At 37.6% G+C, this 144179-nt stretch overlaps 1 protein-coding gene across 1 annotated transcript; it reads right to left on the bottom strand.

Annotated features, from left to right (window-relative positions):
• Positions 1-50869: 50869 nt before the first annotated feature.
• GC (GC vitamin D binding protein) lies at positions 50870-113248 on the bottom strand. The gene is made up of 14 exons (XM_057302087.1): positions 113133-113248; positions 93182-93275; positions 78526-78595; positions 77495-77627; positions 74627-74838; positions 73004-73136; positions 72608-72702; positions 67243-67372; positions 65915-66117; positions 64179-64308; positions 63594-63691; positions 61693-61825; positions 55312-55366; positions 50870-51047 (listed from the first exon to the last, which is right to left on the bottom strand). The coding sequence occupies exons 1-13, from the start codon at positions 113151-113153 to the stop codon at positions 55337-55339; spliced, it is 1482 nt and encodes a 493-aa protein (XP_057158070.1). The 5' UTR covers positions 113154-113248; the 3' UTR covers positions 50870-51047; positions 55312-55336.
• Between the last annotated feature and the right edge of the window lie 30931 nt (positions 113249-144179).

The raw sequence follows: 144179 nt of genomic DNA, 5'->3' as shown, positions 1-144179 counted from the left end.
GGGGCTCTGATATCCTCAACACCAGGCTCTCATTCCTGGGTATAGGTGGTGGCTCCAGTTATGGCCATTTCCCAGCCAGTAGGACAGGGGAGAGTCCAAGTCAAGTGGCTTTGTCTTTAAGGAAATGAAATAAAAATTACAATATCATTCTTGCTAGCCCATGGCCACTCTTAGCTATGAGGAAGGCTGGAAAGATAGTCTCTAGCTGGGCATTCTTATGCCTAAGTAACATTTGAAGGTTTTGTTACTAAAAGAAATACTGGGGCAATTAACTGTTTGTATCACACTCTTATTCTCTGAGGAAGAAATTCAGACCCAGAGAGGGTAAATGAGTAGTCAAAAGTCCCACCGCTGTAGAAACTCTGATCTCCAGACTCCCAGAAGGAGACAAACTTTTCTAAGTAGCTATGGGAACTACCCCTTGTCCTGTTACTTCCACACCACTGGTATTAAAAAGAACTGTGCCAAAGGTCAAGAGTTTGTCTTTGAAATGGCAAGTTTGTCAGTTGGTTTCCAGGGATTTTCAGGAGTTAATTAATTGTAAGCATTTGTCCAATACCGCCCCAAAATCTAAGTTGCTTGTCAGATTAGCAGGCCATTGGTAGGCTTCCCATTACTTGTTCTAGAATAGTTTTCTCCATTTTAATATGTTGCTTTCAACTCCAAATTCATATCAACCCATGTTTGCTTCTTTTTTTTTTTTTTTTTTTTTTTTTGAGACAGAGTCTCACTCTGTCGCCCAGGCTGGAGTGCAGTGGCGCGATCTCGGCTCACTGCAAGCTCCGCCTCCCGGGTTCACGCCATTCTCCTGCCTCAGCCTCCCGAGTAGCTGGGACTACAGGCGCCCGCCACTATGCCCGGCTAATTTTTTGTATTTTTAGTAGAGACGGGGTTTCACTGTGTTAGCCAGGATGGTCTTGATCTCCTGACCTCGTGATCCACCCGCCTCAGCCTCCCAAAGTGCTGGGATTACAGGCGTGAGCCACGCACCCGGCCATGTTTGCTTCTTTTACAAATTTTCAAATTGAAAATCCAGCTTCCTGAGTAAACCTGTCACTGTTTCCCCTTGTTAGCATTTTCACATGTTGTCTTCCATTCTGAGATTATCATAGTTTGCGGAGACACACAAAGTAGCACATAAGATGACATACAATGTGACCATTCTATTTCTATTTTTAAAAAAGCCTTAATTTCTACTTGTATAAGTACCTTCCTCACCATTTTATTGAGAGAAAAATGGATCAAACAAGCTGAAAAGGCAAGTAGATTTTGTTTCAGTGTGGAAACAAAGAATTAGATTTCATTCTTTTTTTTTTTTACGTGTTTTAAAAGTAATAGTTTTCAGAAGACCTAATTGATCGTTGTTTTATTTTTAGAATCATGTTGCCTTTGAGGAGTTCTTGACCAAACTTAAAAAATCTGTGGGCAGTGGCACTTCAAGCTTTCTGGGGCCTTTTCAGGTAATAGGATCTCAGTATTCTGTTTCCTCTTGATCATTCCAGGGCAAGATTGCTGCTTCTTTTCAGCATAGCAACGTTTTAGTTCCAAAGAGTATATCTGTCTCACTTAGGTACTGGTGAACCCCTGGGGTTGTATTTTTCTGAGATGAAGATAGTTTAGTATCTCTTAAGTTTCTTAAAAATACTTAAATACACTCATAGTCTGTTAAGTCTAAGAATAATGTACAATGGGGAGATGGGGACGGTGGGACTCACAATAATAGACTATTCCATCCACAAATTCAAACACTGGACATTTTAGTTTTTTATCTTGGTCCTTTCTGACTTAAGAGAACTTTATCTTGTATATCTGCCCCTCTTCCAAAACTTTAATTTTCTACCCTTTCTTCTCTCATCTGTACACTTCTGATTACATACTCCCTTCTTCAGACCTAGACTTATCATGGTGGTTGCTCTCTATTTCAATAGGAACCACATAGAAACTCACGGGGTGTCAGGAAGCTGGCAAATAGAAAGGTTCTGCTAGCTGAGTTTACCCAGGACCTGTATCCAAACTCTGCCCATGTTTTTAACCTCTGATTTATAGACTCTCCTGTTTGCTATGACCCCTCACATGCTCTGAACTGAGTTTTGACCTCCTATAGGTCTCTGACTATTAGAATTAATGCATGCTTTCACTGTCAATGGCTCACAGGGCTCTCCTTCCCAAGTCTGACCCACTTCTCTGTCCACTCCCCATCCTTAGTGTGGCCTCAGTTGTCCTAAAGATCTTATGTCCATGACCAATATTACTTCCTCTTTTGAAGATTATGAACAAGAGCTATGCAATATCAGGAATTTATACAATTCAGATAATGTATAATAATGTTTGTTTCAATTAAAATGACAAAAAATTAAGTCAATATAGCTAATTATATGCATGATGTTTATTGTGTTAAGATTTATTGGACTATGAATTACATTTTAATAGTAAACTACCCATTTAAATGAAAATGATAAAATTTCTATGTAGTAAAGCTAAGTAGGTTAATTGGGAAAGTGGTTCAGAGATGGCAGAACCAAAGTCTGGATATATCTTTACGCTTTTTTTCTCCTGATAATTTCTTCTTCCTTGAATCCCAAGATATTACTTAAGTAGAGTTTTTGCCCAAACTCAAGTCTTTACTTTGAAAACTCCATAAGACAAGACAAAAAACCATTATGGATCTGTTCTAAATCTCCAAAAGCTGGGGTGGGCAAACAAGTTAGTTGAGGTTTAGAATATCTAGATTTCAACTGTGCTCAATTTAGTTTTCCAAGAAATAGAGAATGGTCGCTATAGGGAAACTCATGCAGATCATTAGAAGGCTAAGGTGGCAGCCGATAGCAAAGGAGATAAAGGAAGCTACTTGCTTATTGGAATAGCTTTTTAAAAAATCTATTTTTAAAAATAGTATTTCTCCTTTCATTATATTCCAATTTATTATAGAAAAATTGGAAAATGCAAAACGAAAAAGAAAAATGTCAGCCAGTGACCACTACTGTCATAGTGGACTTTAGCCTTAAGGAGTAACTAAAGAGGAGGTGACAGTCACAGGGAAAAAAAGATGCAACCCAAAGTGGCAGGCACAAAAATAGCCATTTCCACAACATTATAATATTATCACTTAATCAGATTCTTTCCTAAAACCAGCCTTTGAGGAAAGTGTGGTGTGGTTGAGTGAAGAGGTAATTTTGGTTTTTAAACAGGGTGTGGGATTAGGGTTTTCTTGTTTGTTTGTTTTGAGAGAGTCTCCCTCTATCGCCCAGGCTGGAGCACAGTGGTGCCATCACAGCTCACTGTAACCTCAACCTCCCTGGTTCCAAGCAATCCTCCCACCTCAGTCTCCCCAGTAGCTGGGACTACAGATGTGTGACACCATACCCAGCTAATTTTTAAAATGGTTTTGCCATGTTGGCCAGGTTGATCTCAAACTCCTGGGCTCAAGCAATCCACCTGTCTCAGCCTCCCAAAGTGCTGGGATTACAGGCATGAGCCACTGTGCCTGGTGGATTACGGCACCAAAGAAGGGGAGCCCAGAGACTGGAAACAGTGAAAACAAACTCCCTCTACTTAGAAAGTACTTTACTTAGAAATGTTGCTTATTGCAGCCTTGCCCACTCTCCTTTGACACATTTCAAGTCTGTTCTCATACTTCCCTCTCTTTCCAGTACTCTCTTATCAATTTTCCCATACCCCTAGCTGTCACTGGAATAATAATAATGACGACAATACCAAAAGCAACTAACATTTAGATAGCACATTACAGCTTACAAATGCTTTCAAGTATATCATCTCATTTAATATTTGTATTAACATTTATTCATTTAACCAAAATTTAATGATCTCTGGCTAATTTTCAAGTGAACAAAACAAGCCTAGTGAATTAGGTATTAATAGTCCTCCTTCTACAAATGAGGAAACAGTGTTTAGGAAGTTCAGGAAACTTTCCCAAGAGGACACAGCTTTTATTTGAATCCAGTATTCAGCTCCAGGATTGCTTATTGTAAGTAACATTGTTTTCTTTTTCATGGTTCCTTGAATAGTGAGCTAAAGGGTCAGTGAACTGAGTGAGTTTCTGTGACCTGAATCCTTAGTACTCTATAATAATAATTTGTTTCTAATGGAATTTTAAGCCCTGGAGTTTGTTTGGACCTAATTTTTAGGGGATACCATGTCCTCAATTCTTTCATATAAATATCTTATGCTGAGAGACAAACACTGGAGGATTTCTTTGATTCAGGCATAATATTTTGCTGCATAAAATCCAAGCGGCTTTCCTCAGGTTCATGGAAAAATAGTAAGATATCCTGTACCAACTAGCACACCCTAATTCTTTACTTTTTATTTTTTGACATACTAAATCTAAACTTCATTAGAGTAAGACTTTTGTATGTTTTCTTCAGGACTGTATTCCAAGCATCTAGCTAGTGCCTGATCCATCATATATGTTCGAAATATGTTTAATTCTTGAGCAAATTAAAGCACATTGTTGGTGTGAATGTAAAGCTGAATGGAAACTGTTTTATATACATCATTCATTCAATAAATTCAGTACATGGCCAGGCACTGTGCTAGGAACTGAGGGTAAAAGGTAGATTATATCCTAGTCAAATAATTTTATAAGTCAGGACTTACAAATTGAAAGTTATGGAAATCCAGTAAACTTTAAAAATCGAAACCAAAAATGAAATGCAGTGGCTCAGATAACTGGAAAGTTCCAGGGAGAAATGTGGCTTCAGGCATGGCTTACCCAGGGGGTTCATGTGCTATAGGAGGCATCTGCTTCCTTTTTACTTCTCTGTTCTGCTTTCCTTTGTGTCACCTTTATTTTTAGGCAGGCTACCCTTAAGGAGAAGCAAGGCAGGTATATCCCTGGCATACTTTTAGCTGGTGTTTGCAGCTTCTTTCTAGAGAGTTGTTCTAATATATAGATGAGAAATGATAATGAATAGAATTAGGGTAGTTCAATGGGAATGATAAAAAGTGAACTAATTTGAGCAATGTTTTCAAAGTAGAACTGATTCAATGTAGAGGAAGAGGGAGAAGAAAGAGTCAAAGATTTCTCCCAATTTTTTGGACAGGGAAACTAGTGAATATTCATGCCATTTACTGGTATTGAGTACTGCACTGAAGTTGGGACAAATATTTTGAAAAAGATAAGTTTAGTTTTGGATGTGTTGAGTTTGAGGTTTTCATAATATTTAAAAAGATGTGGGCATTTTGATCTAAAAACTGAAAGAAATCTAGCTGGAGACATACTCGGAAGCCATTAGTTAGCATGACGATAGTAATTGATGCCATGTGAGTAGATGAGATTACGTAGGAAGGGTTTGTAAAGTGTGAATATAAAAGGTCTTACTGCAGAACCTTGAAGAACACTTATGATAAGGGATGGATAAAAGAGAAGAAGTTCACAAAGGACACTGAATAGTAACCAGAAACTTAGAATGAGGTGTCATGGAGGTTATGGGAGAAAGTATTGAGAAGGGCAGCAATACCAGTATTATCAAATGTAGTTGAGAATTAAGAAAGATAAGGACTAAGATATATTGGAAATGGGGTGGAGGCCACTTGTGATGTTATCAAGGCCACTTTAGTTGAATGGTGGGGGTGGAAACCAGATGGCAGTGGTTAGAGGTGTAGTCAGAATTGAAGAACCAAGTAGAAAACTTCCAGTAGATTTTTCTATAAAAGAGAGGCAAAAAACAGGGTAATAATTGGTATGACACATGGGATTGAGGAGGGACTTTTGTTTTTAACTGGGAGAGGTTGAAGAATAGTTGAAGCTGTCTTTTCCAGCTTTTAGAGGACATTCACATTCCTTGGCTCATGGTCCCTTTTCTCCATCTTCAAAGCCAGTAACATTGCCTCTCCCCTGCTTCCTTCTTCCACTTTTAAGGACAATATATTTACAAGTTTTCTACTTGTTTCCTCAATTCTGACTACACCTCTAACCACTACCATCTGGTTTCCACCCCCACCATTCAACTGAAGTGGCCTTGATAACATCACAAGTGACCTCCACCCCATTTCCAATACATAGTAGTCCTTATCTTTCTTAAATTCTCAACTACATTTGATAATCATATTGTAATCATATTGGACCCACCCAGATAAACCAAAATAATTTCGCTATTTTAAGGTCAGCTGATTCACAACCTTAATTCCTTTTGCCATGTAACTCAATATATTTACAAGTTTCCATGATTAGAATGTGGACATCTTTGGGAGGCCATTTGTATGACTGCCATAGCAGACCAAACTAACTGATGAATTTTAGGAATCTGACACAGAACAGAAAAAGGTACTGGAGATGTTTAAGACAAATCTGAAACTAAGGAGAAATTTTATATGTAAGCAAAGGAAAACTTATTTATATGTGACTTAAAGTAGAAATGGTTTTATTTTGTTTTTATAAGTTCTACATATCTCATTAATATTAGCCAGATGCCTATAACCTTATGTTTTAGGTCAAAAACTTCATAAGCATGAGGTTTGATTAAAAGTCCATTTGATAGCCTGTGTGGTTAGAAAACCAAATAAGTGCATTACATATGATTAAATGTAAGCCTAAATTGAATTTGGAAGTGCATCTTAACATGATAAATGTAATCAGGAAACACAGAAAGGCAATAATTATTGATTTATATGGAATAAATTGAACATAATTTCATTATTGGAGAAAACTTTGGAAAGAAAATAGAATAATGGATGGAAAAATACCTAAATAACTAAAATTATTCTTACATAATTTTAGTTTTTCAAGAATAATTACTTGATTAATCATATAACTATGATCAAATAGGGTAGATTGAAGAACTATTTACAAGGGGTACCCTTGTGTTGAAAATAAAAACATCTCCATCTGTCTATAGCTAAAGAGAAATATAATCTAGGATTCTGTCAGATAGAGGTTATCTATGTTGCTTTTCAATAAATTACACTGACATATCACTGTTGTTCCATGTTAGTTTTCCTGGTATTCCTGGTGAACAGAGGTACCAGTGAATCTCAACCTGTCTTCCACAGTAAGCACTCATGATGAATGATGGCATTCATGTATGCAATACACATAAATGAAATTTAAGCTCAATTCCCTGAGCAGTATTTCTGATGCTATCTTTTTGTCTCTTACTGAAGGTAATATAGCTGATAGTTTGAGAATTAAATTCTTGTTATTATAGACATAATACAAGGGCCTACTAGCTTCTTATATTCGGCTTCCTTTCAATGCCTGAATTATTATCATCTGGGTCTTTATCATATGTGAAGTCACACAGTGCAGACTCCTTCATGAGTCCTGGGAATCCACAGATAGAACTTACCGTCATCTGGCTGTGGCTTTGCCCAGCTTCCCCACCATTTTTCCCACACCTGCTATCTCATAACTACTCTCCATGCAGTGCAATATTGCTTGGCACATAGTACAAGTTCATTAAAAACCTGTTGAATAAACAAAGTTTATGGAAACATAAGGTAATTACAATGCAGAAAAGTAGAAATCCTATTCCTAAAATCTATCAGTCATTCCTCAGCCCTCAACTAAATTTCTAGGATTTATTCACTTTTCTTACTGAGAAAACCTCATTTTAACTTTATTCTTGCTGTCCAAGAGAAACCAAACCAGTTAACCCCATGATAATCTTTCAGAAATGCTGCCGTGACCACAGAAAATAGCCTTTTACATTGCTTTTTGGAGTAGTTAGATTTCTTTTATTACAAATTCAGCATTTCAGAACAGAATCTTCTATTACCTTTGCATAAGCAGAGGCTCATGAAAATGTTTACTCTAAAAGCCCAACTCCTATCCAAAAGGTGATAGAAAATTTATTTTTAGAAACACAAAATACCAATAAAGCTTGATGTTCCAGGTTGTTTTTTCCTTTTTTTTTTTTTAATTATACTTTAAGTTTTAGGGTACATGTGCACATTGTGCAGGTTAGTTACATATGTATACATGTGCCATGCTGGTGCGCTGCACCCACTAACTCGTCATCTAGCATTAGGTATATCTCCCAATGCTATCCATCCCCCCTCCCCCCACCCCACAACAGTCCCCAGAGTGTGATATTCCCCTTCCTGTGTCCATGTGTTCTCATTGTTCAATTCCCACCTATGAGTGAGAATATGCGGTGTTTGGTTTTTTGTTCTTGCGATAGTTTACTGAGAATGATGATTTCCAATTTCATCCATGTCCCTACAAAGGACATGAACTCATCATTTTTTATGGCTGCATAGTATTCCATGGTGTATATGTGCCACATTTTCTTAATCCAGTCTATCATTGTTGGACATTTGGGTTGGTTCCAAGTCTTTGCTATTGTGAATAATGCCGCAATAAACATACGTGTGCATGTGTCTTTATAGCAGCATGATTTACAGTCCTTTGGGTATATACCCACTAATGGGATGGCTGGGTCAAATGGTATTTCCAGTTCTAGATCCCTGAGGAATCGCCACACTGACTTCCACAATGGTTGAACTAGTTTACAGTCCCACCAACAGTGTAAAAGTGTTCCTATTTCTCCACATCCTCTCCAGCACCTGTTGTTTCCTGACTTTTTAATGACTGCCATTATAACTGGTGTGAGATGGTATCTCCTTGTGGTTTTGATTTGTATTTCTCTGATGGCCAGTGATGATGAGCATTTTTTCATGTGTTTTTTGGCTGCATAAATGTCTTCTTTTGAGAAGTGTCTGTTCATGTCCTTCGCCCACTTTTTGATGGGGTTGTTTGTTTTTTTCTTGTAAATTTGTTTGAGTTCATTGTAGATTCTGGATATGAGCCCTTTGTCAGATGAATAGGTTGTGAAAATTTTCTCCCATTTTGTAGGTTGCCTGTTCACTCTGATGGTAGTTTCTTTTGCTGTGCAGAAGCTCTTTAGTTTAATGAGATCCCATTTGTCAATTTTGGCTTTTGTTGCCATTGCTTTTGGTGTTTTAGACATGAAGTCCTTGCCCATGCCTATGTCCTGAATGGTAATCCCTAGGTTTTCTTCTAGGGTTTTTATGGTTTTAGGTCTCACATGTAAGTCTTTAATCCATCTTGAATTAATTTTTGTATAAGGTGTAAGGAAGGGATCCAGTTTCAGCTTTCTACATATGGCTAGCCAGTTTTCCCAGCACCATTTATTAAATAGGGAATCCTTTCCCCATTTCTTGTTTTTGTCAGGTTTGTCAAAGATCAGATGGTTGTAGATATGCAGCATTATTTCTGAGGGCTCTGTTCTGTTCCATGGGTCTATATCTCTGTTTTGGTACCAGTACCATGCTGTTTTGGTTACTGTAGCCTTGTAGTATAGTTTGAAGTCAGGTAGTGTGATGCCTCCAGCTTTGTTCTCTTGGCTTAGGATTGACTTGGTGATGCGGGCTCTTTTTTGGTTCCATATGAACTTTCAAGTAGTTTTTTCCAATTCTGTGAAGAAAGTCATTGGTAGCTTGATGGGGATGGCATTGAATCTATAAATTACCTTGGGCAGTATGGCCATTTTCACAATATGGATTCTTCCTACCCATGAGCATGGAATGTTCTTCCATTTGTTTGTTTCCTCTTTTATTTCATTGAGCAGTGGTTTGTAGTTCTCCTTGAAGAGGTCCTTCACATCCCTTGTAAGTTGGATTCCTAGGTATTTTATTCTCTTTGAAGCAATTGTGAATGGGAGTTCACTCATGATTTGGCTCTCTGTTTGTCTGTTGTTGGTGTATAAGAATGCCTGTGATTTTTGTACATTGATTTTGTATCCTGAGACTTTGCTGAAGTTGCTTATCAGCTGAAGGAGATTTTGGGCTGAGACAATGGGGTTTTCTAGATATACAATCATGTCATCTGCAAACAGGGACAATTTGACTTCCTCTTTTCCTAATTGAATACCCTTTATTTCCTTCTCCTGCCTAATTGCCCTGGCCAGAACTTCCAACACTATGTTGAAGAGGAGTGGTGAGAGAGGGCATCCCTGTCTTGTGCCAGTTTTCAAAGGGAATGCTTCCAGTTTTTGCCCATTCAGTATGATATTGGCTGTGGGTTTGTCATAGATAGCTCTTATTATTTTGAAATATGTCCCATCAATACCTAATTTATTGAGAGTTTTTAGCATGAAGGGTTGTTGAATTTTGTCAAAGGCTTTTTCTGCATCTATTGAGATAATCATGTGGTTTTTGTCTTTGGCTCTGTTTATATGCTGGATTACATTTATTGATTTGCGTATATTGAACCAGCCTTGCATCCCAGGGATGAAGCCCACTTGATCATGGTGGATAAGCTTTTTGATGTGCTGCTGGATTCGTTTTGCCAGTATTTTATTGAGGATTTTTGCATCAATGTTCATCAAGGATATTGGTCTAAAATGCTCTTTTTTTGTTGTGTCTCTGCCTGACTTTGGTATCAGAATGATGCTGGCCTCATAAAATGAGTTAGGGAGGATTCCCTCTTTTTCTATTGATTGGAATAGTTTCAGAAGGAATGATACTAGTTCCTCCTTGTACCTCTGGTAGAATTCGGCTGTGAATCCATCTGGTCCTGGACTCTTTTTGGTTGGTAAGGTATTGATTATTGCCACAATTTCAGCTCCTGTTATTGGTCTATTCAGAGATTCAACTTCTTCCTGGTTTAGTATTGGGAGAGTGTATGTGTCCAGGAATTTATCCATTTCTTCTAGATTTTCTAGTTTATTTGCTTAGAGGTGTTTGTAGTATTCTCTGATGGTAGTTTGTATTTCTGTGGGATCGGTGGTGATATCCCCTTTATCATTTTTTAATGCATCTATTTGATTCTTCTCTCTTTTTTTCTTTATTAGTCTTGCTAGTGGTCTATCAATTTTGTTGATCCTTTCAAAAAACCAACTCCTGGATTCATTAATTTTTTGAAGGGATTTTTGTGTCTCTATTTCCTTCAGTTCTGCTCTGATTTTAGTTATTTCTTGCCTTCTGCTAGCTTTTGAATGTGTTTGCTCTTGCTTCTCTAGTTCTTTTAATTGTGATGTTAGGGTGTCAATTTTGGATCTTTCCTGCTTTCTCTTGTGGGCATTTAGTGCTATAAATTTCCCTCTACACACTGCTTTGAATGTGTCCCAGAGATTCTGGTATGTTGTGTCTTTGTTCTCGTTGATTTCAAAGAACATCTTTATTTCTGCCTTCATTTCCTTATGTACCCAGTAGTCATTCAGGAGGAGGTTGTTCAGTTTCCATGTAGTTGAGCAGTTTTGAGTGAGATTCTTAATCCTGAGTTCTAGTTTGATTGCACTGTGGTCTGAGAGATAGTTTGTTATAATTTCTGTTCTTTTACATTTGCTGAGGAGAGCTTTACTTCCCAGTATGTGGTCACTTTTGGAATAGGTGTGGTGTGGTGCTGAAAAAAATGTATATTCTGTAGATTTGGGGTGGAGAGTTCTGTAGATGTCTATTAGGTCCACTTGGTGCAGAGCTGAGTTCAATACCTGGGTATCCTTGTTGACTTTCTGTCTCGTTGATCTGTCTAATGTTGACAGTGGGGTGTTAAAGTCTCCCATTATTAATGTGTGGGTGTCTAAGTCTCTTTGTAGGTCACTCAGGACTTGCTTTATGAATCCTGGTGGTCCTGTATTGGGTACATATATATTTAGGATAGTTAGCTCTTCTTGCTGAATTGATCCTTTACCATTATGTAATGGCCTTCTTTGTCTCTTTTGATCTTTGTTGGTTTAAAGTCTGTTTTATCAGAGACTAGGATTGCAACCCCTGCCTTTTTTTGTTTTCCATTGGCTTGGTAGGTCTTCCTCCATCCTTTTATTTTGAGCCTATGTGTGTCTCTGCACATGAGATGGGTTTCCTGAATACAGCACACTGATGGATCTTGAGTCTTTATCCAATTTGCCAGTCTGTGTCTTTTAATTGGAGAATTTAGTCCATTTACATTTAAAGTTAATATTGTTATGTGTGAATTTGATCCTGTCATTATGATGTTAGGTGGTTATTTTGCTCGTTAGTTGATGCAGTTTCTTCCTAGTCTCGATGGTCTTTACATTTTGGCATGATTTTGCAGCGGCCGGTACTGGTTGTTTCTTTCCATGTTTAGTGCTTCCTTCAGGAGCTCTTGTAAGGCAGGCCTGGTGGTGACAAAATCTCTCAGCATTTGCTTGTCTATAAAGTATTTTATTTCTCCTTCACTTATGAAGCTTAGTTTGGCTGGATATGAAATTCTGGGTTGAAAATTCTTTTCTTTAAGAATGTTGAATATTGGCCCCCACTCTCTTCTGGCTTGTAGGGTTTCTGCCGAGAGATCCGCTGTTAGCCTGATGGGCTTCCCTTTGAGGATATCCCGACCTTTCTCTCTGCCTGCCCTTAACATTTTTTCCTTCATTTCAACTTTGGTGAATCTGACAATTATGTGTCTTGGAGTTGCTCTTCTTGAGGAGTATCTTTGTGGCGTTCTCTGTATTTCCTGAATCTGAACATTGGCCTGCCTTGCTAGATTGGGGAAGTTCTCCTGGATAATATCCTGCAGAGTGTTTTCCAACTTGGTTCCATTCTCCTCATCACTTTCAGGTACACCAATCAGACGTAGATTTGGTCTTTTCACATAGTCCCATATTTCTTGGCAGCTTTGCTCATTTCTTTTTATTCTTTTTTCTCTAAACTTCCCTTCTTGCTTCATTTCATTCATTTCATCTTCCATTGCTGATACCCTTTCTTCCAGTTGATCACATCGGCTCCTGAGGCTTCTGCATTCTTCGCGTAGTTCTCAAGCCTTGGTTTTCAGCTCCATCAGCTCCTTTAAGCACTTCTCTATATTGGTTATTCTAGTTATACATTCTTCTAAATTTTTTTCAAAGTTTTCAACTTCTTTGCCTTTGGTTTGAATGTCTTCCCGTAGCTCAGAGTAATTTGATCGTCCGAAGTCTTCTTGTCTCAGCTCGTCAAAGTCATTCTCCATCCAGCTTTGTTCTGTTGCTCGTGAGGAGCTGCGTTCCTTTGGAGGAGGAGAGGCGCTCTGCTTTTTAGAGTTTCCAGTTTTTCTGTTCTGTTTTTTCCCCATCTTTGTGGTTTTATCTACTTTTGGTCTTTGATGATGGTGATGTACAGATGAGTTTTTGGTGTGGATGTCCTTTCTGTTTGTTAGTTTTCCTTCTAACAGACAGGACCCTCAGCTGCAGGTCTGTTGGAGTATCCTGCTGTGTGAGGTGTCAGTGTGCCCCTGCTGGGGGGTGCCTCCCAGTTAGGCTACTCGGGGGTCAGGGGTCAGGGATCCACTTGAGGAGGCAGTCTGCCCGTTCTCAGATCTCCAGCTGCATGCTGGGAGAACCACTGCTCTCTTCAAAGCTGTCAGACAGGGACATTTAAGTCTGCAGAGGTTACTGCTGTCTTTTTGTTTGTCTGTGCCCTGCCCCCAGAGGTGGAGCCTACAGAGGCAGGCAGGCCTCCTTGAGCTGTGGTGGGCTCCACCCAGTTGGAGCTTCCCGGCTGCTTTGTTTACCTAATCGAGCCTGGGCAATGGCGGGCGCCCCTCCCCCAGCCTCGCTGCCGCCTTACAGTTTGATCTCAGACTGCTGTGCTAGCAATCAGCAAGACTCCGTGGGCGTAGGACCCTCCGAGCCAGGTGTGGGATATAATCTCATGGTGCACCGTTTTTTAAGCCCTTCGGAAAAGCGCAGTATTCGGGTGGGAGTGACCCGATTTTCCAGGTGCCGTCCGTCACCCCTTTCTTTGACTCAGAAAGGGAACTCCCTGACCCCTTGCGCTTCCCGAGTGAGGCAATGCCTCGCCCTGCTTTGGCTCGCGCAAGGTGCGCGCACCCACTGACCTGTGCCCACTGTCTGGCACTCCCTAGTGAGATGAACCCGGTACCTCAGATGGAAATGCAGAAATCACCTGTCTTCTGCGTTGCTCACGCTGGGAGCTGTAGACGGGAGCTGTTCCTATTCGGCTATCTTCTGTTTTTTTCTTAAACATTCAAAGAATCCAGTTCAATATTTCCCCTTTTCCTCCTTGCATATACACAGCAATTTGAAAGTGGTAAGTGTTTTACAATCATTGATAAATCTGGCATTAGGAGAAGGCAAGGAGAAAATTTGTCTTGGTTTTTAGACTTATAGGGATCATGCCTTCCTCCCATTGTACACATGTGAAGATGATTTTGAATCTCCTCTAATTCTTTTTTTCAAAATAAGTCATATGCAAACTGCCCTGTGATAATTATTATTAGTAACATGTTACTAGTGACCTTTCCTCATACCAGTGTGTTGTAATAATTCAGCTGAGAGCACAAAGCAATAATTTATACCCAAGGGTCTTCATTCTCTTAGCTTTGTTTTCAAATTTTCACATGGTATGAATGAAGTCTTTTCCAAAAGTGTAATTTACAGATTTGGAATATAAAGATGTATGTATATAATTGAAGCAATGACAACTCTATATCACAAATGTAGAAAATATAGACAATATAGCATGGTAGTCAAGAGGACAGGTAGCACTTCAAACTAACTAAAACCCCCAGAGGCCCCATGACAATAAAGTGTAGTAATTAAGTACCCACATCTTGGAATCAGAAAGACCTGGTTTTGAATCCAAGATCTACCTCTTATTACCGTGTCCTTGAACAAGTTATATGACCTCTCTGAGTCAGCTTCCTTACTTCTAAGTAGGCACATTATTGCAGGTCTTAGAGGGTTATTGTACAGTGACAGATATAAAATGGTGCCTCTAAAAACTAGAAGTCCCAAATCCCTTGGGCCTGTAATGCTGCCTTATATCCTCTTTTGCTCTGGTCAGCTTGCTCTCCTGTTCTCCACAGTCACTGTTTCATACCTTTTCACATTCCTAAAATCTGTGCCCACATCCCATCTCCAATGCTACTGAGGAAAAACAAAAAGCACTCTAAGTTGGGTGACCATACAATTTCTCATCTAGACTGAGACAGCTTTGAGAGTCAAAGGGGATGCTCTTATAACTTTATACCAAGACAATAAGTATTGACTAGGATTGTTCCAGACAAGCTAGGACACATAGTTACTTTAATCATTACAAACTTGCCTCAATTTCCAATCACCATGCTAAAATAATCCTACCTATATCTGTGCTCATCCTTTCCTCCTCATCTCTCATTAGTGTGAAAAAGGCGTGGTCACCCCTCTGTCACCAAAAATCCCTCTGCTTATACTCTGGACCCATCTCTTCTCACCTTCCCAACTTTTCAGCTTTGCTCTATTATTCCCTCTCTCCTGCCTCTCCAACATCTTTTCAACCTTCCTTCTCTCTCTTTCTCATTGTCTTTCTCCTGGCTCCTTTCCATCAGAGCTATTCCCTACTTAGAGCCTATTCTTCCCTAGAGCTTCCATAATGGAAGGTAGTCCTGCTCACAACTTGATTTTAGCCAGTGAGGCCTGTGTCAGGCCCCCGAGTTACATAAAGGTAAGAGAATACATTGTGTGGTTTTAAGCCTTTCAGTTTGTGATAATTTGTTAGAGCGGCAATGGAAAACTAATATACCTACTATCTGCCACATTGTGCTATTCATGTTTTTGATGCCTCATCTTTCTCTTTGTACCTTTTCTGTTCTTTAGTGATGTTCCCCACAGGGGGCGTAGTTAAGTCTGAGTGGGTTAGCGATTACGTTATAGTGGTACACCTGAAAGTTTTAGCCTATTGAATATAAGCTAGCACACTCTTCTTGACACTGGCTTTCCTCTACCCATGCCCTTAAACTCATAACAGACATCTTCAGCAAGACCACAAATTTGTAAACATAGTGTAATGGTGTGAACTGAGGAGAAATAACCAAGCAGGCTTATAGCAAAAGTTGGTATTTTTATTCATTAGGAAATTTTTCTGGAGTCAAAAATTTAAATTTAGTTAAAATTTTACTATCTCATTGTCATCCCTTTAAAAGGCTTATGTGATCTTTTCCTACCTATTGTCTATAGCAATGAACATGAATCGGAGGATGAGTTCGGTTTTTAAAAATTTTATTTTTCAAATAAGCATGTAGTAAAATTGACTTTTTTGGTGTACACGCCTATGAATTCTAACTCTATATGTTTGCTTTTAAAAGTTTTATAATTTTACATTTTACATTTAGGTGTATGATCCATTTTGTGTTAATTAACACATAAGGTATGAGATTTAGGTAATGATTTTTTTTTTTTGCTTATAGACATGGAATTGTTCCAATGCCATTTGCTTAACAACTATTTTCCCCCATTGACTTGTCTTTACATCTTTGTTAAAAATCAACTGGTCATATTTGTGTGGGTCTATTTTTGGACTTTTCATTTTTTTCCCTTGATTGATGTGTCTGTTTCTTTGCCAATGACACACTGTCTTGATGACTGTCACTCTTTCAGGGCCCTCTTAGCTCTCAGAAGCTATGTATGGGCTTTCCCAGATTTTAAAGCTGCTGCCTCGAGAACTACTCATTTCTCTCCTGGTCAGCAGACAGAAATAGCCATACTAATCTCATAGGGCTCAAATGCATCTTCAGGCAGCAGGGAACCAAGCAGCGTGGCACAGGCCTTCTTGACTGGAGGAAGAGCTTGCGGGCATGGTGGGCAGTATTCCAGGAGAGGCCGTATCCGTGTTCACTTCTTGGCACATTTCAGTTCCGTTTTCCTCTTGTTTAAAACTGCCTCTTTAGATGTGGATGCCTTAATGCTGTAACACATTTGAAAACATTGGCAATACTTAAGTTGCTGCCATGATTACAGATGGAATTATTGGCTACCAAAGAGATGCAATTGATGATGAGAAGCATGATTCTTCCTTCCATATAACCAAAGTTAATCTTAATTGCAATTTGACTCCGTTTCCTTGGTAGGGATAGACTTTCTTCAGATTCCAAGTGCTCTCTTAAATGGCAAATTAAGTTAAAGAATACTACTGCTCCATTCCCCTCACTTATTCTCCAGTTAATTGCTTGTCAGTTCCATTTCAAGAAAGCAGTGATGTTCCAGGTTTGATTCAGTTTTCCTGTGCACACTGTTGCCAAATTTTTTTTTAGCAGAGATTCTGCACTGGAACGTAGATAGTTGGAAACAGTACTACCTACCTAGAGGTTATGTGTTTTCTCTTTCTCCCCGCTTTCACCTCTTTCTTTCCCAATTCAAAACAGCCAAGTGAGCCCTGTTCTGGTATTTTGAATCATTAGAGAAAAGAAAGGGAGTGGCTGTTTTGAGTTGTCCTTTCTTTGCAGAAAGGAGAAAATGTGATTGTGTTTTTTTTTACCAGCCTACTTCTAAGTGTCACTGCCTGGTTTTTCTCTTTTTCAAGGATTAGAACTAAGAGGACACACCAGCATCGGAGTGTATTAAGCCCCTGAAACACATGGTAGCTAGGGACTGAACACAGGAACCGTATGACAGCAGCACAAACCCCCAAAGGATGTTCCTGCCTTGTGGGCCCCTGAGCCCCTTGGGAGACTGAGAATCATGACCAGATTCATCCAGAACTGCTGCAGTATTAAGTGAAAATCCTCTGTAGTTGTTCTGCAGAGGAACCTTCCTTCCATTAGAAAATTTCTGCTCAATACAGAATGGTCCACATCACCCAAAGTGCACTGTTGGAGATGCTGTGAAATTAAAACCTCTTTGTACCTGAGACATCTAGATTCACCTCAGGAGGCCTGAAGGAAATGTGTAACTTGTGGGAAAGAACTAGACAACCATTTAGGAATTCTCTAGATATACTCAGCCTAACCCAGTGGCTTAACACAAGGAGATTGGCTTTGATCTTTTTTTCTTGTGGCATCTTCCAGCAAGTTAGAAGTCTCATGGGATAAGACTGCAGTTCCCCTGGTTCAATAGCTGGAACAGTGATTTTAAATGTCCCTTTTTCTGGATCCCTTGTAAACATGAAATCATTCCATGGATGGCTGCCTTATAATTTTGTCTCTTTCCACTTTAATTGTGAATGGTTAAAAAAATGCTGTTTTCTGATATTAAATTTTTATTAGTGCATACCTTAAAAAAAAAAAAAAAAAAAAAAAAAAAAAAAAAAAAAAAAAAAAAAATAAAAACAGGCAATGTGAGTCCTGCAACTTTATTCTCCTTTAAAATTGTTTGGGTGATTCTAATTCCTTTGCTTTTCTAGATAAATTATAGGATCAGATTGTTTGTATCAACAAAATATCTTGTGGGATTTTGATTGAAATAGCATTGTATGAGTAGATCAATTTGAGAGAAGTGACATCTTTAGTACATTGAGTTTTCCCATCAATGAACGTAGTATATCTCTCAATTTTTAAGTCTTACTTGCTTTCTTTCAGCAGCATTTGTAATTTTTACCCTGTAGAACCTGTACGTCTTTTGTTAAACTCACACATAACTTTTTTAAGTTAATGTAAATGGTATTTTTAAAAAGTTGCTTTTCAATTGTTCATCACTAGTATATAGAAATATGATTGATATTTGTGCATTGACCTTGTATACTGCAACTTTGTTAAACACACAGTTCTGGGAGGTTTTATTTTCTACATAGACAATCATATCATCTGCAAATAGGAAAAGTTTTATTTCTTTCTTTCAAATCTGTATGCATTTTATTCCTTTTTTGCACCCTATTGCACTGACTATGACTTCCAGTACAGTGTTGCATAGGAGTGGTAAGAGTTGTACCCTTGCCTTGTTCTCATTATGAGGAGGAAAGCATTCAGCCCTTCACAATTAAATATGATGTTAGTAGTATTACACTGAGAAAGTTTCCTTCTATTTTTAGTTTTATGAGATTTTTGGATCATGAATTGAATTGAATTTGTCAAATGCGTTTTTCTGCATTAATTGATTGAATTTTTGGTCTTCTGTAGAGTTTTTAGTTTTTCTTATATGTGGTGAACTGTTAGATTGGTGCATAAGTAATCGCCTTTTTTGCTATTACTTTTAATGGCAAAATTTGCACCAACCTAATGTATTGACTGATATTTAAATTTGCCTTTGCACTCCTAGAATAAACTCCACTTGGTCATGGTATATATATATATATATATATATAATATATATATATACACACACACACACACATATATATATACACACACATATATATACACACACATATATATATACTCAATTTGCTAATATTTTATTGAAGATTTTTGTATCTATGTTCATGAGCAATATTGGCTTGTAGTTTTATTCTATTATCCTTGTCTGGTTTTGGTATTAGAGTAAGGCTGGCCTCAGAAAGTAAGGTGGAACATTTTGGAAAAGATTGTGTGGAATATGTGCAATTTTTTTCTTTTCATGTGGGGTAGAATTCACCAGTGAAACCATCTGGGGCTGGAAATTTCTGTTTGGAATGTTTCAAACTACAAAATTAATTCCCTTACTACTTATAAGACTCTTCCCATTTTCTATTTCATCTTGAATGAGTTTAAGTAGTTGTGGATTTCAAGCAATTGGTCTATTTCATCTGTATTTTAAAATGTATGTGCATAGAGTACTTCATAGTATTTCCTAATTTTTCTTTTAATACCTCCATGGTCTGTTATGATATGTCTTCTTTTGTTTCTATTTTCAAAGTCTTTGCAGTGTTATTTGGACCAGACCTGTGTGTATAACTATTCAGTGGCCAGTCTAAGACCTGGGCAATGATTTAAATTTTAGTTTAGTTTTCAGAGTCTTTGGTATGCTGATTAGGGCAGATCCATGCATGTATAGTTTGGAGATGAGCCTAGGAGTTCAGAACCAACTTTATTGGGTTGCTTTTCTCGGGTTCTTTCCATGATATCTCCATTACTTTCCAGTTCCCTGAAGCTCCCCTTTTCAGTCTTGCTTCCAGAAAACTGGACTTTTATTTAATCTGTTCTGCCTGGCACTTCTTATGATTGTACCAGTGCTGTGGCTAAGTAGTAGAATGATAGAGAAGGAAGAAAACAATGGGGCTCACCCCACCCTCTTAGGTTTTGGGATCTGAGCTCCCCCAAGTGGAGAGAAAGTTTCTAATTCCTCAGAATTTTAGATACTTGCAGCATCCCCTGCCAAGTGACCCCTTGCCCACTTCTCAAGTCTAAACTATGGGGCTTCCCCTAGAGCTCTTTCTGTTTTCAGTGATGCCTACTTCTGGTTTTTAGGCTGGTTAGAGTTTAGGCCAGAGGACATCAGTGGAAAACATGGTACACACACGAGTGGTTAGGGTACTTTAAATTTGGTCTTCATCAGTCATCTGCCTGCTGCTATTTACTTTTCAGAGTCTTCAAATGTCTACTTCGTGCATTCTGTATAGGTTTTTGGTTACATTCAGTGGGAGAGACAAGGTAGAATGTGCTTTCCTCATCTTACTCCACACAGGAATTGAATAGAAAATTTTTTATTAGATTGGAAAGTGATGTGCTTTGAACTGAAGGACTTTTGTGATAAGTTTCATGGACAACACTGAATATCCTGGTGGAAAGGTGATGCCAAGGGGATTGATTTTTTGGAGATTAAAGTTAACTTCTTAGTAGCCTCTCCCAGGGCTGCCTTAGCTCCCAAACTCATTATCCCCTGCCCCCGCCCCTTTCTAGAGTGCTTGAAAATCTCATATTAAAGAGTTGAACTATTATCAACTCAGTGACACAATTTGCCATAACCTTCAGTGGCACAGGGCTGCAAACTGAGTAACTGCAAACAGAATTCTACCTCCATTGGCCCATTTTTCCAATCAGTTGTCTACTGATGGTTTAATCTGTCAACATTTGCTAATTTTATCATTATTTCATGTGACATCTGTAGTAAACTTAAAGGCCATTGCATATAAGGTTTATTGAATGAAGCATATAATTCTTATATTGTATAGTTTCACTTAAAGTTATTTTAAATTTTTTTCTTAGGCTGTTAGCTAACCAATTTAGCATGTGTTGAAATGGCAAGAGTTCACTCCTGCCCTAAAGTACATAAAAAGATGATTACATGTAATTTGGTGGAATACTCCTTGCATTTATGTTACCAGTTAATCCTCCTGTAAGCAGTTTAGTTGTTCACACACTGCAAAGTATGTGGATTAGGGTGAGGCAAAGACTGTGTGGGAATTTATAAAGATCAGGAACACTAGTTGGCCCGGTTAAATCCAATTTTCTCTTCTTTATGACCAGCTTAGAATCAGAATATTGTCCCTGAAATGAACATTAGAGGCAATTGACCTAACTTCTAAAAAAAGAAAAGCAAATATAGTTAAGTGACTTGCTTCAGATTATACAGCTAGCAGGTGACAACACTAGGCTTAGGGTATAGATCTTCTGGCTTCCAGCCTATTAGACCATATTTACAAAGCAATTCTATAAACTCATCATTAGCTGGAAGGGTGTTCAGGGTGTTAGGAGCCACCAACTGTAACAGGCACACAGGGAGTTTACATCCCTTTAAAGCCTGCACCCTGGTCTTACTTCCTATTTGAAGTGGTTAAACTTTCATATGCTCACATGCATGTTCAGCTTGAAGGTTAGGAGAGGGTTAAAGGTCAGAACCATGCACTTTGGTCATTTAGAAGCAGGACAATATCCAAGCTTTCACCTTGGTATATACTCAGTTGCATCTTCCACAACAGCAGTAACAAAGGCAAACATTCTTTGAGAGAATATGTGTGGCAGGTACCAGACTGGTCACTGGTGATAGAAATGGTAGCCCAGGTTTCGTGTCTGCCCTCAGTGAGCTCACAGTGTAGCTAGTGATAGTTGGTTTGTGTCTGCAGAATACTCCCTGAGCTAAAGAATATATAATTGGAGGTCAGCTTTTTTTATTTCCCTTTCCCCCTTTCTCCAATTTTGTATTTATTCCTATTTCTAAATGTGGGATGTGCATTCAAGTACTACTTTAATTTTATTAGCCTTTTTGGACGTCCTGAGGCATCTTTCAGTGAACAAGAACCAGGGGTGTAAGCAGACAGATTTCCTAACACTGACTCATTAACGAGCTAGCCACACTCTTTTCTGGCAGCCTGCGGTCTCGGAGTGCTCCTGAAGTGTCTAGGTTCTTGTTTTCATCTCTGTTAGCACCTAAGGATAAAGGGTTTGGGGGTGTTTCTAAACCCCACTCATTCCTGGTTCTGGTTTCTTATGATCTGCTCTGTCTTGAGTGTCTGGGCTGCATCCCCTGCTGCATTTGCCCTGGCTTGGGCCATATTCTCTGACTCACAGCTCCCTATCAGCACTAATATTTTGATTGGGCTCACACTGTTGCACAGAATAAAGTATCAGAAAGCACCTATACCACTTCTAAAGAAATGCTAAACAATAAATTATTTAAGAAAAAGAAAATGGAGAAATGTGTTGTGGTGTAGTTTTTGGAAGAAAGGCATGGGGCAAGTAAGGGAATGATTCCTGGTAATAACTATAGTTAGTTTTTGCTCTGCTTTTTCACCTTAATTCTGCTAAGTTATCATATCAAATATTTTCAAAAGTGATGATAGCTAATGAGGGCAGAGGAGCAGGGTGGAGCCTAGGAATTTTATTTACCTCAATGACTTGGTGCCTCTTGCCTCTGGCCTCCTTGGCATTTCAGGTCTTCAGGGATTTAAAACAATACTTAAGAGAACATGGCTACTGTATTCAGATAATATGTAGTAATATTTTCAATTGAAGCAATATAATTGATAGCTGTTGTAATTAAACAGAGCCAATTAAAGGAGGAACCAAATACTTTGGCTTCTGCAATCTAGGTTCGGTATCTTTAAGAGTTACTGGTCTGTGTAGATTTTTGCTAAGATTGGAAGCCCACTATGTTTACCTGGAGGCCTTCAGGCTGACTCTCCACTCTTTGAGGGGCATCTAAGTGAACACAGGCTGCAAATACAGCTCAGAGGGCTCTTAGATGGCCCTGATGAGAAATTTTAGCAAAGATGGATTAAATCAAAAGACCTAGGTTCCTTCTGGACTTACAGATCAAGGATCTGGAAATTTTTACAGCATCTTAGACTGGAGAGGATTCCATGAAGTGTTTCTGGGCCCATGGCTGTTCTGTGCAGTCTCTGAACCAGTCCATAGCCACTGGCTTATGTATACAATTATTAGGAGAGAGGAGTGGTGAATGATCTGAGGGCATCCAAATGGCAAGGGACCAAATCATAATAATTTAAAAAAATACCCACTGCCCAAAATAGTTGCTAACATTTATTAACTGTGATCTTATTGTGTGAACATTTATTGTGTGATCTTATTCAATCATTACAATACCCTTTAAGGGATGGACACTATTATTTCCCCCAATTTTTAGATAAGGAAACTAAAAAATATTAATTACTTGGTGTCTCATAGACAGAAAATGGAATTTTTCTTTTTGAATGGCTCAAAGTAAAAAGGAGGACATTACTGTTTAAATGTCTTGTTTTTTATTATGGTAACAATATGCAAAAAGTTTTAGATCTGCAAGACTCCCTTTGATTTTATGGTGGGAGATCAAAAACCCTGCAATACTCATTTGCCCAAGATCATGCAAGTAGTAAATGACAGAGCTGAGAATAAAACTCATGATTTTTGACAAACAAGGCAAAGAAGTCCTTTTCACTAACTTCCTGATGGCAGAATTTAGAAGGTTATGAAAGTGGTTGGAAGCCTGCAATTATACAGTAACCAGAAATTTGCTACCACCTAGTGGGTCAATTGAGTAATTTACATTTTCAAAAGCAGTTTCAGATACTGCATATTGAGCAGCATAAACACACACACACACAAAGAGAATACAAAGAATATGGGGTGAATAGGGATTGTGAAGGTTCTATAGTCTATTGCCAACATTTTGCAGATGGGAGCGTTTGAGTGTGAAGAATTGACAGGCTTCTCCAAGGTCACACAATAAATATAATGGAGGCAAAACTGGGAGTAAAACTCCAGTCTCTTTGGTTTTGGTTCAGTGTTCTTTTCCTCTGGTACTCTGTAAATAGGAAAGAAAAGGTTCTTTCAGTTAATGGAATCCAAAATCAAAGTATTTGCCTGAAGTATTTTGAGGCTTTCAGCACACATATATCATTCAACTTTCTATTTTGGCAGTCAAGTCTTGGTTATATTAGTGGAAAGGAAAATGTTTGTATGTAATAGGGACATATATCTGTATATCCATATTTATATACATTTATGTTTATATACCTGTACTTATAATTATACCTATACTTATACACCTACACTCAGAGTGCTCCTAAAGTTGCTAGGTTCTTGTTTACATTCCTGTTAGCATCTAAGCATAAAAGATATAGGACGTTTCTTGATGCTGTATCCTTAGATACTAACAGGGATGAAAACAAGAACCTAGCAACTTTAGGAGCACTCCAAGACCTGAGGCTGCCAGGGGTGTTGAGGAAACCAGAAAAGAGTATAGCTATCCCCTTATTGAGTCAACATTAGGAAATACGTCTGCTAATATTGCTCATTCTTATTCACTGAAAGATGCCTCATAACCTCCAAAAAGGCCTATAAGATAAAAGTAATTCTTAATCTACTTATCTTAGGCTAATACTAGAATAAATTTCCATTTCTTGGGCACATAATAACTTGTGATATACTGGAAGTAGGCTGGATGGCAGTAGAATGCTATTCAGTATTTTTTTTAAAATAGTTAATAAAACAGATGAATAGACTGTAAATAATCGAGTATATATTGTATAAAGTATACTTCATGCCATTATTGTCATAGTAGTAAAGGAGTTTTATAACAAATTTTAAAGAAGCTGATTTCAAAAACATTTTTATTTCTATTTTTGATAAATTTATTTTGCATATGAAATAGCACATAAGATCTACCATAATACACTTTTAAATATTCTTAAGAACTGATTTGTTGTATCTATACATGAAATGGACCATTACTTAAAATGGTGGGTCCTTCTTTGTCACATTTGTTAGATTCTTTCTTAAAACAATGTATCTTGGGAAGTAAGAACTGTTTGACTGTGTTCTTTTGAAAGACAGCAGGGGAACTAGGGCAGAGACAAACATGGGCTCCTCTCAGGAAAAAGCAGTCCTTTTTTTTCTTGGATGATTTCTAAAATGTCCCATATGGAGATTTTAGAGAATTTCTTGGTTTTTCACCCCTTTTTTACATGCTCTAGGTATGCTTCTCCAAGACACTCTCATAGGTGGAAGCCACCATCAAGCATCTTGCCATCTTCGCTGTACTCATTTGTCATCATCTTCAATTTTGCAGGATTGTAAACACAGTGAAAAATTTCAATATACATTCAGTAATTTTAAAATGACAATGAGAGAAAGAAAGAAAGATAGAAAGAAGGAAGGAAGGAAGGAAGGCAGGCAAGCATTAAAACTTTTAAACCCAAACAAAAATACACAAAAGGAATCTGGCTGCTTGTTTGGATACGTAGGTAGAAAAATGTCTTTCTGACCGAAGCAAGAACAATTTCCTCCATTACAACTTTGGCCATCATTTAGATAAGCTGCTTTTCTTTAACCACTATGCCTAATAGGCAGAGATAGAGCAGGATCTAGTTGAGATCCACCACCATCATTTAACTTGTAGCCAATCACTTAATCTCTGTATGTGTTAGTTTCCTAATATAAAACTGGTGTAATTATTATAGCTATCTTACAGTTTTTTTTGGTGTGTGTGAATATGACATACTGCAGTTAAAGTGTTTAGAACAATGTTTGGCACATAGTAAACAATTTTAAGCTATTAGAATAACTAAGAATGGGTTGCAGTTAGTTTTTTTTCTTTTAATTTAAAAAAAATTTTTGCATACATAGTAGTTGTATATGTTTATGGTATATATGAAATGTTTTGTTACAGTCATGCAATGTGAAATCATCACATCATGAAGAATGGAGTATCCATCCCTTCAAGCATTTCTCCTTTGTGTTACAAACAATCTAATTACACACTTAGTTATTTTGAAATGTACAATTAAGTTAGTATTGACTATTATTGACTATTATAGTCTCCCTGCTGTGCTATCAAATAGCAGGTCTTATTCACTCTTTCTACTTTTTGTACCCATTAACCATTCCCAGCCCCCCGCCAACCCCTCACTACCATTCCCAGCCTCTGGTAAACCATTCTTCTATTTTCTATATCCGTAAGTTCGAGTGTTTTGATTTTTTAGACCCCACAAATAAGTGAAAACATGCAGTGTTTGTCTTTTTGTGTCTGGCTTACTTCATTTAACAAAAGGATCTCCAGTTCTATCCATGTTGTTGCAAATGACAAGATATCATCCTTTTTTATGGCTGAATACCACATGAATACCCTGTGTGTATATGTACCACATTTTCTTTTTAAAAAAATTTATTTTAAGTTCCAGGATACATGTGCAGAATGTGCAGGTTTGTTGCATGGGTATACATGTGCCATGATGATTTGCTGCACCTATCAACCGGTCATCTAGGTTTTAAGCCTCACGTGCATTAGGTATTTGTCCTAATGCCCTCCCACCCCTTGCCCCCAACCCTCCAACAGGCCCCGGTGTGTGTTGTTCCCCTCCCTGTGTACATGTGTTCTCACTGTTCAACTCCCTTTTATGAGTGAGAACATTCAGTGTTTGGTTTTCCATTCCTGTGTTAGTGTGCTGAGGATGATGGCTTCCAACTTCATCCATGTCTCTGCAAAGACATGAACTCATTATTTTTTACGGCTGAATAGTATTCCATGGTGTATATGTACCACATTTTCTTTACCCAGTCTATAATTGATGGGCATTTGGGTAGTTCCATGTCTTTGCTATCACAAATAGTGCTTCAATAAACATATGTGTGAATATGTCCTTATAGTAGAATAATTTATATTCCCTTGGGTATATACCCAGTAATGGGATTATTGGGTCAAATGGTATTTCTGGTTCTGGATGCTTGAGGAATTGCCACACTGTCTTCCCAATGGTCAAACTAATTTACATTCCCACCAACAGTGTGTAAAGTTGTTCCTATTTCTCCACATCCTCTCCAGCATCTATTGTTTCTTGACTTTTTAATGATTGCCATTCTGACTGCCGTGAGGTAGTATCTCATTGTGTTTTTTTTTTCATATGTTTGTTGGCCAAATAAATATCTTCTTTTGAGAAGTGTCTGTTCATATCCTTTGCCCACTTTTTGGTGGGGTCATTTGTTTTTTTCTTGTAAATTTGTTTAACTTCCCTGTAGATTCTGGATACTAGCTCTTTGTCAGGTGGGTAGATTGCAAAATTTTTCTCCCATTCTGTATGTTGCCTGTTCACTCTGATGACAACTTATTTTGCTGTACAGAAGCTCTTTAGTTTAATTAGATCCCATTTGTCAATTTTGGCTTTTGTTGCAATTGCTTTTGGTGTTTCAGTCATGAAGTCTTTGCCCATGCCTATGTCTTGAATGGTATTCCCTAGATTTTCTTCTAGGGTTTTTGTAGTTTTGGGTTACATTTAAGTCTTTAATCTATCTTGAGTTAACTGTTGTATCAGGTGTAAAGAAGGGGTCCAGTTTTGGTTTTCTGTATATGGCTAGCCAAGTTTCCCAACACCATTTATTAAATAGGGAATCTTTTCCCCATTACTTGTTTTTTTTTTTCAGTTTGTCAGAGATTAGATGGTTTTAGATGTGTGCTGTTATTTCTGAGGTCTATGTTCTATTCCATTGGTCTATATGTCTGTTTTGATACCAGTACCATGCTGTTTTGGTTACTGTAGCCTTTTAGTATAATTCGAAGTTAGGTGGTGTGATGCCTCCAGCTTTGTTCTTTTGCTTAGGATTGTCTTGACTATACAGGCTCTTTTTAGTTCCATGTGAAATTTAAAGTAGATTTTTCTAATTCTGTGAAGAATGTCAATGGTAGCTTGATGGGAATAGCATTGAATCTATAAATTACTTTGGGCAGTAAAGCCATTTTCACGATATTGATTCTTCCTATCCATGAGGATGGAATGTTTTTCCACTTGTTTGTGTCCTCTCTTATTTCCTTGAGAGCAGTGGTTTGTAGTCCTCCTTGAAGAGGTCCTTCACATCCCTTGTAAATTGTATTCCTAGGTATTTTATTAAATTTATAGCAATTGTGAATGGGAGTTCATTCATGATTTGGCTCTCTGCTTGTCTATTTTTGTTGTAAAGGAATGCTTGTGAATTTTGCACATTGACTTTGTATCCTGAGACTTTGCTGAAATTGCTTATCAGCTTAAGGGGTTTTTGGGCTGAGATGATGGGGTTTTCTAAGTATAAAATTTTGTTGTCTGCAAACAGAGACAATTTGACTTCCTCATTTCCTATTTGAATACCCTTTATTTCTTTCTCTTGCCTGATTACCCTGGCCAGAACTTTCAATACTATGATGAATAGGAGTGGTGAGAGAGGGCATTCTTGTCTTGTGTCAGTTTTCAAAGGGAATACTTCCAGCTTTTGCCCATTCAGTATGATATTGGCTGTGGGTTTGTCATAAATAGCTCTTATTATTTTGAGATATGTTTCATCAATACCTAGTTTATTGAGAGTTTTTAACATGAAAGATGTTGAATTTTATCCAAAGCCTTTTCTGCATCTATTGAGATGATAATGTGGTGTTTGTCATTGGTTCTGTTTATGTGATGGATTACTTTTACTGATTTGTGTATGTGGAACCAGCCTTGCATCCCAGGGAAGAAGCTGACTTGATCATGGTGGATAAGCTTTTTGATGTGCTGCTGGAATCAGTTTGCCAGTATTTTATTGAGGATTTTTGCATCAATGTTCATCCAGGATATTGGTCTGAAGTTTTCTTTATTTGTTGTGTCTCTGCCAGGTTTCGGTATCAGGATGATGCTGGCCTCATTAAGAAAGTTAGGGAGGAGTCCCTCCTTTTCAATTGTTTGGAATAGTTTCAGAAGGAATGGTACCAGCTCCTCTTTGTACCTCTGGTAGAATTTAGCTGTGAATCCGTCTGGTCCTGGGCTTTTTTTTTTTTTGGTTGGTAGACTACTAATTACTGCCTCAATTTCATAACTTGTTATTGGTCTATTCAGGGATTCAATTTCTTCCTGGTTTAGTCTTGGGAGGGTGTATGTGTCCAGGAATTTATTCATTTCATCTATATTTCCTAGTTTATTTGCATAGAGGTGTTTATAGTATTCTCTGATGGTAGTTTGTATTTCTGTGGAGTTAGTGGTGATATCCCCTTTATCATTTTTTATTGGGTCTATTTGATTCTTCTATGTTAGTCTAGCTAGCAGTCTATCTATTTCATCAATTTTTTTCAAAAACCAGCTCCTGGATTCACTGATTTTTTGAAGGGTTTTTTGTGTCTCTGTCTCCTTCAGTTCTGCTCTGATGTTAGTTATTTCTTGTCTACTGTGAGATTTTGGATTTGTTTGCTCTTGCTTCTCTAGCTCTTTTAATTGTTATGCTAGGATGTTGATTTGACATCTTTCTAGCTTTCTGATGTGGGCATTTAGTGCTATAAATTTCCCTCTTAACACTGCTTTATCTGTGTCCCGGGGATTTGTATATGTTGTCTCTTTGTTCTTATTGGTTTCAAGGAACTTATTTATTTCTGCCTTAATTTCATTTTTTACCAGGAGTCATTCAGGAACAGGTTGTTCAATTGCCATGTAGTTGTAAGGTTTTGAGTGAGTTTCTTAATCCTGAGTTCTAATTTGATTGCACTGTGGTCTGAGAGACTGTTTGTTATGATTTCAGTTCTTTTGCATTTGCCGAGGAGTGTTTTGCTTCCAACTATGTGGTCAATTTTAGAATAAGTGCCATGTGGCACTGAGAAGAATGTATATTCTGTTGATTTGGGTTGGAAAGATCTGTAGATGTCTTTTAGGTGCACTTGATCCAGAGCTGACTTCAAGTCCTGAATATCCTTGTTAATTTTCTCCCTCATTGATTTGTCTAATATTGACAATAGGGTGTTAAAATCTCACCCTATTATCATGTGATAGTCTAAGTCTCTCTATAGGTCTCTAAGAACTTGTTTTATGAATCTGGGTGATCCTGTAATGGATGCATATATATTTATGATATTTAGCTCTTCTTCTTGCATTGATCCCTTTATCATAATGTAATGACCTTGTCTTTTTGTTGTTGTTTTTTTTTTATCTTTTTTGGTTTAAAGTCTGTTTTAGGTCCGATGTGGTGGCTCATGCCTGTAACCCCAGCACTTTGGGAGGCTGAGGAGGGTGGGTCACTTGAGGTCAGGAGTTCAAGACCAGCCTAGCCAACATAGTGAAATCCTGTCTCTACTAAAAATACAAAAATTAGCCAGGCGTGGTGGTGGGCACCTGTAATCCCAGCTTCTCAAGAGGCTGAGGCAGGAGAATTGCTTGAACATGGGAGGCGGAGGTTGCAGTGAGCCGAGATTGTGCCACTACACCCCAGCCTGGGCAACAGAGTGAGACTCCATCTCAAAAAAAAAAAAAAAGTCTGTCTTATCAGAGACTAAGATTGCAACCTCTGTTTGTTTTTTTTCTTTCCATTTGCTTGGTAAATTTTCCTCCATCCCTTTATTTGAGCCTATTTGTGTCTTTGCATGTGAGATGGGTCTCCTGAATACAGCACACTGTTGGGTCTTGACTCTTTATCCAATTTGCCAGTGTGTGTCTTTTAATTGGAGAATTTAGCCCATTTAGATTTAAGGTTAATATTGTTATGTGTGAATTTGACCCTGTCATCATGATGCTAGTTGGTTATTTTGCACACTAGTTGATGCAGGTTCTTCATAGTGTCATTGGTTTTTATATTTTGGCGTGTTTTTGCAGTGGCTGGTACCAGTTTTTCTTTTCCATATTTTGAGCTTCTTTTAGGAGATCTTGTAAGGCAGGCCTGGTGGTGATGAAATCCCTTAGCATTTTCTTATCTGAAAAGGATTTTATTTCTCCTTCACTTATGAAGCTTAGTTTGGCTGGATATGAAATTCTGGGTTGAAAATTGTTTTCTTTGAGAATGTTGAATATTGGCCCCCACTCTCTTCTGGCTTATAGGGTTTCTGCTGAGAGATCTACTGTTATAGTCTGATGGGTTTCCCTTTGTAGGTGACCTGATCTTTCTCTCTTTCTGCCCTTAACATTTTTTCCTTCATTTCGACCTTGGAGAATCTGATGGTTATGTGTCTTGGAGTTGATCTTCTTGTGCAGTATCTAGTGGTGTTCTCCATGTTTCCTGAATATGAATGTTGGCCTGTCTTGCTACATTGGGGAACTTCTCCTGGATGATATCCTGAAGTGTGTTTTCCAACTTGGTTCCATTCTTCCTGTCCCTTTCAGGTGCTCCATTCAATCATAGGTTCAGTCTTTTTACATAGTTCCATATTTCTGGGAGGGTTTGTTCATTGCTTTTTATTCTTTTTTCTCTAATCTTGTCTGCATGCCTTATTTTAGCAAGGTGGTCTTCAAGCTCTGATATCCTTTCTTTTGCTTGATTGATTTGGCTATTGATACTTACGTATGCTTCATGAAGTTCTTGTGCTGTGTTTTTCAGCTCCGTCAGGTCATTTATGTTCCTCTCTAAATTGGTTATTCTAGTTAGCAGCTCCTGTATCCTTTTATCAAGGTTCTTAGCTTCTTTGCATTGGGTTAGAACATGCTCCTTTAGCTCAGTGGAGTTTGTTATTACCCACCTTCTGAAGCCTACTTATGTCAATTCATCCATCTCATACTTTGTCTCATTCTGCACCCTTGCAGGAGAGGCATTGCAATCATTTGGAAGTGAAGAGGCATTCTGGATTTTGGAATTTTCAGAGTTTTTGTGCTGGTTTTTCCTCACCTTTGCAGATTTATCTACCTTTGGTCTTTGAGGCTGATGACCTTTGGATGGGGTTTTTGTGGGGGGAACTTTTTTGTTGATATTATTGTTGTTGCTTTCTGTTTGTTAGTTTTTCTTCTAACAGTCAGCCTCCTCTTCTGTAGATTTGTTGCAGTTTGCTGGAGGTCCACTCCAGACCCTGTTCACCTGGTTATCACCAGTGGAGACTGCAGAACAGCAAAGATTGCTGCCTGCTCCTTCCTCAGGAGGCCCTGGGGGTCAGGGACCTGCTTGAGGAGGCATTCTGTCCCTTTGCGGAGCTCGTGTGCTGTGCTGGGAGCATCCCCCATGTCAGGATCAGCTTCTCTCTTCAGAGCAGGCAGGTAGGAAAGATTAAGTCTGCTGAACTTGAAACTGCAGCGGCCCCTCCACACAGTTGCCCTTTCCTAGGGAGATGAGAGTTTTATCTGTAAGCCGCTGACTGGGGCTGCTGGATTTCCTGTAGATATGCCCTGCCCAGTGAGGAGGAATCTAGAGAAGCAGTCTGGACACAGCTGCTTTGCTGTGCCATGGTAAATTCTGTCCAGTACAAACCTCCCTGTCTCCTTAGCACAGTCGGGAAAACTGCCTACTAAAGCCACAGTAATGGCAGTCACCCCTCCCCCAACCAAACTCAATCATCTCAGGTTGACTCCAGACTGCTGTGCTGGCAGTGAGAATTTTAAGCCTTTTGGCTTAAAATTTGGTTCTTAGCTTTTTGGGCTCTGTGGGAGTGGGACCTGCTGAGCGAGACTGCTTGGCTCCCTGGCTTCAGCCCTTTTTCCAGGGGAGTGGATGATTCTCCTGTCTCACTGGAGTTCCAGATGCTGCTGGAGTATGAAAAATCTCCGGCAGCTCAGTGCCTACCCAAACAGCTGCCCAGTTTTGTTCTTGAAACCCAGGGCCCTGGTGGTCTAGCTCACGAGAGAATCTCCTGATCCACAGAGACTGCAAAAATCCGTGGGAAAAGCACAGTACCCCGGGCAGGTAGCACAGTTCCTCATTGCTTCCTTTGGCTGGGGGAGGGAGGTCCCCTGGCTCCCTGCATTTCCCAGGTGAAGTGATGCCCCATCCTGCTTCTGCGCTCTCTCTCTATGGGTCTCACCCACTGCCTAACCAGTCCCAATGAGATGAACTGGGTACATGAGTTGGAAATGCAGAAATCACCTGCTTTCCTTGTTGGTCTCGCTGGGAGCTGCAGATTGGAGCTGTTTCTATTTGGCCATCTTGGCCCCTCCCCCCACATTATTTTTATCCATTTGTCTGTTGATGGACACTTAAGTTGCTTCCAAATCTTGGCTATTGTGAAGAGGGCTGTGGTAAACATGGGAGTACAGGTACCTTTTTGATATACTGATTTCCTCTTTTGAATATATACCCAGAAGTGGGATTGCTGGATCATATGTTAGCTCTATTTTTAGTTTTTTGAGGAACCTCCAAGCCGTTCTTCATAGTGGTTGTACTAATCTACATTCCCACCAACAGTTTATGAGGGTTCCTTTTCTCCACATCCTTGCCAGCATTTGATATCACCTGTCATTTGGATATAAGCCATTTTAACTGGGATGAGATATCTCATTGTAATTTTGATTTGCATTTCTCTGATGATCAATGATGTTGAGCATATGCCTGTTTGCCACTTTTGTGTCATCTTTTGAGAAATGTCTATTCAAATCTTTTGCCCATTTTTTAATCAAATTATTAGATTTTTTTTTTCCTATAGGGTTGTTTGAGTTCCTTATATATTCTGGTTAGTAATCCCTTGTCAGATGGATAGTTTGCAAATATTTTCTCCCATTCTGTGGGTTTTCTATTCATTTTGTTGATTGTTTTCTTTGCTGTACAGAAGCTTTTCAACTTGATGTGATCCCATTTGTCCATTTTGCTTTGGTTGCCTCTGCTTGTGGGATGTTGCTCAAGAAACTTTTGCCCAGACCTATATCCTGGAGATTTTCCCCAATGTTTTCCTATAGCAGTTTCATAGTTTGAGGTCTTAGATTTAAGTCTTTAATCTATTTTGATTTGATTTTTGTATATGGCCAGAGATAGGGGTATAGTTTCATTCTTCTGCATACAGATATCCAGTTTTCCCACACTACTTATTGAAGAGACTGTCTTTTCCACTGTTTATGTTTTGGGAAACTTTGTTGAAAATGAGTTCACTGTTGATGTGCAGATTTGTTTCTGGGTTCTTTATTCTGTTTCATTGCTCTACGTGGCTGTTTTTTATGCCAGTACCATACTGTTTTGGTTAAAATAGTTCTGTCTATAATTTGAAGTCATGTAATGTGATTTCTTCAGTTTAGTTATTTTTGCTTAGGATAGCTTTGGCTATTCTGGGTCTTTTGTGGTTCCATATAAATTTTGGGATTGTGTTTTCTATTTCTGCGAAGAATGTCATTGATATTAGTTGTTACGTCTCCTCAAGTTCCTCTTGAATGTGATGGTTTCTCAGACTTTCCTTGTTTTTGGTGACCTTGACAGTTTTGAGGAGTACTGGTCAGGTATCTTGTAAAATGTCCCTCTAATGAGATTTTTCTGATGTTTCTCTTATCACTAAACTGAGTGTATTGATTTTGGGGAGGAAGACCACAGTAGTAAAGCACCATTTTCATTATCATATCAAGGATACGTACTATCTACATGATGTGGCCTCTTGATGTCAACCTTGATCACCTGACTGAACTAATGTTTTCCAGGTTTTTCCACTGTAAAGTTTCTCTTTATTCGTCTCTTTCCCTGCTTTACTCTTTAGAAGAAAGTCACTATACAAAGTCCACACTTAAGGAGTGGGGAGTTATGTTCCTCTTTATTTAGGTGAGAGTATCTACATAATTCATTTATAATTCTTTTGCAAGGGAATGTTGTCTTTTCTCTTCCATTGATTAATATATACGATACTTTATTTCATTAATATGGACCGCTTTATGGACATTTATTTTATATGTTGGATTATAATCCAATACTACTTTATTTTGCGGTCAAGTTGTTCCAGCTTTGGTCATTGGAGCTCTTTAAGTTGGCTTTTGTGTCCCTTTGACATACGCTGGTTTTGTGTGTGTGTGTGTATTTGTGTGTGCATGTGTGTATTTTCTGAGCAATTTGCATTGGTTCTGACACTACGAGATGGTGTAGGCTTATTATGTATATTTCCTCCTATAGTCCTAAACTCTTCACAGATCCCTGGTTCTTGCTATTGGCATGTGATATTAGAAACAAAGATCTGGGTGTGAGTGCCAGGCGTGCTCATTGCTCTTTGGGTATTGTGTCTTTGGCCCTCTCAGCTGACAGAGCAAAGAAGTATATGTGTGTCTACACATATCTGTAAATATTTCTATGTGTAACCACCTGTATCTATCTTAAATTAAACATGAGTTCTTACTGATGTTCCTAACTCATATTCATTACTACATGGACCATTCCAGCTTCCTCCCCTTGTTTATTTGTAAATTCCTACTCCCTCAGTGAGAAACCTGGCTCCTACTATCTGCCCTTCACTCACTTACTTAATTGTTCAATTCCAGTATACATGTATAGTAGTATCAGAATTGTTAATACATATTCCCATGGGAAGGAACTTTATTACCTGGAGTGTAGTGCTTATGTGCAGTTCCTTTTGCCTCTAGTCTTACAGACTCCACTAATTTCTAAAGGCATGTAGATAAATGCCTTTTCTTCCAAGTCTTTCAATCAAGTTGTTTCATGCACATGCAAAACAGTTAGATTTTCTTGCCACAGCTTTCATTCTTTCCTGGAATCCTCAACCCCCTAAATAATGTTCTTAAAATTGTATAGATTAAGGTTTACTTTTTGTGTTGTACAGTTTTATAGGTTTTGACAAATGCATAATGCCATCTGTCCACCATTATAGTATCATACAGAATAGTTTTACCATCCTGAAAATCTCCTGTGCTTCACGCATTTTTATCTTTTCTTTTTCGTTTGTGGATTTTGTTGTATTTTCGCAACTTTAATGCCTTGTCAGTTTTAGAATTGTAAATATATTATCCCTACCTGCACATGTCTGTGAACTTTATTCATGATGTCTTTTGTTGAACAGAACTCCTAAACTTGATAATAAAATTCATCAATATTTTGCCTTATGATTTGTCCTTTTTGAATTTTTCTTAGGTAGGCTGTTCCTACTTTCATATTCCAAATACATTTACCTACATTTTTTTTAACTCCAGAGATTTAGCTTTTATTTTTAAGTCTTTATTTGTAGCCTGCCTTTGCATGTGCTGTTTGATAGGATTCCAGTTTAATTTTTTTCCACATGGTAGAAAAACTCAATACTATCTACAAAAGAATATGGCCAGGCGTGGTGGCTCTTGCCTGTAATCCTAGCACTTTGGGAGGCTGAGGCTGGCAGATCATCTGAGGTTAGGAGTTTGAGACCAGCCTGACCAACATGGTGAAACCCCGTCTCTACTAAAAATACAAAATTAGCCGGGCTTGGTGGTGCACACCTACAATCCAGCTACTTGGGAGGCTGAGGCAGGAAAATCACTGGAACTTGGGAGGCGGAGTTTACAGTGAGCCAAGATTGCGCCATTGCACTCCAGCCTGGGCAACAAGAGTGAAACTCCATCTCAAAAAAAAAGAATACAACCTTTTCACATTTTTTCTGACACTGTCACTATAGTGTTTTAAGTTCCCATACATTCCTGGATTTCTACTGTATTCTGTTTATTTACTGGTATATTATACATTACTTATTTGTATGGCTTTGTATTATGTCTTGGTATTTGGTTAAACACATTACCACATGTTACTCATTTTTGTGGCAGATTTTATTGTAGACTTTTATGTTTCTACATAAAATTTTTAATAAGAATGCTGAGTGACTAAAAAAATTCATCTGGGCCGGGCGCGGTGGCTCACGCCTGTAATCCCAGCACTTTGGGAGGCCGAGGCGGGTGGATCATGAGGTCAGGAGATCGAGACCATCCTGGCTAACAAGGTGAAACCCCGTCTCTACTAAAAATACAAAAAAAAAAATTAGCCGGGCGCGGTGGCGGGCGCCTGTAGTCCCAGCTACTCGGGAGGCTGAGGCAGGAGAATGGCATGAACCCGGGAAGCGGAGCTTGCAGTGAGCCGAGATTGCGCCACTGCAGTCCGCAGTCTGGCCTGGGCGACAGAGCGAGACTCCGTCTCAAAAAAAAAAAAAAAAAAAAAAAAAAAAAAAAAAATTCATCTGGAATTTTAATGGGAATTGCATTTAATTTATTTATAAATTTGGGAAGAATCGATACTTTTATGATAGCAAGTCATTTACTCCAAGAGCATGGACTGACTGTCTTTTCACTTAATTGGACTATCTTTTACGACTTCTTTAGAGTTTTAAACTTTTTCAAAAGCAAAGGCAGATTGTAGAAGGTTTTCTTCAGCTTTCGTTGCCCCAGGACGAATCTACTATAATTCAATCTCCTTTTCTCACAATGTTCCCAAGTTCAAGGCGGTCTTTAAGGAATGCTTCAGCCTTCAGACATCTCAAAGGCTCTCATAATTATTGTTGTTATGGCTATTAGTTTCTTAAGTTATTGCTAGTTTCCTCTCATACTTACAGTTGTCACCATCCTGAAACACTGGGGCGTATGGTTTGGCTGTGTCCCCACCCAAATCTCACCTTGAATTGTAATAATCCTCATGTGTCATGGGGGAAGTTTCCTCGATACTGTTCTCATGGTAGAGAATAAGTCTAATGAGATCTGATGATTTTATAAATAGGAGTTGTCTCTGTACAAACTCTTTTGCCTGCCACCATGTAAGATGTGACTTTGCTCTTCCTTCACCTTCTGCCGTGATTGTGAGGCCTCCCCAGCCATGTGGAACTGTGAGTCCATTAAATCTGTTTCCTTTATAAATTACCCAGTCTCAGGAATATCTTTTATTAGCAGCATGAGAATAAACTAATACACCTGGGTACAATTTGTTGTTAAACCTGTTTGGGTAAGGCTGTATATTGCTGTTGTGTAGCAGGAGAAAGAGAAGTAAGAGAAGTCACTTACTTGATCCATTTCAGTACCTCTAAAATAAATACCTGACACTGAAACTGCAGGCCTATGCATAAGAATACAAATGGAGGCCCACATAGCATGTGTCTAAATATTTAAACCTTTGAAATCTAGCTGACAAGCTGTTAAATAAAACATGTTCTATCCTCCTAAGTTGGCAAATATTCTTTTAAAGTAACCTGAAAATTAAGGTTTAGCTTTAAATAATATTCCTCTGAGCTCTAAAATAGAACTTGGCAGAATGAGGAGAACCACCTTTCAGTCCATGCCTGTCCCTCTTCCTTCCCAGCCCCAACTCTGCCCAGTTCTGTGGGATCACATACATATGCATGTGCAGACCTCAGCCCGCATGTCTAAACACTACCTACATCCTCCACAAATAACTGCCTCTTGACCACCCCTCATGCCTAGAGTTTTGCTGAGAAGCAGTCTTGTCTACTTAGAGAGGAGGTCTGTTTAGTCGCTGCAAGTTTGCATGCAATTCTGGCATCCAAATGAATAAAATTTATCTTTGACCCTCTTATTCTGTTTTTCGGTGCCCCTTCTTCTCCAAGGCTTTTCCCGACTTCCTCAGGTACTCCATTCCACAATGGCCAGGAAATATTCAGATGCAACCCCCTCCCATATGTCTCAGCTAGTTGCCAGTTGTTCTTGGCCATGTCCTATTGGCCAGCATCCTATTGTTACTACTCAGGCCCTATACATGCCAATTGTTAAGTACTGTATTTTGAATGTCACCCCTGTAAATGGTCTTTGGTCTCATTTTTTTGCCCTAAAAATTTGGCTTTTAGGAACATGGTCGGTGATCTCATTTTTTAACATATTTCTATAAATTTGGGTCAATGTCTTACATTTTCAAGAGCACTGCATTGGAGGATAGTGAGGTGGTTTTGTTTAACGTTGGGGCATTTAAGTAAATAGTGGGTAAGTTTACTTACAGAGTTGACTGGCTTCACAAAGAATCTGAGAGGACACATCCACATGCTATTTTCTGGAGAGCCAACTGTTTAAAATCTTTTTTCCTATCCATGTGTCTCTAAAACTTGTAACATATTGAGTCCCTTGGCTTCCACTTTCAGCCAATAAGTTTTTTTTTTTTAATATATTTCTTGGAAAGATAATATTAAATTAAATCACTTTTGGGTATTAGTCGATTTTGGGGATCAAATAAGCATATCAAATGCAGTAATAAAATTAAAAATGCATTGAGATATAAAAATAAGGAATTATTATCATTGTTATCAGAACACTGGAAACCTTGAGGAGAGTTTGAGGGAGAGAATTCCTAAAAGTACAAAAGGGAGTCCAGAGCTGGTTGTTGTGGGCCTTGGAAGACATATCCTGCCTCCTCCCTGTTTGTCCAGAACCTGGTGGTTTAGAGGTGGCAGCATGATTTCTTCTATTTATTATTTGATGTGTCAACTCTCCACCAATCATTAAAGTAAGCCAAAATAAATTAAAAAAAAAGAACGCAAACAACTTACAGTGACTTTTCAATGAGAAATCAATGAACGATATATTGTTCTCATTGCCCTTCTAAGCTTCAAATCCCAGATAGAATTTCAGGAAAGCTGTGTTGCCTGGTGAGATGAAGGAGAAATGACAGATGGCAGCTCCCTGCACAGTACAAGAAGCCTTACAAGGTAATCTGCCCTGGAGCTAACTTAATAGCAGAGAGCACCATTTCATGTTAAAGAGCCTGTGCCAATATTCAAACTGCAGACCTGCCACTGACCAGTTTTCCTCTCAGCTCATCCTCAATGATACCCTTCTGTCTACCTGGGTCATTCATTTCCTAACTTTATTAGTGCATGTGTCTGTCGTCTGTACTAGAGCGGAAGTTCCTTTGATGATAGGGACTGTGCTTTGTAAATGCTGACTAGATGCTCAATAAATGTTTATTTAAAAGGTATATTCTGCAAAACATACCCTGGCTAGATATAATTTTCTTATAAAACTAGGATAAAAGGAAATAGAAATAAAGCCTTTTTAATTTTTTTACCTGATAATTGTGATTGATAGCAAAATACCCTTCAGAATTGTTAGTATATATCCAGCTACCAATTTCAACATCAAGAGAGTATGCATAGAGGTTAAGAATATATAGTGTGCTAGGTGCGGTGGCTGAAGCCTGTAATCCCAGCACTTTGGGAGGTTAGGTGGGAGGATTGCTTGAGACCAGGAATTTGAGAATAGCTTGGGCAACATAGTGGGACCCTGCCTCTACAAAACATAAAAAATTAGCTGAGTGAGGTGGTATGTACCTGTAATCCCAGCTACTAAGGAGGCTGAGTTGGGAGGATTGCTTAAGCCCAGAAGATTGAGGCTGCAGTGAACCATGTTCACTTCACTGGACCCCATCCTGGGCGACAGAGTGAGACCCTATTGATACATATGGGCTGCACTCCCAGCTAAACCCCACCCTTAAACCTGGAACCAAGGCCCTAAGTGAAAACAGCTGACCCTGTTTTTCTGCCTAAATGTTGCATTTTGGCCTGCCACACCCCTATCCTGTGCCCATAAAAAGATTTCAGCTGGCAGAGCAACACAAGTGGCTGAGCGCTGAGAATACAAGCAGCTGAATGGTGAGCAGAGAAGCAACTGAGCATTGGAAACTACAGATAGATGTGGTTAACTTCAGATGTGCGACTTCAAAGAGGGGCCTGGCCCTTAGCCAGGCTTCAGGGAAAGAACACCTTCTTCCCGCGCCATCTTCTTCGAATTCCCCATCCCGCTGAGAGCCACTTCCATTACCCAATAAAATCCCCCGCCTACACTACCCTTCAATCCATTCGTATGACCTGATTCTTCCTGGAGGCCAGACAAGAACCTGGGTGCCGAGAGGGCAGGGGCTGCCACCTGGGCCCTCCGCTGAGTTGGTTGGCACTTGATCATCCCTGGATGGCAGAGCTGAAAAAGCATTGGTTGTAACACACTTGGATGCTGCTGTGGGGCCTGCACAGAGCCTGCTCCTGCCAGACAGGAGTGACTGGCCAGTTTCAGCGTTCATTACCTCTGGTTCCCCCACTCGTTTGCACACTCCCTTTTACGAGGAGTGGCCAGAGGCAGGCTGAGTGAAACGAGCCACTCCAGTTTCTGCCCACAAAGGGGGTCAAGGGAATTATCTCGTCTTGCTATCTCAATAAATAAATAATGTATATATATATATAGTATATATATGTAATGTTGCAGGGTCAAACTATCTGGAATTAAATTTTACCAATGAAACTTACTAGATATTGACCATGGGAGATTATCTGACCATGCTGTGCCTCAACTTCCTCATCCATAATATAAAGATAATAGCAGTACCTATCTCAAGGAGACTACTGAAGATAATCTATATGTGATTATTTTAAAACATCTGCAAATTATTTGATACTATACTCATCAAAAATCGCAGTCTGTTTCTCCTCTTGTTGAACTTAAATGGGTCTTTGGATTTCTTTGATTAATTTAATATGGTAGAAAGGAAGTTGCCTGACTTCTGAGGGTCGGCTAAAAAGGATAACTTCTGCCATTGTCTTGTGGGAAACTCACTCTAGGACTCTTCAGCCACCACATGAAAAATCTGGCTGCCCTGAGGCTGCCATGTGGAGAAACCACCTGAAGAGACCACTTAGAGAGAGATGCTCAAGGAGCCCATCTATTCTGGACCCCAGGTGTTTGATTTCTTCCAGCCCAACTGCCAAACTACATGAGTAGAAAACCTTTCAAGATGGCCCGGCCCAAGCTCCAGTCACTGTGTGGCTGCAACTGCATGAGAAACTCTGAGCCCACTCAACCCCCAGATTTGTGAGCACAGTTAATGATTGTTATTGTTTTAAGCTGTTTTTTTCTGGGTGGCATGTTACTAAGCAATAGATAAGTGACTCAGTTACAAAGCAGTAAGGGTTGTACTTAAGAAAAGTTCTCAATAAATGCTCTCTATTGTTAAATCAGTCTTTGCTGTTTGCTTGTGTGTGCCCTTATTAGTGTGTCCATCTCACTGAACCTATTCTATCTGTAAATTACATGTAATAGACCTGGGTTATCAGCCTCATGTGATTTTGATGAAGATTAGATGAGAAAATAGATAGGAAAGTCCTTTGAAAAGTAGTAAAGTGTATAAAAAATGAGTATTACTATCTGTTTTGCACATTTTTTCCTTTCCTTAAATTTAGCAGGAGTTTAATGTTGAGTAGACACTCGTACTCCAAAACTAGTGCTATTTTAAGAGATATTTTTTCTCATATTTTTAAACATTCTCAGGAACTAAATGAAAAATTTGGATGGATGATTTGTTCTGTGTGTACAAAGTTGCCAAATTGACATAATTGTTAAAATCTCTGAGAATAAAAGTGTTAACTGCTTTTCATGTTGCTCTACAGCTGTAGCACAAAGTAAGCATATCCCAGATGATTTTGTATTAATTTAATTAAGATCTGATTTCAGAATCTATTTTTGCACAGTCATCTGCATTTAAACATGTCATCCACAAGGTGGAAGCAAAGGTTTTTATCTGAAACAGGCATTTCTTTTGAGGCTTTTCATGGTGCAGCATACAACACATGCAAAGATTTATACTGTTTTTTTTTTCACTTGTCTCCATTTCACTTTATTCTTTTTTTTTTTTTATTATACTTTAAGTTTTAGGGTACATGTGCACAACGTGCAGTTTAGTTACCTATGTATACATGCGCCATGTTGCTGTGCTGCACCCAGTAACTCGTCATTTAACATTAGGTATATCTCTGCTATCCCTCCCTGCTCCCCCCACCCCACAACAGGCCCCGGTGTGTGATGTTCCCCTTCCTGTGTCCATGTGTTCTCATCATTCAATTCCCACCTATGAGTGAGAACATGCGGTGTTTGGTTTTTTGTCCTTGCAATAGTTTGCTGAGAATGTTGGTTTCCAGCTTCATCCATGTCCCTACAAAGGACATGAACTCATCCTTTTTTATGGCTGTATAGTATTCCATGGTGTGTATGTGCCACATTTTCTTAATCCAGTCTATCTTTGTTGGACATCTGGGTTGGTTCCAAGTCTTTGCTATTGTGAATAGTGCCACAATAAACATACGTGTGCATATGTCTTTATAGCAGCATGGTTTATAATCCTTTGGGTATATTATATACCCAGTAATGGGATGGCTGGGTCAAATGGTATTTCTAGTTCTAGATCCCTGAGGAATTGCCACACTGACTTCCACAAAGATTGAATTATTTTACAGTCCCACCAACAGTGCAAAAGTGTTCCTATTTCTCCACATCCTCTCCAGCATCTGTTGTTTCCTGACTTTTTAATGATTGCCATTCTAACTGGTGTGAAATGGTATCTCATTGTGGTTTTGATTTGCATTTCTCTGATGGTCAGTGATGATGAGCATTTTTTCATGTGTCTTTTGGCTGCATAAATGTCTTCTTTTGAGAAGTGTCTGTTCATATCCTTCACCCGCTTTTTGATGGGGTTGTTTGTTTTTTTCTTGTAAATTTGTTGGAGTTCATTAAACTGAATCCAGCAGCACATCAAAAAGCTTATCCACCATGACCAAATGGGCTTCATCCCTGGGATGCAAGGCTGGTTCAACATACGCAAATCAATAAACATAATCCAGCATATGAACAGAACCAATGACCAAAACCATATGATTATCTCAATAGATGCAGAAAAGGCCTTTGACAAAATTCAACAACGCTTCATGCTAAAAACTCTCAATAAATTAGGTATTGATGGGACATATCTCAAAATAATAAGAGCTATGTATGACAAACCCACAGCCAATATCATACTGAATGGGCAAAAACTGGAAGCATTCCCTTTGAAAACTGGCACAAGACAGGGATGATGCCCTTTCTCTCCAGTCCTATTCAACATAGTGTTGGAAGTTCTGGCCAGGGCAATAGGAAGGAGAAGGAAATAAAGGGTATTCAGTTAGGAAAAGAGGAAGTCAAATTGTCCCTGTTTGCAGATGACATGATTGTATATCTAGAAAACCCCATCGTCTCAGCCCAAAATCTCCTTCAGCTGATAAGCAACTTCAGCAAAGTCTCAGGATACAAAATCAATGTACAAAAATCACAAGCATTCTTATACACCAATAACAGACAAACAGAGAGCCAAATCATGAGTGAAGTCCCATTCACAATTGCTTCGAAGAGAATAAAATACCTAGGAATCCAACTTACAAGGGATGTGAAGGACCTCTTCAAGGAGAACTACAAACCACTGCTCAATGAAATAAAAGAGGATACAAACAAATGGAAGAACATTCCATGCTCATGGGTAGGAAGAATCAATATCGTGAAAATGGCCATACTGCACAAGGTAATTTATAGATTCAATGCCATCCCCATCAAGCTACCAATGACTTTCTTCACAGAATTGGAAAAAACTACTTGAAAGTTCATATGGAACCAAAAAAGAGCCCTCATCGCCAAGTCAATCCTAAGCCAAAAGAACAAAGCTGGAGGCATCACGCTACCGGCCTTCAAACTATACTACAAGGCTACAGTAACCAAAACAGCATGGTACTGGTACCAAAACAGAGATATAGACCCATGGAACAGAACAGAGCCCTCAGAAATAATGCCGCATATCTACAACCATCTGATCTTTGACAAACCTGACAAAAACAAGAAATGGGGAAAGGATTCCCTATTTAATAAATGGTGCTGGGAAAACTGGCTAGCCATATGTAGAAAGCTGAAACTGGATCCCTTCCTTACACCTTATACAAAAATTAATTCAAGATGGATTAAAGACTTACATGTGAGACCTAAAACCATAAAAACCCTAGAAGAAAACCTAGGCAATACCATTTAGGACATAGGCATGCGCAAGGACTTCATGTCTGAAACAGCAAAAGCAATGGCAACAAAAGCCAAAATTGACAAATGGGATCTAATTAAACTAAAGAGCTTCTGCACAGCAAAAGAAACTACCATCAGAGTGAACAGGCAACCTACAGAATGGGAGAAAATTTTTGCAATCTACTCATATAGTTTTGATATTGAAAAGAATAGACATAGACAGTCAATCCATTGTTAGAAACTTTTTTACTTGAGTAGAAGCATTGTATGAATCCCAAGTGCCTTATCCATGGATGGGCAATAAGGTACTACTATTGTTAATTGCAAACTAGAATTTTCCAGAATGCTTTACCTATGAAACTAGTAGCCTTGTGGTGGTGGTTGTCATGGAAGAAACAATTAGATGCTTTCTTGGCCTAATAGAGAGAAAAGAATATTTCAGATCCTGGAAAAAATGGACAAGGATAAAATAGCCTCTGGGAAAGAGAATCTTTTGACCTGATTATCAGTGACTGAGATCTGTTTAGTGGGAGTAAGAGTTTATTTTATAATTAAGGACAAAAATACTCAAAATGCAGTGCAGACTGAGATAATACAATGTTGGAAATTTACACTTGCTACAGTTTCATTAGTTATGTGGCCAACCTCTTTAATTGGTTAATCTAAAGTGCTTTTCCCTTTCTAATTTGGGTGAAGGCACCAAGCTTCTAAAGCAGTGATTGGCAGGTTTGGTTGCAGGGCATGTTTCACTCAAGATAGCTTAAATCTGAATCTCTGAGGGGGTGCCTGGGCACTGGTATTTTTTCCAAAACTCTCCATATAATTCTAAGATGCAGCTAGGGTTGGGAATCACATTTATAGGTTGGGGAAGGGTGAGACCTCTCTGTTGGGGAGAAGTGCACACCAGGGAGACCAGAGATGTAAAAACAACCTTCTAAGCCTTCCTATTTGAGCTATTTATCTCCAAATGGAAATTGGGTAAACTCTCAAGCTGATCAAATTCTTGCTTCATTAGGGCCTATTGCTATTGAATTAAATGACACCTTAGAAAGGCCTTTCACTTGTTATGTTTTTAAATTAAAATTGTCATAAAAAGAAGCTTTGTTTCTTTAGAACTTCCAGGTGAGATATTAATACTCTAATCCCGTGAAGACCATTTAAGGTGATGGTTCCCAGGTGATATATAAGAACGACTTGTGGGATGATCTCGGAATCCAGAGAAACACAGGAAGTCAATACTGCAACTTGAAAGACTTTAGACCTTATAGATGACAAGAGAAAGTTTGTGAGATAGTTAAATTGTATGTGCCAATTTGTCTAGGCTATGGTAATCATTTGTTTGGTGAAACATTAGTCTGGACATTGCTGGAAAGAGATTTTGCACATGTGATTAACATTTACCATAAGTTGACCTTAAGTAAAGGAGCTAACCATTGATAATGTGATAATCTGAGTGAATGTCATCCAGTTGAAAGCCTTAAGAGCAAAATCAGGTTTTTCCAGAAAAGAAGAATTCAACCTCAACACTGTAACGTAGAAATCCTGCTGGTGGGCTGGGTGTGGTGGCTCATGCCTGTAATCCCAGCACTTTGGGAGGCCACGGCAGGTGGATCATGAGGTCAGGAGTTTGAGACCAGCTTGACCAATATGGTGACACTCCATCTCTATTAAAAATACAAAAAAATTAGCTGGGTGTGGTGGTGCACACCTGTAGTCCCAGCTACTCGGGAGGCTGAGGCAGAAGAATAGCTTGAACCCAGGAGGCAGAGGTTGTAGTGAGCTGAGATCGTGCCACTGCACTCCAACCTGGGTGACAGAGCAAGACTCCGCCTAAAAAAAAAAAAAAAAAAAGAAATCCTGCCTGTGTTTCTAGACTATTTCAGACTTGCCAGCTTCACAACTGCATAAGCAATTTCTTAAAATAAATCTCTTTATCTCCTGCTGTTTCCTTGGAGAATCCTAACTGATAGAACTTGTAAACATCATTCTTAGAAACAAATTTGATATGGTTTGTCTGTGTCCCCACCCAAATCTCATCTTGACTTCCCGTGTGTTGTGGGAGGGACCCAGTGGGAGGTAACTGAATCATGAGGCCAGGTCTTTCCCATGCTGTTCTCATGATAGTGAGTAAGTCTCATGATATCTGAAGGTTATTATAAGGGAGAGTTTTCCCACACAAGCTCTCTTTGCCTGCCGCCATCCATGTAAGACGTGACTTTCTCCTGCTTTCCTTCTGTCATTAATGTAAGGCTTCCCCTATCACACGGAACTGTGAAGTTGCCCAGTCTTGGGTATGTATTGATCAGCAGCATGAAAACAGACTAATACAGTAAATTGGTACCAGTAGGGTGGGGAACCACTGAAAAGATACCCAAATATGTGGAAGCAAGTTTGGAACTGGATAACAGGCAGGGGTTGAAACAGTTTGGAGGGCTCAGAAGAAGACAGAAAAATGTTGGAAAGTTTGAAACTTCCTAGAAACTTGTTGAATGGCTTTGACCAGAAGCCTGTCAGCCATATGGACAATAGGGTCCAGGCTGAAGTGGTCTCAAATGGAGATGAGGAACTTGTTGGGAACTGGAGCAAAGATGACTTGTTACGTTTCAGCAAGAGACTGGTGGCATTTTGCCTCTGCCCTAGAGATTTGTGGAACTTTGAACTTGAGAGAGATGATTTAGGGTATCTGGTGGAAGAAATTTCTAAGCAGCAAAGCATTCAAGAGGTGACTTGGGTGCTGCTAAAGGCATTCAGTTTCATAAGGGAAGAAAGCATAAAAGTTCAGGAAATTTGCAGCCTGACAATGTGATAGAAAGAAAAGCCCATTTTCTGAGGAGATATTGAAGCTGGCTGCATAAAATTTGCATAAATAATGAGGAGCCAAATGTTAATCTCTCGAAGACAATGGGGAAAATGTCTCCAGGGCATGTCAGAGGTCTTCATGGCAGCCCCTCCCATCACAGGCCCAGAAGCCTAGGAGAAAATGGTTTCGTGGGCCAGGCCCAGGCTCCATGTGCTGTGTGTTCAGTCTAGGGACTTGGTGCCCTGCATCCCAGCCACTCTAGCCATAACTAAAAGGGGCCAAGGTACAGCTCAGGATGTTGCTTCGGAGGGTGGAAGCCCCAAGCATTGGCAGCTTCCATGTGATGTTGAGCTTGTAGGTACACAGAAATCAAAAATTGAGATTTGGAAACCTCTGCCTAGATTTCAGAAGATGTATGGAAATACCTGGATGCCAAGGCAAAAGTTTGCTGCAGGGGCAGGGCCCTCATGGAGAACCTCTGCTAGAGCAGTGTGGAAGGGAAATGTGGGGTTGGAGGCCCCACACTGAGTCCTTACTGGGGCACTGCCTAGTGGAGCTGTGAGAAGAGGGCCATGGTCCACCAGACTGCAGAATGCTAGATCCACCGACAGCTTGCACCATGCGCCTGGAAAAGCCACAGACACTCAACAGCAGCCTATGAAAGCAGTCAGGAGGGAGTCCATACCCTGCCAAGCCACAGGGCTGAAGCTGCTCAAGACCATGGGAACCCACCTCTTGCATCAGCGTGACCTGGATGTGAGACATGCAGTCAATGGAGATCATTTTGGAGCTTTAAGATTTGACTGCCCCATTGGATTTCAGATTACTGCAGCCCATTTGTTTTGGCCAATGTCTCCCATTTGGAATGGCTGCATTTATTCAATGCCTGTACCTGCATTGTTTCTAGGAAATAACTAACTTGCTTTTGATTTTAAAGGCTCATAGGTAGAAAAGACTTGACTTGTCTTGGATGAGACTTTGGACTGTGGACTTTTGAGTTAATGCTAAAATGAGTTAACATTTGGGGGACTGTTGGGAAGGCATGATTGGTTTTGAAATGTGAGGACATGAGTTTTGGGAGAGCCCAGGGTTGGAATGATCTGGTTTGGCTCTGTGTCCCCACCTAAATCTCATCTTGAACTCCCACGTGTTGTGGGAGGGACCGGGTGGGAGGTAATTGAATCATGGAGGCAAGTCTTTCCTGTGCTGGTCTCATGATAGTGAGTAAGTCTCACGAGATGTGATGGTTATTATAAGGGAGAATTTTCCTGCACAAGCTCTCTTTGCCTGCTGCCATCCACATAAGATGTGAATTGCTCCTGTTTGCCTTCTGCCATGATTGTGAGGCCTCCCCAACCATGTGGAACTGAGTTCTCCATTAAACCTCTTTCCTTCGTAAATTGCCCAGTCTTGGGTAGGTCCTGTTCAGCAGTGTGAAAACAGACTAATACAAAATTACAGCACGTTTGTTTGTTTGTTTTCAATCATAGTGAGGACCCAGGTTTTCAGATGAAGGTGATATGTAAGGTGTAAAAAATTGAGGACTTCTTATACAAAGGAAATTATCTAGTGAGATCAGCTATGGTTGACAGTAAATGGATATTCAAAAGCATCTCTTTAATGTTGAGCAGGACTTAGGAAGCAGGCATAAAATTTGGCAATATATTATCAAAAGAGCTCTGCTTCCTAGGAAATGGAACAAATGACATCATTATGCATATTAGATCTAACATTAAAACCCTTTTACTAAAATTACAATATTTCTGTCAGCGATTCTTAATATAAGAAAAAATGGTGAAATGTGTTTAGAGTGTGCTGGAAAATATATCCATGGGAACTATGAAAACCCTACTTCAGTGAATTGTATATTTATTGACTACTTCGTGACAAAAAAACACCCAATTCCATCAGGTCAAGCATGAAAATACTTTAGCAAAATGGACCAGTTTGCAGTAGTTAATGAATGATTTATAAATGTAATTTTTCAAATAAGAAAAGAATTTTCCAAAATTAATTTTATAGAGAATAATTCTGGGAAATAGAAAAAGGAAAAGGGGTTAGCCCTTAAATAAATCTGGAAGCACTGAATTACATACAGCACACTGGGACTCTTCAAAGAAGAGATATACTATACTGATGGTAAAACTAATTTGATCAGGTAACACATTCGTCAGGTATGTCCATCCACCTTCCATGGAATGCTGCAATTGAAAACTAAGGCCTTGTTTTGTTATTTGCTAACTCTGTGACTTAGAGCCACTGATTCACATTTTTGGAGTCTCAGTCTCCTTGTGTCTTATCAATGCAATGATACCTACTTCTCAGAGTTGTTTGAAGCTTCAGTAAGGTAATTTTTGAAAGAGAATTTTTTAAAAATCTAAAATGCTGCCTAAATATTAGCAGATAGTTTGTTGCTTTTTGACTTTCTGTCATCCAAAGAACTTCTCTGTTTGAGGTTCATTTCTCATTTTGAAATCTTTGTGAAAGGCAGGGCTGCACCTTCTATGTAGAAGCTGCAAGCGGCAGGCATTTTATTTCCCAGTTCCTGGCAGCTAAAGGCATGGTCACTTGACCTTGGCTCACTTAATGAAATCCTCCTTCATGGGACTTAGAATTTTGAGGAGTGACAGGTATGTTAGTTAATTTGACTCAAATTATATATGCCATAAAATTGTTTCCTCTATTGTATAACTCTACATCTAACATGAGGTGAGTTCAAATTCCCTGATGCAATTAACTCTACATATAGAAGGTTGCATGGTTTTTAGTAGTTTCAGAGAGGTATTTACTCTGAACATATGAACTTTCCTTTAAAGCAGAATAGAGAGAACACTTTCATTTTCCCTGGGCAAAGACAGCACATAGAATGTTGTATATGTTTTTATATGTGGTATATTGAATTAAGCAGAAAAATCATGTTTTTAGAACTTTGTCTCTATAAATTTCTCTCAGGAGTTTTTTGTAAAAGTAAACTTGTCCAAGCTACAAAGATTTTCTTTTTGCAAGACAGATACTACTTAATTAATTCCAAGCAACTTGTGGCTGGAAGCAAGAAGGTAGTTTCAGGAGTATTTTTGTTACTGTTGTTGATTTTTGGCTGTTAGTTTTTAAAAAGTGAGATATTATAGGCTTTATAGTGGAAGGCTGTCTAACTTTTTCTTTTCTTTTCTTTTTTTGAGACAGAGTCTTGCTCTGTTGCCTAGGCTGGCGTGCAGTAGCGTGATCTCCCTCACTATAACCTCCACCTCCCAGGTTCAAGCAATTATCCTGCCTCAGCCTCCTGAGTAGCTGGAACTACAGGCACATGCCACCACATCCGGCTAATTTTTGTATTTTTAGTAGAGACAGGGTTTCACCATATTGGCCAGGCTGGTCTCGAACTCCTGATCTTGTGATCTGCCCGCCTTGGCCTCCCAAAGTGCTGGGGTTACAGGCGTGAGACTCTGTGCCCAGCCTAACTTTTTCTTAATGGTTCCTACTAAGCCTGAGAATCAATCAGGGAATGGAGTTTAGCATACTGGGAATTGTAAAGTGGATGCTTAATGTTGAGTCTTTTAGAAGGAAACAGCAGAGATCTAGACAAAAACAGGCCTTATGAGATTGCCTACTGTAGCATTTTTGTGAAAGACACAGGAATAGTTCTGAAGATCAACATTGCGAAGAGCCACATAATTCTCAGTCATATTTATGGTTTGCATTATATTTCTATTTATTTTGATAGCAAATCATCATACTTGTCATTGTATGAAGATATTATAGCTAGAAAAAGTAGAAAGTATCCTAGTTGTCTTCCCAGAAGCTCAGTGGTTTTGCTTAGGTTAGGTCATCAGAGATCATTCCCCTGGGTGGCTCCAACTCTGGTCTATGAGAATAATGAAATGAATTTTATGTTAGAAAAACAGAGCTAATGGGCAACAACCATAATATTGCTCAACAGACGCATATAACCTCATGCTATTTTAATATTTATGCCAAAAATGACTCTGTCTAGGATGACCCATATATCCACTATGGCCCATCTCATAGGTCCAGAATAAGAAAAAAATGTTAAGACAGTCCAAATACCAATAGTGATGGCTTTATATGCCATACACCAGGGTACACTGTACATTGTGCAGTGTTTTTTTAATTATATTTTTAACTGGTGATGAATGTGACTTTTTGCTCTATGGTAATAACAATTATGGCCAAGGCAAAACTGTCAACCAGTGGCATAATGAGGCCCCCAATCATCATGGAATTGAGACAATAGTTGAGTAGTTTTAGCAAAACATGAGTGTGAATTTTTATCAAATCATCTTCTACTTTGTATTAGGGCCAATTCGTCTCCCTTAATTTTTTCCCTCTTCCAAGACAATATAATATAGTTATGTCACAGTTCTATTTGCACGGTATAAAAAATTCCATGTTTCATTGTCTTCAACAAGTTTATGCTTTGGAGTGAGGATGCAATAAGGGACACGAATCTGTTCCCTCACAGCCTCAGTTCCTATGTTTCTCTCACAGTGTGAGCAACTCTCTGTGCTGAGTGTGATTCTGGTATCTAAAATATTTTCACCCAATCTGATTCTACACTGTGAGCCAATTCATTTATGTTTTTGGCAACCCAGAGGGACTACTACTTGCTTCCAAAGCTAACAATAAAAAATACCTGGCTTTGTGAGGTAATTAAGAGACAGAGATTTGCTGGGCATGGTGGCTCACGCCTGTAATCCCAGCACTTTGGGAGGCCAAGGTGGGTGGATCACAAGGTCAGAAGATGGAGACCATCCTGGCTAACATGGTGAAACCCCGTCTCTACTAAAAATACAAAAAATTAGCCAGGCATGGTGGTGGGCGCCTGTAGTCCCAGCTCCTCGGGTGGCTGAGGCAGGAGAATGGTGTGAACCTGGGAGGCGGAGCTTGCGGTGAGCCCAGATTGCGCCACTGCACTCCAGACTGGGCGACAGAGTGAGACTCCGTCTTGGTGTGGGCAGGGTGGGGGGTAAGAGACAGAGATTCTGTCTCCAAAAGTGCATGCAAGTGTGGCCACAATCAATTTGGAGCTTGAAGGCTTGAAGAAAAAGATTGATGAAGGAGACCAATAACTGTCAAGATGAGAACTGAAGTTTTTAATAAGACTCTAATTGAGAGTGAAATAGCGTGAAACTGTTGACTGGAAGACATGAATTGTAGGTATTACTAGGGATCGGAATACCTTGAGACAAAAGGCTTCAACTTCTATGAGTGAGTCAAATCTCTAACTAGAGATGGGTAGGCTTAAATGGAAATGAAACACATAGCCAACCAAAGTTGGCTTAATGGTTTTAGGAACTGCTTCACTCTAAACAATGTGCCACTTCTGCGGATCACCTGTTACAACAAGGGAAAAATCATTGAAGAAAATGGATATTTTCTACTTGAATAATTTAATATATGATGAAAAGACTGATCTATCTGAGGGAAAGTACTCAGCACTTACTCTGAAATCATTACGTTAAGACCTGGATTTAGAGCAACTCATGTCTAGGATTGTGTTATTTTGGGGGCAATGCTGCTGATAGTTGGATGACTTCATAATTGTCCAATACAGCTACAAAATTCTCCCTGGAACCCAGGAACTGCAATGAGTTGGTTGTGTTCTGGAAACCTAAGATAAGTGGTAAAGTTGTGGTCTCATTATTTCTGGATATCAAGTACCTCAGACCTATAACTTTGTGAACAAGGTATAGTTTGCTTTTTCAAAGCCATGTAACTATTCCTGAAATAATTGAACATTGGTAGGCCTTCATCATTGCAGAATGCAATGGTGATAAACAAGCAGTGGATAAAATTGAGCTCAAAACACTCAATGCATGTTACCAAAATCCATGGAAGGGATATGTGAATAATTTTAGGAAGGAATATGTGAATATGTGAGTAATCCATCCAGATGATCAAAATGTATTTGGGTAGCCAAACAATTTAGTGGTACAGAAATCAAAGGATTAATTAAAGGCCAGAGAAAAATGTAGACTAACACAGGAGAAATGATAAGAAATTTCATTTCTTCATCTTATCAGATGAAGATAATGACCATGAACCAGAAGAATCAGTATATTAGAATCTTCATTAGCTTGTCACTGACAAACCAAGTTTATCTCTTGATTGAGTTAGCATTAAAAATACTTCTGGGCCAGGCGCAGTGGCTCATGCCTGTAATCCCAGCACTTCAGGAGGCCGAGGCGGGAGGATCACGAGGTCAGGAGATAGAGACCATCCTGGCTAACACAGTGAAACCCCATCTCTACTAAAAATACAAAAAAAAAAAAAAAAACAAATTAGCTGGGCGTGGTGGCGGGCGCCTGTAGCCCCAGCTCCTCGGGAGGCTGAGGCAGGAGAATGTCGTGAACCCAGGAGGCGGAGCTTGCAGCAAGCCGAGATCGCGCCACTGCACTCCAGCCTGGGCGACAGAGTGAGACTCCATCTCAAAAAAAAAAAGTTACTTCTGAAATTTGTTCTGAAAAGAAATCTCTTGAAATCCATCAAATTATTACTTCCTCCTTACTTATCTTAGGATATCTTCTCCTATTTTAATTAGTTTTCCCAAAGCCTAAAAACCTACAACACTAAGGAAATACACTCTGAGTTCTGAATAATAACACAGTCCAGTGAAAAACATATTCAAAATCAAAGTTATCATATAGCTTTCCAAATAACCCTGACTCTTAATTAAAGCTTAAGAAATCTTGAAGGATGAGAGGTGAGGTCACTGTTGCATATTGGGATTTTAACTCTTTGGAGATTATTATATGGGGATTGAGATAAAGGGAAAGATTCATTCAAATGGGTGGAAGATGTAATAATTTAGCAGCAACAGAGATCAGAAACTATTTTAACTCTATTTACACTTCAAATAACTTGCATTTTGATTTTTATTCCTTGGAAAATTATTTAGAGAACTTACTTTATCATTGGGACATGATATTTGTATACCAGAGCACAAAAATATATGGGCAGGAAAACTTTTTAGTTTAGATTCAACCAGTAGTAGTAGGAGCATCAGTGCAACAACTTTGCTAGTATTACTGCTAATATTCATTTTTACTACTTTTTAAATATTTGATATACATCACCTCAATCATTGTAACAACACTGTGAGGGAGATATGGAAATTTTCATTTTACATGAAAGGAAACTCATCTTTAGACAGGATAGATAACTTGCTCAAATTCACAGACAGATAGTTAGAGTGGGGATTCTAATTCAGGTTGGGTGATTTCGAATATAAGTTTTCTTGACCATCCCCCTTGTACTGGTTCTCAGAGTGTTAATTTTCTTTTTTACAGCTTCAGAGGATTTAAATAATAGTTGAAAAGCTGAATATGGTGAAATGATTTAATGTTATTAATGAATGGATTGGAAGGCTTTTGTTTCCACATTATTTTGGGCAGAGTTGTCAGTAAGTCAGCAAAATAAACGTTGACATTATTGAAAAGCCTCAGTTCAGCTAAGAACTGAGATCCAAACAAGTTTGCATCAAAAGTCTCAGGTGTAATATCTTTAGCATAAATACAATTGAATCTGGAGAGAAAATATTGTTGTTGAAATGTGCAGAGTTCGGCGGGGGTGCTCTTCAGTTTAAGATGTGAACTTACGTTGGAATAAACTATTTTATGTTCTTAATATCTTCATCTGGCATTTTTTAATAGGTGAAAATATAGTAACTGAAAAAAGCAAGTAATAATATTTTAACAGTATTGTTTTCATTTGAATAAGAATGTCCCTTTCCTCCTAAGGTCCTTGCTGTGTTATTTTTAAGACTTGATGAGCCCTGTCTTTAAACTCAGAGTTCTTCCTATTGAAGTGCATCAGATTCCTTTAAATGTTCTTTATGGTATCATTATGTTACATGTGAGATTATGATGGATGAAGCACAAGGCAGGGGACCAGTAAACCTGGATTCTAGTCTTACATATATCAGAAATTGACTGCTCTTGTATAAGTGTAAGCTCTTTAACTTTTCTCGGTGCTTAATATTCTCATCTGTAAAATGAGTTTGAACAGATAAGAATAAATTTATTAAAGTCTCCTTCCCATTCTTTGATATTTAAAATACATCCTACAATGCTGGATCTGTTGGTCCTGCATTTATAAAATATACTTACCAAAGTTAATAAACATGCTTCAGGACTACAGGATATTCTTCAATTCAGCATCAATCTGATAATGAAAAAAGAATGTTATATAACTTATGAAGTATTTCATTTGTAGGCTACTAGATCATGCAGAAGGTATACAAAATCTTGAAACCTTGGTTAGGGGAGCGGATTCTTGCCAAGATGCAATGTTACATTGCAGTTTTTTATTAGCCACCCTTTGCATTTATTTAGCTTTACATCATCTCTGCCCTTGAAGGGCTTACAGTCTGCTGGGAAAAGTAGACAAGAAAAAATGGCAGTAGAGTTTAATAAGTGCTAATTATTGGCTGCAAACAGAATGTTGTGGGACAACAGAGAAGTTTGAGTGCCAGGGAAGAATTCTCAGCGGAGGAGATGTCTTCTAACTTGAACTCTAAAGCCTGATGAACGATTCAGCCAAGGCAAGCCTGATGAGAAATAGGGCAAGCGGGTGGAGTCATTATGTGCAAAGGCCTTGAGGTAAAAGCAAGTTTAATGTGTTTGGAAAACTGCAAGTAGTTCAGGAGAACCCAAGCAGGAGGCACAACAAGTGATGATAGCAAGTCACTACTTGGAGAAGAAATCAAGGTCCAAAATACCTCTATTTTGTTAAAAAAAAATAGTACTTTAATTTGGAAGCAATGAGAACTATTAGAGAAGAGTATTAACCATTTTTGTGTTTTAAAAAGGTTGATTTGACCTCAGTATAGAGATGGGATTAGAATGTGAAGCACTGTGGGCAGACTGGAGGTGGGAGACCAATGGACAGGCTATAAACCAGGTGAAAGATTGCCTGAAACTAAATACCAAGATTGTAGAAGAATGTGGGTGGGAGATTGAGAGATGTTGCAGAATTAGAATTGATGGGATTTGGAATTTTATTTGATGCATATGGAAAAAGAGAAGGAGAAATAAAAAGAGTCACTAAATTTTCATCGTGGGGCAATGGGTAAATGATGATAATATTCATAAACTCAAAAAACATAAGAGCAGGTTATAGGAAAAATATTTTGTCCATGTTGATTTTCAGTTTCTTATGGGACAAGATATTGGGGGAGAAGAGAGTCCTAGACAGTTGGATAAAAAATCCTAATGCTGAGGGAGAGATCTTGGTTGGAGGTAGAGATTTGGAGATTAAAAGCATAAGCATTGATGAAAACAGTTGAGAAAATGTAGTGCCATGGAAATGAAGAGCAAGGAAAAAACTCTGGAAACAAATTTAAGAGACAGGTAAAGGAAGAGGACAATATGAAATAGAACAAGAAGAGAGGAATCATAGAAAGACAAAAAGTAGAAAATAATACTACAGGTGCTAAGTAAATTGTTTCAAGAAGGAAGGTATACTTATGGGTATCAACTGTTTTGTGGAGAAATCTGGTAAGAATTGAAAAATGTTTATTAGATTTAACAAGAAGGATATTGTTGGCGTGCCTTTGTTGACAGTCATATGGTACCATCAAAAGCCAGACTGCAAAGGGTTGAGGAATTAATAAGAGGTGTGAGGAGTTGGAGTATATGGTATTCTTGCAAGAATCTTGGCTGTAAGGGAGGAGAAAGAAATATAGCTAGGGAGGTGTCTAAAGTGCCTTATTTATTATTTTTTAAGATAAGAAGAAGAGTAACTTTAATACAAATTAGACAGAGCTGGCAAAAATGTTGACACAAAAGAAGAGAGTATACCTAATGGAGGAAGAGTCCAAGGAAGTGAGATGGATAAAATTCACAGCGATATTACCAACCTGGTATCATTTTTGCTACTTAAAAATAATTTTGGATTTTCAGTCAATAGTCTTCTATCAATAGTTTGCTTTGGTCATGACTAGCTAAGTTAGGGCTGACGTCTATGACAAGGACATTGAGGGAGAGTAACAGACTAATACAGAATAAATTTAGATTTTCCTAACATCATATAACCTCTGTAAGTTTCATTTAACCCATCTGTAAAAGGGGGAATTAAAATATTAATTAACATCTAGCATTGTTTTGGGTTATTCTATAAATACATACATGCCAGGCTATTAATATTTCTGCTTAACAAATAGCAATGGCTTAATCAATGATAGCTATGACACTGAAGATTATAAAATCAAGTTATACTGAGAGATAAAACAAACTACAGTGACTATACTAGTTTTTCCTGACACAAGAAAGACAGGTGGTGGGGGGTAGACAGTATATCACTCTACTTGTTAGTCTCCTCTTTGCCCGGCTTCCACTTGGCTATTTGTATTTGTCTCTGTGTTTTTAAGATTTTAGTGATCAATTCCAGCATATTACAATGACTTTTGGAATACTTTGGGAAATCATATCTGATGCTCACTAGCAGTCTGTTGAAACATTTTAAAGGAAGCATAGTAATGAGTTCTCAGAAGAGCCCAAAGGGATGCCCTGCCTGAATGATGGTAGAAAGAGAAAAGAAGATTTCAAGTCTAATTTTGTAACTATAGGCTTTTCTGTAGGCAAATGGGCCTTTTTTGGCATAAACAAATGAACCACTTCTAAGAGTGCCATGGTAAAGCCAAAAGAAAATGATATTGATTGTTCTATTTCCTGGTCATTTCAAGATTGGGTGAGGATAGGGGTAGATAGCCATGTAATGAAACACTAAGTATGGTTCAGAAGCCCCTTTTCCCAGTCTTCCAGTAGTTGTGCCAAGTGTATTTGGAATGACAAGTAGAGACTGATCCCTGGATATAAGTGACTTGCAGTGAAAGGAGTAGATGGATATTACTTTTAAGGAAAAGTTTTTTCAAGCAAATGTATGACAAGGAGATCTCACAAATTAGGATCCAAATATTATAGGACAAATGGGACATTCACGTTAGGCATTGGAAATTAAAGAGAATGCTGTTCAAACAGATGTTGCACTAAGGTAAAGTCAGAAAGGAGGGGTGAGCTTGCCTACCTAGCTATGAGATCAGTTTACAAAGGCAATCAGAGGGCTAATTGAAATAGCAGAGGATTTAATCTCTGCGTACTCTGAATAATCAAATGTGCACAAGTATCTCAACAACTCCATTCATCGCACTCTACTTTAGCAATTACTGAAAGATAGGCTACTCAGCTGCTATAAATTTACTGTCGATAAAGCAAGAAGTGAGAGAGCTACAAACCTGTCTTCTCATCATTGTAATGATTTGAATGGCAATATGTTATATTGAAAACCAACTCAAAGAAATGAAAAACCAGGGGCTTTTAGGAAGCATGAATTTGCGCTTAAAGCTCAGTTTGTCTTGTATGGTGTCAGGCAGGACAGTGCATATCTGTATAGACAGATAACAAAGGGACAGGGAAGGGTTTCAAAAGTGATATTTCTTATAGAATCTAAAAGACATTTAGACTGTTTTCTTCTTCTTTCATAATAACAGACTCTCAGAGAAAATTTTTCTGGTAGCAAACAACTTCTATGTAAGGTGATTTTATTTTTCTAGGTTAAGGCCACCTAAATTGGAACTAAATTTAGATTACTAAAAGCAACTTGGTGTGAAAAGAAAGAACTGTTCAATTTAATTAATTATTTTATGCTAAAAATGTTTTAAGGCCCACAATGACCAAAATATTCTGACAATCCAGCTTCTTCTGTTTTTATGTTGAGAATCTTAAGTAGTTTGAATTTTAATGAAAGATTAAGATGGCATATTTGTCAGGAGAATTTAAAGAAAAGGCTTTTATTCTACTGTACTCTCTTCATCTGGAATTCTGACTTTATAAATTGTTACAAACAAGATTAGCAAATAGGTTTGGGACCAGGGTGTAAATATGGAAATTAGAAAAGAAACCAGAATCCCTAAGGTTATAAGGAAGAAATTAGAAAAAGATGTAGCTCCATTTGTCAAACTAAGACTTTTTTCTTAGGCACTGTACAATAAAATAAAACAAAACAAAACATAACAAAACAAATAAAACTTTACTAAAATATGAATATTAAGAAATTTGGAATGCATAGCCCAAGACTTTAAAAAAATACTTAACACAGCTTAATTTTTAAAAAGTCACTTCAAGTATAAAAGAGCTGCTATTGCGGACAGAGAATAGACATTTTCTAGTTGATAGAGAAAGCCAGGGTGATTGCAGGAGAAATTACAAAGGGAATATCACAGCTTAATTTATAGAAGAATGTCCTCATAATGCAGCTACCTGGCAATGAAATAGGCCATTTCCATTTCTACTCTTAGGAGTAGATAAATTGACTATAGAAATTTAAATGGAGGCTGAATGCACCTCTGGAAGGAATTAACTGAGTGAGAAATTACACTAGATGATCTTTATAGTTTTCTTTCAACATTTATACTTTTGTGACTTGCTTTTTTAAAAATTAAGTTCTTGGGTATTTTTAAATGCAGTCTAATAGAAACTGGGCTTTATTGCTTTCGTGGCTGATAAATGAACAAAACTTCAGGTAAATTCTTAAATTATTTCACTTATAGAAAGGGGCTTCTGGCCGGGCACAGTGGCTCACACCTGTAATCTCAGCACTTTGGGAGGCTGAGGCGGGCGGATCCCTTGAGGTCAGGAGTTCCAGATCAGCCTGGCCAACATGGTGAAACCCTTTCTCTACCAAAAATACAAAAATTAGCTGGGCGTGGTGGCGGGCACCTATAATACCAGCTACTCGGGAGGCTGAGGCAGGAGAATCACTTGATCCCAGGAGGTGAAGTTTTCAGTGAGCCGAGATCTCACCACTGCACTCCAGCCTGGGTGACAGAATGGGACTTCATCTCCAAAAAAAAACCAAAAAACAAAAAACAAAAAACAAAAAAAACAACGGGTTTAAGGGCTTCTAATTCTAACTGGCATGAAATCATTTAACCTAAATATCATTTGGTATGGCATAGAATTGTTCCTAACCCTGCCTCTATATTTCAGAAATAGAGTGGGCAAGACAACACAATTCTTGGAGTTATTACTAATGTCTCCAAATAAGCAGTAAAGTGAAATGAAGTGCTGTTTTTATCTTTTGACTCTTCTAAAAAAGTGAAATGCTTGCTGGAGAGTAACAGGTAAAATGGAGGATGTGAACATATGGGCTGACATTTTCTGAAAAAGGCCAGCAAAATACACCCCTCACCATGAGAATAGGGCAGATGCTGACTTGGTGAAAGAAATCTTAGCATAAGACACTTGAAATCTCAGAAGTCGAAGCATAGCTCAGGTCTACTAACAATGGGCCCACACAACCTACCTGAGGTCTCCTCCCCTCTCTCACACCTTCAGTCTATATAAAGATGGGCAGAATACAAGATACCAACCTAACACTGTGGTTTATAGGAGAAAACCAATAGGCCTCGGATGTGGTGATTAGATAAACACTAATTCATCTATTAATACTGTCAGAGAAAACAAAAAGGTCTGGTCAGAACTGCTGGTGTTTTGCACAAATTAAAAAATAAATGATCTGGCAACTATGCAAATACATTTATGGGAGAGAAGGGAAAAGAGAGAAAGGAGGAGGGGAATAGGGGAAGGGGTTATTTTACTGTTAACAATATTGGACCTGAACCAGGAAGCGGGAGGGGAAGGAAGAAAAAGGGGAGACAGGGAGGAGGGGAAGGGACATTTAAAGAAAGATGAATCCAAGAACTATCCAAAATTGAGGGGAGTAGGGAAGGAAACTGGAAGATATATAGGACTTCTAATATCTTTAGCTTTCAGAGTTTGGAGCCAATTGATAGTGTCTAAAAAAGAAATTCATAATAAAAAATAACTAAAATTTTAATATTCTTTAAAATCATTTTTTAGTGTTTAGAAAATAACTCTTATAGTAACAAAACATTTATGTGACCTTTAGAAATTCTTCAGTTGCATTTTCTTATGTCATATTAAAACAAAGTTAAATAATATTTTTATAATTAACATATTAATAGAAGGTATGATATGACCCCATTTTTCTAAAGTATTTATTTTTATCAATCTACCTGCCTATATATGCATATGTATATATCTACATAAACACACATACAGGTATATGAAATACAATTTACCTTCACTATGTGAAGGTAATGAACTCTGATGTTCTCACTGTATTCTTATTCTTCTCTTTTTCATTTAAATAGGCTGTTACTAGGTTACAACTCACAATTTGTAAAACACTACACATACTTTGTTGCCTGTATTCACAGACTGTTTTGTTTCTTAAAAAAAGTATAAAATGTCCTAAGTTTTACGACTACCTCAACTTGCTTTTAAATGAGCATAGCATGAAAACAGTTATGTTTCTTACTTTCATTGCAAAGACAGCCAAGTTACAATAACACCAGGAAAAGCCTGTCACATAATGGCATCTCAATAACAGGAAAGAAATGAGTAGATTGGAGTGCATACGTTCTTAAAAGATTCTGCCATGTTAAGTGGAGGGTTACATTTTCCTACCTCTGAATCACAGTAAAGAGGAGGTGAGTTTATGGAACAGCAGTTGGAGGCAAAGTCTGAGCGCTTGTTAACCAGCTTTGCCAGTTCCGTGGGTGTGGCATCAGGCAATTTTGCTTTTAGTCGCTCTGCCAGTCTGAAAAACCATTTAAATGTAAGGTCTTACCACATGTATTTATTTTATACAAATTTCTAATGCAAAATAATAGCCATTTCAGATCTTTTACAATAAAAATGAAAATAGAAATACTTGCCTGTCTCAAGAAAATTCTATACCTGTGGTATAGAATAGTCAATTTGAGATCAGAAAGTGAAACATGCCTCTTCGAGATCATAAAAATAAACATACAAATCGCTGCTGAATTGGAAGTCCAGTCTTCTTTCATTTGCTCATTATTTCAACATGGAAGAGTACCTCTTCTATTTTATCCTAACCTTTCACCTTCTCTTCAGTTTTAAATTTCAAATTCCTTAAAGAATATTTCCTTTACAGGACCTCATACCAGCTTAATGCCTTTTTTTCCTCTCATAATTTATATAATTTCACCCTCAATTTATCTACTTCTCAACTCACTATGTTGGAAAACACCAATACAGGAGTAAGGAAATTTTCACTCTTATTTTTAGCTCTACTAAAAATGAACTCTCCATCTGTCTTTCAGGATGGTGATAAGACTTGCTATCTCCTGATTCTTTCAATTTGTACAATCGATGATCTCGGCGTCTCTCCACTCCCATGAACAACTCAGCCTGGTTTTATGACTTTCTTCAGGAAATGCTTGCCAGCCCAGCGGTGGGCAATGGGAGGTAAGGAGACTCAAATTAATCTAGAGTTGGGCTTGGCAAGAGTGGATGCTGGGAAGGGACAAAAGGGTAAGGGGGACCAGTTAGTTCATAAAAGCATTGTTGAAACAAGTAGGTTTGAGCTGCCGGGGGGTGCAAATGAGGCAAGAAGAGACTCAAAGGAGGCAAAAAAAAAAAAAAAAAAAAGAAAGAAAGTTGGGGGGAGGGAATAGGATCTGAGAAATTTACTAACGTTAGGAAAAATGACATGGTCTTCTCAATGGAGACTTTCCCCAAGAACCCAGTACCACTTCTTACCTTATTATGGCCTATTATTTTACTGTTAATGTCTATTTATAGAGAAATGCTTTTTCCTTCTCTTAATTGAGAAAAATGACTATTATATAACATTAGAGGTAGTTAACATTTCTATTTCTAATTTATAGGGAATATATGCTGGTGATAGCTGACAGTATGCTTGATTGAAAGTTTGGGTCTTCTTGCCAGGCAATATGACATGAAGTTAGATAACACTTTTAGCAGTTTTATAGGTCCTCAATTTTGTACAGCAATATCTACAGAAAATTCTGGGGTAAGAATGTTGCTAAGCTATGTGCTCATTTTGCCATTTTGACTCAAGTTCCTGCAGATAGATTTCGTCATCTATATTTTTATGGCTGTTTTAATTGGCCACCCACTTGCTACACATGACATGTTTCCCCCAGAAAAACTTAGCTTCTTCTTATACAGATGTTAGATTCCAACTACTTTTAAAAAAATAAAATGATTTAGGGGGTACAAGTGCATTTTTGTTACATGGATGTATGGCATAGTGGTGAAGTCTAGGTTTTTAGTATAATCATCACCCAAATAGTGTACATTGTATCCAATAGGGAATTCCTTATCCTTCACCCCTCTCCTACCCTCCCACCTTTTGGGGTCTCCAGTGTCTATTATTCCACTCTATGAGATTCTGACTACTTTAAAAAACTCCTAATTGAACCTCCTTTTGTTGTTGTTCACTGAAGACAAGCTTAAGTGTTCAACTATGCTTTCAATTCATAGTACTATGAAAATATTATTGATAAATTTGGAGGATACAGCCAGAACAAGTTTCTTACTTTTTCTTGTACTCAGTAAATGTATTTTCTGAATAATCTGCACATAGTTCTTGTCCCTTGTCAATGAAAGAAGATAGTTCCTTCTTTAGTAGAGGGCCCTGTAAGAAAACAATAATTGCATAACAAAATTATTTGTCTTGAAACATTGTCCCATCAAGCCATTAAATCAAAATTCCAAATATTGTATCAGTATGAGTATTATCTACATTAAGCATTGGCAACTATTTTCTACAGAAGGCCGGATAATAATTTTAGGGTTTGCAGGCCATATGTGGCCTTTGTTGCAACTACTCAACTCTGTACAGAAGCAGTTGTAAGCTTTGCAGAAACAATGAGGATGATTGTGTCCCAGTGGAAGTTAATGTATGTATGAACACTGAAATTTGAATTTTGAATAATTTTCATGGGTCATGAGATACTGATGTTCTTTTGCTTTTTTCCCAACAATGTAAAAATGTAAAACCATTCTTCTGTTCTTAGTTTGTAGGCCATACAAAAGTAGGCAGTGAGCAAGTTTTGGCCCATGAACTATAATTTTCCAACCCTTGATCTATGTGCTTGATAAAGAAAATCTAGCAAATATACCTTAGCATTAAAACAGGTAGTTGAGTCTTCAACATCACAGCATTCACCAAGGCTTTTTAGGGTTGGCTCAAGTACTTTACTGAGGAATACTTCCGGAAGATGAGTCCTTCTGCTTAGTTCAAACGTATACCTAGCATGAGGGAGAAAAGGAGATATGTGTTATATATATTTCCTATTTATTTATTTATTTATTTATTTTTTGTGACAGAGTCTCCCTCTGTCACCCAGGTTGGAGTGAAGTCGTGCCATCTTGGCTCGCTGTAACCTCTGCCTCCTGGGTTCAAGCGATTCTCATGCCTCAGCCTCCTGAGTAGTTGGGATTATAGGCGCCCACCACCATGCCCGGCTAATTTTTGTATTTTTAGTGGAGACAGGATTTCACCATGTTGGCTAGGGTGGTCTGGAACTTCTGACCTCAAGTGATCCGCCTGACTCGGCCTGCCAAAGTGCTGGGATTAGATGGATGAGCCACTGTGCCTGGCCTACATTTTAAAATGTGAAATATCTATCATAAAGGCAGAGCACCTGGTTTCTGCATCTTAATTAAAAAGAAGAGATTTAGCTCAGACTGACTCTAAATCAACAGGCTTTGGATTATAAAATACTTTCATTGAGATACAAGCTGTTAATACTTGCTGTTGTGACTAGTCAATACTGAATTAAAGCTTTGCGTATAATATACATTTAAATATATTATATGTAAACATATCAACTTCAAATGCATATGGAACTGTCTTTGTGCAAGCATAATGCAATTGACTGTATAAAGCATCAAGTGGATACTTCAAAAAGCTTTTCTGTGAAAATTGGTTTGTGTAAATTCTTTCATTATGTCTTACCCCACTGCTGTCTATGCACTTATAAAAGCAATACACATTTAGAAAAATGTAAATTAAAGTTTCAGTCCTATGTAACTTCTGCCATCTGATATTGCTAATTGATATTTCAACCTGCTGCTTCAAACTATTTGTGAAATATTTTTATGCCATCATTATGCATACACATCTATTCAAACCATGGTATATTTAACTTACTTTTTTTTAGTTGGATGAAACAGGATAAAAGTTTACCATTTCTTTGCATTAAATCTCTTTTTAAATTTAATGAAAATGAATATTGATAATGCTAAGAAAAAAATATTCTGTGCTTGGTATCTCTTTTATTTGTATCAAATGCTTATTGTCCAAAAGTTTAGTATACTTTAGGCTTTTGATTTGTGACTTTGAACCAGAAGTAATATGATAAAACTAGTTAATAATATTATAAACATTTCCGGTTGCATGATATATTTTACATGTGTTCAGCATTGTATGCAAATATATGTTTTCACATTTACTTTCACTTACATTTCTACATGCATTTCTCATTAGCAGTCTGTGTGTTAAGTAAGGCAAGTTTAACATTTCCAAATTAATTAACAATAGGCTGAAGTTCAGAATTATCAAGTCACTTCTTTTGGCCATGCACAGGAAACAGAGAAGGCACAATTAGGAACTCTAAGCTCCTTTCTCCCTACACAAAATCTTTCTATCACACTCAATTGATTATGGTGTTTTAAAAATTTTAGTCATTTACAATTAATTAACAAATACTTAAAGTCCATGAAAAGCATAAAGGTAGTACTTTGCCTATGTTTGAAATGAGTGATAGCATACCTTCCCTCCATCTGGCTGGCCCCCACTTTTTGTCCAGATGAACTTAAAATGGGAACACGTTTTCACATCACCTCTACTTACTTATCCATGACTTTGGTGTTTCCTGGATCACACACATCTTTGTTTGTGGGCAACTCTACATCTGGAAGCTCGGGGAGTTGGGCAGCTGGCATGAAGTAAGTGCACACAAAAACGTCCATGGCTGTTTTTTCTTGACAACAGTCTTGAAACTTAGAATTCTTTGTAGATAAATTGTCACAGAGTTTTACTGTGTGTTCAGGCAGCTACAAAACGAATGGTTAGTTTGTGCATTGTTAGTTTCCTGATAGTCTAATTAAAAATAAGAATTACATAGGCTTACAAGCTTTGGCATCACATTTATGAAAGTCAATATGAAGACTCTCAGAAAGAAAATTGGTACAATATTTGGAAAGGCAGTTTGTCAATATGTACTGAAAGTCTTAAAAATGTACAATTCTATTTTTAAGAATTTATACTCAAAATAATTGTAGATAAAACGACAACAACTATAAGGCTATTAAGTGCAACGTTGCCTAAAATATTTTTAAAAATCCAACACAACCTAAATACAATAGAGGATTAGTAAAATAAAAATATGGTGTGTCTAGATAGATAGATGTAATACATGACATGGATATAGGCAACAGAGTCCTATTTAGCCATTATAAATCCTTATAGAAAAGCATCTATTAACACAGACATGCATTTTTAATGGAAAAAGACAAGGCAACACAATGAATCTATTACTACACAGATTGACAAGATCTTGGAGACTGACCTTCAGCTAAAGCAATTATTCAAATTTAAATAGTTTTAAAGGATTATGAAAATGAAAAATGGTAAAAAAAAATTGAGATGGGCATCAAATTATAAAAAGTATACTAAAAACAGTAGTAGCGTCTACTAGTATAATGGTTGAAGTGCTGCTTAATGGAACTTTACGCAATAATGAAAATGATCTGTATTTGCACTATCCAATACCATTGTGCATTTGAAATGTGGTTAGTGAAACTGAAGAACTGAATTTTAAATCATATTCAACTTAAACATATATGTTTAACTTTAACTATAATTAAATTTAAATGACCATATGTGGTAATGAATACCATACAGTGCAAGTAGCATAAGGTCTTGGGAATCAGATAATCTCATCTTTGCATATGGACTTTGCCACTTACTAGTTGTGTGGTAACAAATTATTGACCCTTACTAATCTTCTGTTTTCTCACCTGTACAGTGATGTTAATAATTATTTATATTTCATAGAATACATGTGAGCATCCGTTAGGATAATGCATATGAAATAGAGCTTAGAAGAGTACCTGCCACTCAGTACTTGGCACTCAATACCTGGCACATGGTGATAATGATAATAAAGCTTGTCTTACCTCTTTGGCCATGCAATCTTCAGAGGCAGACTCACAGCATTTGGAGAGGATGTTAGTAATATCTTCAGCTAGTGGCAAAACATCCTCCAGATCAGCAGTAGGCACTTTTTGGGCTAACTTTATGAGATTGCTAAACAGTTAAAAATACATTTGTTAGCTTATCAACATTCTCAGTTTTCTTGGTTTTGTGATGAACGCACTATTTGGAGAAATAATATCACAGTTTCAACTCCTTGGCCTCAAGAGATGCATGGGAGCACATCTGCCATGTGATAGATCTTATGTACCCAAGCCACAGACTCAAGATCAAGAGATCCCTAATGAATCTTTTCAAATTTTCAGTACCCAAATGCAGCTTCTCTTCTTGCCAGATATACATAATGAAAGCACTCCTTTAAAATGTTAGATCTAAAGCATCAATGAAGAAGTCACAAATGTCTCTTTCTCTCTATTCATAAGGCCAATGTTGTATTTTTGTGGCCTCTCACAGAGTTGTAAAAGTGTGTTTTATAAATTCTTTTAGAAACTATAGAGACCTGTAGCTTTACACCACAGAGTTAATAAATGTTCACATTTTGGGTGTGTAACCTTTCAGTATTTTATGTGTGAATGGTATGCTATACTATTCTCATATTTGCCTTTTTCACTTAATATACCAGGAATAACATTAAATATTTTTTCAATATTAATATTCCTAATATATCATGAATATGATTAAATATTATTTTAAAAAATTGTGGTGAAAATGACATTAAATTTACTATCTTGACCATTTTTAAGGTATACATTCAGTATTTAAGTATATTTACATTGCTTTGCAACAGATCTCTAGAAATTTTTCTCATGCAAAACTAAAACTCTGTACTCATTAAACACTGATTTGCTCTGCTCCCACTTCCCCTCACTCATCCTCCCACTCCTTGGCAACCACCTTTCTATTTTCTGTCTTTATGATTTTGATTACTTTAAATACTTCGTATGAGTACAGTATTTGTCCTTTTCAGACTGGCATATTTCACTTAGCATAATGAAAGTCCTCAAGGTTCATCCTTGTAGCATGTGACAGGATTTTCTTTTTTTTTCAGGCTACATAATATTCCATTGTATGTATATACCACATTGTCTTCATCCATTCATCTGTTGATGGACATATGGGTTGCTTCCACCTCTTGGTTATTGTGAATAATTCTGCAGTGAACATGGAAGTGCAAATCTCTTTGAGATCCCACTTTGAATTTTTAAGATATATACCCAGAAGTGGAATTGATGGATTACATGTTAATTCTATTTTTAATGTTTTGAGGGACTTCCATACTGTTTTCCATAATGATTGCACCACTTTACATTCCTACCAACAGTGTACAAGCGTTCCAATTTCTATGCAACTTTGCTAACATTTGCCAATTTCTGTTCTTTTGATAGTGATTATCCTAATGGGTATAAGGTGATACCTCGCTGTAGTTATGGTTTGCATTTCCCCCATCCAATTATTATACTAACTAGGCCTGACCCTGCTTAGCTTCTGAGATCAGACAAGATTGGGCGTGTTCAGAGTGGTATGGCGGTAGACTTGATTTGCATGTATCTTAAGGTTAGTGACGTTGAGCATCTTTTCATATGTTTATTGGACATTAGTATATTTTGTTTCAATAATTGTTTATTCAAGTCTTTTACCCCTATTTTAATTAAGCTACTTGTTTTTTTGTTATTGAGTTATAGAAGTTCCTTATATATTCCGAATATTAAACCCTTATCAGATAGCTAAATCTGTTCATAGCAAATGCTATTTCCTTGAAGTACATTTCTGGACATGAATACAAGTATCACTTAATGATTATATAAGTAATATATATGGTGGCTTTATATTATAAATTCCCTCTGTTCTGCCTGTCAAACTACTATCTCTATGTAAAAGGAAAACTAAAGAAAGGACTAGAGAAACTATCATTGAGTATTCAAGTAGTTCTGAGGGACTGTTATATTTAAAGAAACTAGTTTTTTGTTTGTTTGTTTGTTTGAGACGGAGTCTCGCTCTGTCGCCCCAGGCTGGAGTGCAGTGGTGCAATCTTGGCTTACTGCAAGCTCTGCCTCCCAGGTTCATGCCATTCTCCTGCCTCAGCCTCCTGAGTAGCTGGGACTACAGGCACCCGCCACCATGCCTGGCTAATTTTTTTTTTTTTTTTTGTATTTTTAGTAGAGACGGGGTTTCATCGTGTTAGCCAGGATGATCTCGATCTCCTGACCTCGTGAACCACCTGCTTCGGCCTCCCAAAGTGCTGGGATTACAGGTGTGAGCCACCGTGCCTGGACAAGAAAGTAGTTTCTATTCCCATTATGGAAGCTTATTATGCATTGCTGGCAAGAAGTTATTTGATTATCATTAGAGGAAAAAAACTTCTGAGGATAGTAGAAGGAATCAAAGAGACTGTAAGTACGGAGGGAAAAAAAGTTGGCAAATCTAGATGTTTGATAAAGTATGAGAGAAGTGCAGCATAGAAACTATCAAAATTAAAATACAAGTTAACAGTAGTCATACAAAAATCAAAGTGAAGGTTGCAAATATAAGGTTGATATGGTTTGGCTATGTCCCCACGCAAATCTCATCTTTAATTGTAACTTACACAATTCCCACATGTGGTGGGAGAAACCTGGTGGGAGGTGATTGAATCATGGGGGTGGGTCTTTCCTGAGCTGTTCCCGTGACAGTGAATGAGTCTCACAAGATCTGATAGTTTTGAAAACAGGAGTTTCTCTGCACAAGCTCTCTCTTTGCCTGCGACCATCCATGTAAGATATGATTTGCTCCTCCTTGCCTTCCACCATGATCGTGAGGCCTCCCTAGCCATGTGAAACTGTGAGTCCAATTAAACCTCTTTCTTTGTAAATTGCCCAGTCTCAGGTATGTCTTTATCAGCAGCATGAAAACAGATTAATACAGTAAATTTGTACCAGGAGTGCGGTGCTGCTGAAAAGATACCCGAAAATGTGGAAGTGACTTTGGAACTGGGTAACAGGCAGAGGTTGGAACAGTTTGGAGGGCTCAGAAGAAGACAGGAAAATGTGGGAAAGTTTGAAACTTCCTAGAGACTTGTTGAATGGCTTTGCCCAAAATGCTAATAGTGATATGGACAATAAGGTCCAGGCTAAGGTGGTCTCAGATGGAAATGAGGAGCTTTTTGGGAACTGGAGCAAAGGTGACTCTTGTTATGTATTAGCAAAGAGACTGGTGACATTTTGCCCCGGCCCTGGAGATCTGTGGAACTTTGAACTTGAGGAAAATAATTTAGGATATCTGGCAGAAGGAATTTCTAAGCAGCAAAGCATTCAAGAGGTGAATTGAGTGCTGTTAAAGGCATTCAGTTTCAAAAGGGAAGCAGAGCATAAAAGTTCAGAAAATTTGCAGCCAGACAATGTGAGAGAAAAGAAAAGCCCTTTTTCTGAGGAGAAATTCAAGCTGGCTATAGAAATTTGCATAAGTAACAAGGAGCTGAATGATAATCCCCAATACAATGGGGGAAAATGTATCCAAGACATGTCAGAAGTCTTCACAGCAGCCCATCCCATCACAGGCCTGGAGACCTAGGAGGAAAAAGTGGTTTCTTGGACCAGGCTCAGGGTTCCCGTGCTGTGTGCAGTCTAGGTATTTGGTGCCCTGCATTCCAGCTGCTCCAACCATGGCTGAAAGGGGCCAATGTAGAGCTTGGGGCATGGCTTCAGAGAGTGCAAGCCTCAAGCCTTGACAGCTTTCACGTGGTGTTGAGCCTGTGAGTGCACAGAAGTCAAGAATTGGGTTTTGGGAACTTCCACCTAGATTTCAGAGGATGTATGGAAACACTTGGATGTCCAGGCAGAGGTTTGCTGCAGGGGCAGGGCTCTCATGGAGAACCTCTGCTATGGCAGTGCAGAAGGGAAATGTGGGGGTGGAGCCTCCAAATAGAGTCCCTACTGGGGCACTGCCTTATGGAGCTATGAGAAGAGGGCCACCGTTCTCCAGACCCCAGAATGGTAGATCTACTGACAGCTTGCACTGTGCACCTGGAAAAGCCACAGATGCTCAATGCCAGCCTTTGAAAGCAGCTGGGAGGGAGGCTGTACCCTGCAAAGCCACAGAGGTGGAGCTGCCCAAGACCATGGGAATATGCCTGTTGCAGCAGCGTGAGCTGGATATGAGACATGGAGTCAAAGGCAATCATTTTGGACCTTTAAGATTTGACTGCCCCACTGGATTTTGAACTTGCATGGGGCCTGTAGCCCCTTTGTTTTGGCCAATTTTTCCCATTTTTAATGGCTGCATTTACCCAATGCCTGTACCCCCATTGTATCTAGGAAGTAACTAGCTTGCTTTTGATTTTACAGGCACATAGGCAGAAGGGACTTGCCTTGTCTTGGATGAGACATTGTACTGTGGACTTTTGAGTTAATGCTGAAGTGAGTTAAGACTTTGGGGGACTGTTGGGAAGGCGTGATTAGTTTTGAAATGTGAGGACATGATATTTGGGAAGTGCCAGGGGTGGGATGATATGGTTTGGCTGTGTCCCCACACAAATCTCATCTTGAATTATAACTCCCACAATTTCCACATGTCATAGGAAGAAACCAGTGGGAGGTGATTAAATTATTGGGGTGGGTCTTTCCTGTGCTGTTCTCATGATAGTGAATGAGTTTCATGAGATCTGATCATTTTAAAAACAGGAGTTTCTCTGCACAAGCTCTCTGTTTGCCTGCTGCCATCCACGTAAGATGTGACTTGCTCCTCCTTGCCTTCCACCATGATTGTGAGGCCTCCCCAGCCATGTGGAACTGTTAGTCCAATTAAACCTCTTGCTTTTGTAAATTCCCCAGTTTCGGGTATGTCTTTATCAGCAGAGTGAAAATAGACTAATACAAAGGTAGATAACTAATGAGAATAAATTAATGAAGGGCAAGAGATATATACTGTATAGCACAAGTCTTCATACAACAAGTAAGAATTCAGACGTCTCATTCCAAGAAAAATTGGGCAAGGCAAATAACAGGTAATAAACAAAAGGTTGTGTTTTTTTGGTTTGTTTTTGTTCTTGTTTTGCTTTTTTGCTTGTAACATATGCTAATATGAACACTGAAAAAATATTTTCTAGTGGTCAACTATATGGAAAAGATTGATTAAAAGCAAATCTCATGTTTTATGACATAAACTTTTTCCTTATTTTTCATAATCTGTATAGAGAAAAGACAACGAGAATTTGGCCAGATTTTTGAAGATTATTGGAGCTGAAACGTCTATTTTATATCTTTCAATATAGACAGCTTCTTAAAAAACCCTAATATTATGGATAGACAGTGCAGAACCAAACATCTAAATATGACAATAGCACTTAATCTTTACCTGAGCCTTGATTTCTTCTCCCCATAAGCAGCATATTGTGAGCAGACTCTATTTGACAGAGTGGTGAGAAGTGATAAATGTTTAAGCTGGAGTCTCTAGAAAACAAGTGAAAGAATCTCATTATATGGTCAAGACTCATTGAATACTGTATAAATGGCAAAAATAGGGACTATTAATTTCATGATTTTTTAATGAATAGGAAACTGAACACTGGTGAAAGGAACTTATTGATATTACTTTTCCGGAGGTATTACATTTATTTTCCAATTAAGAAGATGCAAGGGTGGCATTTTAGAAACTTTTACTGATTGCAAAATCTCAATTTCTACCATTATCTAAAAGGAATGCTATTAGAAGAAAAAAACGTAAACAAATAATAAGTAAAATGGGACATACCTCTTTCAAAAAGCATACAGTTGGGCTTGCAGAGGTACAGCAGGACCCTACCATAGAAAGATAACTCTTGGTGTAACTGACTAAAAGTGACAGAGGAGCTTGTCCATAATTAGTGGAATATTCCCACATAAATCTGTGGAGGAAAAAATAGAATTGGTCAAAAAATTTGTGAATAAAGAAAATCTACTTTTTTATTTGAGACAGTGTCTTGCCCTGTCATCTAGGCTGGAGTACATGGTATAATCATAGCTCACTGCAGTCTCAACCTCCTGGCCTCAAGCGATCCTCCTGCTTCAGCTTCCTGAGTAGCTGGGACTTCAGGTGCATGCCACCATGCTCATCTAATTTTTTAATTTCTTGTATAAATTAGGTCTCACTAATTGTCCCAGGTTGGTCTTGAACTCCTGGGCTCAAGTGATCCTCTGACCTCAGCCTCTCAAAGTGCTAGGATTACAGACGTGAGCCACCATGCTTGGCCCCCAAAACCTACTTTTTAGTAAGTATTTTGATGGACAAAGGATATATGTTACATTAATTTATAGTTTTAATATCTAAAAAACACTAAGAATTTAGAGAAAAGGTTATAATACTGGCCACTATTAATCAGTATATTCATTAAAAATAGATTTACAAATTTCTATGTGGTTTGTGTGAGAGGAGGGGCCATTTGTCCCTTTATTCACTCAATGTCTGGTCAGGTGTATCACCCATGGTATCTGCTTGTTAATTAAGCTGCTAATTGAATTAATTAAAATGAATGTAATTGCTAGATTATTTTTCGTTATCTATCTCAGTTTATTATTTTAGATAATTATTATGTATAGATTACTTATTTTTTGGAAGAAATAATTTCTATTTCTGGGAATAGATGTCCTTATGGATCTAAAAGGGACTGAAATTCTGGGCAAAATCCTCTTTGAAAATTGACAGGAATGAGCAATCCTACTAATTTTTACAATTTGTGACCACTTTGAATGACATTGCTCCTGGTTTTTGAATATGTATATATTTCTTACTTTAATAAATGTATTTTCCCCCAGTTTTGTTCATTTTTGTGACCTTCCAAGACTAACATAAAGATTCAGTGTATAATCTGGCCCCTTGTGCATGTTAAACAATAAAAATTTCAAGGTTATGTGTTTACTTGATGTAGTAGATGTGTCATATTTACACGTACACGTCACATGTTTCTGGGATGTATAGGAGTGAAGAGAGAAGCTGTTTATTTTTTATGCTTTACTGGAAATTAAGTATTTAAAATGTGTACAGCAATAAAATTGCTTCTATCATATGGCATACGCAATGATCCTTAGCATCAGGGAAATCACCACAGGGGCTGTCAAATATTTGAAAATATATCATGTGGACAGGATACTCAAGTGATTCTGGTTCAGATAATAGGATTAGGGTTAGTAAGAGTTTGGGAAAATTGATTTTATCTCTGAGAAAGGCATTCACAAAACTCAGCACCAAAGGGAAGATGGGCTGTCTCGGATGACAGTCAAGTTATCAGAATTTGTTCAGGTTGCTGTAGAAGAGGTGTTTCCACAGAGTAGGGGGTTAGATTAGAGTCATTTCTGATACTTTAGGTCCTAAAGTTCTATTTATGATGAAAGCACTCACTGATTAGCATATTCCTTTGGATCTTTCCTGAACGCCTCACAGATTTCATCATTTGTGGGTTCCACGTAGGTAGGGAATTCCTGTGGCTGGTGTTTCAGAGCAGCCATGCAGAGCTTTCGTTCCAGGCCCTCTTTCGTGCAGCACTCAGCAGTGCCTGGGTGAACGGGGAATGGAGAATTACTTTCACAGGACTTGGCAGACAGTGCTGAGGTCTGGAGGAGAAGGAAAAAGGAAACTCATATATATATGTAAATTTCCAGGCTTTTAGACTTCCATTTAATATAATATCTTAGGCTATAATTAGAAAATTCTCATTTATAACTATGTATTCATGCCAAGGGCTCCATGAAGTGATTTTTTAACATGACAAGTTGTGTGATTATCGGCAAGTATAGGATCTTATTTATGTTAATAAATGACTCCTCAGAGTAGAACAAAAATAGAACTTTGAATAACAAATGGACAGTGTTTATCTGATTAGAGCCATTAGAATTGTACTCTCTAGCCTAGTGTTCCTCCGTGGGGATATTAACATCTCTGAGGATGAGAGGGTCATTTGAAAAAGCTCCACAGATGATTCTGTCTTCATCTCCCACCTGCTTTCTGCTGTAAATGCCCCAATAAGAGTGAGGAGGACCTCCCTCTGTTTATTAAATGAGCTCTCCTTCCCTCCCTTTGTGAAATGAGTAGACTCTTGATTGCTGGTTCCTTTAACTTTCTACATTATTTGCATTCTCTTACCTAATGATTCTTGAACCTGCTTTTGCATCAGAATTACTCATAAAGTGCATAAAATAAAAAATGCTTTGGTTGCACAACACAGAAATTCTGTTTCAGTAGGTCAAAAATAGGGCCTGAAAATCTGTTTTTCCCAAGCTCCAAGATTTATGTGCAGGTGCAGTGTAGGTTGAAAACCACTGATGCACCTGCATTTACTGCGTCAACAATGATACACTGATACCTGTGAGCAGACTAAGCACCATCAAAACAATCGTAGCATCAAAATGTTCTTTTTGGAAAAATTTCATATTTGAAATTAAAATCTAAAATAGAGTCACCATAGAGGAAAAAAGAATAGAAATAGTCATCATGGAAAAAATTACTTTGGGATTTATATGGGAAACAGTACTTTGACATTCTTATACTTAATTTATAAGTTAGTCATCTTTTTAAGGTAAAATTTCTAAAAATCTTTTCTACCAGTGAAGAATGGCAACGTGATGAATTACTTATGTAAACTAACTTCTCACCATCTTCCGTACCATCCTTTCATCAGATTCGGAGAAGTTAAAAATTAGACTCTTTTTCATCCTATCTCTCTTTTCAGTCCATCTTTTTCCTTTCCATTCATTTCCCTGGCAACCCTTCTTTTTGCCTTTTTAAAGTTATCTTCTTTCAAGTAAAAAAAGGTTGACAAAATGTCAAAACACTTTTCAAAAATGTTTTGAACAAGCAGGAGAAAGAGAAATATATCATGCAAAAAATATCAATGCCGTATCTGTTTTCTTATGCTCCAGGATTGTAGAGACAGATCATATCTCTGATCAAGGGATGTATTAGCAAATATATGAAATAAAATAAAAATGTGCTCTGTCATGTTGATGATTTGATGCTTTCTTATTTTAAGGTGGTACAGAAGTTCAGGTTGAAATAAAAAATATTTATGAACTTGGTGGAAGAAAAGGATTATAAAATTCTGAAAAAATAGATAAGGGACAGGTAAAGCAATTAATGGGTAAGAATATTCATTGTGTAGAATCTATTCTAATCAGATCTTTGGGGCATTGTTTCTGTATGATATCTGCTGAAGGCTTGAACAGTGAGACAAATCTGTCTGTAAAAGCCTTTATCAAAATGCATCTAAATGTCATTTGCATCAGGCCTGACGACTGCATTAATAAATTGCTGAAACTCCTTAGGTTTAACCCTTTTCAGCTACTGTCTGAACATGTCAGCATTTTAATTTTTGCATAAGTGCTATAGGGGAGAAACCTAGAATTTAGTTATGTGCATACAGGGCAACTTTTGAATCCTCCTTCCAAATTTGAAACCAACACTAAATTATTCTGGAGCACTTGGTACCAGTCCTGGCATGATGATAAAAGAGGATAAAGCTATGATCAGGTTTTTAAGCTATACACAATATTTTAGGATTCTTTCAAGAGGTTCATGAGCTGATATATATATATATATATTAAATTATATAATATATAAAATGTATATATACATATATATTTAATTTCAATAGTTTTGGGGGAACAAAACTATTTTGTTTTTGGTTACATGGCTAAGTTCTTTAGGGGTGATTTCTGAGATTTTGGTGTACCTATCACCGGAGCCGTGTACAGTGTACCTAATGTATAGTTTTTTATCCCTCACCCCCTTCACCCTTCTCTCCAAGTTCCCAAAGTCCATTATATCCTTCTTATGCCTTTAAATCCTCATAGCTTAGCTCCCACTTATAAGTGAGAACATACGATATTTGGGTTTTCATTCCTGAGTTACTTCACTTAGAATAATGATCCATGGGCTGATATTTGAGATCAAATGTATGGTGATAAAAACTTAGGTTTTAGAGTCATATCTGGATTTATATTTTATAACTCCTTCTTGCTAGCAATGTACATTTAATAAATCACTAAATTACTCTATGACCCAGTTTTCTCATTTGAACCTTGTAGGAAGAATGGGTAATATTGACTCATTATGTTAGAATAAACCAGGCTGTAAACACAACAGGCTTCATATTTCCCCCAAACTAGGAGTAAATGGAGTTGCTGTCTAAAATTTTTTCAACACATGGTATAAAGGCCTATTTTGGCTTCCTTCTCTGGGCTGCCACAGAGACAGCCAGCCACAGAAACCTACCCTGGTGTCATAGCAGTCAGGGTCAGCCCCTTCCGCACAGCAGGCTTCGGTCAAGGAGACAACTTCCTTCACAAGTTGGCTGACCTGTTCAAACGTGCCACTGGGAAATTTTCTACTGTACAGGACTAGTGACCTGAGGGGAAAATAAGACAATATATCAATTAGAACTGAAAGGTTTTTTTTTTTTGAGACGGAGTCTCGCTGTGTTACCCAGGCTGGAGTGCAGTGGTATGATCTCAGCTCACTGCACTCTCTGCCTCCCAGGTTCAAGCAATTCTGCCTCAGCCTCCCGAGTAGCTGGGACTACAGGTGTGCACCACTACGCCCGGCTAATTTTTGTATTTTTAGTAGAGACAGGGTTTCACCATGTTGGCCAGGATGGTCTAGATCTCTTCACTTCGCAATCCACCCTCCTTGTCCTCCCAAAGTGCTGGGATTACAGGCGTGAGCCGCCGTGCCCGACCAGAACTGAAACTTTCTTTTTACATTTTGGCACATTAAAATATGAAACCTGTTCAATGTTTAAATGAAATATTGTACACATTTACTTCTTTATTTGGCTAATGAAAAAAATGAGGTTTAATTTAAAAAGCAGTTTTTGTTCTAGGCAAATTTATCTTGGAAAGCAGTAGAAATTGAACTTAGGACTTCCATCAAACCAATATGGTGTTGTCCTTCTTAAGCCTCCCCAAATGTACTTGCTCTGTACCTCATTGCCTTGGTTTCCCAGATTCCTAGAATGTACAATTGCATTTTAATGACCTTAGAAAGCTATGCTTTACGTATTATCTTTGAACTCATTCATAAACTTACTGGTGACAAATTCTTAGACTGTGGTAACCAGAGGTCATCTGGAATCTCTGGATGTCCTTAATTTGCTTGACTCCTGTGCCTACCTTGGGCCTGGGGCTCTGTCCTCTTACTCTTGGCAAGGATTAAGGATTAACCTCCATGCTGAGTCAAAGTTACCTCACACTCAGTTTTGTTCAAGATCAAATCACCAACAGAGTGAGTGGCTGCTGCGCACTTACAGAGATGTGAAGTCCTCCTTTCCCAGATGGGAGAATTCCTTGCAGACTTTATTCTTTTCATAATCCCGGCCTAGGAGGCAGAAATAGAAAAATTTGTATGTGTCCCCTTTTGATGAATATTATGTTACATGTACATGTACAAAGTGATCTTCCACGTGGCCTACAATGAAAGTCATATTTTCTCAATGTCTATATGCAATTTCATATTTTGGGGGCCTTTCTAGCTCTTCTCTCATAACAGGCCACAATTTTATGACATTCTGTTATATTTTAGTCACCAGCAGAACAAAAGGAGAGAGTAAACTAATACTGAACGTAAGTGAGTCAAATGATACATGTCAACTAGTGAGTCAGAAGCTATTGATATGGCAACTATTAGGTCCTATCTTTATAATGATATCAAAATGAGAATTTTTCTCCTTCCCTCCCTCCTTCCCACCCTGCTTCCTCCCTTCCTTCTTTTATTGTCTCAGTTTTACCTAAGGCCTGAAAAGAAAAACAGAACTACAAATAATTGGAGACTGTCTCCACTCCAAGGTGAGGGGCTGGCGCCACTAATGCAGGACTTTAAAGGAGGTGCAGGAGAGTTAGTGCTGCCACCCATGCTCTGCTACTCGGCTCCTGGCTGTCTAAGGGAAGGCTAGGAATTCAGCTGGGGACAAGGTGGAAATCAGGCAAAGAATATTTTAGACAAAGTGTGGTGAGTCTGGGGGATGGTGGGAAGTGTTTCCTTTCACTTTCACATAGTGACAAGAGCTTCAAGAAACCACTCAGCACTTGACAGGGAGCTCCTGGAATTTGGGGGGTAATGGACAGGTGTCTGATTCAGGCTGAAGAAATCTAGAGGGTGATGGGCTTGCTAAGTGGCCTGGAGAACAAAGCAGAGGACTGGGTGGGAAGTTGTTGTGTGACCTGCCGACCTGATGTAGCTCAAGCAGGAGAGCGAGCTGGCTAGGAGTTGTCTTAAATATATTTCCCCCAGTCCCAGCTCTACCTCCAACAAAGTGCTATCTACAGAGCAGTGGACTGACAACAGTTGGGTCTCTGTGTGGAGGTAGACAATTTGAAAACCAGGGGCCCAGAGGAGAGTCTTAAGGTGCCAGCTGCATATGAGAGATCTCCAGGAATAACAAGGGAGAGAGATCACAGAAGAACACAGTAAGAGAAAACGGCAGCTTTACACATCTTGGTAACCAGAGGAGACAACCTTGGCTCACCATGCTGCCCATTGAATTTTTTGTCCATTGAGTTGAGTTTTTCCTGCTGCTATCTCTCTTACTAGCTTCTCCTTTCCTGTGTTAGCCCTGGAGGGGGTAGAAGCAGCCTAGAGAGTAGGAGGAAGGAGGAAAAGAGAATAGGCAAAGGAGACAAGAGGCAGGTATCTGTGTCTTCCTTTCCCACCACAGGCAATAGAACTGAAACAGGCCTGAATGGGGGAGTAGCTTCAACTTTCAATGAATTAAAACATTTTTGACTATTAAATGTAACTAGCCATTCTCATGATGAAATGACATTGGTATTTGAGAGGGAACAGAAAAATCACAGTACCTGCTCTTGAGTTCATTCACGCTACAGGGAAGAGCTAGTTACTAATCATGAGACCCTCTTGTTCAACATGTCCATCACATATGTAATAGGGCGGACACATCAAAGTCAGTCAGTGTTCTCCTAACCTGACTCATCATTTATGCAAATAAGCCCAGGAAATTTCCGTCCTGTGATGTTATATCTTCGGAAAAAAATGTAGGAAGTATATAAATTGCTTACTCTGTTTTAAGTGGCTTTAACTTTTAGTGGTTTATCCTTCTCACTTTAAAGGTTGGGAAAGTCATCTCAGGTGATATGATGGTAACTGCTGTCAGGCTTTAATCCCAAAGATTTCCTCTCCTCTCTAACAGTTACAATTTTATGGAAGACAGTGTAAACATATGCCTGGGTGGAAATTTCTATTTGATGGCTTGCAGTGGAGGTGGTGGTGATTAGATACAGACTTGAAAGGGTTGTATTTTTTTTTTTTTTAAAGATTCTCTTTAGGACTCATCAGATTAATGTCACCTGTTTAATGTCAGATTGCCTGTAGAGGAAGCAGTCACAGCATGTACTTTTTTGGATGGATACCCCCCCAAAATATTTTTGAGGTGAGAAAAGTCGGATTTGATAATTGTGAGAAAAAGACATTCTTCAGCAGCACTTTTTAACAAGAGACCTACTCAAACACCCTCAAAACCACACAGAAGGTGGAAAAGAATCCACATACCTGAATCCTGAATCCGATGTTATTCTGGCAACTAGGACAAGGCAGTAGAGTTGATAAAGCTAATTGTCAGTGGAACCAAAAAAACCACTTGCAACAAACCTCTGTAATGTCTGAGAACCTTCACATCTTGTACATTTTCTGAAATGTATTGATTAGTTTACAAGGCTGGATATTGTGACACGTTCAAAAGGTTAAGCAAGGCAGAAAATTTCCATTAATCATTAATGGTATTTTATGGAACTGAAGACTAGAACACAGAGAAGAATAATTAGGGCTAGAACTGTCCTCATGTGGTGATGAGCTGTACTTACGATGTCAAGAGTTGTTTTTAGTTTGCTCCTAAAGCAGAGCTAGGAGAAATGGCTGGCAGTTACATGGCAGTAGATTCTAGTAAGAAATCTTTATTCCAACTGTGTCTATTTTATAACTGAAATGAAAGCAGCCTTTTGAAGAGGTGAGTTTGTTTTATCATTGTAAATATCAAAATAGATTTAAATAACCATATATTGTAAAGATCCCTGAATTTAGTACAATGTATCCTCATCATCTATAAGATCACTTGCTGGGGATTATAATCTAGTCTCTTTTAAAAATAGCGAGAGATTATAAGGAATATTTTTTCCCAAGGCTTACTGTATTTTAAGACATACACAAAATAGCCTTAATAAGAACTTCTTTTCCTTATAATAAATAGGAGCTAAGTTTGTTTAAATTCCCCCCTACAAAATGGAAGAGGTTATTTTTATTAGTACTTCTCTTGTGACCATTCAATAACATGCAAAGTGAAATCCTGTATTCAAATGGGGTACCCCCGATGAACATTTTGAGAAATATTTTGTTTCTAACCTTCCAGATTCTGATTTCTCATTTCACTAAAAATGTAAACTTTCATTTCATATATTATGGGAATGTGAGTGTGCATGTGAAGGTAGTGTAACTGGGCACTGCATGTTATCCCATCAGTTTGAATTTGATTAACTATTTGTGTTTGCACACAGCACTTTAGAATTCATGGGCATTATATACTGCTTTAGTTAGAATGCAAACTGATGAGAGAAAAGTGGGAAACTAGATGGAATGAATAAGGCTTAAAGAGGTTTTGAAACTATTTTTGCTGGAACATTCAGCCTTGGGCATAACAGGAAGCAAGGGAGGAAACTCAAGAGGGATATTGAGAAAGCTCAGAATTAAAATATAAAAATAACCTGTAGAGGAAGCTGTTGCACCATGATCTTTCAGGTGAGCTACCCAAAATGTACTTCTGATAAAATAATTTTATAAATTCATTTGCCCAAAGAGAAGATATCTAGCTTACAAGACAAAGCCAATGTATGTCAATCATTGTCTCAATTTTCAAATACAGCAAATAAATACTAAAGTTAATTTGCAATGTGATTATTACTAATTGATTCCCCATTCCATGGAATACTGCTTAATAAATGTTTTTGGTGTAAAACCAGTTGAGCTCACTCCAATTCATATAGTTAAATCCTGTCTCAAATGAACTGTAAAATTATACGCTCTGTTTTCAAATGTACCATTTGGTTATAAAGAAGGTGATTTGGACTTTGATACGGCCCTAGTAAATATTGGCATAATCTTAGTGACTCTGATGAAATCACTTTCACATGAAGTGACCCCCACAGTACTAAGTGTTTACAAATTTCACTAACAGAATTTTTGCTTTCTGCAATAGCATGTTCCACTTTTTATCTATATTGTGAAACATTCTGGTAAGTCCTGTTTAATTCTGAACTTTTGAAAGCCAGTGTGATTTATTTTCAGGAAATCTTTGCTGCTTCAGGCACCTTACCTCTGCCAACAGAGTTGACAATATTCATTCATACACGTAACAGATATTTTTTGAGGCTTACTTTGTGCCAGGCATTGGGTTCAATATTGAATTTGAACATACAATGGAGCCCAAAATAGACACATTCTTGCCCTCATGTAACTTTCGTTGTAATGGGGATAGCTAATAAGATACTGCTTTGTTACAAAGTTTATTAAAGTAGGTATTTGGATGCCTTCACTATTACTAGTCTTTCACTAAAACCTAATTTGGCTCCCTAGAACAGTTATTCGTATACCAAGTACATTAATGGATCCTAAATATCATTGACATAAATAAGTGCTCATACAGGATGCTAGGAACTATCTCAAGTTGCTGTTTTCCTATTGTGTTCTGGAGAATCATGGGCTTTAACAGCTCTGTTGGGCATTTTATATTTTCACAATTTCATTTCTTTGGCATTTTTATTTCTATTCTGTACTGACAGACTCATCCGTGTCAGAAAAGCTCAGTATATTTGTTAGTGTTTTTTTAAATAAATTTACCTTTTAAGAATATGGTTTGCAGTGTTTATTCAAACTAGTCAGGCATGATATTGTTCATTTCACAGTAGTGAATTGACTTAAATAGTAAACATTATTGAGCTGGTTTAGGAAGCTGATCTGGTTATAAGAGATTTCTATATCACTAAAAATATTGCCAATGAAAAAGTTTGAGCTTGAGTCAATGAAAAGAAATTCAACCCTTTTAATACTAAACCCAGAGACCCACATGACATCTATAGATAAACTAATCTAGAAGTTAACTGTACCTCTTAGGATGATATCAGTGCGACAAATTGAGTGTCCTTTCAGACTTTGAAAATTCAAACACAAACGAAAACAGCAAAAGATATATAGTCAATGGGTTAATTACTCAGAAACTGCAACTGCAATAGGAGACAGCATCACAGACTCACTCAAACTACTGTCCTTGGGTTCACCTCGGGTGGTAGCCTGTCCTTTGTGACACTTACCAAAGTCCCAGAGGAAGCATTTTTTCTCCATGCATCTCATCCCACCTCTCTTTCCTTTTGTGGGTTGGTTACCTCCTCATCTGTAATTGCTTTTGTAGGGGTAAAGATAGAGGAGGAGGTTTGCCTCTTCCACTTTTGGGATGGGTAAAGGTGATATCCCCTGCATTTAATTTGGAAGCTTAGAACACATTGAAGCACTTCGATTCTACAGCAATATAAGTATAAATAATAATAATATCATGATAACAATGAACATTTGAGTGCCAACAATTTGGTGGTACTGTTCTAAATATTTGACATGTATTACCTGCTTTAATCTTCACAAAAATTTTATGAGGTTTGTGGTTATCACAGTTTACATCCCATGTTTACTACCTATTTTTATGCATCATTTTAAGAACTTCATCTCATATTTAAATTATTTCTATGAAAAATTGTACTTTAACTTCTAAATAACATATAACTTTTTGAGCACATTTTGTCCATGGGTTAGAGAATTACTCTATTGAAATTTAGTGATATTCTTTTTATGGTATCGAAAGATTCATTATTATTCATGCCTGTTTAAAAATCTTTATCTTTGACTATCAGTCCTGGAAAAAAGTCATTCTTATTCTTCATTTTCTCCCCCGGCCCTTTTTTTTTTTTTAAATGAAAAAGTTTGCAGGGTTTGGCACAGGAAAATAGAAAGGTAAGCAGATTGGTTGAAAGACTCAGGCGCTTTGGTCTTAGTAGTGACAGAGACTTGAAGTAATACTCACTAGATGTTTGCTAATAGATCTTATAAAGGCGGCATATACTAATATTGCCTTTAAGCAAAATTGTCTTTATTTTCCATGAAGGTTCTTTCAGGGCAAAGATCATGTCTAAATTTTTAGGTCCTGGATGCCTGGCACAATTCTGGACATTCCCATAAAAGTCACTTCATTAAGCAAGTATTATAAAATCTGAAGAAAGTATCATTCAACAAGGGATGGCACAGTCATAGTTCCACATGGCACTCCTTTGATAAGGTGATATAAACAGTAAGTGGTGGTGATTCTGCCTCCCTGGCTAGCCATGTATGATCTATCTCAATTAAAACTTGAGAAAATATCAACTCAAAATGGATTAAAGGCTTAAATGTAAGACCTGAAGCTGTTAAACTAATATAAGAAAACATAGGGGAAAAGCTCCATGATGTTGGTCTAGGCAATGAGTTTTTTGGACATGACGCTGAAATTACAGGCAACAAAAGCAAAAAATAGACAAATGGGATTGCATCATACTAAAAGGCTACTGCACAGCAAAGGAAAAATTAACAAAGTGAAGAGACAACCCACAGAGTGGGAGAAAATATTTGCAAACCACATATCTGATAACAGGTTAATATACAAAATATGTAAGGAACTCAAACAACTCAACAACAAGAAAACCAATAACCCATTTAAAACATTAGCAAAGAACCCAAACAGACATTTCTCAGAAGAAAACATACAAATGGCCAACAGGTTTATAAAAAATGTTCAGCATCAGGAATCATTAAGGAGATGCAAATTAAAACCACAATGAGATATCACCTCACACCTGTTAGAATGGCTATTGCCAGAAAGATTGAAAGAAAAGCATTGGCAAGAATGTGGAGAAAAGGGAACTCTTTTCCACTGTTGGTGGAAATATACATTAGTACAGCCGTTATGGAAAACAGTATGGATGTTTCTCAAGAAACTAAAAATAGAACTACCATATGATTTAACAATACCACTTCTGGGTATATATCCAAAGAAATATAAATTAATAGGTTGAAGGGATGTCTGCCCTCCCATGTTTACTGTAGCATTATTCACAGCTACCGAGATGCTGAAACAACCTAAGTGTCCATCAACAGATTAATGGATAAAGAAAATGTGATGTATTTACACAGTTGAATACTATTCAGCCTTAAAAAGAGAAGGAGGGGAATTCTGTCATTTGTGACAACATGGATGACCCTGGAGAACATTATGTTAAGTAAAATAAGCCAGGTACAGAAAGAAAAATACGGCATTATATCATATATGGAATCTGAAAAAGTTGAACTCATAGAAAAGTAAAATGATGGTTACTAGAGGCTGCAGGGAGAAGAGGAGGGAGGGAATGAGGAGCTGCTGGGAAAATAGTGCAAAATTTCAGTTAGACAGGAGGACTGTTTTGAGATCTATTTTGCGTCAGGGTGACTATAGTTAATCATGTATTTTATATTTCAAAATAACTTGAGTAAATTTCAAATGCCTCAGAAAAAATGATAAGCAGTGAGATGGTAGAGGAGTTCATTGATGATTTTATCATTCCCCATTATATATAGATATCAAACTATTCCATTGTGCCCCAGAAATGTATATCATTATAATTTGCCAATTAAAAAACAGTACATTTTAAACCAGAAAACACTGTACATGGGTGATTTCCTTTCACTGTTTCCTAACAAAATACACATCTTAATGACTACTGAAGTTATACTGTATAAACCGAAATCAAATTATGCAATCTAATGGATCGGATATATCGGATGTGTATCATTATTTATGTCTCTGTCATCACACGTTTTTGTCAAACAGATCCCCAAGCCATTTAAATGCATTTGAAGTCCAACAGATTGCATTATCTTGTATAGGAAAATTTCTATTTCAAAGATTAGTAATTTATCTTTTTAAAATTATAAAACGTAGATATTTATATATTAATTTTTAGTATGGCCAAAAGAGTTTTATGGTGCTTGTCTGCTATAGTGATGTGTTAGCAAGAATTTTTTTTCATGAATGGAATATAATTTTCTAATTTTCTTATTAAATCCCAGTAAGAAACTGAAGGCTTATTATTGGACACTTGTAAGAACTGTAATTTAAATGGGAAATTTCACTATCAAGTACTCAATGCTATTTTGTGTTAACCATTGTGATATACATTGCTTTAAGTGCTTTTATAGCACTTCATTTGTCTTAGTAAGGCTAAAGAGAGCCTTTTAAACAAATAAATTAATAATGAGCTTTGCAGTATCATGTAGATGGAAAATGGAATGCCAATGTTTTCTACAGGATATATACTAGATATTACATTCCAATTGCCACCAGGATATAATTCCTTAGATATATTTGCTAAGAAAACTTAAAAGGAACACTCACTTCAATGTTAGCCTAGTCAACAATCCAACCATGTATTTTGTTATTTATATTTTTTAAAATCTAGTATGCAATTGTCAAATAAAAGTATTTTCATTTTAAAACCAATTATTACCTAACATTTGCAGCAGAACTGATAATATCAAAATAACAAATTTACTTTCGTGTAGTAAAATTTGAAGACTGAAATGTGTTATTCTAAGACTGTGCTCTTGCTATTGTATTTTTTAATAGATAACAAAATCACAGTTATTTCCATATAAAAAATATTTTCACTCATAAATGGGAGTCGAACAGTGAGAACACATGGACACAGGGAGGGGAACATCACACACTGGGAACATCACACACTCCAATCCACTGGGTTGGAGGCTAGGGGAGGAATAGCATTAGGAGAAACACCTACTGTAGATGGTGGGTTGATGGGTGCAGCAAACCACCATGGAACATGTATACCTATGTAACAAACCTGCAGATTCTGCACATGTATTCCAGAACTTAAAGTTCATATATATATATATATATATATATATATATATATATATATACACAAAATAAAACCCACATAGGAATTCAGCTGCATCAGCAGATATGAATGTGAAAGACATGTATAACTACATAACACTCCTTGTATATTCCAATAAATCTTTCTAAATCAGCTTTCAAAAAAAAGTTATGTAAGTTTCACTTCTCTAGGATGAAAAACAATTTGTTAAATGTAAACATATTTAAACAATTCATATGTGATTTCATTTATAGAGAATAAAAATGGCTGGTAACTAATTATTTTGCCTATTTTAAATGTAAAGATACAATCATTTGTTAATATTATTTTCTTTAGGTAGTGTTAAACCTCAAGTTACTATTTTACCATGACACCCAGGTTAGCAAACCCAAATGCTCATAGGATCTAGGAACCACACAACTTACATTTGATCCAAGGGAAGAAAGCATTAAATGCTCAGTGGTGAAAACTGAGGGTTTAGTCCAAAAGGAGGAGTGACAATTCAGCTCCAGTTCATCATTGCCATGTGAAAATTTGGCCCTTATTACCACACATTCCTGTGTTTCCAGAGAAGCTAGAAATCTAGAATTTTGTGGAATCTCCAGGTTTTAAAATGTTGACAAGTTAAATGAGACTTTAAAGGCAGACTTAAAGAAACTTTGTTGGCCCAAACCATGAGGGCCAAAGAAAACATCCATACGAGGCTGTATTTTATCATGATTTAAGATAGAGGCTTTGGATACAGACCACCTGGATTTGAATTCCTGCTACCCTAGGTGATAGTGAGACCGCTGGCAAGTTGCTTATCCTCTCTGTTCTTCCTCAGTTTTCTCATTTGTAAAATGAAGATGATTGTATCCTCAGGAAACAGAATATTGCCGTCAGTTATTATTATTATTATTATTATTATTAGCTAAATCCAGTTAGTTCATGATCATTGTTATACATATGAGTGTATATATTTATGTACATATCTATTTACACACACACACAAAAACACACACAGACACATCAGCTATCTCCTGGGAGCATGGCATCATATGAAAGAAAACTCTAAAGCCACCAATCTTTAAGGAACCTGAGTCTGATTGTAGACATACATATACAAAATCCCAATTTTGTAATATTACACAATAATTTTTTGAACACCTACTAAATGCCAAGTAATGTTCTATTACTGGGAATTACAGGAAATAACAAAAGTTCTTAATTTCACAAGGCTTACATTCTATATTTGTTACAACAAGCAAATGAACAACCAGTGATAAGGTAAGGTACTAGGTGCTAAGAAGAAAAAATAAATCCAAATAAGGGGATGGAAGATAATGGACTGGTAGGTGCTATTTGTGGTAGGTTGGCTAGGGAAGCCCCCTCTATAAATAGACTTGTAGTAGATGCCTGAAGAAGGTGAGGAAGGGAGCTGTGAGAATATCTGGACAATCAATGTTCTAGGAATAGAGAAGAACTAATGCAAAGCCCTGGGGTGCAAAGGACTTAGAGTGTGAGATAATGTGGAGGCCAGTGTGGTCAGATCAGAATGAATGAGAAAAATAGGAGAGAGAGAGAAGAAGCAATGGGTAGAATGAAGAAGTTAGGTTACCAAAAATATTGGGGAAGGGCATCATCAATTCATTTTAGAGGTTTCTTCATTTTCTCCTATCCTAAATAGATTAAGCTGGTGGTGTTTTACAGAGTGTGCACACTTCTCCTTATATTACATATTGGTGACTGCATATGTGGCATTGCACCCGATATCAGTAAGATGAAACATTGCTATTGATTTTCAGGGAGGTTAACATTGCTCTCAGTGATGAGAGCTGTATGACCTCAGCCCTTGTGTAGGGCTGTTTTGACAGGGAAGGAAGAGAAGGAAAAGTGTAGCTCACCCACCAACCCAAAGGGAACTTTCTTCTTGCAGTTTTATATCATGTTTAATAAAAAAAAATGCTGTGAATGAAATGCTTAAAGCAAAAAGGAAAATGTTCATAATAAAAACCTGTTTTTGCCAACAGCTCTTATCAACTGCAGTGGTTTATTTCCTGTTGGCATGATTACCTTAATAATTTTGTAGCTGTGTCACGACCCTCTGATCTTTGACAAACCTGACAAAAACAAGAAATGGAGAAAGGATTCCCTATTTAATAAATGGTGCTGGGAAAACTGGCTAGCCATATGTAGAAAGCTGAAACTGGATCCCTTCCTTACACCTTATACAAAAATTAATTCAAGATGGATTAAAGGCTTAAATGTTAGACCTAAAACCATAAAAACCCTAGAAGAAAAGCTAGGCAATACCATTCAGGACATAGGTGTGGACAAGGACTTCATGACTAAAACACCAAAAGCAACGGCAACGAAAGCCAAAATTGACAAATGGGATCTAATTAAACTCAAGAGCTTCTGCACAGCAAAAGAAACTACCATCGAGTGAACAGGCAACCTACAGAATGGGAGAAAATTTTTGCAATCTACCCATCTGACAAAGGGCTAATATCCAGCTTCTACAAAGAACTTAAACAAATTTATAAGAAAAAAACAACCCCATCAAAAAGCGGGCAAAGGATATGAACAGACACTTCTCAAAAGAAGACATTTATGCAGCCAACAGACACATGAAAAAATGCTCATCAGCACTGGTCATCAGAGAAATGCAAATGAAAACCACAATGAGACACCATCTCACACCAGTTAGAATAGTGATGATTAAAAAGTCAGGAAACAACAGATGCTGGAGAGGATGTGGAGACACAGGAACACTTCTACACTGTTGGTAGGAGTGTAAACTAGTTCAACCATTGCGGAAGACAGTGTGACTATTCCTCAAGGATCTAGAACTGGAAATACCATTTGACTCAGCCATCTCATTACTGGGTATATACCCAAAGGATTTTAAATCATGCTGCTATAAAGACACATGCACATGTATGTTTATTGTGGCACTATTCACAATAGCAAAGACTTGGAACCAACCCAAATGTCCATCAATGATAGACCGGATTAAGAAAATGTGGCACATATACACCATGGAATACTATGCAGCCATAAAAAAGGATGAGTTCATGTCTTTTGCAGGGACATGGATGAAGCTGGAAACCATCATTCTGAGCAAACTATCACAAGGACAGAAAACCAAACACCACATGTTCTCACTCATAGTTGGGAGTTGAACAGTGAGAACACTTGGTCACAGGGTGGGGAACATCATAGCCTGGGGCCTGTCATGGGGTGGGGAGCAGGGGGAGGGATAGCATTAGGAGAAATACCTAATGTAAATGACGAGTTAATGGGTGTCAGCAAACCAACATGGCACATGTATACATATGTATCAAACCTGCACGTTGTGCACATGTACCCTAGAACTTAAAGTATAACAGTAATAAAAAAGAAAACTTGAATCGAAAAAAAAGAAAAGAAAAAAATGCAAAAAAAAATATATTTTTAGTGCTCCATTAACAGTGTGTAACTTAAAACTGAGTTTTTTTTTTGGTGTAGTTTAATTTTAAAAATCAATTTTTATAAATGTTTCCTGGTCATTAAGGTAACTTTTCTATCTGCAAGTTAAAAAAGAATTATAGCTGTATCACCAGTCTTTGTTACTTGGTTTCTTTGGAAGGGAAGAGGGAAAGATATATTGTATAATAGTATTTCATCCATTTCAGTCCTAGGGGAAGAAGCTACTTGTAGGCAACTGGGAAATACTGCCTTGTTGCTTCTCATAGGGTAGCAAAAGTGGACATTTTCTTATGACACTAACCAGATTTAGCAGATTTGGTAAGCTCTTTTCTCCAAGATGTACCCAGTGGCTTGGGAACAAGATTCCCAATGCTGTTTGATAGGAGAGGGCTGGCTTAATTGGAACCTGTCCAGTAAAGGTTCATCTGTAACAGTATCCATATTAGATCCAAGGTTTCCAGAGAATAGTTCCACAGGTATAGACATTGTAGAAAAGGGTCAATATGTTTAGATACTCCGAGTTAGATAAGATTTCTTTCCTGTAGTGTTTCTCAGAACCTTTAGGACAACAAAGGCATGGGTTGTGAAACCACCAAGAAGGAATAAATTATGGCTCATTTCTTAAATATATTTGGCCACAGAAACTTCTTTTCAAGGTAAGTCTTGAGTGTAATATATTTTGAAACAGGTGCTTAAATAAATGCTGTGGGTGGTCAGCTCTCTGGAACTATAACAGGCAGAGAAAACTGCAATTCAAACCAATCCCCCACAATACAAGGCTACTCAGAACCTAAGAGTTCTCAGAACTCCCTTAATCTGTACACTTTGTAACTTCCTGCCAGGAAAGAACACAGCTAGCTTCTAAGTAAACTGCTGACTTGGTCTTTGGGTCATGCTCAGGTATTAAAGAATAGAGAATTGATAGATCAGGACTACTCCCCCCAAGTATTGAAAGTTAATGCTTACAAGTGTATTATGTATGTCTCAAGATATCATCTGGCATATGGCACATGGGTTATAAGAATGAAGTTTAGATCTTCTAGGGGACTGACTGGAGGTTTTTAGCATCCATTTCATCAGAATCTGAGGACTGCTGAGAATGTTGAAATAGAGATTGCAGAATGCTCTGTTATTCTCCAAAGGACACTTTCATTCTTTGAGGTGAAGCCAATGCACACCTATTGAGTCAGCAGTCTAAGATGGTGATTCATGCTCCTGGTTATGGCCTCCATATATAATTCCAATTCCTAGCCATTATTGGGCCTTCTGTGTTTGAAGATCCTGATCTGAACCTGCTTCAGTAGGATTTTTCAGGATCAGATCTGCCCCAGCAAATCCTTGGCCAAAAGAATAAGACTTAAAGGGATTTCTTGGAACATGGCCTATTCAGAGGTCTTATAAGGGACACAATTTATGTTGCTTTTTTATACCCTATGCTGTCTGGGAAAGACTTTGTAGTCTTACCTAAGGATGCATAGCTTACTTAAGAATTGATGGGTAAGACAAGTTAAAATAATTTGAATGATGAAAGTAAGACCAAGGAAAAGTAAATGTAAGAAGAAGAATAAAAAGTCAAGAGTGAGGTTATTCATGTTACAGTTAATAACTGATAATTCTTGGGAACACACATTTTATTCCAATGGTAAAATACATTACTATTATGAATAATAGTGTACGAATTAGGTGAGGCTGTTAACTGACAGCACTAAATGAAAATCTTAATTTTACAAAGCAGGATAAATGCAGATGTCCCTTGTGAACATTAAAGAATCAGCCAGAAAAGTAAATTGAAGCTAATGATGAAAAGTTTCCCAGCTGTAGAATTCATAAAGTTGTATACTTCCCATAATCTCAGTCTTTATCATGTAAAAAAATTTTTAAATATTGCCCAAAGATGAACACACCATCTGAAGAATAATTTCAATGAAAAATATAACTGAATTATCTTATTTGTGGTTATGTTTCATTGCTATAGAAAAATCTTATGTGATGGATATTTTTAAAAATACAATGCATTTTCAAATATTGCATGTATAGGATTCATCTAAGGGGATCAAAGAAATCTCTAAGTTGACATCATGCATCATTGGCATGGTATATTACACTCGATGGTAATAAATATTTGAAGTCTGAATAAATGCTTAATGGTGGATCACAGTCTTTATTTGCATTATCTTGTAACAATTAGCAAATGTCTAATTTTAAATTATTCTCTCTAGGTCTTGCTTATCAACAAAGGAGGGAGAGATAATTGACAAATTATATCATTCCATTTACTTTCTTTAACAAGATTCTTGTGTTGATTTTTTTTGTCAATTCCAATTCAACATTACATGGCATCGTGGAGCTCTGATTAATGCCTCTCTGGTCCTTATCCCTCTCCCCAACATATTCACCAGTTCTTCTGTTTCTTACTTTTTATTTCATTTTTTAAGTGATAATATAAAATTAAACTAGTAAGAATTTCTGTAAATGGTCACAACAAAAGAAATCTTACCTCTCTCTAAAGCATGTCCAAATGCCACAGCAAGCAGTAGTACCAGGACCCTCTTCATTTTTCTACCAGAGAGTCTTGCAGCACCTCCTCTCTCCTGTAGGTGACCATGTAAAGTGGTAGCCAAAAGTAATTGGTTTCCTTTTTACGAAGATTCCTGACTATGAATTAATCAATTATTAATCTCTACACAGAAGCAAGGGGCTGTTATCTTTGGCCCAAAAGAGATAAAATAATATCAATCAAGGTAAATAGACACCCTGAGGATGCTGTAGTGGAAAATCTAGGAGATTTTAATCATTAACTTTGTCAAACTGCAAAAGAGCCAAGGTATATAGATTATTTTCCACTGCTGTTCCTCACTAAAGTTTACTTAATATGTTAGTAACGCACACCTTCTCCCCCTGTATAGGGCTATGTGTCTTCTTTGGACACCCCACCTTTCTCATATGTAAGTGGAAAATCGGAAACTCTGTCTTTACCTCTCTTCCTCTCTTTGTTTAAATCTACTACAAATAAGCATTACCTTAAAATATTGCAGACCAGATGTTCTAAGTAAAAGGGGAAAAAGACTGAGAAGCCAATTCAACATAATATTTTAAATCCATAATTCTGATGCTATGAAGTAATCTTATTTTAGATGATGGCATAGTACTTTGTATTTCTATGCTATATTGCACTTTGTGAAGCACTGACATATATAAGAAAAATAATCTTTGAAGTGAGGCAAATAACTGGAGAGGTTAAATGGCTCACCACTGCCAATCCATAAAAAGTTAGTGGCAAATCTTGGACTCTGTACAGTGATTTTAAAGCTCCTTCTACTAATAGTTTACAACTAGTATATTTTATGGGCATGTAACTTGAGAGCTCAGAGAGGCCCTGTAGGACATGAAATCCAACATCTTCATTTTACAGAAGAGTGAACTGAGCACTGGGTAAATTCTGTGACTTGTCTAGAGAGTCATAGGTAGATCATTCATTGGAATTAGATGAGTTCCACTCCTGGTTTTTGCAGTAGCCCTATTTTCAGGAAATGGTCAGGTACAGGTTGTTACACATGCTCTAAAATCAAATCCCTACTCAGCTTTCATAGCTGTGTAACCTTGGGAAATTTATTTTACCCCTCTAAGTTTCATTTTCCTCATATGCAATGTGGTGATAACTCAGTACATTTGACACAACATTGCTATGAGGTTAATTAAGGTAATCTGGGTGCAGGGCTCATGGTAACATCCATCACATAGTAACATGGATTAATGTCACCTATTACTCTTATTCTAGTTATTGCCACGTTCTCCCACTGGCTTTCCAAATTTATAATATCTGTGAAGGTCAATGAAACTAATGAGGCCATTGGAACTCAGTGGAAGAGTTTAAAGACAGCCCTGTGTCCAGGGTCCCGCAAATAAGTGATTTAAAACTTCATTATCAACTCAGTAGCCAAGGGTTATCTACATGGGCAGAGTCTATCAAAATTTCAGTAAACCAATTCAGGTAGTTACATGTTTAGTCAGATTTTCTATCTATACTGAAAATCCTTGGGTGTTAGGTTCAGAAAATAGAGTCCAGCTAGTTGGAAAAAGATACCTATGCCAGATCAAAGCACAAGTATATCTGTAAGGCCAGTGGAAATCCATATGGTCAAGGAGATAGCTTTCCTGTCCAAGAGCCAACTCTATCTTGTTCAAGGATCAACTTCCTGATTACTATAAATCTAAATTTTCAGTTCCCTTTGGCTGAATTCCTAGTTTACTGTGCAAGTTAATTTAAAAATGTATTTTAGTTCTATGGCAAATTATTTGGAAATGATACTCCAAATGAGTGTGAAAAAGTTTAAAAAGTACTCAGAACCCCGGAACTCAAGAGAGGTAGGTAACACATTAGCATATTGATACAGTTTTCGTTTTTCTTTAAGATAATATACTGTATTTATACTTCTGTATCCCTTTTATTCAACTGTATTTCAGTCATCTTCTGATTAGTTCATTCAAAAAGACACACTCAAATTATTTTCTACGAATTTTGATACAGAGTTTAAGACCAGCTCATTCTTTCATTTTTAAAAAAATTAAACTTTATCTCTCCTTTTGCAATAATATTTACCACTTTTGTTTAATGATAAACTACATGTAGCAAGAATTGCAACATCTCATTTAGATGCCCTCTTGAGAAATCTCTATAAGAGCTGCCAAATGCATTCTCTTGGCTGAGTTTTTCTAACTGAAATTCGGCAAAACAGGCTAGTAGCTAAATATATGAGCCTTTTTTTCAGTCTTATTTATGTAACTTTCCTTAATCTTTCAAATGTTGATTGCTTACTGTGATTCTAAAACTGGGAAGAAATAATCATAATTGGCCTAAATGAGAGGCCTCATGTGACAATGATTACTCTAGTAAGTCAGATGGGGAAAAAATGGGTGAAAAAGACCAAATCAAACCTTCTCACATTGTCTATGATAGCAGCAGTTATAGCAACTAGAAATATATCACTGAATATATATATTTAACAAGAATTATTTATTGAATACATAAGCAGTAGAATTTTCCAGGAGCTGTTTTTCCTGTAAAAAACTGATTTGAAGTAGCCTCTTTCCCTCTTTCCTCTTTTTCTATCTTGCCATTGGCTTCAGAGGAAATGCAGATCTCTTCCTAACTAGGGCTAGTTCCAGGCAAAATTGTGAGGCAGATAAAGCCTGTCTTTAGTTCTTTTCTCTATCCCATGTATCTTCTTTCAGTAAACCTTAGTTACTAAAAGATAACACTGATAACTGCTCTTTATCAGAACAGTACCTTCCTTTAATGCTGCGACAGTCTTCTAAAAACTCTTTACAGTACTCCTGTAGAAATGACCTTCTTCAGAATGATTTTGTCTGCTGTTCTTTTCGTTCAGATTCTCTTTATACTATTAAAATGCATTATCAGTATCTTTTCCTGAGAAATGACCTGATGAAATTGATATTAGTGGATCGAAGTAATATCTTTAAAGTTGATGTACAGAGAAGAACAGAATACAATCCAGGTTTCAGAAAATTCTTATAGCCCAGCCATTTAGCTATGATTGACTTCCATGAGAAATTCCAATATCCTTGTAATAAATCTCTTTTTACTTAAGCTTATTCTAGCTGAATTTGCAATGAAAAGCATTGTAACTAACCTACCTTTAAATCATTCTCCCCTCTGTTGCTGCCATTATTTATCAAAAATGCAAATAAGACTGTGTTACTGCCTCCCTATTTAAAATGACTTAGGCCAATGCCTGTGCTTAAAGTTCATAAATTAATCCTACTTACCTCTAAAAAGGATTCTTTGCTGTGTATGTACATTAAAATTAGGTACGGCTGAACTACTTGTGGTTCACTGAACACATTGTGCTATTGAGCTTTCCACAGCCTTTGTTCACATTCTTCTTTTTTCCCTTACTCTATTTTACGTGTTTGTTGTCCCTCGTCTGTCAGTCTTTCATGTATTCATTTAACATATATTTAATTCATACCACTTTGTACCAAGTAACATGCAAGCTATTGGTACTACCATATCAAAAGATCTACATGGCTCTTCCCCTCATGGACCTTCTTAGTCTAGCTAGGAAGACAGAGGTTGAAGACAAAATGACAAGTGTGCTGAGTTGTGAGGGTGCAGAGAATAGGAGGGGTAAGAGTAGATACAGTGAGAGCAGCTTGAAGACTGCTTTAGAAGTCCAAGCAAGGGATGACAGAAGTGTGGCCTGTGGTGCTGGCAGAGGCGTGAGATGGCTTAAGACACAGAATCATCAGGGAGTGGTAATTGACTAGACTTTGGCTGAGGGGGGAAGAGTGAGAAGTTATGCCCAAGTTTCTAGCTTGTGCAAGTGGATGGATATTAATGCCAATATCCAAAATAGAAGACACTGAAGAAGACACACAGTCTGATGGAAGATGTGTTCAGGTGGAATTTTGAGTAGGCAGCTGGGTCCATGACTCTGGAGCTTGGAAGACACCCAAAATTTCCAGGTTGTGCTGTGTCCACCTCCTCTGTGCTTTGCTTTCCCACAGTGCTCCTACTATAGCTAAACCACCTTCATTTTGGTATTCCCAACAGCTAGCACAGCTAGCACAGATAGAAACTGAATGTAGTAAACACTAGTCATAATCAGTTTAATGAAAGAATTTAAATGCCTAGAGAATTTTATCAACCCTGGATTTAAAAATGAAAGACATGCTAGAATTCCGTAATTCGTTTATGCTCACTGAAATCCAGGTATAATTTGAGTAATCATGGTTTTCATGAACAAGCCAATTCATTTTTAATTTTACTTGGATTTTCATGAAAATCTGCAAATGATTTATTCATATTTTAAAACAATAGGGGCGGTTATAGAAATATATTCTACAGAGTGCAGGAGTTCAGAAAATGCTGACAAATATAAATGAGTTTATTAACCAAATGGTTTCATTTATTTTAAAATAAAAATTTGAGGTACAATTAGAGATAAATTGTCTTCTGCCATGACGCTCTTTACTAAGGCTGTAGTAGTTTATGAGGTCTTGTATAACAAACTGCCAAATAACCATAACTTTCCCAAAAACACTTTCATAAAGAAATATACATCCCTGAAGAGAAACATAGATATTTAAGAGAAATGATGGTTCAGACTAGATGCAAATGATTTTATCTTCTGCTTGAAAAAAAAAGAAAGAAAGAGAGAAAGAAGGAAAGAAAGAAAGAAAAGAAAGAGAGAAAAAAAGAAAAAGAATGAGAAAGAAAGAAAGAAATTGAAAATAGAATTTAAAAAATAGTGCAGGAACAAGGTTTATATGAGACTTAGCTGATAATCACAGAGAGGCAGCTACACCTCTTTCCACCTCTATTGTTCAATGGAATGCAGAATGCCATAATAATCACTGTTAAAGATATAGTCATAACTAGTTAACTGTGAGCTAAATGTTCTTAAGTAAAATATTTAGGTTCTTAGTATTCTTAAGTAAAAATATTTAGGTTCAGTTAATTAAAAATGGTTTTATAATAATTTTTTAATGAACTATTTTCCAACACTGAAGCCAGGTAATTTGTAGAAACAGGTCTGAATATTAAAACTGTGTAATTACTTTTACAAGTATTGACAATTGTAGTATATTTTTGCATTATGTATAGAGAGAAAGAGAAGCAGAAGGTGATAAAGAGAAAATGAGAGAATTGAGAAAAGAAGAGAATAAAAGATAAAATATAATATGTGAGAGAATGAGAAAATAAGCCAATATATACTAAAACATTCATATGTGAACCACCCTGATAGATGTCCCCAAATGTACATATATACATTTAGATTTTAAATATATATATTTCCAGGAATAGAATGGAGTCCTAAAAAATAGAACAAATGTTGATTTTCATAGCCTGGCTAATCTTTGTTAAGAGCTTCTAATAATGCTGTTTTATGTACATTCTCTAATGAACAGGACTCTAAAGAGGAAGGACTGGCAATTTGAATAAATAAAGCTGACCCTTAACTTGGGTTATATGAGTGAGTTTTAAAAAGTTTTTAGGATCATATTGCAAAATAAGTTAAAATATTAGATGATCTAATAGATTCTCTATACTGAAGGAGAAATGAATTTTCTCAGTTTTCAGGAATTTCTTTTCAGAGCCATCTATAAAGTCAGGAAAAGGCAGAATAATGGCCGACCAAAGGTGCCCACACCCTAATCCCTGCAACCTGTAATTCTGTTATGTTACCTGGCAAGGGGGAATTGCGGTTGCAGATAAAATTAATCAGTTTACTTTAAAATACAGGGATTTTCTTGGATTATTAGGGTGGGCTCAATGTTATCACAAAGGTCCTTTATGTGTAGAAGAATGAGGCAGAACATCAGAGTGAAAGAGATGTGAGAAGGAAAGCAGAGGTTGGAGGGATGGGATTGCTGACTTTGAAGATGGAAGGAATCTGTGAGCCAAGAAATGCAGGCAGCCCCTAGATGCTGGAAAGGGCAAGAAAATGGAAAGGAGTGTTAAAATCTCCAATTCCCATTGAGAATTTTAGCACTTCCCCTTGTAGTTTTTAGTCTATTGTGTTTTTGCTGCTTGAAATTTGAAGCTCTGTTATTATACACATACAGAATTTTAATGATTATCTTTCTGATAAGTTATTCCTTTGGTCAGTATGTCCTTCTTTATCTATAATAATACTTTGTCTTGAAATCTGTTTTGTCTAATACTATTAGGTGGGTGCAAAAGTAATTGTGGTTTTTGCCATTAAAAGTCATGTTCTTATTTAGTAGTTTTGCCATTACTTTCAATAGTAAAAACCATTTTGCACCAACCAAAAAAACTTTTGCAACAACCTAATAATATAGCCATGACAACTTTCTTATACTTAATGATTAAATGGTACATCTTTTTACATATTTTTACTTTCAATCTAGTTGTGCCTTTGTGTTTAAAGTGAATCTCTTGAAAAGAACCATTCAAAAATCTTGCTTGTTTTATCAAGACATAATCTTGGAGTGTTTAGTTCATTTATGTTTAATGTTCTTATTGCTATGATTGGTTTTGAATGTACATTCTGATTATTTTTTCATATGTTTGCTTCCCACTTTTTTCTTCTGTATTTTTTTCCTTTTCTTGTTCATTTTCTGACTCTTTTGTCTCAGTTGAATATTTTATTGTTTTATTTTAATATTTGTGAGTTTTAAGCTATTAATTTTGTTAAATTGTAATGGTTTCTCTAGGGCTAATAATATTTTATCTTTAATATGTCCAAGTTTATTGGTTTTTCATCCTACACTTTTCACTTTCTTTTTTTTAATTTAATTTAATTTAATTATTATTATACTTTAAGTTTTAGGGTACATGTGCACAATGTGCAGGTTAGTTACATATGTATACATGTGCCATGCTGGTGTGCTGCACCCATTAACTCATCATTTAGCATTAGATATATCTCCTAAAGCTATCCCTCCCCTCTCCCTACACCCCACAACAGTCCCCAGAGTGTGAAACAAACAATCCCATTAAAAAGTGGGTGAAGGACATGAACAGACACTTCTCAAAAGAAGACATTTATGCAGCCAAAAAACATGAAAAAATGCTCACCATCACTGGCCATCAGAGAAATGCAATTCACTTTCTATTTTATTCCTGACAGTTTTTTCTTCACATTTTCACACCTCATACATCATATTTTTATATCACATTTCCTACATTTAAAAAGCTTACAACAGTATATCATTTACCAATCCCATTGTTTGTACTATTTTTAAAATACCTTTTGTTTATTCAGGCTTCATAAACTTTTCTTTCAAAGCTATTATTTTTGCTTAAAAGTTTTTTTGCACTATAAACATGATTTTTCATTATCTTCTGATAAGGAGTTAACAGTTATTCTTTTCATTGCTGTCCTGTGGGTAGTATTTTTTTTCCTCTGGTTGCTTTTAAGATGATTACTTTACCTTTGTTTTTCAGTGATTATCCTCAGATATGCACTGTATGATTCTCTCTCTTTTCTTTTTAATTGCTGGGATTTTTATTGGGATTGCATTAAATCTATAGATCAAGTTGGAAAGAACGTAAATCTCGACAGTACTGAATCTTCCTATCCATGAACTTAAAATATCTCTACATTTATTTACTTATTCTTTGATTTGTTTCATCAGAGGTTGTAGTTTCCCTCACATAGGTCTTGTATGTATTTCATTGGATTTATACCTAAGTATTTCTTTTTTTTTTTAATACCTTAAGTTCTAGGGTACATGTGCACAACGTGCAGGTTTGTTACATAGGTATATGTGTGCCATGTTGGTTTGCTGCACCCATCAACTTGTCATTTACATTAGGTATTTCTCCTAATGCTATCCCTTCCCCAACCCCTACTCCCTGACAGGCCCCTGTGTGTGATGCTCCCCGCCCTGTGTCCAAGTGTTCTCATTGTTCAATTCCCACCTATGAATGAGAACATGCAGTGTTTGGTTTTCTGTCCTTGTGATAGTTCGCTCAGAATGATGGTTTCCAGCTTCATCCATGTCCCTGCAAAGGATATGGACTCATCCTTTTTTATGGCTGCATAGTATTCCATGGTGTATGTGTGCCACATTTTCTTAAACCAGTCTATCATTGATGGACATTTGGGATGGTTCCAAGTCTTTGCTATTGTGAATAGTGCTGCAATAAACATATGTGTGCATGTGTCTTTATAGTAGCATGATTTATAATCCTTTGGGTATATACCCAGTAATGGGATGGCTGAGTCAAATGGTATTTCTAGTTCTAGATCCTTGAGGAATCGTCATACTGTTTTCCACAATGGTTGAACTAATTTACACTCCCACCAACAGTGTAAAAGCATTCCTATTTCTCCACATCCTCTCCAGCATCTGTTGTTTCCTGACTTTTTAATGATCACCATTCTAACTGGCGTGAGATGGTATCTCATTGTGGTTTTGATTTGCATTTCTCTGATAACCAGTGATGATGAGCATTTTTTCATGTTGACTGCATAAATGTCTTCTTTTAAGAAGTGTCTGTTCATATCCTTTGCCCACTTTTTGATGGGGCTTTTTGTTTTTTTTCTTGTAAATTTGTTTAAGTTCTTTGTAGATTCTGGATATTAGCCCTTTGTCAGATGGGTACATTGCAAAAATTTTCTCCCATTCTTAGGTTGTCTGTTCATTCTGGTGGTAGTTTCTTTTGCTGTGCAGAAGCTCTTTAATTTAATTGGATCCCATTTGTCTATTTTGACTTTTGTTGCCATAGCTTTTGGTGTTTTAGTCATAAAGTCCTTGCCCATGCCTATGGTCTGAATTATATTGCCTAGGTTTTCTTCAAGAGTTTTTATGGTTTTAGATCTAACATTTAAGCCTTTAATCCATCTTGAATTAATTTTTGTATAAGGTGTAAGGAAGGGATCCAGTTTCAGCTTTCTACATATGGCTAGCCAGTTTTCCCAGCACCATTTATTAACTAGGGAATCCTTTCCCCATTGCTTGTTTTTGTCTGATTTGTCAAAGATCAATGGTTGTAGATGTGTGGTGTTATTTCTGAGGCCTCTGTTCTGTTCCATTGGTCTATATCTCTGTTGGGGTACAAGTACCATGCTGTTTTGGTTACTGTAGCCTTGTAGCATAGTTTGAAGTCAGGTAGCATGATTCTTCCAGCTTTGTTCTTGTTGCTTAGGATTGTCTTGGCAAGTCAGGCTCTTTTTTGGTTCTATATGAACTTTAAAGTGTTTTTTTCCAATTCTGTGAAGAAAGTCATTGGTAGCTTGATGTGGTTGGCATTGAATCTATAAATTACCTTGGGCAGTATGGCCATTTTCACAATATTGATTCTTCCTATCCATGAGCATAGAATATTCTTCCATTTGTTTGTGTCCTCTTATTTTGTTGAGCAGTGGTTTGTATTTCTCCTTGAAGAGGTCCTTCACATCCCTTGTCAGTTGTATTCCTAGGTATTTTATTCTCTTTGTAGCAATTGTCAATGGGAGTTCACTCATGATTTGGCTCTCTGTTTATTACCGGTGTATAGGAATGCTTGTGATTTTTGTACATTGATTTTGTATCCTGAGACTTTGCTGAAATTGCTTATCAGCTTCAGGAGGTTTTGGGCTGAGATGATGGGGTTTTCTAAATATACAATCATGTCATCTGCAAACAGGGACAATTTGACTTCCTCTTTTCCTAATTGAATACCCTTTATTTCTTTCTCTTGCCTGATTGCCCCAACCGGAACTTCCAACACTATGCTGAATAGGAGTGGTGAGAAAGGGCATCCTTTTCTTGTGCTGGTTTTCAAAGGGAATGCTTCTGGTTTTTGCCCATTCAGTATGATATTGGCTGTGGGTTTGTGATAAATAGTTCTTATTATTGTGAGATATGTTCCATCAATACCTAGTTTATTGAGCGTTTTTAGCATGAAGAGCTGTTGAATTTTGTCAAATGCCTTTTCTGCATCTATTGAGATAATCATGTGGTCTTTGTTGTTGGACCTATTTATGCGATGGATTACGTTTATTGATTTGCTTATGTTGAACCAGCCTTGCATCCCAGGGATGAAGCCGGCTTGATCATGCTGGATAAGCTTTTTGATGTGCTGCTGGATTTGGTTTGCCAGTATTTTATTGAAGATTTTTGCATCATTGCTCATCAGGGATATTGGTCTAAAATTCTCTGTTTTTGTTATGTCTCTGCCAGGCTTTGGTATCAGGATGATGCTGGCCTCATAAAATGAGTTAGGGAGAATTCCCTCTTTTTCTGTTGATTGGAATAGTTTCAGAAGGAATGGTACCAGCTCCTCTTTGTACCACTGGTAGAATTCGGCTGCGAATCTGTCTGGTCCTGGACTTTATTTGTTTGGTAAGCTATTAATTATTGCCTCAATTTCAGAGTCTGTTATTGGTCTATTCAGAGATTCAAATTCTTCCTGGTTTAGTCTTGGGAGAGTGCATGTGTCCAGAAATTTATCCATTTCTTCTATATTTTCTAGTTTATTTGCATAGAGGTGTTTATAGTATTCTCTGATGGTAGTTTGTATTTCTGTGGGATTGGTGGTGATATCCCCTTTATCATATTTTATTGCATCTATTTGATTCTTCTCTCTTTTCTTCTTTATTAGTCTAGCTAGTGGTCTATCAATTTTGTTGATTTTTTTAAAAAACCAGCTCCTGGATCCATTGATTTTTTGAAGGGTTTTTTTGTGTCTCTATCTCCTGGAGTTCTGCTCTGATCTTAGTTATTTCTTGCCTTCTGCTAGCTTTTAAATTTGTTTGCTCTTGCTTCTCTAGGTCTTTCAATTGTGATATTAGGGTGTTGATTTTTTATCTTTCCTGCTTTCTCTTGTGGGCATTTGGTGGTACAAATTTCCCGCTACATACTGCTTTAAATGTGTCTCAGAGATTCTGGTACGTTGTGTCTTTTTTCTCATTGGTTTCAAAGAACATCTTTATTTCTGCCTTCATTTCGTTATTTACCCAGTACTCATTCAGGAGCAGGTTGTTCAGTTTGCATGTACTTGTGCAGTGTTGAGTGAGTTTATTCATCCTGAGTTCTAATTTGATTGCACTGTGGTCTGAGAGACAGTTTGTTGTGATTTCTGTTCTTTTACATTTGCTAGGAAGTGCTTTACTTCCAATTACATGGTCAATTTTGGAATCAGTGTGATGTGGTGCTGAGAAGAATGCATATTCTGTTGATTTGGGGTGGAGAGTTCTGTAGCTGTCTATCAGGTCTGCTTGGTGCAAAGCTGAGTTCAAGTCCTGAATATCTTTGTTAATCTTCTGTCTCATTGATCTATCTAATATTGACAGTGGCATGTTGAAGTCTCCCATTATTATTGTGTGGGAGTCTAAGTCTCTTTGTAGGTCTCTAAAGACTTGTTTTATGAATTTCAGTGCCCCTGTATTGGGTGCATACATATTTAGCATAGTTAGCTCTTCTTATTGAGTTAATCCCTTTACCATTATGTAATGGCCTTGTTTGTCTCTTTTGATCTTTGTTGGTTTAAAGTCTGTTGTATCAGAGACTAGGATTGCAACTCCTGCTTTTTTTGCTTTCCATTTGCTTGGTAGATCTTCCTCCATCCCTTTATTTTGAGCCAATGTGTGTCTCTGCATGTGAAATGCGTCTCCTGAATACAGCACTCTGATGGGTCTTGACTCTTTATCCAATTTGCCAGTCTGTACCTTTTAATTGGGGCATTTAGCCCATTTACATTTAAGGTTAATATTGTTATATGTGAATTTGATCCTGTTATTATGATGTTAGCTACTTATTGTGCCTGTTAATTGATACAGTTTCTTCCTAGCATCTATGGTCTTTACAATTTGGCATGTTTTTGCAGTGGCTGGAACCAGTTGTTCCTTTCCATGTTTAGTGCTTCCTTCAAGAGCTCTTGTAAGGCAGGCCTGGTGGTGACAAAATCTCTCAGCATTTGCTTGTCTGTAAAGGATTTTATTTCTCCTTCATTTATGAAGCTTAGTTTGGCTGGATACGAAATTCTGGGTTGACAATTCTTTTCTTTAAGAATTTTGAATATTGGCCCCCACTCTCTTCTGGCTTGTAGAGTTTCTGCTGAGAGATCCGCTGTTAGTGTGATGGTTTTCCATTTGTGGGTAACCCGACCTTTCTCTCTGGCTGCCCTTAACACTTTTTCCTTTATTTCAACCTTGGTGGATCTGATCTGACAATTATGTTGCTTGGAGTTGCACTTCTTGAGGAGTATCTTTGCAGTGTGTTCTGTATTTCCTGAATTTGAATGTTGGCCTGCCTTGCTAGTTTGGGGAAGTTCTCCTGGATAATATCCTTAAGAGTGTTTTCCAACTTGGTTCCATTCTCCCCGTCACTTTCAGGTACAGCAATCAAACGTAGATTTGGTCTTTTCACATAGCCCCATATTTCTTGGAGGCTTTGTTTGTTTCTTTTTACTCTTTTTTCTCTTAATTTGTCTTTTCACTCTATTTCATTAATTTGATCTTCAATCGCTGATATCCTTTCTTCCATTTGATTGAATCAGCCACTGAAGCTTGTATATGCGTCACAAAGTTCTCTTGCCATGGTTTTCAGCTCCATCAGGTCATTTATGGTCTTCTTTACACTGTTTATTCTAGTTAGCCATTCATCTAACCTTTTTTCAAGGTTTTGAGCTTCCTTACAATGGGTTAGAACACGGTCCTTTAGTTTGGTGAAGTTTGTTATTACTGACCTTCTGAAGCCTACTTCTGTCAGTTCGTCAAAGTCATTCTCCATCCAACTTTTTTCCGTTGCTGGCGAGGAGCTGCAATCCTTTGGAGGAGAAGAGGTGCTCTGGTTTTTAGAATTTTCAGCTTTTCTGCTCTGGTTTCTCCCCATCTTTGTGGTTTTGTCTACCTTTGATCTTTGATGTTGGTGACCTACATATGTTTTGGTGTGGATGTCCTTTTTGTTGATGTTGATGCTGTTCCCTTCTGTTTTGTTAGTTTTCTTTCTAACAGTCAGGTGCCTCAGTTGCAGGTCTGTTGGAGTTTGCTAAAGGTCCACTCCAGACCCTGTTTGCCTGGGTGTCACCAGTGGAGGCTGCAGAACAGCAAATATTGCAGAACAGCAAATATTGCTGCCTGATCCTTCCTCTGGAAGCTTCGTCCCAGAGGGGCACCTGCCTGTATGAGATGTCTGTCAGCCCCTACTGTGAGATGTCTCCCAGTTAGGCTACATGGGGTCAGGGACCCACTTGAGGAGGCAGTCTGTCCATTCTCAGAGCTCACATGCCATGCTGGGAGAACTACTACTGTCTTCAGGGCTGTTCAGACAGGGACATTTAAGTCTGCAGAAGTTTCTGCTGCCTTTTGTTCAGCTACACCCTGCCCACTGAGGTGGCATCTGTAGAGGCAGTAGGCCTTGCTGAGCTGTGGTGGGCTCCGCCCAGTTTAGTGGCTTCCCAGACACTTTGTTTACCTACTCAAGCCTCAGCAATGGTGGACACCCCTCCTCCCACTCAGCTGCAGCCTCGCAGTTCGATCTCAGACTGCTGCGCTAGCAGTGAGCAAGGCTCCATGGGCATGGGACCTGCCGAGCCAGGCAGGGGAAAGAATCTCCTGGTCTGCTGGTTGCTAAGACTGAGGGAAAAGTCCTTTTTTTTCCAGGTACATTCTGTCACGGCTTTCTTTGGCTAGGAAAGGGAAATCCCCCGACCCCTTGCACCTCCTGACTGAGGTGATGCCCTGCCCTGCTTTGGCTTGCCCTCCATGGGCAGCACCCACTGTCCAACAAGTCCCAATGAGATGAACCAGGTACCGCAGTTGGAAATGCAGAAATAACCTGTCTTCTGCGTCAATCACACTGGGAGCTGCAGACCAGAGCTGTTCCCATTCGGCCATCTTGAATGAAGATCATATGATTCTCTTTATATCTGTCTTGATAAGGGTTCATTGAGCTTCTCGTAAGTCAATGGTTTTTTTAAAATCAAATTTATGTAATGTCCAACCATTATTTCTAGATGACTTTCCTGCCCTGTTCTCACTTTCTTCTCTTTAAAACTTTAGTTACACATATTCCCAATGTTTTGTTAGACCACTTGATATTATCCCATGTGTGCCTGCTCAGTTTCTTCAACCTTTGTTGTCTCTGTTCTTCAGTTGGGATAGTTCTTATTCATTAATCTCAAGTTCATTGCTCTTCTGATATATCCAATTTCATTAGATTATTTTAGCATTTTTCATTTCAGAACTTCCATTTGATTTTAATTTATAATTCCTATTTTGCTGCTGATATTCCCTATCTATTCACTTGACTATATTTGCTTTTAATTCTTCCAACATATTATCTTTTAAAGTTTTCATTTTATTAATAAAAGCTGCTTTAAATCTTTGTCTACTACATACTGTGTTTGCAGCATCTCAGAGTTGGTTTCTGTTGACTGATTTTTATCTGAACTATGAGTGACATTTTTTTGTTTGTTTCTTTACAAGTGCAGTAATTTTCCTTACTATACAATAGACATTGTTAAAGATATATTACAAAGATTCTGTGTTCTGTTATTTTACTGTAAAACTTTGACTTTTCTTTCTATTGGTGCTTCAGTTACTGGTTAATCATCTTGAACCTGTGTGAGCTAGATTTGTCTTTTCTTAGGGTGGTTGTGTGGAGGGCACAAAATGGTTCCCAAGCACCTCTAACTGGGGGGACTCATTCTCCAAACCCAATCTCCTATAGCTTTTATAAGGACTTGGATTTTAGACTTTATAAGAGTGAGTCTACAAAAAGCCTTTCTTTATTAGTGTATTAAGGTATAGTCTTCCAAGGTCTAGTCTTTCCAGAATCTTAGCTGGATACTTGGGTGTAAAAAAGCTTATAATGAGGCCTTTCCACTATAGATGGATGGGAGTGTCAATGTCTTTTAGCACCACTTAACTTGTAGTCTCTCTTTTTTTATTCTCAATACCTTATTAGCCACTTTTAGGCAAGTCTCATATATCCTTTTACTTTTAAGAAGCAGAATTACTGAGATACAATTTAAATACAAAACATTCACTCTTTTAAAGTATGAAATTCAATGGGTTTTGGTGTATTTGCAGATTTGGGAATCATTACTATGTCTAATTTTAGAACATTTTTGTTATGCCCAAAAGAAACCCCGTAGTTCCCCCTTTTGGCATGACAGTGTGAGGAGCTTCATGGACTTATTCTATAGTGAAATGGGTGAAAATTATCTTAAAAGGAATCATTTCAAGTCTCTGGAAGCGGTTCTAGGGGCATATAGCAAATGAAGCATTTACTCAAGAAAATCTACCACACTTGGTAAGAAAAGTAAATCTGCAATATTTGAACCAAGATCCACTCATTCCCTTCTTGCCTCCCAGCTCAGCGAGACAGATGTAACTGAGAGAACAGGACTCTGCTTACCCCCATCTCTCAATGGAGGGCTATCTTCCCAAGATGGGCAGGATGACAGCCTTTCTTCTCCTGCCGTCACCTACTTTTGGTGAGGCTAAGTTCCTGGTGAGTGTGGCTCACCAGTGCTCTTTTTTGTCTAACCCTAGCTCGTAAGATGTAGGTTCAACCTTGGGCATGACACTGCTGAGATTATTTAAATCCTGATTGCTCTTGCTTTCGCAGGAGTCCTAGGTCAGGAGAGGTAAGCCAGGGGGACCTGGGGCTGATGCCTTCCCCCTCCACTGAGTACTCAGCTCTAAAGTGTGGGGGTCTCTTAGAGAGAAGCATGACATTGTGCCTACCAGCAGACAACACCAGACCAACGTCTCGAAGATTTTACCTGGGAGGAGAAGCATACTCTAGCATAGACAGCTCTGAATCTCTTCCCAAAGAAACTGATTTCATTTACAACAAAAAAGCAGTGAAGGTTGTGGTGAAAGGCAATTGGGGAGGGAGGTTGATAGATTCATTGGAGATGTAGTCTAAGCCGTAGTGTGGCTAGATTGCTGGAAAGGAATAGGCATAGACACAGCTGTGAGGAGCCCTCCTGGAGTCAGAACAAATCTCAAACACTGGCCTCAGGAGCTATCACTACCAAGGAGGCCAAATTTGATGATATCAGTGTTTGAAGCAATTTATGTCACAGGACATTCATGAAAACAATAGAACAATCAACACACAATTCATGGAGATTTATAGCTGACACTTCACTTCCTTTTTTTTTTATTTTACTTTAATGTCTGGGATACGTGTGCAGAACATGCAGGTTTGTTATATAGGTAAATGTGTGCCATGGTGGTTTGCTGCACCTATCAACCTGCCATCTAGGTATTAAGCCCTGCATGCTTTAGCCATTGGTCCTGATGCTCTCCCTCCCCTCACCCTCCCTGGCAGGCCCCGGTGTGTGTTGTTCCCCTCCCTGTGTCCATGTATCCTCATTGTTCAGCTCCCACTTATGAGTGAGAACATGCAGTGTTTGGTTTTCTGTTCCTATGTTAGTTTGCTGAGGATGATGGCTTCCAGCATCATACATGTCCCTGCAAAGGATATGATCTCATTCCTTTTTATGGCTGCATAGTATCCCATGGTGTAAATGTACCATCTTTTCTTTATGCAGTCTGTCACTGATGGGTATTTGGGTTGGTTCCATGTCTTTGCTATTGTGAATAGTGCTGCAGTAAATATACGTGTGCATATATCTTTATAATAGAATGATTTATATTCCTTTGGGTATATACCCAGTAATGCGATTGCTGGGTCAAACAATATTTCTGGTTCTAGATCTTTGAGGAATTGTCACACTGTCTTCAATAGTGGTTGAAATAATTTACATTTCCACCAACAGTGTAAAAGTGTTCCTATTTCTCCACAGCCTTGCCAGCATCTGTTGTTTCTTGAATTTTTAATGATTGCCATCTGACTGGCATGAGTTGGTATCTCATTGTGATTTTGATTTGCATTTTTCTAATGATCAGACACTTTACACTTTCTATTTCACTATTACATTTTTAGAACAAATTAAGAAAACTAAATTCTAGAAGATTAGGGGTACTCCTCATGACCTCAAATTTGGCAATGGATTTTTAGATATGATACCAAAAGAATGAATATCAAATAAAATAGAAAAATGGCCTTTATCAAAATTAAAACTTTATGCTTCATAGGATACTATCAAGAAAGTGAAATGACAACCCACGGATTGAGAGAAAATATTTGCAAGTCATATATATGGTAAGCGCCTCATATCCAGAAGAGAGAACTCTTATAACCCAACAATAAAAAAGACAAATAATCCAAATTTTTAAATGGGCAAAGGATCTGAATAGATATTTCTCTAGGGAAGATACACAAATCCAATAGGCACATGGAGGAGTCTGACCTCATTAGAGGTAAAGAAATGCAAAGCAAAACCAAAATGAAATATCGCTTTACACCTATTAGAATGACTACAGTCTCAAAGTCATAAATTAAATCCTCCATAGTCTTCTGAGCACATTTCCTACTCCCATGCAGACTTCTCCTCTAATACTCTGCCCTGCAAATTCCACTGGTTTTGCTGCCGTAGACTCCTCTGCCTCCTTGGCTCAGTGGGACCATTGTGCTATGCTTGGATTCCAGCTTGGTACACTGAGGTCAGGACATTTTTGACACATAGAGAGCCAGGGCAACTTCGGGGCTCACTTTATGAAGGTCCTTACTCACAGAAATCTCAAACTTACATCACCTGCTGTCCAACACATGAAAACAGGGACCTCCTTAACGGTTTCTTATGGAAGAAACTCTAGTATGGCACATACCTAAAAGAGAAAATACTCTACATGCACACAATTTTAAAATACCTAAAATATATATATAAACTTTGCCTATAAAAATGAATAATAATAATGAAGCAATTATCTAAGAGTAAATTTAACTAGCATATTTTATTCTGAAATTTAAAAATAACTGGATGTCACTTTTTAAATATTTCCACTTAACTTCTCTAAACTTCATGGTAATTTTTTCTTTCTTTCCTTCCTTCCTATTTTTCCTGTTTCTTTCTTCTTCTTTTTTTTTTTTATTGCCTGCCCTGGAAGTCAATTACAACGCTTAGATTAAAAATTAGCATTAGTACTGGAAAGACTAAGTGTTTGAAAATGCCCGGTTAATTATTCTCTAATTTTGTGGAAGTGAACAAAATATTGAATTGTTTGAAGTAATTGACTTTACTATAGCCTTTAAAACCCCATTCTTTCTTGCTTTGTTTGGACAGTAGATTTTATTCATCTTGCTTCTGAACATCAGATATAAACCATTATGTGAATAGCATCATTAATTTATCATTTAAATTATTTTGTTTTTATCTATTCCAGTTAACATTTCACTATTTTAATAGTCTTAGGTTATCTAGTGCTTTTAATCAATGCAATTAGTGCTTATTTGGGGTTTAAGCTGCATATTATTTTTGTGTATCCTTTTCTTTTTCTGGATTGACATTTACCTTCTAGGATTATGCACATGCAAAACGAGATTTGGTAGTCTGCACAGAGATATGTCTGAACTGATTAGGTTAGGCTCATACAATCTTTTAGAGAAAAACAAGATCTTTAGGATAGCCTAATTAGCACTTGCAATATTAACAGGGAATTTTAAAAAATTAACGCATACAATACAGATGCTGCTAGACTTACAATGGGGCTGCATGCCCATAAACCCATTATAAGTTGAAAATGTCATAAGTTGAAAATGCATTTAATACTGTGATAAGCCCATCCTAAAGTTGAAAAGTCATTAAGTTGAACCATTGCAGTTAGGAACCACTTGTACTATCAAGTTCTTTGCTCATTCTTGATATCTGAGAGTTTAATTTGTGCCATGAAGTCATTCTTTTTATTGAATTGATTGGATAGCTGTCAAATTGCTACCTCATTCAGTGAAACAATCATCTGAAATATAGATGCTTTTCAACTTACAATGGGGCTATACCCCAATAACCCCATCAAAAATTGAAAACATTGTAAGTCAAAAGTGTGCTTTTGACTTAATGATATAATCAATTTATGATGAGTTTAATCCAGCCACAACCGTGTCTTACACTGAAGAGCATGCTGAGTATGTATACCTTTCGCACCATCACAGTCAAAAAATTGTAAGTCAAACCATTATATAATAAGTCAGGGACCGTCTGTATTCAAATGTGTGAATGAGATAGAAAGAAAGGGATCTGGCGAACTTACAGTCTGATAATAAAGAATATGTTATGAATAATGTGTTGCTATGCTTATACCACATGACTAGGATTAGGGAGAGTTATGTTTAAAAAGAGTGAGGCTTGTTATTTTACTTCTTCCTCTGACTTATATCAGTCAACATTTGTAGAATCCAAAGATTTAACAAACTCTTTGTGTGATTCCATACCTGTACTCTGATTTGGCTGAACATAAAAAGAGCTAGTAAAGGAAAGTTGTTTTCTAGTAACAGAAAAATTGTTTTTATTCTTATTCTATTTCTAATCCAGTTACTTCCTTTAAAAAGTGGAACCTCTGTTGATTCCCTGGTAGTAAGTACACATGAGTTTCACTTCAAATATGAAAATTTTAAACAAGAAGTTAATGCATAATCAATGATGATAAATAACTTTACAAACTTCTTTTTTATTCAAGGTATTGTCACGTGAGTTCTATATGATGATGCACTCAGAGAAATGAATCCAATTAAATATAAAAGGCAATAGTGCAGTAAAAATACCGGCTATTTCTGGTATTCTATGTATTATTTACTTTTGGTGATCTTACTTCAGAGATTTGGGATTCTATTTCATTTCCTCAGAAAATTCGGTATAAACTCATTGCTCTCAACATACTCTGTCTTTTGGAAATATGAATGGATATAGATGAGAGCTAATACCACTAACAGTTCTCATACACATCAATATTCCTTGACAATCGTCAAATCACTTTCTTATATTTTTAATTTTATTTGCTTTGCACAGCAATCCTCTGTGTTGGCAGTCAGAACATTGTAAATTCATTTTATAAGGAAACTGAAGCTCAGAGAGTACCAATGGTAACTTGAAATTATTTGGAATTAGAATGCAGTACCTCACTCCAAGACCACAGCATTTCCTACCAGTTGGACTAGTCCAGATCATCACCAGTGGTAGAGTAGGTAGATATCATTCTCCTGGTGGAGTAAGCAATCTCTTTGAAAAAACAGTGAAAAGAGCATCAACGTTGGTCTTAGACAAAGATTTGTATGCAAGCTCCACCAATAAGCTTAATTATATGCCAGGTCTGTCCCACAGACCCTGGCTGAGCAATGGATGAAAGGAATAGTCAGACACAGGTATGCAGTGTAAAAGCAGCTAGGAGATTGGCTGGCATTAGTGGCTGAAGAATGAGCCATCCCGAACAGCTGGACCAGCTGTATTCAAATGTGTGAACAGCTGGAGCTGCTTGCTTTTATTCAATACAGACATAATGCCGAAAGCCTGGAGCAAACACAATCTGTGGGTAATTAGCATTATTGTTCCCCCTTTCGGGGAGCAGTCACGCAGCGTGGGCTAATGGGCCCTGTTCCCAAAGATTAACAGGGATGGGCATGATTAGAGGTTGTATATTAACAGACGGACCCCTCCCCTGGAGCATTGCAGCCTTTATGTTTTGCCAGCCAATTGATTCTGGTTGGCTAGTTGTTTGCAAAACTTATCATGTTCTGCCCTCCAGATGAGGTATTGACTGGCCTCTAAAGTTGTTTTAGCTAGCACTGACCAGTCCCATGGGGTTATATGGAAGTTATCTGCTATGGCCTCAATTAATCCTTTCATAAGTGGGCTAGCAGCTCCATTTTCTCTAATGCTTTTCCTTTCCTCTTTAAAAGTGTCGGAAGTATTGGGTTCATATACCCGATTGCCTTGTTCGTCTTGCATCACTGGGCAGGCCAAGAGCTACCCTTCTAATGCCGCTTGCCTAAGACAGGGTCCCATAACTGTTGTGTATCCCTTGTCTTTTTTCCAATTTATTGGGGGAGGTGGGGTCAGGAAAAACCTCTGTTTCCTCGTTTGTATCTTTACCTGGTAACAGCGGGGCTGAGGGAGGAGGAGGAGGAGGCAGTAAGGTAGGTGATGGTTCCTCCTCCCTTCCCTGTTTAGGCTCTTCTGTGTCGAGTGGGGCCAAAGCAGCCCTAACTAAGGCCCATAATGTGAGAGATGTTACTGGGACCCATTGCCCTTGTGTATGATATTGTTTAAGATTTCTGCCCACTTGTTCCCAGAGCTCTAGGTCTAGCATGCCTTCTTCCAGGAATCATGGGTTATGGGAAACAACAGTTTGCATTAGGTCCCTTAATTGAGCCTGGGAAACCCAGGCTTCACTAGCTTTAAGCAGCTGTTTCAATACTTTTATATTTGCTGTTGAGCTGATAACTGTTGTCCCATGATGAAACCCTAGCTTGAAAATTCCCTCAAACTTGGAAATCCCAAGCAGGCACCCATTACTTATTGACTGGGCAGTCACTTTACCTTTGTTCTCAAGGGTTCTGTCGCAATCTGTTGCTGAGTTCCTCATAGGGGACACCAGCTGCTGGGTTCGTGCTGCAGACCCTGGCTGAGTGACAGATGAAAGGAGTACTCAGACACAGGTATGCAGTGTAAGAGAAGCTAGGGGACTGTCCGGCACTAGTGGCTGAAGAATGAGCAGTCCCAAACAGCTGGGGCTGCCTGCTTTTATTCAATAGAGACATAATGCTGAAAGCCTGGAGTAAACACAATCTGCGGGTAATTAGCATTATTCCCCCCTTTCAGGGAGCAGTCACGCAGCATGGATGATCAAAGGTCAGCTCCTGGTCAACATAAGTAAACAAACCTGTTTAAGATAAAGTCCCCTACCCTTCCTTGAACCTACTTCTTGCCCTCTGCCTCAGGGTTGGAGAACAGCTGCCTTCAGCTTATTATCCCCCAAAGCTGTGCAGAGTCTTGTAACCTTTCAGAAGGCCTGCTCCTTTCCCTATAGTTTCTCCCACCACTCTGATGCATCTCCTACAATTATATATAAAATAGGTTTAATGATAACAGGTTAATGGAATAATTTCTTCAAAGCACCTAGCTAAGTACAAAAAAATCAATTCAAAACACTTACATTTAATATAACTTATGGATTTTTTTTGAATACATCATTTTTCTCAATCACAACTCATTTATGAAAAGTGAGTTAAATCTTTGGATTCTACAGATGTTGATGGATGTCATAAGTCAAAGGAAGAAGTAAAATAACAAGCCTCACCATTTCTCAAATGTAACTCTTCCTAGTCTGCAGTCATGTGGTATAAGCATAGTAATATTGTTTATATCATATTCTTTATTATTTGGTTAATTCCAGTAATTTGACTAACATTAATAATAAATTCACTCATTTATTCATTCAAGGAAATTTTTATTGATCTGGACACTGTTCTAAGTGTTTAGGTTAAGGTAACAAAAACATAGACAAAAATATTTGCCCTCATGGAGCACAATTTTAGTGGGATAGAATGGGTAATAATTGTATTTTAATAAACAATTATATATTAGGTAATTGTTTATTGCTTTCTAATACAAAAGTTTCAGTGGAATCTCTTAATTACACCTATAGAAACTGGAGGCACCCATTTCCTTCTCAATTGTGTGTACCACAACTTTCCTGGTATTCACAGTCATCTAGTAGATACAATCATATAAATTTTTAAAAAATAAATTTTACTGTATATGTTTGAGGGATATAACATAATGTTATAAGATAAATATACACTGTTTTTTAATTCTAAGGATAAAGAAGTCACTGTTGCCCTAGGAAATTGTTTTATAGTGAGCAGCCCATACCAAAACAGTTTGTTTTCTCAAGTTTTATGCCATTCTTATTGCAAAGTCACTGAATACCACAGATAATTAGATCTGTGATTATGCTGTATTCATTTTTACCCTTCTAGTCAATCAACAATATTTCTAACTTAATCACAAAAATAAAAAATGGAAGAGCTATGGGAAAAAAAGCCAAACAACAACAGCAACAACAGAAAACAAACCAATCCTATATTTAACAGCATAAAGAAAAACAGGGAATAACTATGAAAAGTATATAAATATTAGATGAAGCAAGTTTTTGAGGGGAGTGGTGTGCTAAAAGAGAAAACATAGCAATGACCATTTTTCTTTATTACTTTTTTTCTCTACTTCATCTCTTATGTTGCCTTCATGATGTTTTACCTAAGATGTGTACAATGCTTAAAATTTAATTTTTTCAAAGGAATGTTTATCTAAAGAAGAAGGGTTGTTATTATCATATATACATGTAATTCTTACTAAGAGGATTAATTATTTATAATCTAGTGTGAGAAACGGTGAGGATTATTTTTCAAACAGACTTTTTTTTTTTGGAGACGGAATCTTGCTCTGCTGCCCAGGCTGGAGGGCAATGGCGCCATCTCGGCTCACTGCAACCTCTGCCTCCCAGGTTCAAGCCATTCTCCTGCCTCAGCCTTTCAAGTAGCTGGGATTACAGGCACCCACCACCACACCGAGCTAATTTTTGTATTTTTTTTAGTAGAGACAGGATTTCACCATGTTGGCCAATCTGGTCTCAAATTCATGACATCAGGTGATCCACCCGCCTAGGCCTCCCAAAGTGCTGGGATTACAGGTGTGAGCTACCATGCCTGGCCCAGACTTTTAATTGTCAACTCATCTTTTGGGTTATTCTTAAATTTACTATAAGGTTGTCAAATTTTAATTAAGTTGACTAGCATTTAAATAAAATCCTCAATGGACTAGCCAAATAACGTCCAAGACTGTACAGATATTTAATAGTAATATCTCTATTTTGATTCTGTAGCTATTGTGGTCTAAATATTCTTGGCTCAGTAACCTGGACTGACTAGATTCATTAGTTAAAGAGATTTTTTCCCAAATTTTTTTGGGGAAAGGGATCAATGTCAGTGCAAATAGTCAGTAGATCCATATGCATACTAATAAAAAACATTAATTAACATGTAGCAAGAGCTCAACTTGTACTATATACATTATGCTAAAATCTTTACATGAATTTTTCATTTAATCTTTACAACAAACAATAAAATATATCATCTTTTTTTTACAGATAAGAAAACTGAGTTTTAGAAAGTTTTCTAGTAAGTTGAGTCTGAATTTAATAAGTTGAGCATTTTGATCCGGAGCCCATTCCTAATAGGATAGATAGTGCTCTACTATCCACAAGTCTACTATCAACAGGTAAATAAGGGCTGTAAATGGAATATGTTTTCCAAGCCACTGTTTGAAAATTATATTTAGGTGTCTTCTGATTAATAAAATGAAAATTCTTTTAAAAGACTTTCATTAAAAGTAGTTATGGAGGAAAAGAATAAATTTTTTGATAGCAAAAAATGATATGTATACTTGAAAAAGCTGGAAGTCACAAAAGTAGAAGTTGGAAAGATTGACTTTTGGGGTCACTATCTCAGAACTTAAGCCTGGCCGGGCGTGGTGGCTCACGCCTATAATCCCAGCACTTTAGGAGGCCGAGGCGGGTGGATCACGAGGTCAGGAGATCGAGACCATCCTGGCTAACATGGTGAAACCCCGTCTCCACTAAAAAAAAAAAAAAAAAAAAAAAATACAGAACTTAAGCCTATTAGCACTATTCTCATAAGAATGCTCTTATGGACTATAGTTTCCCCAGAACTGGTCACCTTAGATATGCAAGCTTTTTGTCTTAAAAGTAACAGAGAAATTAAGGCACTATAACAGAAGTAGCAATTCAAATCATTTGTAAAATAAAAATGACTAAATTCTGAAGTATTTCCACATGGTAGAGGCAACTCTTTACAATCCATTCAGATTAAGCCGAAATCTTATTTTCTTATTTTATTGTCTCCCTCTTTCTGTCATTCTCTCTCTTAAATATAACCACAAAATACATAAAAATACACATATTAGGTACAGGTCTGGAGGTTTCTGCAGAAACTATATAGCTTTGTGATTATGCTAGACTTGCATATCTTCTCTTTCCTTTTGAATTGGGTAGAGCAGGATATAATATTTCTCAAAACCCAAATTAAAAAATAAAAACTGACTACATATGCATAAGTTTCTGAGCTGCCTTACACTCTGCTTCATTTCAAATATATCTTTTACGTTAGCTTTGGCTGAAGAACAATTGTTAATTCTTTATTCAAGTCTCCCATGTATGTCCTCTAAATGTAGGTTGATTAAACCTACAGAAGTTATGGGACCTTTGGGGTGTTGCTTTTTTGGCCAGAAACTTCTGTGGCCAGTGCCACCTTTGACCAAGTTTTGCTCAGCCCCACTGGGCTCATTCCACCCACTCGACCTGGCAGGCTGTGCTTGGCTCACACTACCAGACTAGATCCCATGCCTCCAAGGGAGACTTCAAGCCAGGCGTGGAGTGATGAGGGATGTGTGAGCAAGTGTGGGGTCCAGCCAGTGCCCGGTCAGATGTGCCAGCTGCTGCCATGGGGCAGCCAGCTCCAGGTGCCAGCACAGGGCTCTTTCCCTGTGAGGCTTCAGCCGGACCAGGTGCACTGCAAGCAGCTTCCATGGCTGGCACTTGGGAACACAGTGTCACTTGGAAGCTTGGAGATGCCAGGAACCACAGGGTCCCAAAGAGGAAGTCAAGCCCTGGCTTGGGGAGTTCTCATATCTGGGATCCGTGAAGGGCTGCAGCTCTTCTCTCCTTCTCTGCCTGCAATGTGGCAAGCAAGGGGCATGTTTCAGCCCTGTTTGTGTTACAGCTCTTTTATCCTCAACATTCCGTGGGTCCCAAGTTCTTATCCTGCAACCAGAAAGAATGAGGTACGCAGAGGAAGATTGAACAAGATGAAGAGGAGCTTTATTGAGTGATAAAACAGCTCAGAGGAGAACTGCAGTGGGCAGCTCCTTTCTGCAGCCAGGGTGTCCAGTCCAGTGTTCAGCTCTCAGCAAAGAGGGTAGCTCTTCTCTGCAGCTGGTCATCACATTGTGCAGCTCTCAGCAGAGAGGAGGGCCTAGAGTGGGTGACTCCTCTCTGCATTCAGGTTGTCCCATCATCTTTCTAGCTCTGGCTGAGCCTGGGGTTTTTATGGGTCTCAGAGGGGAGGAAATGTGCACCAATTAGTGTGCAAACATGAGTGGGCTCAGAAAAGTCACCACAAGTCCCCACTCTGGTCCATGGGACTGGCAGCCCAACCCCAGCCTTCAGGCCCTCCCTGGCCTGAAGGTGGGGCCTCGCCAGTGACCCGCCCCCTTCTGCCCAGGAGCCTGTCTGCTTCCTGCTGCTGTCCATGGTGCTCAGGTTGCTCACACCAAGAAGCACCTGCAGGCTGGGGCTGAGCTGCCCTCAGCGCCCCCACAGCTTCCCCCCACCACGCTCATTGGCACTCAAAGTCTGCAGGGGGCTGAGACAGCAGGGGGCTGGAATCTCAGTGCTGCCCTGAGTGTGCATAAACCCAGCTGGGCTGTGACAACCTGTGCTTGGCCCCAAATCTGCTCCAAGATCAGAGTGGGCACCAGAAGTGGGAAGAGGCCAGACAGTGAGAGCAGACACCCCTGAGCTTGTGGGGAAAAACAGGGGTCTTTCCTGGGACTCCGAGGGTGCAGACTTCTAAAAAAGAACAGGTATACATTTAGTTTCTTTAATTTTTCCCTTTATCATGAATTATTGCAAACATGTTGAAAAGGTAAAGAGGATAATATAATTAAAATCCATGTATACATTACATAAAAATGAAGCACTCCTGATTGCAGTCTTCTACCTCCTTCTTTGAGGTAACTGGCATCCTGATTTTTTTTGTGTGTGTGTATGTGCTTTTCTTTATACTGCAAATAAATGTCTTAATATTTTTATCCTAAATGAGTGATTTGCTAAATAATATTTAATATTGTTTTGCATGCTTCTATACTTTACACAAATGCTATGAACACTGTATGCTACTTTTTGCAACCTGACTCTTCTTTTTTGGAAACAATATTTCTGATGTTTACTAAGGTGATACTAGTAACTCCACTTCATTAATTTTCACAGCTTTGTAACATTTAATTATGTGGATATGACACATTTTATTTATCCACATTTAGATTGTTTACAGAATTAAGCCAAGGTCTGAGCTGTTCTTATACCTTCCTCTCTTGCTCCCCAGAAAAAGTAAAGAGCTTTGTGGTTTATTCCCATTATGGAGGATTAAATTGTTGTTTACCTTTGTGAGAGCTGCTTCAGTGAATTACTGGGGCAGAGGCCAAAATGCTATTTAGGTCTGAGTGAGCAGGAGGCGAGGAAGAGAGGAGTGCCTAATAGAACCATTTAAAGTTCCTCTGGGTTAACTGGTTTGGGGATTTAAAAACATATGAAAAAATGCTCAACATCATTAATGATCAAGGAAATGCAAATCAAAACCACAATGCGATACCATCTTACTCCTGTAAGAATGGCCATTATCAAAAAATCAAAAAACAGTAGATGTTGGTATGGATGCGACGATCAGGGAACACTTCTACACCCCTGGTGGAAATGTAAACTAGTACAGCTGCTATGGAAAAGAGTGTGGAGATTCCTCAAAGAACTAAAAGTAGAACTACCACTTGATCCAGCAGTCCCACTGCTGGGTATCTACCCAGAGGAAAACAAGTCATTATTTGAAAAAGATACTTGCACATGCATATTTATAGCAGCACAATTCACAATTGCAAAATCATGGAACCAACCCAAATGTCCACCAATCAAAGAGTGGATAAAGAAACTGTGGTGTACATATATATATATATATATATATATATATATATATATACACACACACACACATATATATACACACATATATACACATATATATACATATATACACATATATATACATATATACATATATATACACATATATATACACATATATATATACATATATATATACACATATACACAATGTAATACTACTCAGCCATAAAAAGGAATGGATTAACAGCATTTGCAATGACCTGGATAGGACTGGAGACTATTATTCTAAGTGAAGTAACTCAGGAATGAAAAACCAAACATTGTATGTTCTCACTGATATGTGGGAGCTAAGCTATGAGGACACAAAGGCATAAGAATGATACAATGGACTTTGGGGACTTGAGGGGGATAGTGGGAGGGGGCAAGGAATGAAAGACAACAAATACGGTGCAGTGTATACTGCTCGGGTGATGGGTGCAACAGGATCTCACAAATCACCACTAAAGAACTTACTCATGTAACCAAATACCACCTGTGCCCCAATAACTTATGGAAAAAATGGATGCATATTTTAGGAAAATCTTTGGCCAAGTGTCAGGGGAAGCTCTTTTCTATTCGTTGTTTTCATAAGGCACAATCTATATTTTTAGGAGATTCAAAACTCTAAAAGCCAGATATCTGCCAGATGTGTTTGTAACGGTGCTTTTATTTTCTATTCAACATAGCATTAAATAATTATCCAATATTACTTCCATTGGGTTCTCAGAGCTCTGTTGTAAACTCTCTGAGGAAAGAGATTGTCATGCTTATAATAGAGGAGATAAAAAGGGATGCCAATAGGTAATTCACCCTCAGAATCTGGGATATTATCAAATTATATGGGATACCTGACTTGTGGGGTTCAGTTCTCTGCTTTTATTCAGCATCACAGGGAAGTAGTAGAACCTCGGAGGGCATTGAAAGCTGCTTACCAGGGACCTGACTCCACTACTTGGCAAAGATCATGGTGCCTAAAATGCCCAACTAAACAGAAGCACTCCCTGCTTTACAGTGACCATAGAGGTGGTCAAATGTAAATTGATGAGAAATCCTTGTAAATGTTTTGGAATAAATAAGTCCCTGAAGCTCTTACATAACATTAGAGAAGGTCCCTCCAGAGGAAAATAAACTGAATTTTGTGCTGGTCAACAGTGTAGAGATTCAGAACAGATTTAAATAGATTTAGATAAATAAGTATATCAGCTCTTGGTTCTGAGAGTTGAGAAATAAATTGCATAACTGCTGTGTTTGAAAAAAATGAATGTAGCAAACATGTCAATAAATAGCTGAATATACACTCAGAAGCTATGACACAAGTAAAACAAATGGGCTTAACTAGACTATAGCTAATTGATCAGGCTTTGCACAACCTCTGGTGAAGAGAATAGTGCCCAGCACACAGATTATATGTTTAATAAAAGCCATCAGCAAGTCCTGTAATTTCTGCTTCCAAGGTGGTCATTATAATAACAATGGCAGTAGCTAGCATTTATTGGTCTCTTTCTCTGTGCCAAGGATGCTTATAATCATCTTACATGTGTTATTATCTAATTTAATCCTCACAGATATGCACAAAGCAAAAGGTGTCTGAGACAGGTCTCAATGAATTTAAAAGTTTATTTTGCAAAGGTTAAGGATCACGATCCATGACCACAGCCTTGAGCACACATGCCCAAGGTAGTTGGGTTACAGCTTGGTTTTATGTGTTTTAGGGAGACATAAGACATATCAATATGTGAGATATGCATTGGTTCAGTCCAGAAAGGTGGGGCAACTGCAAGTGGGGGAACTTACAAGTCATGGGTGGATTCAAAGATTTCCTGATTGGCAATTGGTTGAAAGGGTTAAGCTCTGCCTGAAGAGTTGAAATCAACTTGAGATAAGGTAAGGGGGTTGTTGTGGAAGCCAAGGTTCTTGTCACGTCGATGAATCCTCCAGGTAGTTGTCTTCAGAAAGAATAGATGTGACTGTCTCTTATTGAAGGTGTCAGACTGCTAGAGAGACCTAGTAAAGGAATGAGATTCTTTACAGAATGCAAAATTTCACCTCCAAGAGACAGCTTTGCAGGACCATTTCAAAATATATGTTTCTTTAAGTACCCTGCTATCTGTCATGTTATGCTATACCAGAGTCAGGTTGGAATTTGGTATCTTATGGTTATAGAGTCTCTTCTGTCAGTCTTAGGATCTCTATTTTAATGTTAATGGTGGTCAGTAGTATGCCTGAACTCCAAAGAGAGGTGAGTATAATGAGGTGCGTATAATGAGTATAATGAGTCTCATTGTTGGCTCCTCTTGGCCTGTCAGTTGGGGGGCTTAGAATTTTATTTTTGGTTAACATATGTTTTAAGGAAGAGTGTACTAATATTTCAATCTTACAGCAGAGAAAATTGAGACTCTGAGAGGATAAGAAACTTGCCCATTTCAAATCCATTCACTCTCCTCCATATCCTTTGTCCCCACCTTAATATGTGCCCAGTCATTTCTTACTTTGATTCCTGCAGTAGCCTCCTAATGGATTCTCTGTATACCCTCTTGCCTCCTTCTCTGCCTGTTTCCAACAGGATATCCAGAGTGAATTTATATTAAGTACAATGGACTCTATCCCCTTCCCAGTCCTTCTGGGATTTCTCATTCCCTTCTTATCTTGGCGGTCAGGATTCTAGTTATAATCTCCAGTGTCATGGCATTCTTCCCCTGTTTGCTAATTTTAAACTGCAATGGTCTTTTGATTCTAGAAACATTGCCTTAGGACCTTTGCATATACTATTGCCTCATTTTATCCTCCTATTCTGGTTAGAATTAGATTCGATGGCAATTGGCAAAAAACTCTAACAGTAGCTTAAACTCGATAGAAGTTTATTTTTCTCACATGAAATTTCTAGTAGATTGTCAATGGCTCTATGATGTCAGGGTCTGGGTTATTCTGCTGTTTGTGGCCTCCTTCATAATCCAAGTTGGCATCATTTCTCTTTCCGGTAGTAAGATGAATGAAGGGACAGAGGAAGGTCACTTAAGGAAGGTTCTAGGTATTGCCAAAGGATATTTCAGCTTGCAACCTATCAGCTGCTGGAGCTAATGGCTTAGTAGCCCTGCTAAGCTGTGAGGGAGGTAATTTGCCTTTATTGGAGTCCATAAAGCACTTGGCTTATCATTTAACAAAAAGAAAATATGGAATTATGGTTACACTTACAATGATGACTATTTTCTTTACTACTTCAAATGTGTTCCTTGCATCTTTATTTCCATGCTTTTTGGCCTATACAATAACTTCTCACTTCAAAGACAATTCAAGTGTGTTAGTGTATTCTTATAAAAAAGGCACTTTACATAGTAATTAAATAGAACATGTATTAGCACTACACATGATTCAACTGGCATAATGGCAGTGTGAACAGATATGACCAAGTTGGCATATGTGCAGGCAATGACAACTACCTCATTCCTGTTGCCTGGCTAATAATCAGGATTATTACAGCCATGCCATCCCAATTTTAAAAATATTAAAATGTGAAAAACAAGATATTTAGTTGTTTATTGCCTTTCATTCCTTAGAATAATGCAAACTTCTTAAACACAAAGGCTTTGCTTTATTCACTATTTTATCTCTGGTACCTGGACAGTTGTCTAGAGCATTTACATTCAGTAAATATGCCAGACTTGTTGAAAGACTGAATGAAAGACTCCATTATTCCCTACGATAATCTAAGTTTTCTCAGATAAGGGCTCAGAAACTTAATGTAATCAAGGAGCAGCTGTAGATAACAGCAGTTGAAGTGTAAATAGACTTTCTGTATCCACAGGTTCTGCCTCTGGAGATTTAACGAACTGTAAATAGAAAATATCTAAGAAAAAAATAAAAAGCTAACAATACAGTAATAAACATATTATAAATAAAACCATACAGTATAACAATTACATAGCAATTACATTGTATTAAGTATTATCAATAATCTAGAGATGATTGAAAGTATACAGGAATGTGTAGGATATATGCAAATACTAGGCTTTGAGCATCCTTGAATGTTGGTATTCTTGGGGGTCCTGGAGCCAATCCCCTGAATATACTGAGGGATGACTATGTATTCTTAGTTAGCAGCCAGACCTCTAATGAGAGCCAGCGACTCATGTAGCATAAGAGCTCTTGAAATAAACTCTTGCCCCTACTCACAGGGCAGCTCCCCTCACTATGGCTGGGTACAGGAGGCACCACAGGGGGACTGATGTGGGGAAACTGACTAAAAACAAAATCTCCTCCCAACCCAGAAAAACCTCTCCCCAAAGGCAGAAGAGAAAGAAAACAATTTTATTATGAAATAACCAGAATTATTAATAAGCCAGAATATAACATACATCATGCAATTCATTTAAGTGATCAAGAAGACAGAAAGAAATCTCAGCCCCTTCTCCAGCCAAGTAGATACAGCCCATTACCTACATGTTCTCAAGATAAACAATAACTAGTCCTCAAGTAAGAGGACTTCAGAGCACCATTTGTCACATATGGTTTATTTGAACTTTATCTGGTAGAGTGAACATCTGCATTAGCTTATTAATTTTGCTTAAAGGAAAAAAACTCATATTTTTCTGAAAGGAGGTAGTTTTGGAGCAAGGCAGCCAATGAAGTGAGGTTTATACCGTGTCACAAAAACTGGAAGATAGGAGTGCTAGCTTTTTGGATAATTGCATTTCAAAGAGATGGTTCTCAGGTTCTTGAGAAATACATTCCTGTGTTGTAAAGCTGGCAAGAAGTTAATTTAACTTTTGAAAGAGACTTACATTTCAAAAAGACAAAGAGAGAATGTACAAGTTTTGTAAAGGAAGTATCCTAAGAAAAGGGTGGGAGTTTGTTCTCTTTCTTTATTTTCAACAGGGAGCATTAAACTTCTTACTTTTATATTGTATTTTCCCTTATAGTACTTGAAGGCAAACAGACTAACATCTTAGTTAAACCGTGGACCTTTCATTGATCAATCTGACATTGAGCCAAAATGGAATGTTTAACATGTACCCAGCCTATGGAGTGAAAGTTTAGTAAAAAGTTTTAGGGCAAGAATGAAGGGAAGTAAAGTACACTTGAAAGAAGGCCAAGCAAGCAACTTGAGAGAATCAAGTGTATGGTTTGAACCTTTTGACTTGGGGAATATGTTGGCATGCTTTCAGGCTGTTGTGTCTCTTCTCCCCTGATTCTCTCCTTGGGGTGAGCTGTCTGCATGTAGAGTGGTCTGCCAGCAGTTGGGAGGGGCTGCAGGCACAGTGTGTTTACTGGAGTTGTACACATGCTCAATTGAGGCATTCTTCCCTTACCAGTTGAGTGTTCCTATAAGGTCATATACCAGTTGAACTCCACCATTTTGCCTCTTAGGTGCACATGCTTGAGCCCACTCACCCAACTCCTGAGATCTTATAAGGAAGCTGATTACCAGTTTCTGGTTTTTCTATCGGGAGACTGCCTTTCCCTGGTGCTGGGTGTGACCAATTATTATTGTAGAGAGATACCTTAACAACTGCCTGATCATCACCTGATGGTCACCTGATGTTCCTGGTGCCAGGGGAGGGGGAGCTCTCCTGCTCCTGCCCTGCTCATGTCTGCCTGACTACCTACTGTAACAGTTTAACTTTAAAACAAAGATAATAACATCTCTTTCCCAAAGAAAACTCCTTCTTGCCTGGGGATAATACTGCCTTTGTAAGACACAAATTAGGCATAAGATTAGATATTATTGTTTAGGAGTTATGCAGTCAGAGACTGCAACACTCCAAACCTCTCCAATTACTCCTACAGATAACATCACTATTATAAAACCTAACATTGGTGCTGGAGATATTTTTCAGACTCTATACTTTATGGATCAGCTGGCATCACCCAGACTGGTAAACTGGCTCAACTAGTTCTACTCTCCTACCTAGGAACAGAAGACAGTAAGAAAAACACACTTCTGCCCCCTATGATTTCATCTCTGACATGACCAATCAGCACTCTCCACTCCCTTGCCCCCTACCCATCAAATTATATTTAGGAATTATACTCTGAATTTTGGGGGAGGCTGATTTGAATAATAATAAAACTCTAGTCTCCCATTCAGCCAGCTCTGCATAAATTGAACTCTTTCTCTATCTAAATTTCCCTGTCTTGATAAATTGGGTCTGTCTGGGCAGTGGGCAAGGAGAAACTATTGGGCAGTTATAATTCTATTTGAATTCTATATTAACAATCCTAAATCCAATGCACCTTTTAAATTTATACAGTCTGGCCTCTGCTTCCCTAGCACTTCTTAAAATTCTTCATTATTAGGAATAGACTTTAATGTTTAATGTTGATTATTAGGAATTGACTTTATCCTAATGTAGGCATTTGATCTATTTGTGGTACCCTATTTGGGCCTAATGAAAGCAGCTTAAAGCCTTTTTGTTTCAATGGAAATTATTTGTATTTAATTTTATATAGTTCTCCATTTTCCTGGAATCAAAATAAAATTTAAGTATGAGGATCAATTTATAGAATTACTAGAATTATTAGAATTACTTAGTTTCTGTGATAATTATAAATGGGCCATAAAAACACCACTACTACAGACTTTTGCATTATTGTCGGGTATATTTATTATTTGTAAATATAAATGTCAGAGGCAGTTAAGAATCTCTTACTTGGATAACTCTGTTTTTAGGTATCACTCGGTTATAGGCTCTGGAGCCAAGTGAGCACATGGGTAAGGATCTGAGGATTTATTCTTCTGTCAAAATATATTTCAAAGGGTAAGAGAAGTAAGAATAAGGGTAAATACAAATGACTAGCAAAAGTCCAAGTCTAAAAATACAATGCATGAGCAGAGTCTTTGGAGAACTGGGGCAGTGATTCTCACTGTTGGCTGCACAGTAGAATCAATCATTCCTGTGTCTTACCCCAGATCATTAAATTAGTCTCCCAGGAGTGGAATCCAAGCATTGGTGTTTTCTTTTCTCTTCTCTCCTCCTGTCCACTGCCCTCTTTCCCTTCTTTGGGATAAAATTTTCCACATGAGTCTAAGATGCAGCAGAGTTGAGAAACACTCAGCTAAGCTGGAGAAACAGAAAATTGATGTTCATGTAGAGCAAATATTAAAGAAGAATAGAAACAAGCAATGTCTGAGAATATATAGAAATTGAAATGTTGTTCTTCTAAAACATTCATGAGTCCTTATAGCTTAAGGAAGTGTTCATGACAAAAAACGTAATGAAATGATTGACTGACCATATTCAGGGAACATATGAAAACCCTTTTTCAGTGTTAAACTACAGCCTCAAGGGATTTTTTGATAGGACCCTTAAAATTGGTTGGAATATGAAAACAATAGCAAAACATAGTAAAACTACTACACAAGGACCAGAATGAGAATATTTACTCAATATGTAATCAGTGCAGAAGTTGTACTCTATTAGAACTTTTTTCTATCTTGATTACTTATGTTCTATTTCTTATGAATCTTGTAACAGAAACTGTTACAGGAGCTAATACACTCTCCTTAAAACAACAAGAACTGAATTGACTGCCCAGGGAATCTAATTATTATCAAGTTTATGAGAAAGAAACCACCAAAAATATATACAATATTTGCATTGCATTACATTTCCATGAGGTTTTATGGGAAAAGCTTAAGTAGCAAATACTAACTTTAGTGTTTAAAAACACTCCGGCTGTCAAATCCATTAGATGTGACAACTCATGGTAGTGAAAACTTCAGCCCCTTGTCATTACCAGCCTCTAGTCATCCCAGTCAACTGAGAAGAGTTTCTTTTTCTCAGTCTGTCCTAAAGAGAAAAATGGGGAGGAAAGCAAGTTTGATGATGTATCACTATTGTGAGAAATCCTGTCACCATCATGATGGTTCATTACATGGGGTATTGTAGACAGCTTTGGTTATCTTACCAGCTTCCATTTCAGCACCCCATTCATTGTACAAAAACTATGATATTCAGATAAGATTGGTCCCATGTCTAAACCCTGCCTGGTAACAGCCTATTAGCATAATGAATCCTCTTTTTGCCACAGTTTAAAATAATCTCCTGCCCACAGTGACTGTTTCAGGAAAGGGTAGGTAACCTAAGTTGAACCAATCAGAGTGAAGGCCCTGATGAGACAGCACTAAGAGATGGTTTATGGGTTGACACATCTCATATTTGATAACAGGCAGAACCAAGAAAATCACAGAGAAAATGGACCTGGAACTCTGATTTTAAAATGTGCGTGACGCCTGTTTACTCTGTATTTTTAGTAATGTGTACTAATAAACTTCTTTTGTTGTTGAAACTAGTTTGAGCTGAGTTTTTGATTAGTTGCAACCAAAAGTATCCTCCCTGATAAAATAGCTACCATTGAATGTGCTAGGCATTGTGAAAAACATCACTTGCTTATGTCACTTAATTTACTTTTCAGAAGCTAATCTCTGCACCGATATTCCATTTCTTTCTGCTTTATCACAATTTCTGCAGGATTTACATCCATTCTTTCTTATAGATTCATTCTTACCCCCTTAACTGTGTTTATCCCAATGCTTCTTACATGGTCAAGTATCTCCCATTAAAAACAAAACACATTAGCTGGGCATGGTGGTGCATGCCTGTAGTTATAGCTACTCACTTGGGAGGCTGAAATGGGAGGATCTCTTAAGCCCAGGAGATTGAGGCTGCAGTGAGCTATGATTATGCCACTGCATTACCTGAATGACAGAATGAGACCTTGTCTCTTAAAAAAACAAAAATAAAAACAACCTCTTATTCTTCATCAATTGTTACCTTTACTCTCCTTCTCTCTGAAAGTCAATTTTTTTTCCAGGGAATATCTATGTGTGCTATATTCATTTCTTTACCTCCTACTCTTTCCTAGCCAATGATTTTCTTGTTTCTAAAACCAACAAGCATTTTTGCATTGTTTATGTTACTTGACTTTTTAGGAGCAGTTAGCTCTTTTGGTAAATCTCTTCTTCCCAAAATACTGTTCTCAACTGATTTTCATGGCACTACACTGCTTACTTTCATCTGTTGCTCTCACATACTATTTATTTATTTATTTATTTATTTATTTATTTATTTATTTTTTGAGATGGAGTCTCGCTCTGTCATCCAGGCTGGAGTGCAGTGGCGCAATCTCTGCTCACTGCAAGCTCCGCCTCCTGGGTTCACGCCATTCTCCTGCCTCAGCCTCCCGAGTAGCTGGGACTACAGGCACCCACCACCACGCCCAGCTAATTTTTTGTATTTTTAGTAGAGACAAGGTTTCACTGTGTTAGCCAGGATGTGACATTCTTTTTTGACATTTTTGTAGGCTTATCCTCTTCCATCAGGCCATTAAATATTAGAATTACTTAAACCTCAGTCTTGGCCCTCTGTATTCTAACTCCAGATTGTCTGTGGGCATGGCTTCAGTCACGCTCAATGCTTCTTTTATTATTTTAAAGAACACAGTACACATGTACCACCCAAGCCTTTCTATAGCCAACCAACTCCCACTTATATAAATAATTGTCTAATCAACATGTTTGAATTTAACAAAGGAATCTCAAACTTAACCTATCAAAGCTCAGTTCATCTTTTTGTCTCCTAAACTGGCCTTTTGTAGTATCTCTGTGTCACAGATATAGTCAGAATCTAAGTAGCTAGCCAGAATGTTGGAGTTCGCTGTCTCATACTCTCTGTCAAGGCTATCATAAGGTTTTTTCCATTTTACCTCCTAAATACCTCTCCAGTTCATCTGCATTCTCTATCTTTGCCAAAACCATGCTAGTACAAGTTTCCATTATTTCTTGAGTAGATTTCTGCTGTGGCCTCCCAACACATCTATTCAAGTCTAGCCTGGATACTCTTCAACCTATTTTCCACGTTACTAACAGAATAATCTTTCCTCGTTAATGGCTTTCCATTCCATTTAGCATAACACTTCTTGGTAAGGCGTAAAACGCCCTTTTTGGTAAGGCGTAAAACGCCCTTTTTGGTAAGGCTTTAACTATCAGCCTCATTTCACACTATACTCTCTCTTACTTCCTTTACTTCAAGTACCTTGTTTTTCTTCTATGTCTAACATCCTTCTAAGTTCCTTCCTGCCACAGGGCTTTTACACATCCTGTTTCCTCCTAGCCCCTGTATTGTTAAGGCCTACCCATACAAATTATCTCAGCTCAAACATCACTTCTTTAGGGGATCCTCATTAGGTAAAAGCCATCTAATACAGGGTGTCATAACACTCACCAACTTTATAGTTTTATATTTTCTTGTATAACCATTTCCCTAATGTCTGACCCTCCTTCTAGATTTCAGGCTTCAAGAAGTCAGGGATTCTCTTTAGGTATGTTAGCTGTTGTACACACAGCTCCTTGCACCATGTCTGGAACACGGAAGTGCTCAGTAAATATTTGTTGTGCAAAGTAAATCTTTACAACTCTATGGAATGAGCATTATTATTTTCTTCCTTTTACAGTTAAGGAAATTAAGATTTAGATGGGTTAAAGTCTGAAAGTGCAAAGTAAAGACTCAAATCCATTTCTAGTTTGACTTCCTAATTCACAGTGAAAAAACAGGAAAGTGTCAATGTAGAATGACCACTCCGTTTTTCACAGTGGAACCGAGTATGATAATCTAATAAAGTATAAATTTTAAAATATTGGCATTAATGAACCTGCTAAGGATAAGTGCTCTAATGTATATATCCTAGAGATATATCTCTCTAGTCCTTGTAATTAGGATGAAGTTAAGCTAATGGGTTTCCCTTGGGGACTGTTGAACAGAGGATCATCATAGTTGTTATTATGCATTATATGTTATATAAAAGAAACTGTTTGCAGATAAAATAGCTGTAAATATTACTTCTAATTGTATGTGGACCATTAGTTACTTCACCACCAAAACCCCAGCAACCTATCTATCCTTTATGATGAACTTATCTTTATTTATGTTGACATAGAAATAACAAGAAATGAAGTGTGTATGTGTGTGTTGTCATTTGGTTTCAATTAACAAGTCACTTCTCCTCAAAAGCAAAGTTCAACAACAGACTTTCAAGGTGACCGATTAAAAGTTTATACCTACAGACATTTTAATAAAATTAAAGTATGGCAAAACTGTTGGCAGAAAATATTCGTATCTCAGAAATGAGTCATTAGATTCTGAGAATATATTTTTGTAGCAGAGGTAGGAGGTGCAGAGTTTTCTTATCATATCCAGATAATTTAAAACTTTTTTTTTACCCTCTGAATAACCTTATATAACATAAAGGGAAACAAGCCAGGCAAATAAGGTGCATTAGTTAAAATCTTTGGAAAAATAAAAATAGGGTCATTTAGGAAACAATAGTCTTTTAGTTCAGAGAGTTGGGTTTTGAGACAGCTCCATTTCTTCTGAGGACTGTTTGCACAGATATAAAATGTCAGAATAGCAGAAGGGAAATTTACAAAAAAGAAATTTTAAACTGAAGGCAAGCACAGCTAAACAGAAAGGTAATGTTGAGTTGTCAATATTATGAACTATATCGATGAAGAGTCAAACTCTGTAAAATATTTGAAGAGACTTATTCTGAGCCAAATATGAGTGACCAGTGACCCATGACACAGCTCCCAGGAATTCCTAAGAATATGTGCCCAAGGTGGTTAGGCTACAACTGGATTTCATACATTTTAGGGAGACATAAGACATAAATCAATTCTTGTAAAATGTACATTGGATTGGTCCAGAAAGGTGGGACAACTGGAAGTGGGGGCTTCCAGGTCATAGGCGGATTCAAAGGTTTTCTGATTGGCAATTGGTTGAAAGACTCATTCTCTAGAAACCTGGAACCAGTAGAAAGGAATGTCTGGGTTACAGTTATCATGCAGATGAAGCCCTCCAGGTAGCAGGCTTCAGAGAGAATAGACTGTAAATGTTTCTTGCAAGACTTAAAGAGTCTGTGCTATTAATCAAAGTCTGTGTTTATGTTAATGTTTGTTCTGCAGTGCCTGAATTCCAAAAGAAAGGAGGCTGTAATGAGGCGTGTGTGACTCCCGCTTCCCATCATGGCCTCAACTAGTTTTTCAGGTTAACTTCGGAATGACCTTGATGGAGGAAAGAGGCCCATTCAGATGATTGGGTGGATTTAGATTTTTAGTTTTGGTTTACAATTGTTATCTGATTAAACTAGCATGAAATGGATTCATTTTCTGTTCTGCTAATTGCTGCAGTATATGGTGACTGGTTTCCAGTCTAATGGCAAGTACAAGAAATGCCTAGAAATAAATGTTAGCTATTTTTTTTTCTCAAGCATCTTTCAACTGAATATAATGATAAGATGGTAGAGGAAGGTGGCCAACACTTACTTCATTAACTTGTCATTTATTAAAATGCTAAAGAGAAAACCGTTAACCTTTCAACTGATTATACAAAGGACAGTGTTCATCATGTTAATTAAGTTTGCCCAAGAGGAAGAGAATTCAATCCACTCAGGTGTTAAGGGAAAGCACTCTTTTGTCCTTTTTAAAAGAGAAAAAAGTGTGTCTAACAATAGCCTAATTTGCATCTATTCCTGACATTTCATGGAGGACTTCATTATCCTCTGTTGTAAAAAGGAATTTCAATAATTGAAGGGGGTCTCTAACATATGAATAGGAAATGTGATTCAAGCAAATGGAGCTATTAGAATTTTTGGCTTTTGTCCCAAATTTTGTCATCCAGACTACTGTAGGGAAAGGTTTCTACTTTTACACTAATCCCAGAGACTAGAGGCTTATTGAAGTCCAGCAAAACTTCATTACAGAAAGGATGCTGAAAATACAACAGAATTAAAGTACTCAGCTATAGGTAGAAGGAGCAGATAGCAAGAGAAAAAAATAATATTCTAGGTTTTCATTTTTAAAAATAGCAACTTTTAAGATTTATTTTTGGATAAGTGCAGATATGCTTCTATTTTTTATGCCACTTCAAATCTATATCCACAATTTTGTACAATAAAAATTTCTTTTCATAATGATGACCCTGAAGTTGTGAAAGACCAAATACTTTGATTGGACAGCTAACAAGATGGCTTTATTCAAGCTATTGCAATAAGAAGAATATTCATTGATGAGAAATGTTAAAGAGAAATTTACTGGTTGGAATTAAATAGGCAAGAAAGACTTTGTTCAAGACTACTGAAATAGGGGAGAAAGGCTGAGTTCTTAGGTGGTGAACTGACAACTAGTGGAAAAGTGCTGGATAACCTTAGAGGGAGGTTGATCAATGTGATCAGGCATTTGTGTTTGCTAATTGACACTTATCTAAGATAGGCTCCTACCCTTTCACAGAGACGGGGAGATATGAGTGCATCTTTATTTATAATTACATTTCAAAGGAGTGGTTCACAGCTCTTTGAAAAAGACTTGGGTTGTAAAATAGGCAAGAGGCTGAGAGAAGATTTATATCTCCAAGAGACACAGAAACATTTTTATAATTGCAAGTATTCTAAAACAAATGCTCTAAGCAAAGGGAGGTCAGGGGCCTATAGTAAGGTAGAAACCTGCCTAAATTTAAATCAACCTGAGGGGAAAGTTAAGGTGGTTTTGATCAGGAGCATCTCTTAAGAGGGAGAAAGTGGTTTTATGAAACAAGGGAGTCATTGAGGGAGTGGGGAGGTGGATCTTATCTAATTCATTGAGAAACAGTAGGAGTGATACTTCTCGCAGAATATGTAAGGGCCATTTCTCAGATCACAAAAGGATGGGAGTAGTTTTTAACCTTTCTAAACCAGCTCATTGAGAGAACACAAGGTGAAGTTCAGCATCATTAAGCCAATGCAAAATTTTCTTTGTTTAAAGGATGATTAAATTACCTTTAGTATATTGTGCTTTCTAGGCAGGAATTGTTTAGCAAGATTTCCTCATAGTGGTACCTCATTGACTGGCATGTAACAGAGTCAACCCAATCTTCAGAAAATAGTCTGTTGCCTAAGCATTCTATTAATCAAAAATAAGTTTTACTGCAAGGCACAAAGAATTTTTCTGTTTATGGTATTTTTCTTTTACAATTTCTTTTTTGTTGTTACTGTTGTCTGGTTTTTGTATGTTACTATTCTCTGCTTATTACTCATTCCCTGCTTATTCTTCCAATTTGTATTGCGCCTTATAGATTGTAAAATTTATGCTTATATCATCTCATCTGATACTTGTATCAATACCCTGTAATGTAGTCAAGAGGAAGGCTTGGCTAACTTTTTCTGTAAAGGACTAAATGGCAATTTTTTTTTCTCCTTGTGGAGCAGGCCTAACCTATAGGCAGCGTGCCTAGAGTCAGCCTAATTATTTGAGGTTGCCATAAAGTCTCTATAAATTACTCAATTCTGCTGTCGTAGCATGAAAGCAGCCATAGTCAGTACATAAATGGAGGAACAGGGATTCAAGCTGCAAGGCACAAAGCACTCTAGATGAACTCTGGCCTTGAGGAGGACCCCGTTTCCTCTTTTTTTCCCCCCCTTTTCACCCAATAAAACCCTGCTTTACTCACCCTTCAAACCATCTGCAAGTATAAATTTTCATGGCTGTGGAATGAAAAAGGACCCTGTTTTTAGCTGAACTAAGGAAGAATCCTGCAACAATATTTTGATGCAAGCACACAATATGTAATGATCAAATCAGGATAATTAGGATAATTAGAATTGATCGTTTCTTTGTGTTAGGAATATTTCAGTTTCATTCTTCTAGTTACTTTGAAATATACAATAAATGATTGTTAACTATATCACCCTATTGTGCCACCAAACACTAGATTTTTTGAGATAGAGTCTCTCTCTGTCACACAGGCTGGAGTGGGCACCCACTGCTGGCATGATCTCAGCTTACCACAACGTCCGCCTCCTGGGTTCAAGCGATTCTCCTGACTCAGCCTCCTGAGTAGCTGGGATTAAAGATGCATGACACCACACTCAGCTAATTTTTGTATTTTTAGTAGAGACAGGGTCTCATCATGTTGGTCAGGCTAGTCTTGAACCCCTGACCTCAAGTCATCCTCCTGTCTCGGCCTCCCAAGGTGCTGGGATTACAGGCATGAGCCACTGCACCCAGCTGAAACACTAGATCTTATTCCTCCTACCTAACTGTATTCTTGTACCTATTAACCCACCCCTTCTTATCCCCCCTTTCCCACTACTCTACCTACTGTCTCATAACCACCACTCTACTTCAAAACTTTTAATATTTTAAAATGCATTGTGAATCTCTAATGTTATTGGCAGTGAATCTGTAAGAGTCTGCAGCAAACTCCATCCTTGCTTCCTCAGAGGAAATAATTCAGCTGAGGGGCAGAAGTATGTGTAAGGCAGAGGGAGAGACTCAGGCTAGTTTTAGAGCAGGAGTGAAAGTTTATTAAAAAGTCTTAGAGCAGGAGCAAAAGGGAGTAAAGGACACTTGGAAGAGAGCCAAGTGAGTGACTTGAGAGAGTCAAGTGCCCTGTCCTGTTCGGCCCTTGAGTTGGTGTTTATACACTGGCATGGTTCCGGGATTTGTGTGTCTTCTCCCTTGATTCTTCCCTTGTGGCAGGCTGTCCACATGCTCAGCGGCCTGTCAGCACTTGGGAGGGGCCACATGTGTAGTGTGTTTACTGATGTTGTGCATGTGCTTACATGAGGTGTTTTTCCCTTACCAGTTGAGCCTTCTGCCATTTTGCCCCTTAATGTACATGCTTGACCCCACTTGCCCAACTCCTAAGATCTTATCATAAAGCTGCCGATCAACAGCTTCAGATGTTTTCTATCTAATGAGAAACTCTCTTTCCCTGGTGACAGCGGTGACCAGTTATCATTTTAGAAAGACAGTTTAACAACTGTCTAACCATCACCTGATAGTTGCTTGACATTTCTGGGGAAGTCCTCTCCTGCCCTGCTCATGTCTGCCTGACAACCTACTGTAACACTAAGACAGAGGTGTTTTAGGAAGCACTTTTTTTTTTTTTAAATAGGAACTTATATTTAAAAGGGCCATCTCCAAGAAGATATAATGCTCAGAACAATTTTTAGGAGGTGGTAAGAGTATGCATGCTCCTTCCTAGCATTTTTCTACAGACAAAATAAAGTTAAATGAGCACTTATGTATTCAAATGCATATGCACGCTCTGTGTATATGTATAATTAGAGAGGCAACTTTGTCAACCCTCAATTAGTTTATGGGATGATTTAGAGTCCTTTGTAACACTGGTAGGTAGTATCACTAGCATCTTCCCTCTGACTATGTCTTTGAGTCATGGATCATCTTATTTTTAATAGCACAGAATCCTTAAGTCATGGAGCTAAGAGTAATTTCTCAGATTCAGTGTATTTGGGCAGTGGGGTCCAAATGTCAATCTAAGTATATGCCATTGTTTTTTCAGTCATATTTCTGTTTTGAAGTGTATTTGTTGTTGAGATATGGTCATTATTTTAAATAAGTAAAATCCACTGAAGTCTTTAATGCCAAAAAAGTGTTTAGTTTTCATAAACGTTTTATGTGGGTTTGAAAAGAATATACTGATTGCTGTGTTCTATGTATGACCATTTGATCAAGATTTTAATTGGGTTGTTCAAATTTTTATATCTTTACTATCATTTTAATCTTTGTTTTGTCTATTAATGTGCCAAATGGGTGAATATTCTCTCCATTTTCCTAGTTGATTTGAAAATTTCTTTACGAAGTACTATTAACTTTTGCTTTATATGTGACTTTAATCATTATTACAATACATACTTTTATAATTGTTATATCTTAATGATGGAATAAACATTTTAGCAAATGCATTGAACTTTTTACTTCTAAGAAAACTTTTGCTTGCTCTTTTATCAGATATTAATATAGCTTTAGTGTTTTCCTGTGATATGCTTTCTCATTAATCTACTTTCAAATTTTCTATGATCTTGTTTTATCAGTATATCTGCAATAAATAGAATATTGCTGAATTTCTCTTTGGTCAATATTCCTTTAATTTCTCTTTGATCAATATTCCTTTAATTGTTGAGTTTAATCCATATACAATTTATTGTGGGTTTTGATCATGTAAATTTTATTATAAACTTATTTTTTATTTCTATTTGTCCTATATTTTCTACTCCATACTTTTTATAATTGCCTTATTGAGATATAACTGACCTACAATAAACCAAATGTATTTAAAACATATAATTAGATAAGGATTGACCTACGTATATACTCATGAAGCCATCACAAAAATAAAAATAATAAACATCTCTCTTTCAAAAGTTCCCATTAGCCCTTTAACGATCCTTTTCTCCTACTTCTCCACACCTTCTCCACAGGCTACCCACTAGTCTCATTTTTGTAACTAAAGATCAATGGGCATTTTTAATATTTTATATACACAAAGTTTTTACAGTACATCTTTTCTTTGTCTGGCTTCTTTCACTCAGTATAATTAATTTGAGGTTCATCCATGTTGCAATATTTTTTCTATTTTAATTGGTCATTATTTCATTGTGTGGCTATACTATAATTTGTTCATCCATTTACCTCCTGATAGATGTTTTGGTTTGTTTCCAGTTTTTGGGCTATAACAATAAGGTTCCTATGCATATTGTTCTACAAGTCTTGGTATGGACATATGCTTACATTTTTCTTGGGTAAAATACCTCAAAGTGGAACAGTTGCATCATATGATAGATGTTTAACTTTCTAAGAAACTGCCAAATTGTTTTTCAAGGTGGTTGTACCACTCTCCATTTCCACCAGCAGTAGATGAGGGCTCCACATTAGCACAAGGACTTGAGTGGCCAGATTTCTTAGTTTTAGACATTTTAACAGGTGTGTTATTGTATCTCGTTGTGGGCTTAAATTGCATTTCCCTAATGATGAGTGAGGTTGAACATTTTTTCACATGCTTATTTGCCATTTCTCTGTCTTCTTTGGTGAAATGTCTATTCAAATCTTTTGCCCATTGTTGTAGAGGATTGTTTAGTTACTTATTACTGAGATTTGAGAGGTTTTTCTTTTAAAAAATATTCTGAATAAAAGTTATTTTTAATATATATTATTTTTAATCTTTTCTCCTAGTTTGTGGCCTGTCTTTTCACTCCCTTAACAGCATCTTTATAAAAAACAGATGTTTTACATTTTGATAGGTTCCACTTGATCCATCTTTTCTTTAATGAAAAAGCTAAGAAATCTTTTGTCTATGTGTTTCCTTTTCTATTCTGTTAATACGGAATGTTACATATTGAAATTATAATGGTAAACCTTGCATTACTGAGATAAACCCCACTTGGTCAGATATATTATCCTTGTTGTAAATGTTGGATTCAATTTGGTAATATTTTGTTAAATGTTTTTGCATCCATATTCATGAGAGATATTTTTCTGTAATGTCTTTTTTTTCTGGTTTTAGTATCAACATAATGCTGGCTTCCAAAATGAGTTAGGTAAGTCCTCCCTCCTTTTCCACAGTCTAGAAAGGTCTGTGTAATATTGGTAATATTCCTTCCTTTAATGTTTGGTAGAATTTACAGTGAAGTGACTTGGGTTAAGAACTGATTTTGTGTTTTTGGAAAGTTTATAAATTCAAGTTAAATGTCTTTAATAGGTACACTTCTATTCTTCTTGAGTTAGTATTAGCAGTCAGTGTCTTATAACAAATTTCTTCATTTAATCCAAATTATTAGGTTTATTCTATAAAGGCTGTCATAATATTACCTTATTATTCTTTTTATTATTCTTTTTAATATCAGTAGCCTCAGCAACTGTATCAACTCTCATTCCTGATATTGCCAATTTGTATCTTCTTTTGCTTTTCACTGATTATTCTGGCTAGAGATTTATTAATTTTATTTATCTTCTCCAAGAGCCATCTTTTGGTTTCTTTCATAATTTTTTATTTTCTAAAGCAGTGGTTTCTGCTTTATCTTTATATTCCCTTTCTGATTCTTAATTTGGCTTCATGTGTTATTCTTTTTAAGATCAAAGCTGAGGTAATTTATTCAAGAGCTCCCCTCTTTTCTTCTATAAGAATTCATCACTAAGTGTGGAAATTTAGGTTGATATTTTTTCTTTCAGTACTTTAAAGATATTGCTCTATCCCCTTTTGGTTTGCATTGTTTCTGACATGAAGTCATCTTGTTTTTGACCCTCTGTATGTATTATATATATTTTTCTCTTATTATGTTTAAGATTGTAATTTTTTTGTCACTGGTTTTAAGAAAGTTGATTACAGTGTGCTTTGGTGTGGTTTTCCTCATTCTCCTTGGGCTTAGAGTTGACTAAGATTTTTGATATATTTATAGCTTTCATCAAATTTGGAAAATTTTTAGTCATATCTTCAAATATTTCTGGCCCCCTCTCCAATTTAGGGATCTTCAGTTTCTTACATATTATGTTGCTTTAATTTATCCCATAGGTAATTGATGCTTTGTTCATTTTTTTTCACTCTTTTTCTTTCTGTGTTTCATTTCAGATGATTCCATTGCTATGTCTTCAACTTCAGTAATCATTTCTTCTGTAATATTTAATCTGCTGTTAATCCTATATATATCTTTTTCATTTCAGCCAATTGAGTTTTCATCTATAAGTTTGACTTGAGTCTTCAAAAAATTATATTATCTTAATCCAATTCATCTTTCTCTACCTTCATGAATATGTGACATATACTTACAATAACTGTTTTAATGTCCTTGTCTATTAATTACATCATTGGTACCATTTTTGAGTTGGGTTTTGTAGATCAACTTTTTTTTTCATTACGGATCATATTTTTCTACTTTTTGTATACATTATAATGTTTTATTGGGGGTTAGACGTAGTGGTTTGATCTTGTTGGTTGCTAGATACATTCCTGTTCTTATAAGTAGTCTTGAGCTTTGTGTCGGACACAGCTATGTTGCCAGGAAACATTTTGATCCTTCTGGGTCTTGCTTTTAAGTTTAAGTGGGATAGGACAGTATTTCGTTTGGGCTAATTTTACCCTACTATTGAGGCAAAATTGTTTTGAGTATTCTACTGGACCCTTCATGAGTAATGAGGTTTTGTGTGCTATTGTGGCAGGACTTTTCATTAGCTCCTCTAAAGACAGGGTCCTTGTCAGATGGCCATGAAAATTTAGGCTCACAGACCATTTGAAGGGTGAGTAGGGCAGGGTTTATTGGGTGAAAAGAAAGAAAAAGGGGAAACAGAGACTCTTAGTGAAGTGAGAGTGTCCTTCCTGCCAATGGGCTTCCTGACTCACAGACTGAATCCCAGGTTCCACCCAGGAAGAGGAGGGGCCAGGATCAACCTGGCTGCAAACAGTGCAAACTTCTGTGGCTCCACCCCAGTGTGCATTCCTCCCAGTGCGTAGTCTGGCTAAAGTTTTGCCAGGGAGACTTTTCCATCTGGCTGTCTCAATATCTGTCGTGAACAGGATTTTTTTCGGCCCCACCTGAACCCCAGGCATTTTTCCTGCCTTTAGGTGTTTTCTTCCAGTGCATATGCTGATCAATACTCAGTTGAAGAATCAAGGTACACCCTCTGCAGATTTCAAGGACTCTCTCTGTGTGGCACTTTTTTTTTTTGTCCTCTTTATTGTGACGTGTAGCTGCTTTGTCTCTCCATGCTGAATTTGAAAAATTATTAGATGGAGGCTAGAGTTCAAGTTAGATAACTAGACTTAAATATAAAGTTAGGCATTATAAACAAAGATAGTATATTTAAAGCTATGGGATGGCATGACATTAGCAGGGGAGTTAGTGTTGACAGAGAGGACTAAGACATTGAACCCTGTGGGACTCGAACATTGAGTCTGAGGCAAGAGGTGGAACCATCAGAGAAGACAGAAATACAATTATTTTGACTTCTTAATATTTTCCATACTTTACCCTTAAGTTTACATTTATAAGAAAACACTGTATTCTAAATAATTATTTATAAAAATACTTTATTCTAAATATTCAGAAATTTTACATAGTCTATTGAATCAGATATTTACATGTATAGTTTATCATATGGCCAGCAGTATAAGTCTTCTTTCATATTAATTAGTATTAACAATTTTAGACTGAGAAAGAGGCAGAAATTGTCTCTACAATAAACAGTAAATTAAAGGCATGTCATCTTTAGATCTAGTTTTGTTTTTTCTTTTATTTCAGTTTTGCATTATAGCTATTCCTAAGGTAGTGAACCCCTGATGTGATCTGAGATCACATTCACCTGCATCAGAATTACCTGCAATTGCTTGGTAAGCATGCTGAATACTAGAATCTATCCTAGATTTGGAAGATCCATGAGTTTTCACTTTTATCATCATCTTCCACTGATTCTTAGGTACTGTCAAGTTGGAGAACTTGTGCTTCATTCTGCCAGTGGTTCTGAACTATTATTGTGCACTAAAATCACTTGGGACTTTAAAAAAATACTGATGCCTATCCTCTACCCATAGAGATTTTGATTTAATTGATTTGGATTGGGGCTGGGATGCCTGTATTTGTAGGCCTTTCAAGCAATTCTAATGTGCAGCCAGAATTGAGAACCACTGTGTTACGGTGGAGTATGAGGACATGGCAAATTGGTATAAATCCTTCAGGTCATCAAGGAAATCTGAATGGTTTCTTTAAACAGGCAATGTAGCTGAATGCAGAAAAAGTGAGTGAAGGAAAACCCAGCTATTTTCATAGATCAGGTACTTAATAGATCAAATACAGAAAGTTCGACTTGTATGGGATAATTTGTTATAAAAAGTAATGTTAAGAATGACAGCTGAGGTAAAAAGATGCTATCATCTCAAACGAACTCAAAGGTTTCTGTACATGGGTTTTAAAGCTGGAACATCAGTAGATGCTAGTTTTACTGATCTTAAGGTGGGGTTTGCTTTCTTTACCCTATTTTGTAATATCTGCTGTGTGAATGGCTTAGGGATTAGAGACTTTTCTTTTAATACCAGAGAGCATCAATGCTCTATGCACCCTGGTTAAGACAGAGGCAAATGTATATAGATTTAGTCAATGAACAAAGTTCTGTTTGCTACTACCTGTGATGCTGTGGCCTCTTCCTGTTATATAGCATTTCCTTTGACTAAGTGCTCATTTGTAGTATATAAAATCTTGCTAACAATATCTCACTGACCCACTTTCCAGTATAGACTAGCATAGCGTTTTTAGACATAGAACTTTAAGGAGGAGTGTATTCTTTCAATGTCAGACATTTCCTTAAAATGTTTTAGGCATTTGTTGTAATGGAGTATGGAAGACACACACACACACGTAAATAGCTGTCATGAAAGAAGTTTATACTCACAGATTGCTAGAAACTGAAGGCAGGGCATGCCATGCAGGACCACATGGGGAAGCACAAGGGCCAATCAAGTGTCAGAGGGAGTAAGGGGAAAATGTGGGCGAGAGTCTTTATTGTGGTTTCCACAGCACAGGCAAAACAGGGTAAGCAGACTTAATATTGGGTAATTTGAATAATTTAATTAGGCTGTGAAGTACAAAGGCTGCCCTTAGTTGCCTGATGCCTGGCTTTTGCGTGATTGCAGGAGGGGGATAGTGGCTTGAAGTGTAAGAGCTAGATAAAGGAGTTTGTTGGGGTTTTGGCTTTGGTTTAGGCAGGAAAGATGTACTTGAGGCGACTCCTTTACTATCTCTAGGAATTGGCTAGCTCTGGGAGGGGCAGTGTCTCCAGGATCAGCAAGACCTGAGATGTCAAAATATCAGAAAATGCAAAACATAAAAACCATAATTAACACAGATATAAGCTCAGTTGCTCCATACAGAATTCCAGGGTACCACCTTAGGGCCCAGTCCTTTTTCTTCAAACCTCAGTCATTGCCCCATGAAGGGCCAGCCTATCCAGACACACTGTACCTGCATTTGGTTTATGGTGGTGTGAGCTGATCTCCAGTTGTGTTCATGGGATCTTTTGGGGTCAAGTAGCTTTCATTTTCAGCCCTTGAAAGCAAACTATGTCTTTTGCTTCCCTCCTGGACAATGAGAATATTGTAAAATGGCTATCTGGGCAGTTGTTGGGGCAGGATCCTTCATATCTGATGGGCAGATTCTCCTTTTTAAATATTTTAAGTAGAAGTCTTTTTATTATGTCCTTTTTTGGAAAATAGAGTTTGAATAAGTTCAAGGATTCATGAAAAGTATGTTTACTCACTGTGAGAGGAACATCAATCCGTTACTGTATCACCTGGGTGAATCACTTCCCCAGTATCATTTGTGTAATTTCAAGTTTTCTCCAGAAGAAAATAAAATCCAAGTTAATTTTTTGGGTCTCTCTCTCTCTCATACACACACACATACACACACACACACACACATACACACACCTCCTTTTCCTTTTTAAAATTTTGAGATAATTGTTGATTCACATGTGGTTATAAGAAATAACATGGAGAGATCCTTTACCCAGTTTTCTCCAAGGTTAGCAACTTCCAAAACTATAGTATAATAACACAATCAGGA

The sequence above is a fragment of the Pan paniscus genome, chromosome 3, assembly GCF_029289425.2.
Source record: "Pan paniscus chromosome 3, NHGRI_mPanPan1-v2.0_pri, whole genome shotgun sequence".
Taxonomy (NCBI): Eukaryota; Metazoa; Chordata; class Mammalia; order Primates; family Hominidae; genus Pan; species Pan paniscus.
Note: the sequence above shows the minus strand (reverse complement) of the source record. Positions and strands in the feature narration are given on the sequence as shown.

Excerpts from the sequence above, each read along its gene's own strand:
- GC (XM_057302087.1), bottom strand. The coding sequence starts at position 113,153 with ATGCTGTGGTCTTGGAGTGAG. Across the intron at positions 77,628-78,525 it reads AAGGAGGACTTCACATCTCT|GTCACTAGTCCTGTACAGTA; the intron begins GTAAGTGCGCAG and ends TTTTCCCCTCAG. Across the intron at positions 63,692-64,178 it reads CTACCTGTTTTAATGCTAAG|GGCCCTCTACTAAAGAAGGA; the intron begins GTATATTTGCTA and ends GTTTTCTTACAG.